At 44.1% G+C, this 125,296-nt stretch overlaps 1 protein-coding gene across 2 annotated transcripts; it reads left to right on the top strand.

Moving 5' to 3' along the window:
* The first annotated feature begins 13,237 nt into the window (after positions 1 to 13,237).
* Positions 13,238 to 106,125, top strand: TBX15 (T-box transcription factor 15). 2 transcript variants are annotated; one of them, XM_032098675.1, is made up of 8 exons: positions 13,238 to 13,369; positions 69,366 to 69,579; positions 77,321 to 77,422; positions 79,209 to 79,380; positions 79,737 to 79,904; positions 83,419 to 83,483; positions 90,271 to 90,368; positions 103,764 to 106,125. In XM_032098675.1, the coding sequence occupies exons 2-8, from the start codon at positions 69,488 to 69,490 to the stop codon at positions 104,546 to 104,548; spliced, it is 1,482 nt and encodes a 493-aa protein (XP_031954566.1). In that variant the 5' UTR covers positions 13,238 to 13,369; positions 69,366 to 69,487; the 3' UTR covers positions 104,549 to 106,125. The 2 variants fall into 2 exon arrangements, with proteins under 2 accessions (XP_031954566.1, XP_031954565.1); XM_032098674.1 differs by lacking the exon at positions 13,238 to 13,369 and adding an exon at positions 15,527 to 16,048.
* The last annotated feature ends 19,171 nt before the right edge of the window (positions 106,126 to 125,296 follow it).

The raw sequence follows: 125,296 nt of genomic DNA, 5'->3' as shown, positions 1-125,296 counted from the left end.
TGAGTGAGTTGGTACGATTCGAGAAACGAAGCCCTGGGAGTCCGGCACCGTTCCGTGAATGGGTGCAGCGTTGATTGCCTTAGATAAATCCCGCTGCTCATTTTCATTCTTCTCTCGGCAAAGGCTGGCGAGTCCCGCCGATCCCCTCGAGTTTTCTTTGGAGGCTCCGTGTGCTGGAGCCCGCGGCAGTGCCGAGGGCGCGTAGCGCATCACCCCTGGGTCTCGGAGCAGCCGGTCTCTCTCCCTTCCCCCATGGTGCTTAGCCCGAGTGGGGAGTCTCCGCTCCCATCTTCTCCCGAGGTCCCACGGATGAGCCCCGCCGAGCATCTTTTCAGCCTCTTTTATTCCAGGCAGCTGAGGCTCATACATCACCGATTCTCCTAGTGCCTCGCAAACTCTCACCTGGCGTTGTTGTGTTAGAAATAAATTCTCTAAACAAGCATTTGCCTCCCAAATACGGATATAATCTTCACGGGCTTTCTTTTTAATGACTTCCATTGAATCGATGCGGCAAAGCTCTTTATCTTACAGTGCAATACAGATTGTGGCGTTGTACACATATGGTTTAGGTTTTTTTTCCCCTGATTCTTGCGAGCTGGGCAGCTTTGAGCCGGGAAAGGCGCATTTACGCATATTTGACTCCTTGCACATTCTAATACACTGAAACGGTATAGGATGGTTTGGGAGATATGGTTGTGCAGAGAGATTAAACTAAGTCTAGGCAAATGCACTTTTAAAGCCGATTCCGAAGAAGTGAGTCTATCCTTACGACAGAGCTAAAAATGCCCTGGACGGTTTTATTGCTGTTGCTGAAAACAGGCTGAACACGAAGATATCAATTGCCATGGTAAACGGATCAAGAATAAGAGTAAAGATCAAGTGTGGGGGTAAAAAAAAAAAAAAATATATATATATAAAGAAAAAAAAAGATAGAGGGAAGGTACGTGTAGAGCCTCTTATACGGGAGGATGCGTGCAGAGCCAGGAGTGCTGTGGGCGTGGGTCTGGTGTGCAGCGCGTACCCTGCAGGGGTGAAGGCAGAGGGCAAGCGAAGGGGGAAATTGTCTGGCAGCCTGCCCGCAGCCATCCCCAGGTACGGCCTCCTCGGAGCCCTGGTGGAGCCGGGGACTCTCCGCCTGAGGAGGCATTTTTGGGAACCCCGCGGCCGACACAAATTGGCGCCGCCGCGTCCCTGAAAACTTCCCCTCTTTCCCGGCCCCGGGAAAGCAGCGGGGCTGCCTGGGCTCCCCGCACCGCCCTCGAAACTTATCCCAGCTTGTAGCCTGCACCCAGGGGCTCGCCTGCCTCTCACGCCGCGTGTGTCGCTGGGTCTGTGTGTGTGTGGGGAGAGCGTCCTCTGTGTGTGTGGAAGCGTTGGGCTGCCGTGTCCATGCCTGCTTTCTGTTTGAAGGCATCCAGAAGCGTTGTCTCTGGTGTCCACACGACCCGCTGGCAAAGCAGAGGGGGTGAGTATGAGCCCCTGGTTGCGACCCCTCTTTCTGCTGTGTCTGAGCTGCCAGGCCGTCTAGTCTGGAGTGTGATCTTTATCTTCGGCTGAGAAAGAACAGTTTACTCCGCGTTCTCCTTCTTCCTCTGAACTTGACAGGGAAGTGTAGGTGCAGTTTTGCTTCGATCGAAGCAGTGCCTGCAAAGGCGATGTGTATTTCCATCCAAACAGATAAATCCGACTGAACTCCATTCTCGGAACTGTGCCACCCCTTTCCAGGCTGAACTCGAGCTCCTTTTCTAACTTGCAAAATCTGTTCGTGTCCCTGCCCGACAGTCTGTCCAGCTCTCTGTCCGTCTGTCTACCTTTGGGGTTGGCCTTTCTGGGAGAGGCAACCCAGGTCGGATTGTCAAGTATATATCCAGTCCTTTTCAGTTTGCTTGGGGTGAGTTTGCCCTCAACCTACCCTCTCCCCCGAATTCGTTCTTCTTTGAGTAATTAGACAAGGAAAGTCTCATCACCCTCCTGAGCACCTAGGACCGCCAAATCAAAACCCAATCACAGTATTCAAAATTTAGGGGGTTTCTCTCAAGAACATACATTTGTGTTTAGATAAACGAACACAGACACATAAAAAGCTCTTGATCTGCGCCAGCGTGTAAACGAGGTGTCAACCCTAATTATGTGAAAAAAGATAACATTGATCTCCTAGGTATATTTGAAATAAGTTACCGGTTTGTTTTTCATTGTTTGCTTGGTTGTTTGGGATTTTTTTTCTCTGGAAATAAACATGAACTGATTTCTGAAATCATTTTCCCCCCTGGGGTTTCCCCCTATTCTGTGATTTGTATCTGCCGTTGCAAACGGGAGATGAGCAATTTCGAAATCTGGGATCAGGGTTAGAGGACTAGAAGAGTTAATGCCGCCAACCTAGTTCTGTTTCTAGACACATATGTTTCTGAATATGGCAATATGCTGAAGAAAAGGTACTCTCCGAAAGTACGAGCCTCTCGGCGTTTAGCCGGGAAACGGTGTAGGAGGGAAACGGCAGCCGCGGAGATCCCGACCCCGAAAAGTTTGTTCTGTAGCTCTTTACAATGATTATTTGTAGGAAGTGCGCGAAGACTGGAGGGGTCGAGCTCTTATTGCAGATCCGCACGGGTTTACGGCCGCAGACCGTAGGGGACGGTGCTCCAAAGCTCCCAAGAGCTGGTGACACACCAGGTTTTCACACTTCATGTGGTGCCGCCGAGGTGTCTTCTCCCCAGCGAGGTTTTGGGGCTTGTGTGTCGTGACGGTCTCTCGGGGAGAGGGAAGTGTTTGCTAAATTTGTTTTCCAATGCCGACGTTAAAACGAAAAGGCGGCCTTTGAAGAGTCGCTTTTAAGCCGCGCCTTGCAGACCTGGAAACCAATTCGCCGGGGATCAGTCGTGAAACCTAAAGAGGGGATGGGGAGCCTGCAAATCTTTGCAGCCGCACATAACACCGGCTAGACGGCGTCCGCCAGAGCCGTGAGTTTAAAAATCAAAAGAGGGAGTAAAAACTCGATGCGAAAACCGGAGAAGATGCAGCTCCAATAAAAACGGGTCAGTAAAGCCTACACTGCACAGGCCGACCCTCACGTTTGGCCCGGTGTCAGGGCGGAGGGGGAAGGTGTGACCCAGAGGTGACACATCTGCCGGAGGGGCCTTCGCCGGGGTCCCCCGGGCAGGGGAGGCGGCGGGCGAGGCCGCGGCCGCGAAGCCGAACTGAGACTCGCTCAGCTCCACCGCGGGTGCAGCAGGCATTGCGAGGGGAAGCATCGCCTGCAGACCTGCAGCTAAAGGCCCAGAGCCCCTGCCCGGCCTTTTTCGCTCCTGCTGACCCAGCTCGGCCCTTTTATCTGCTGGAGGGGAGACGCGGGGCTTCTCTTGCTTTCCCGAGTAGATGACAAAGAACTGCGATTTCTCTTCCGTGGTTCCTTGGGTGATTCCTTCTCCCTCTTTGCTTTCTTACGCTTGTCCATTAACTTTTAAAACTTGGCGAAGTTTTCTGGTCCCGGGGCTCCAGATGCGTCTCCTGACACGCAAGAGTCGCGGTCGGCTTTTTCCCTTTCGCAGGAAACTGCCCTGCCAAAGGGGGTTTCTTCTCTGCTCCAAGTTCAAAGGTACAGTCCTGAAGTAGTTAAGAGAGAAAAGGGACAAGTGTGGGGGAGGCACGGGGTCAGGAGCGCAGGGTCGAAGCCATTAGAGCCTCCGCCTCTGCGGGCTTGCCCTTTACGGCCTCAGCATTTCGCTGCGGGCACCGTCCCGACACATGGGACCGAGGGGCTTGAGGGACACGGGGTGGGGAAGGGAAATATCCTGGTTCTCTTTGGAAACAACTACAGAGATGGCACTGAGGGCCACTGAGCGCCCAAAGACGTTACCCCGGCGGGGAGCGGGGCTTGAGGAGAGCGTGGTTTTCCCACTCGCTCTGCTCCCTTCTTGGGATCCACGATCCCTAGGGTGCCGGGGCAGGCATTTCCTACTAAGAAATGGAAACATAATTTCTCTGCCTCTCCTAGTACCTGCTTCTCTCCGTGCCCTACATCCCCTGTCAGCCCGAGGGTGTCTGCTAGTGAAATCTTCCCTCGCCACCGCCCTCTGCTCCTTCCCTGCAAGTTATGGGGTTACACTCGGCTGCTGTGTTATACGGGGCATGTGCTGGGTTGTTAGAAACCACTATAAAAGAATAAAGACTTAGTGGCGGCCCGCGCCTGAAACTCGTTTACCTACACTTTATAACAGTCCGCAGACGCCGTTTAGAAGCGATGGGATTTGGGCTTGTAGAAAGACGAGTCTCCCACTATTTCTATTTGATCGAAAGAATAAAGCCGTGTAAGGTGTTTCCTGTCTACTTGAGATTTTGTGCGGCACTTTAGGCAGGTTATTTCTTTGGAAAACAGCCATGGAGCCCATTGTCTTTTTCTGATGCTTGAAAGATTGGGGAGGAGAGGAAGAAGAAAAATCATTGTTAAAAACCACTTTGAAGTCGTGCAACTGTTGCCGCTCCAATTTTTTTCTCCAGTTTCCAGATGCACCAGAAATCGTTACTTTGATCTCACAAAGCAGCAATTTATATTTTTTAATTTTTAAAAAAAAATGGTTGGGTAACTCAAAGCGTAATGGCAAACATGCCGGGGATGAGGTCATCGGGCCGCGCGGGGAGGCCCGGGAGGCGGGAGCGAGCGAGCGCCGAGAGCGCAGGAAAGAGGCGGCGGGGAAGGACGGGGCTTTCTCTCCGGACGAGCCTGGTCGCCGGAACATCTGCTCAGGGCTAATCTTACATCCCCGCTCGTTCACAAGGGAGAAGTCTGCCAGTGCACAAGGGGCTGCCTGAGCGTGCGATGGGACCCTCCCTTTTATGCGCTTGCCCGGGCTGGCGGAGGGGCGCGGTGCCGTGGAGAGAGGCGCACACACGTCAGGTTGCACGGAGCCCAGCAGCTATTAAAAACCGAGGCTGGGACTTTGGCGAGGGCCATGACACGGCTTGGCAAGTGGTCCCTACCCAATTTCGTCAGAGCAGGAGGGGGATCATAGAATCATATAATATGCTGAGTTGGAAGGGACCCGCAAGGATCATCGAAGTCCAACTCGTGGCCCTGCACAGGACAGCCCCATGAATCACACCATGTGGCTGAGGGCGTTGTCCAAACGCTTCTTGAACTCTGTCAGGCTTGGTGCTGTGACCATTTCCCTGGGGAGCCTGTTCCAGTGCTCAGCCACCCTCTGGGTGAAGAACTTTTTCCTAGTATCCAAACTAGACCTACCCTGACAGAGCTTCAGGCCATTCCCTCGGGTCCTGTCACTGGTCCCCAGAGAGAAGAGATCCGTGTCTACCTCTCCGATATGTGAGAGCCCTCTGCTTTCACTGGCTCATGGGCAACCCGCTTCGAGCGTTCCTCAAAAATTAGTTGCCCCATATAAAACTGTGAGCCTCGCGTCTCTTGCAACGCTCCCAGCCCAGGGATACAATGCATAGGCTGGAGTTACCAAAGCCAACCCGACCCGTTGCCTGAGCCCACCGGGGCGGCTTTCTCTCGTCTGCTTCTCCCGTGCCCGGAGAAGCCTGGACTGGCATCCCTGTCCCCAGGGTCACGGCCGCCGCCGGGCCCGTGGTGAATGCAGGGACAGCGCTAAGGCCGGCCGGACGGGAGAAGCAGGCTGACAGCTGCCTCCCTCGGGCCACCCCCTCCCTGACCGAGCCACAGCCACCTGCCTAATGGCCTGACTCCCGGGAGAAACCCACCCGTGCGGAGGTCAGGAGTTTATTGTGCTAAGGAAAATCAAATGGGAGGAAGGGTAAGGGGAGTGTGTTTGTGTGGTGGACCCGAGAGACACTGACCCCATCACTCTCCCACTGAAAACACAGGCCCGTGTTGAATGGGCGGCGTAGACTGCTGGTGGTTGTCTTGCTGGGCAACCACTTCCGCTGCCCGGCTTTTCCATTCCAAAAATACCGACCCGGATCAGCCTGCTGACCCTACAGACCACGCAAAGTGTGAAGTGGCTCTCTCGGGAGCCCAGTGGGGATGTTTGCAGAGCTCCCCGCGTGCCCGCGCTGGAGGGAGCTCGACCCGGGCTCTGCTTGTGCCGTGCCTGGCGGCGTCCTGGTCGGATTGCGCGGAGGATGCGCCCTTCTCCCTCCGCGCGGGTGGAAGCGGATCCGCAGCAGCCGCATGAGAGCAGGATTTCGTTGTAAGGCCGCCTGGACCCACGCGAGACACTGACAACAGAAGACTGGCTGTGATCCTGCTGCTGCCAAGGGGCGAGACGGCTCCAGCCGCCGGGCGCTGGCGAGAGGGCCCAGGCAGCTGGTGAGACACGTCCCCGCAGGGTGGCTTCCCGCGTGGGCTGGCGTGTCACCGTCAGGGTGGCCCCGGGAGTGGAGGCTCCGGTGCTGCCGCTCCCCTGCGTGGTGTGGGCTGCTCGCTGCCTCCTCCGCTGCGGGGAGGGGTGCGGGGAGAGCAGCACACGCCAGCAGGAAAAAGAGGTGTCCGTGGGGGACAGGAGACCTGCCGGCTGGCGGCCAGGCACACGGCCGCCCCCCACTGCAGCCTGCGGGCAGGGAAGTCTGTGGTCTTCCGGGTAGGGGGCAGCCCCGTATTGCTAGAAGTGACCTACCCCTGGGAAATGGGACAGAAGTGACTCGAGGGTGAAGTGGTGGGATCCATCGCGACCGTTCAAAACCCTTATTTTTAAAAGGGGAGAAATGCGGGGGGAGGAGGAAGAAGCGACAGAAATGAGATGCTGACACTGAGGAGTCCCAGGGAGACATCAACAATCGGTGCCTATGGACCACATCAAAGCACGGCAGAGCAACAATAAAATGCCTTGAAACACTTCTTAATGCAATGTTTGCATTGGGCAAGTCCACAGATGACGCCGAATTTGCCATCACAAGAGAAATAAAGCAGCAGATGAGGTTTAACCAACATTTCTCTAAAACCCGACTGTAGAGGGAAAAGAGAGGAAGGGAGAGGGAGAGATTTTTATAATCCTGAAAGGCAAGAGGAGAAACCACATCAACATAAAGTGAGTAAAATGAGGCAGGGCAGGATTACCAAGGCACAGGGGGATCTTAACAAATAGACCAATATGCCACAAAACATCTGTAAAGAAGAAAACTTCCAGTCAGGATTGCTACGGAGGTACTTTTGACTCAAAGGCTATTGCTCGGCCCTGCTATTTTAGAAGAGGCCATATTTGTCCCCCTTGCGCCCTCATTCCCCGGGTGATACGGGGGCACCCACAACCTGAGTTTTGTCCCGATAGTTGGAGAGCTTTTCTGGGCGGGACGCCTCTCGCACGGATAGTGAAGAAGGAAAATGGGGGCGAATGTGCCTGCTGGCGAGGGGAAAGCCTCCGTGTTCCGGTCAGTCTCTGCCAAACAAGCAGTCACACTCAGATGAGCGCTTAATTGCTATTGTGTTTTTGTTTTCCAAAGGCAGAACTCCTATTCCCCGAGCGCGGCTGCAGTGTGGCACAGGCTGGCTTTGTCTGGTTGCTGTGCGGCCGCTCTCGTCATGCTGGCCCCGCCTGACAGCAGCCCAAAGCCAGGAGTACCTATTTAGCTGCCTGCCACCCACGCACGAGGGAACGGCTGGATGCAGGCGGCTGAACACCCCTCTGCCCTGCAGCGAGTCTCCCTTCCTCGCTGACTGCTCATTCCCGAGGAGATTAAGTCCCGATCTGTGCTGAACTGTCAGATCCCGCTCTCAATTTGCTTTGTTGCCTTCCCCCGTGGGAGAGTTGCTGTCCCTTCTGAATTTGGTTCTCCCACCTCCCCCGCTGGCCGGCCGTGCCAGGCGAGAGCCGGCGCCTGCTGCCGGCACTGTCTTTCCCTAAGCCGGAGCCCGTGGCGGCTGAGCTTCCCGTGCTGGCTTCACACGGAACCTCCCGGTTGTTGCGCCCACGCCGGGCAGCCTCGGGAAGTGCTGCCGGGGCTGCCTGCCCTGGGGCCGGCCGGCCGGGGGGCTCCGCTCGTCCCTGCTGCGGAGATGTCCTTGCGCTTCGGCCCCTGCGGACAGGAGCTGGCTGCTGCCCACCGCCCTCCTCAAAATATTGTTCAGCGGGAGCCTGAAAGGCGGCATTGCAGCCCTCGGGCTCCTCCTCCGAGTATGCCACAGGCCGCTCCTTGACCCGGGGCGACTCCGTGCCAGCTGCGCCAGGGGCGAGCACAGAGCAGGGAGAGAGGCCTTGCGGCGGGGCAAGCACCGCACACGCTGTAGGGCTCGCTGCTGCGTGGTCGCGTATCCCCAGGGGATGGAGAGAGAAGACAATTTCACTTATAGAATTATGATAGAACGTGACCCCGACAGGAATGCGGCCGGCACCGAGACGGGTGCGGGGGGATATCTGTAGGTTTCCGCGGCTTTGCGGGGAATTAGCGAGATGGGCTGTGGGGAGCCGAGAAAGCTGCGCTGAGGGAGGGATAAAGGTTCAGCTGGATCAGGGGGTATCCCACGGCGTAAACGCTCGCCGCCCTCCGTTCGATTCCAAGGTTTCTATCTTCCAGGCAGGAGAAATCCCTGCGAGGAGTGCAGGTCGCACGGCAAAAAACGGACCACAGATACCAGGAGAAATTCCTCCCGCCAGCCCAAAATTTCGTCCTGAGAGACCCCAGTCCCCGGCAGCTTTCTGGTTACTAGAAACTAATAAAAACAGTATTAGAAGCTAATAAAGACTTGCTTAATAATAAATCTGGGTAAATTCCGGGCGCGGAGCAAGAGCGAGTGAGGTTTGATATGCAGAAAGGGAGCCCGGGTTGGGGTCCGGTGGGTCATGACCATTTTCGGGGAACCTGGAGCCGCGTGTCTGGCCTGCCTGCCTTACACAGCAGTCGTGTTTCACATGGGTCAAAATAAGCCGTGTTTGAAGTTCCTGGATTGTGCCACAAACGTATCTCGTGAGGAGGCCGGGGACCACTCTCCTGCTTCTGTAGTGGTGCCTACAGTTGATAGCACGGGGGGATAAACTTCTGTTTTCCATAGAGGGAGGATTACATCCGGCGGCCACAGATCTTTTGAATAGTCCCATTAAAGTCTGCTTCGTTTTAGGTTCGGCCCTAAACGGGGTTGTTTACAGTATAACACATCATGTATGAGGTAGGGGAGTGCAGAGACGTCTCTTGGTTCAAAGAGCTGTGCCTTGAAGAGAAAAAAAATTCCCCTTATATTTATTTTTTTGACCGAACACACATTGAAATGCTGTGTGCATTCCTGCTTTCCTCCCTGGAAAAGTGGGCTTTGGATCCCGTCTCAGTAACAAGGGGCTGGTTGTCCGCCTGCAGCACCCCATATGAGAACTATTGTGCACAAGGCCCACAGCGTTTTCTGGGGAATGCCACTTTTTCGGCATGTGTGAGGCTTGGGGACAAGAGCGGGACAAGGGGACACGTGGCTGCCGGGTGGGTCCCGCCTGGGCCCGGGGGACGTTAAAGCACGCTTGGCTTCTCCCTCTCCTCCTCCCCGGAGGTAGCTCAGGCTGTGATGGCTGCAAGGTACCACAGGCCCCGTGTGCCCTGATCTCTCCACTCACCGCACTCAGTCCTGTGAGTTTGGGAGCCGAGGGTTGCGTTTGGACTGGAAAAAATAATCCAACAAAAAAGGAAACAAACCCCCAAATGTCAACTCCCTCAAACCCCCAAACGTCAACTCCCTCAAACTATCCCAAATTATAATAGCAGCAGGTATCTGCAAAGAAGCAGCTCTTCAATGCGCTGCTGTGTAAATGCTGTTTGCTACCGGCGTGAAACTGATTTCTTTTTCTTTTTCCATGGAAAAATAGTCAGGCGCCCTGCTGAGAACAGTCACCTTTCAGACTAAAATCTCCCTGCCGGGACTTGCACATGGGCTGCCCCACGCCTGGTTCTGGCCCAGCTTTCCCCGTGCTCCTCGTATTCCTACGGCCACGCGTCGTGGGGTGATAAGGGAGGCATACGAGTCCCGATCCGGGGTCGGAACCATAGGAGTGCTGAGCCACGGCAGAGCTGAGCCCCTCAGCCTCCGGGAGATGCTTGGCAGGTGACCTTCTCGGGACCTGCTCTTGTGCCCTGACTGACAGTGGATCTTGTCCTGGAGTTTGTCTAGATACGTACAGCCTCCCTGCCGTCTTTTTCCTGCTGCTCCCGAGGTCTCCTAACCCTCTAGACCTCCGAAATTCCTTCAGGGTGGTTTATGTGTGGGGAAAAAAAAAACAAACAAACAACCCAAACCAGGCAACAAACAAGCAAAAAACCCAACCCAGACCTATGAACCACTTTGAGATCTCTCTCGGTCCCATCTCGCCGGCTAACACCACTCCCGAGTCCACCTGCAAAGAGCGGCAGGGCAGGAAGAAGGAGGGCCTGAGGAAACCTCAGCGACCCACTGCGGACGAGGCCGGGGGAGCGCGCAGGGGGGCAGCGGAGCCCAGGAGCCCAGCACCACCTTCTCCTCAGCACCACCACCCTGTGTGAGCGACTTCGGGCGGCTTTGCCACCTCTTCTCGGGGGTGTGAGTGTGTGTGTGCAAATAAGGTTGTCAGGAAGGTAATGAGGCGGGTGGCAAACTGTGGACAGGCTGGCATGGCTGATCAGACACCTCTGTCCCTCACCCTCGGAGCCCGAGCGGTGCGCAGTTTCTCTGGGGTGCAGGGGGAGGGGGGAAAAGGGGGTCAGCCCTGCTTTCCGGTGGTCTTGCTCGCCTCTGCCCTCCTTGGAGCTGCCTTTTGCCTCTCGCCATCCGAGAGCTGCAGCCACGAGGATTCACCTGTCAGCAGAGACCTCAGCACAAGTCAGGGAGAAAATCTGCAGAAGCGGGAGGAAAAATAAATATCTTATAAAAAAGCGGGCGGCAGGAGCAGCCGGGATTGGGTCCGGGGCGCCCGTGGGTGTGAAGCCGAGTGTCCCGGGCGGGCGCGCCCCCAGGCTGTGCCCGGGGGCTGCAGCGCACAGGGAGCGTGGAGCAGAGCAGCCCGCCCGCGTGTATCTGCGGGTTTCACGCAAGCAGCGAGAGCTGAAAGCTGCAGAAACTCCGCGAGCCTGCTGACAAGCAGGCAAAGCGGGTCTGTAGTCTGCAAATGAAGAGAGAGATCATCTAGTCCCCCGCTTATCGTTCCGGGTTTTTCTGAAGTTTGGCGTGGTAAATACAAAATGCATGGCTTTTAATCCTGCCTGTGTTGTTCCAAGTCAGTAGCTGAGAAGGCAGAAGGGTCTCTAGCCGGGACTTTGGTCTTTGTTTGCGAGGGGAACCTGCTTTGCCTGAATTATTCATCATAATTGCCTATTTCCAAACAGCTCCGCGGGGAGGCTCCGAAATTCAGTCAGGTCTGACTGGTGCCTGCGGAAAAGCGACGCCCGGAGCTGATGGAAGTTCAGGGACAATTTTAAGTTCCCGATTCTCCTCCCCACCGGGAACACAGGGGCCGGGATGGGGCTGAACGGGGGGAGAGGCCCGGGGACAAGGGGCATTTTGTTGTCCTAAGCCCAGGAAACGTGCCGATGTGTTTCTGCTCCGCCTGGTCTCCTCCTGCCGCCCCGAAAACAGGAGAGACAAAAATAATATACGCGCCGAAACAAACGGGGGAGAATTCCTAGTAAAATGGAGGGAAAGTAGTGGCTGTTTTTTATAGTTCAAGTGTATAATCGGATTTTTTTTCTGTCCTGATAGAAAGCAGATAAATTTAGGAAGGGAGAGCTAAGAGAATAATTACAGGGTGAAGGTAGTTAAATTTTATTTCGAGTCCCAAAGGCAAAACCTGACATTTTATTGCAAACATCTGGAAGGCTTAAGAGACTGGCATGGTGTTTGTTTAAACACTAATAGAGATTTTTATTCTGTAAAACACAAACAAAGCCCATTTAAAAACACTTGAGACTGTAAATATTTTGCGGTGGTTCAATTCTCAAAGCCTGAGAAAACCGGGGGAAGGGGAGGGGGAACGAATCGACAGCATAATAGGGGTATAATTATGAATTAGTTAATATACGCAACAATACCGTTTGTGCAGACCATAAAAATAAATTGCAGGCGTGTTTTTTTCCCCAGTCACAATAACTGACCCCGCGCAGCACGGGAACATCACCTCGCTCGTGTTTTCAAGCGGCCACTTGTGCTTGCTTTAAACTTGCCTCTTATTAGAGAGCCAGCCTCGAAATCCTCCGATCCATTTAAAGATAATCGACGCTGTATTAAAGCCCAGTAAATCACTCGCTCACGTTATCAGACAGCCTTCAGCCCGCGCCCGCTGACTGGTTTTAACATTGTTTTCAATTACTAACTTTGAAAAAAAGAGAAATAATAGTAAATCCACGGGCTAGATCTGGATGAAGCACCTTCGGAAAGGTTTTCCTTGCTGTAGAGCAGGGTTTGAAACTGGCCCAGCCCCTGCAAACAGCACATCTGGACAGCACTCCCGCCCAGCAGCCGGCTCCCCTTATTTCTCTTTTTTCCCCAAATATTTCCATATATAAACAAATATTTTTCAGGCTCGCTCCGCGACAACTGGAAAGCAGAAGTGAATGATTTCTTTATAAACCCCGAGGCCTGGCCCTGCGACCCTTGCTCCTGCCACTTTATTCCAGGGAGCAGTTTCCTGGATTTAATGGGCGCTACCCCTGCGAGTAAGAGTCTGGAATAAAGACCAGGCAAAGGGGCGCATTCATCTCTGGCGGCCGGGGGTCGGTAGTCGGATCTGAATCCAGATTAAGGCCAGGCCTCTGGTAGACTCGAGGTTTACACCGGTCGCCGCGGGGAGAGGGGACCCTGGCCTCAGTGCCGCTGCGGCTGAGAGGAGCCCCGGGAACCGGGCGCCGGCGGGGCAGCGCGGATGCGTTTTGCTCAGTCAGATTTTGGTGCAAAAGCTCAACAGGAATCCCATCCCCCTGCTCGGGAGAGGGGGTTTTCTCTGGGTGAGCTTTCTCAGCGCAGGGGGCAGCGAACCCTGCGAGGGGGCAGCGTTGGCTCTGTCCCTCCCGCCCCCCTCATCCCTCCCCTTTCCCCCGGCACATCCAGTGGGGCCGCAAGGTCGCTGCAGGGTCTGCCCTCTCTCCTCGCTCGCACGGCGGAGCAGCAATGCCTTTGTGTTTACCGCTTTTGCACCGCCCGGCGCGGACGGGCAGAGGGAGAACGAGCTGTCCTAAACCTCCCGGGCACCAGGATAGGGCCAGGGAGAAGGGCCGTCGCCGGGGCCGTGAATCCCGGCGGTCCCGGGAGCGGTGTCCGGGACCGCGGGGAGCTGCTCTCCCGCCCCTGGCTAAAGGGTCTGCTCCCTGGGGTTTGGCAATTAGGGGCCGTATTGGCTTGGAAACTGCGCTGTGTTTCTTGTCGTTCCTGCAGAGGCTGTGTTCGGCTGCCAGAGCCGGGCGCGGAGTGCTCGGACACAGCTCGCAGACCTCGGGTGGCACAGGAGAGCGCCCCAAAGTAAGAGACCCAAAAGGGGTCGGGGCTGCTTTAAACTGTCCACCAGTAAAACCACACTTATTGCTATGGAAAACGTATTTCTGAGTTCTCACATCAGTTCCCAAAATTCGTTTTAATCGCCCTGCCTTTCCAGCACCATTTCTTTTCACTAAAACGCTATAAATAATCCACTATTTTCTTGGGCTCTTTTGCTAAAATCTCCCTCCAGCTTCTTTAAAAGGCTTCCTCCGTGTCTGCCTCCCAGGCAAGTGTTTCCGAGGCTTACGGAAAGAGGGAAAATATTTGGTTTGGTGGGGTTTTATTGGGGGGATTTTTTTGGTGTGGTTTTTTGTTTGTTTGATTTGTTGTTTTGGGTTTTTTGGGTTTTTTTTTGTTTGTTTTGTTTTTGTTTTCTTTTTGAGACATTCCTTCGCCTGGGGAAGGACACACAGCCGGGGGACCCGCTGGAAACACATGTGCCCTCCTCCAAGTCCCCGCTGCCGCTGTCGGCTTCCTCCTTGCCTCGGTCGCTCCCTTCTTGTTGCTACTCCTGTCCCGGCACGGCTCCCCGCGGAGCCGGGGAGCGGGCAGTGCCGGGGTGGGGAATACACGATATCCCGTGTGGCAGCGCCGCTGCGCCCGTCGCTGAGCCCGCGGAGAGTGACCTGTCAAGGAGGTGTACTAGAGGGGAGGGGAAAGGAGCGGCGGGGAGGGGGATGAGGGGTGTAGGGCGGGTGATGGAGACGTACAAAACCTGCTCCTCGGCCTAGATAACAAGGCTTAGCTTTTCCGGGATTTGCCGAAGAAATGGCTTCTTTCCCGCTTTTCATCTAAAATCCGTTTCCGTGCGTGTGAACCTCGGCGGGCGCCTTAGGCCGGGGAGAGAGCGCTGAAGGGCTCCGCCGTACCACGCTGACGTGGGCACCGTGGATTCACTCTGGGAACAAAAGGAAGTGTTTTTCCCCCCTACACTCCCACATGAGCCTCTTTCACTTGTTTCCAGCCCCACAGAAAAAAATCGTCTACGAAAAGCCTCATTCTCCCCCAGCACTGCCCTAAGCAGCTCTGCACCTTCGGGGAGCAGCGGAGAAACAATGGACAAAAAATAATCCCTTCCTGAAAATTGGTGTGTCTCTTTGCCCGCTTTTCCACCGCGGCTCGGTCCATGCTAATCCCCTCTCATACTTTATAATTATTTATATTTAATTTTGTAATCATATCGAATTAACCCCCGTGGCTTTCCCCGCTGTATTTTCCCTATACAGTGTTTCGCTTGACTTCATTTATTTTTCCGGGGTCCCACCAGCTAATGAAAACAGACGCTTCTGTCACCTTCTCAAAAGTAGCCCTTGTTGCTTTTCACTGCGAGCCCCCCCGAGCCACGCGTGACTGAGGGGCGTGGGAGCAGCTGCGGACCCGCCTCAGCCGGGAGGATGTCAGGGCAGAGTGAGCCAGAGAGCAGAAATAAAATGCTGAATATTATGCAGGCAACCAGCCGGGATCTGTACCTAGCGGCTTTGTTTTCGCTATAGCTAGAGTGACAAAAAGAAGCAGGAAAGGGGGAAAAATTATATCGATATATATATAAAACCCTTCCCACAGAGAAGGCGCTCCCCATGCCCGGGGGTGTCTGGGTCTCCCTGCCAGCCCACGCCGCCCGCTCAGCCCCGCCGCTCCACGGACACGCATCGTTTTGAAGCGAAAGTTCAACCCCCTCGAGACGTTGCTTCTGCTTCTGCCAAACACCGATTCCGCCGGCAAGGGCAAGTAATACATGGCATAAATGAAGTTTTAAAAACACCCCCTCATCCGGCACCGCTGGGTGGTAAAGCACCTCTCGGGTACTTTGCGTGGGGATTAGGCAGCAGCAGCGTTTGGGAAACCCGGGTGCGGCGGAGAGAAGTGCGGGAGTTGTTACCTCTCTGTGTTTAGAGTTATGGGTTTCCTACTGGCTCCCCGTTCTTCAAACAGTTAATTCTCCCGGCCGGTGTTCCAGGACTCAGATGGCCAAAATTCCTCTCCCTCAAGCCCGAGTCTCCCTCCCTTCCCTATTGGGTCGCAGCTTTTGGGTCTCTCCCGAGCTCTCCCTCCTATTGGCCGGGGACATTTTTTTTTTCCTTTTTTTTTTTTTTTTTTTCCTTGACAGGCGCACGCAGCCTGCCTAACTCTTGGAGAAAAAAAAAATCCCAGAAGTTTGGATCAATCAGAGAGAGACAGAAGGAAAGGGGAGAAGAAAAAAAAAAAAAAAAGAAATCCAGCCTGCAGCCCCTCTGAGCAAGTGCTGGGACCTGGGCTGAGCACACCCTCCTGGCTCTGCCTGCGGAGTATCTGCAGCCTCATGTAGTGCCTTCAGGAGACTGAGGGCTGGTTCTTCTGGGGGTGCAGCTGGGGAGGGGTGGGGGGGGGAAAGAGGCAAGAGGCTCTGCCTCTGGTCCCCGAGCTGTGCGCTCCCAGCCACTGGTCGCTCCTCTGCCCAAGGGTCTGGGCTGGGGGATAAGATGAGTGAGAGGCGAAGATCGGCGGTGGCCCTCAGCTCCCGAGCGCACGCTTTCTCGGTAGAAGCCTTGATCGGGACAAATAAAAAGAGGAAACTGCGAGACTGGGAGGACAAGGGGCTGGATTTGTCCATGGAAAGCCTCAGCCCCAATGGCCAGCTGGGGGACAATGAAGACCCGACTCAGTGCCTGGACCTCAACCCCGGTTAGTGCGACTCCTTTCTCTTCGGGACCCCCCTCCTGCCCCGCTCCCTCCCAGCCGCTCTCCCTGGGTCCTGCCGGGAGCTGCCCGCCCGGCAGCGCGTCCCGGAAAACATCCGAGACTGGGAGTACAGAAAAAAAGAAGCGGGAATTGTGCGGAGATTTCTTGGGGGTTTTTTGTGTTTGGTTTTGTCGTTTTTTTGTTTTTTGTTTTTTGTGGTTTTTTTGTTTGTTTGGGTTTTCTTGTTTTCTTGCTTTCAGTTTATGGGGACTTTCTCTTACTCACTGTGTCTCTTCCCCCCTCCCCTAGCTCCATGATCTCCCGTGAGGGACGGCGTGTCCCCTCTGCTTCATTTTTCTCCCTCTCTCCTTCCTCTCCGTGGCTGTCGATCGCGATAGTCCTTCCCGGGTGTCTCGGGACACGCGTTTCGTTTTGCCCCAGAGTTCCCCGAGCCTCGATCGTGGAGTTGCCGGGTGGGTCGGGGGCAAAGGAGTGGGGTGCAAGATGCACCCCTCTCCTCTTTTCCGAGTCACGGGCCAACCCCCGTGTTTTCTCCATGGAGGCAGTGCCGCCCTAAGCGGAGGTTTCGGTGTAGGAGAATTTTGTGGGCTCCAGGATCAAAGCTGCTCCGAGGCGAGGGTCGCCGACTCCTCGGAGCGATGGGGACCCTCTAAATACGCCTGCAGCTCGGGATCCTTCTCCCGGGGTCGGACCCGCTGGGTCCCGGCGGCGCGGCCTCGCCCCGCTCCTGGGACGGAGCTCACAAGCCGCAGCGGAGGCGCGGGCGGTCGCGGAGAGGAACCTACCGTCTCCAGAGGGAAAACGCTCCCGGCAGGGAAAAGGACCTCAGCGGGCAAGGGGCACTCCGAGGAGTCCAGCCCCGCTCCCGAGCCTGGCACCTCCCGGGAGCGGCGGCGTATGGAGCAGCGCCGGGCCCGCGGCCCCAAGGCCGGCGGGACGGGGCTAGGGGAGAGGGAGCACAACGCTTCCCTCCTGGTGTCTGTATTTTTAATTTTAAACTCTCGTTTATTTATTTTTATTTAAAAGGAATCCAGTAGCTCTCAGCTATCATTTGGCGCAAGCCAAGCCCTGGGTCTCCTCTTGTCCCCCCGGCCGTTTCTCTCCCGCCTAAAACGACGGTCCCGGAAACGCAGCCGCGGACCCGCGACGATCCCGAGGGTGGAAACGCGCTGGGCCCCGCTCCCCGAGCTGTCCCCGCGCCCTTCTCGCCGTCCCCACGCCCTGCTCCCCAGGGCCTTAACAAGGGACGGATCGAGCTGCACCGCTCTCACAAGTATAGTGTGGGGAGAAAGCGAATTTTAGGTGATTTTCTGTTTGCTTTTAATGTTCGGATGGGGCAAAAAGGTCAAACGATTTCTTTGCACAACCCCTAAGAAAAAGGACAGAAATATCCTTCACACTTGCCAAGTCCTTCCCGCTGCACTTGGAACAGCAAACACCTTTTAAAATTTGTTTTTATTTCTTTTGCTATCCCTGAGCTATCAATAAGCATAAGTTGCCCAAAACTCAGAGTTTAAAAAAAAAAACAAACCCAAACAAAAACCCCCCAACCAAACCAACAAAACAAAACAAAAACAAAAGGAGGGGGAAAGAGAGACAGAGAGAAATAATTATTGATCGAGGTATTAAAAATATTTGCTGAAAATATTTGAAGTGTTTTTGAAGGGAACTAAAGACTGTGAAGACCTCGTCCCTCTATGCTCTCAAGGAGCCGCATTTCAATTTGCTTTTAACAGCAGCCGCCTTCCCCGGTGCGGATCCTAAGGAGAAGTAGGTAAAATCTGCTGCCAGGGTCGTCTCTCTCAGCGGAGGGGTGGGCATAAAGTAGAGGGGACAGCAGAGATCAACCAGTCAAAAAATAGTTTACGGTTTCAGAGGCTTCCCGGTTCAAAAGAATAAATACGCGACCAAAGACAAAAATCTGCTTTCTGATAACAGAGAGTATCAGCACATCAGTCTTCTTTTTTATTTCAGAATGATTTTTCTTTTTTTTTAGAACCGTTTTTCATAAATTTTTAGCCCAATGGGATATATTTTTGTGCGGTCTAAATGTTTAATTTGCCCATTTCTCCGTGAATTCGAATTGGAAAATGGGAAAACTTTTCCTGCGCCAGATTGGAGAGCGGGAGAGAATGGCTGCTAATGCCTGAAACCTCAGAAAGTAAACGTGATGTTTTTCATAAAGCAAAGGAAATCAAGAACAGTTTGAGAAATCATTTTTAGGAGGTTGATAGACTTTAAATAAAGTCCGCGACTGTAATTTGCACAGTCACTTCATTAAACCTAATTCCTCCGCGGCGTACTTTTGCTGTTGGGTGAAAATTGATTAGCGGCTCCATAATGACCACCAAATTCCATCTTTACAAGACCCAATTAAGAACAAACTTTACACCTAACGTATTTTAAACTTGCCAAATCTCCAGCGATATAGAAAAAAAAAATAGAAAAGGGAATTTTTATGGCGTCCCAAAGGTTCAACACTCAAAGCCGCTGCCCCCGAGTAGCGACGGGCTGTTCCTTCTGCTGGCGGTGTTGCTGGTACGGGGGTGCTTGCGGAGAGGCCGCAAGTAGTGCAGCACGCGCTGGGAAATGATGCCTGGATTATCGTGGGATAACATAAATCGGTCTAGCCCCATTTATCGATCTTTTTGCTTAAATTGCCTCCATTTCAGCGCGGGAGGGTCTGAAAACCATTCACCGCGGGGAACTAAACGCGGCCGCCAGTAGAGTAAGGCTTCGCTCTCCTTTTCCCAGATCTTTTCCGTGCAGGCGGGTATGAAGATTTCTCTCCCACTCGCGGGACACGGGGTGGGGGGGGGAGGCGGAGGGGCTGCCCCGCTTCACTGCCGGCTTCGGTGCGAATCTGTGCTGGTCGTGCACAAACTCAGCCCTCGGGAGTGCCTGGGAGACAGCGTTTCTTGTTTCCCCGTTTCGGGGGAAACCCTGACCCCTTACGTGCCATCTTACAGCCTTGGCCAAACTCTTCCGTGATGATATTGGCGAGACTGTGTCTCCCCGAGAGACTTTCCCACCCTCCGGTGCCCCATCTTCCTGGGAGAAGCGAGGTGGCAGGCTGGGAGGTGGCGGGTCGGGGTGTGGCGTGGGCAAAAGTGAGAAAAGCAAGCAGATAAATCCCCCAGGTTTGTAAAAAAATATCTCCCGAGCATCCGAGTTATTTATGTCTCAGCCATGAATCTCGTCACCAGAGTTAATGTGCTTTTTTTACGAGACTCATTTAAAAGGGGGATAAATCTGGATTTTAATCACGTGCGGGTTCAATCACGAAGTTGTGAAAAGGAATTCGGGATTACAGAGGCTCTCACCTTCTCTCCCCCACCCCGTGCATTGGGGGCGCGCCGCGCGTAGGGCCGCGGCCGGGCCGGGGAGGCAGAGCTCGCCCGGGGGCTCCGGGAAGCCTCCCCCGCTGCTCCGCCGCCCACGGCCGCGCTCCCGCATCCTCCCCCGGCACTCAGTTCTCGCCACCGAGAGGCCAAAGGAGGAGGAGGAGGAGGAGGAGGGTGGCGGGACGCCCCTCCGTCCCCTTGGCAGGTTCGGTTTCAGAGGGCAGCAAAACAATGGGCTCGGATATCTTCTGGGTATTTATAGATTTAACCTGAACAGCGGAAAGGTCACGGGGGCCCCAGGCGTTGCCTCCCTTGATGTATATATTGTTTACCGTCGTTTACGGCGGTGGCATTCGTCGGCCCGTCCCTTTGCCACCCCAAGGGCGCAGGGACAGACCGAGGCAGAGCCGAGCGCGCAAGACTTCTTTATTTTTTTGGAGTGGGTGGGTGGAACGTGTCTCCGTGGACGCGTTTTCCTTCACAGAAACACGGCTGCTCCTTCAGGCGGTCAGGGTCTCTTCACGGCGAGACGGGCACAGGCGCTTCAGAGTCAGAACAAAACGGTCCGACGGCTAAATATATAGACTTTTTCGGCTTTGGGGCTGTCCTTTTCCTTACAAAGAAACACACAAGCGATTTCGTAAACGAATTTTACTGCCAGTGCAGTCCTTGTACCGCACGCCCATCCCATCGGTATTTTTGGTTGCATATATTAGAAGTGCACCTATCAGTTAAAAAAACCCCCAAGCCACCTGGAAACAAACAAATAACCCCCAAACAACAAATTAAACAAAAGAAAACAAGGCATTGTTGCGAGTTTAATTATTCGCTCCCTGTGTTTATCTGAATCTACACTGGCGAGCTACTGCGAGCCTCTGCAAAGAGAAAAGAAACACGGCACACATTTTAAGATCCACAATGTGTTTATTATATATGCTTATCCGTAAGATTAAGATCCGGGAGTTTGACAAAGCCTTCGGTGGCTGACGAGAGTAAAACCTTCAGCTCTTTTAGGGCGGCTTGTTGTTCTCCTGTGTCTCCCGGGAGGTTGCATCGATGTCCATCCCAACCCCGCTCCGCCACGGGGTTCCTGCTCCTCCTTGCCCATGGGCAAACCCCCTCCGCCGGCGGGGGTGCGGGAGCCATGCAGCCCGCCCACCCTCCGGAGAGGTACAGAGATTTTAAGAGCAGGAGAAAATGCCATTGACCCTTCCGCTTTTTTTTTTTTTTTTTTAAATTATTTTTTAATAGCCTTGCTTCTGAATGCTCATGTTGATGCATTCCGTTCTTTGAGCAGCGGCTGTTAAACCCGTGAAAAGGGAGTGACTTAATTCGGTTTCTCACTTCAGCTTTTGTTTGAGTGCTCCGTGGATGGGGCTAGGATTTCAAGAGCTGGCAGAGCACTTTTTCTCGTCTCTTCCCCGAGGTAGAGCACATTGGTGTACATCGTCCTTTGCATGGTCCTTGAGGCTCGCAGATGAGCAATGCTCTGTGACAACGAGATGTAAGGCAGAGAGTCAGCTTTGCCTTTGCTTTGGGACTGGGAGTTATTGGTGAGAAGTCTTTCTAACGAATTTGTGTGTGACTGGGATCGTATGAATTCATTCCACCTGCTGGATCATCAGTTTGCCTCTTTAAGATGGGGTACAGAGCTCAGATCCGTTGCTCCCTTGTGTACACGGTGGAAGGAAACGCAAAATCTGCCCCTCCTAATACTTCTGTTCCCCCCATACTTCAGCAGCAGAGCTAAAGCTCTCGTCTTTCCCAGAGGAGACAATTGCAGGAGGCAGATGGAGCTGTCCGGATGAGAGCCAGGAGAGCCGAGCCCTGTGGGGGCTCGGGAAATGGTTGTCTTAGTCAAGTTCATACAACTCTGACCTTGGAGCTCGAGGAGCCAGAGAGCGAGAAGGATTTGTCCCTGTGGTTATATCCGTCTTACTGAATTGGGGAACTCCTGCTGCTGGCTTTGTGAAACTCCTCCTGCAGAGAGGTGAATTACTCACGCTATATTAAGAGGGCAGGTAATAGAATAATAGAGGCAAACCTCATAGAGCAGCAGCGCATTAGAAAAAGGGCAGCGTGTCAAACAACTTTTTCCTTTCTTTTATATGCATTTTAAATCTGCAGCATTTTTTACACAGGTTTATTCCATCTGCTGGTAAGGGGAAAGCTGCTGTTTCAAAAGGTGTTTCTTGTCTTTGACAAGAACTTTGGGAGAATCCAAAAAGCTTCTGTTACAAGCAAAAGTCAAGTAATTCCTTACGAACCATCAATCACTTCTCCCCCCTCCCATTTGGGACTGAGCGCTTATATCAAATATCAGCCCAGCTAGCCTCTCCTCAGGCAGAAGTGTCCTGCTTTATCCGTATCTGTCTTTAAGGAAAACTGATGCTTTTTTCAGATGGAAAAGTTGAAAGATCCCTTCCAAGAGCGCTGCATTCAGGAAAGAGCATTTGCATTGTTTTGCAACGAAGTCGGTGACATTTGAGTCATTTCTATTCACACAGATCACTGTTCCTATTGTCATCCGTTGGATTCCTGAATGAATCTTTGCTTCCCAGTCTTAGGTCTTCAAAGATCAAAACTTTTTTTTTTTTTTCCCCCCAAAGTTTCTTTTTCCTGCCTTCTGATCTAGACTAATAAGGTTACAATAGTTTAAATAATGCACCAAAATCAGTCTGAGAGTATTGAAAATTTCCTGAATATATTGAGACAGGACCAGATGGCATTTACAGTGTCCTTTTTGAAAAATTAGTAAAACCAATTCAAGTTTGAGTTAAATCACGCCAAGTGTCCATATTGAGATTGGTAGTTTACATTGGTGACGTAAAATCGAATTCAGTGAAAGAAACTTAGATTTTCTAAACCTGACAACGTTTCAGAGATCAACAGAGTTTCCTAGAGAGGCTGAGCGTGCTAGTGCCCGTTGATGGAGTTACAGGGTTTTATGCTAACTCTTAGTTCTCTGACATCCTCCTAAATAGTGCAACTACTCTGCAGTAATGGGATGGGACGTTCTGTTTGAATCCTGACAGAAAAGGCATCGTGGGTGTACAAACATATGGGCAGTGTCTGTCAGCCTGGGAGCTGTGTGGCTCCATTTGGAAGAGCAGCAGTGGGCACCTGGGTATAGGGAAAATGCAGGCAAGAAAATGCAGAATCTTCCCAGTTCTCCAGTTCCTAATACTGTCCAGAGCAGCTCTGCGCAGCAGGGCATTGAAAGATTTTGCTTCTATAGCTTTTTATTTGAACTACAGTTTCCTCAGGTAGAGAGTACTGTGCAGCAGTGCTGAGACATTTTTGTTTCCAGAGAGGAAAAAACCCCAAAGGTGCAGCTCTCGGCTGCTTGTTTCCAATACAGCTGAAAACAGGTTATGATTGCAACCTTTACACCTGCGAAACATCTGCTGTCTCAAAATACAACCCCCTTGCATTTCCTGTGTTAAAAGCTGTAGTGTGCTCTGGTGAGAAGTGCTAGGGAAAGACATAGTGGTATGGTAAAATGAAATTGAAATATCTTCGAAAGCAGATTGAGAATTTTTAAAACTGAGAAGAAATGTGTGCCAATTGAAATTCTAGTAGCGATTTGCATCCTGGAGGCATCTTTTAATTGCATATTCTTCAAGGTCAGGAAACAATGAATCAGTAAATCAATCCAAGAAGTGATAAAAGCACTTGTTACAATAATATTTACAATCATATTTTCATATACCCTTTGCCTAATTGAGCTATTGATCTGAGAGTATTGGGAAGATGGTAATAGGACTGTCTGAGTCAGACCCCTGTGACAGCGGCTTGTCCAAGGTTTGCTGGGTGTTCACAAATGCAGCCTTGCAGCTGTCAGAGGGAAGGATTCACCCAGCAAGTGGCTTAGGCCAGCACATTCTGATTCACAGCAAAGGAGGAAGTCCAAGGAGGATTTTCATTTTGGGACTCAGCAGAAAAAAGAGTGAAGATGGTGAGGATTCGCTTAGATTTAGCTCAGCAAAAGCTTTTTTTTTTTTTTTTTTTCTTTAAATTTTATGGAGAATCAGGAAAACTTAGGGTTTGGCCAGTCTTTCAGAATTTATTTTTGTATCATCAAGCTACCTAATGTTTTTAAGTTGTGCAACCATTTTAGAACTAGATCCCAAGCCTCCTTGTTTCAACTAATGAAAAGGTAGTTCTAAAATAAATCATAGAAGGATTTATCAAATAAAGAATAAGGCATTTTTATTTATATAATACTCAAATCAAGCATTTGGACATTCAAAACTGCTTCCCATTTTTTTTTTTTTCTAGAAGTTAAAGATCTTTGGCAAATGCTGCAGGATTTAATGAAGTTTTCATTTCTCCTAAGCTGGATTTTCTTGGTTAATTTGATATATATATACTTAGAAAAAAGTTTGGCTAAACTCTTGCATGATAGAACTGAGACCCTGTCATAGTAGGTGGCTTCACTTCACTATCACTGCACCTGTTCATTCTTCTCAAGGCTTTTGCTTTTTGGGAAAGAAATCTTCCATTATTGTTAAATGGACATTTTCAACTATGTCCACATGCGTAGTTCTTGGAAAGGAGCTTGGGAAGAAGTTACTGCCAACCACCTTTAAAAGAACCAATTTAGAGTTTCTAAAGAGTACTTAACCAACTGGTTAAAAGCTGACACAAATCATATTAATAATCAGCACATATATATGAATGCAGCCACAGCAAAAATTGTTTTAAAATCAGTGGGCCAGGGCACACAGAATAGCTATGAATGACTTACAGTTCTTTGACTTCACTCAGGGGCTGGATGCACTCTTGGCTAACATTGATATTTTTCCATGACCAATGAATTAACAAACCCGAGCTTCAGCTTTTAGGAGCTTCAGGAAATAGAGAACTCCCTGATCAGAAATCTCCTCCAAAACCGAGGAGAAAATTGAAGACACCAGAGTGACTTTGCTTTTAATAAGAGTGAAGAACTGTGCATCATAGACTTTTTAGAAGCTGCACTAGTAATAGCAGTATCCCTAAATAAGATAGCAGAAGTGCTGCTCTCTTGTGATACCAACATCTGTGTGAATGCCTGTGCAGAGAAAATAATTCCAATGAGAACATTTTATAACATTTAGAAATGTATGGTGCATATGATGTGTAGGTTAGGGAGGCTTTAAAAATAGAATCTTCTTGGTTTACCCCTGAAATGCCTGTAGATCAGTTCTGTAATTCTGAGTTTGCTGAGGAAGATGGGACCTTGGGAAGACATGGAGAGATTCACAGATAGACTGTTTTTTTTCCACCTGATTGTTGCACTGGATTTTCTTCAGCCCTGCTCTAAGGATCCTATTAAAAGCCCAGTTATTAAATGTTGATAGGTGTTATTATAATCACATTTAATAACTTTTACAAGAATTGCATTCTTTGATAAAGAAATTATCCTGGTTCTGCCCTGTCAGCACCCTCTTTAAGTTTTGCACTTTGCACAGAAAAAATGCAGATGAATTTTAATTGTACTTTAAGCAGCCTTTCTCACCAGGGTGAAAAAATAGCAGAAGAAGCCCTGTTGAGTATTCCCTTACACCCTCTCAGACTTAATGGAAACTCTCCCACTGGCTTTTTAAGAAAGCAAACTTCAGCCTTGAGCTTGCGCTGGACTCCACTGCTGCCTTACCTTGTATTTAAATACCATGCAAGAACTGGGATTGGCAATACCAAATTTTTAGTTGATGTATCCTAGTGTGAAGGCTGTGTGGAAGCACACTGCTGAAAGAGGGCCTGATTCTTTGACATGCCAACTATCTGCACTTCAAAGGACTATATAGTGCTGATTTTCAAGGGTGCAACTTCTGTGACCTTATTTTCAGTGGTGTTAAGAACGTGTAATCCCCATGGAGATCTTAACCTCTCCCTTGATTTCTGCTCTGAGATACCCTAAACAGGCTGTGATAGCCTGGAAGCAGCCTCCTCCTCAGCACAACAGTTGGGACTGGAATAATTTTGAGTTATGTAGGGGGAATCCTTTGTCATTTGCTGGAATATCATGTCAGTCTGTATGAGTTAAATAATCGTGACAGGGAGAGTAATACCTGGGCGATCATTTGATGTCATAGCTGGATCATGTTTGCTCTTCAGATTTAGTGCAAATGCCTGATAGTGTGAAAACAATCAGGTTGGATCAGATGCAGGTTTCTGGATTATGCCTGTCTTTGCTATTTCTAAGTGCTCCTGCCATTGAATTGTGTAATACAATTATACAGAGCTCCATACAAGGCAATAAGGCTGTTATTTTTACACAGAGAAGTTATTTTTTTGCTTCATAAAGCTTAACCTTTTTATTCCAGAAGGTTGTAGCAAGCTATAAAAGTATAGAATTCAGCACATGACTGTGGGTGCCTAATGGTTTTTATTTTGCTTCAGAATTTAAAAGATAAACAGAAGATTTATTATTGTAGGATTTGGGGGTTTCCTGTGCCAAGCTCTTTGGAGCAAATAAAAAAAAGTCTTCATTTACCATCAAAAAAGCCTAGCAAAGTCTCCATCTGCCTAGTGGCAAGCCAGTCACATTATTCACTTCAGTGCTGGGGAGTGTTAGCCACATAAACTGTAACATCACAGTGCTGTTATGCAGGTCCCTACGATGCTGACGGAGCGGCAGAAAGCCCACACTGCCCCATTAGAGACTGCTTGGATTATTCTGTACAGTGTAATTCTGTTTACTCCCTAACTCAGGAAATTGTGCCTGAGCTGGGGAAAGGGAGGGCAGCTGTGGAAGTGCCTAGCAGTGTGCCGTTCCAGAAATGGACAATAATTAATAGCTTTTGTGAAAATACAGCCGTATAATGCAACTGCAGGAAAAAAAAAACCCAACCTCAGTCTGCTTCTCAGAATGAAAGATTTGATTGTGAATTGGCTGGTTACTAAGAGCCTTTCAAGACTGTTTGCTCGAGTTACATTAAGGTGCTGAGCATCATTTATCCTGGGAATGCTGGAATAATTGATTTAGAAAAAAAACGAAACGAGGTTGGACTGAGCCCATACAGGGCACATAGGAAAGTAATCCACTATGGTTACAGCCTTCCTCAGAGGAGCAGTTCAGCCCCAAAGGGGGATGGAAAATGTCTGGGGCGTTTTTTGCCTCTGTTCTTTTGGGATGTCAGACGCCCTCCTCCTGGTTGTGCTCTCAGACACCTGCAGGACTGGAATGTCCAGAGGCTTCTGTAGGTGCTGACTTGTCCTTGGGCTGAGAAGTGATCGAAAAAGAGCAAATCAAGAGTAATTGTGCTGTAGCTTAGCTGGATGAGGACTGGGTGTCCTGTATCCTTCTGAGGGGCTCACTTGGCTGGGACAAGGGATGCAATGCATCAGGGAACGAAGGGAGTCACTGCTTTGTTCACGTTGAGTCACATGTGTACATTATCCTCCTGGGAATGAAATGATGGTGAAATCAGGAAGAGAAGAGTTGTGGCAAAGTGGCACAGGACTAGTGGCAAAGGAGTAGAAAACTAGAAAACTGATAGAAAACCAGAGAGAGGGATCGCTGTTGGGAAGGAAGAGGAGAATGAGGTGGGAAAGGGAGAGGTTCAGGGCTTCATTTCCTACCCACTGGCTGCTCTCAGCATGAGAAGAAATTAGAAACTATTTTCAGACTTTCTCCCTGCATCTGGGTACCTTCCTGTGTTGTTCTTTTTTTTTTTTTTGAATAATGAATAGCGCGGTTCCTATACATGAAATACACAGTTCAAAATAGTTTCCAAAGACAACTTAGGACACTATATGAGTAAATGTAATAATTTGTTTTTGTTTAGACATGTAAGAGAGAGGAAAGGGAAAACCTCTCAATTAAGCAGAAGTTTTCATGAAAAAGAGCAGGGTTTCTTCCCATGGTCTTTGTTCTCTGTGGTTTAATGCAAAAAAAGTTAGGAATTTCAGGAAAAATTATAAAGACTATTCTAGAGGAAATATTTTCTCTTATAGTGAGCTCCACAGGATTTTTTAGAATAATATTTAAAATCCTGTTTGCAACTTTTGCTACTTTATTCAGGTCTTTGGCTTTTTTATAGTCACAGTAATAGATGTTACACATGGGGTTCAATCTACTTTACTGTGCAGTTGCATTGGCTGAACATTATGGATTTTCATTGAATATAAACATCATATATTTCAGTGCTTTATAGTATTAATATTTAAATTGTTGGTATACAGAAGTCTTTTACGTGGCAGAGAGACTATGTTAGACATTATTGCAGTGAGTGTAGTTATTTATTCTATAGGTATACGTAGAGGTAATTCCTAATTGCTAATTAAATTATGCATAGCACATTTCTTACTGTTAAGGACATAATTAAACTCAATTTATAATAATCAAGTACTTCAGGTAATTCAGTCTCTCCCCTCTACTCAAAATTTGTACTTTTTACATTGTTTATTTGTGTGTTTTTCCTGGGGGCATGGTTGGAAGGAAGAGGGACCAGCTTTTCTGCACAACAGCAAAAGTTTTTTGAAATGTCTTTCTGGCTAGGACCCATGAACTTAAATGAAGAATTAAAAATAGTAGCAATGGTTTCTTGTTACAATTATTTGCAGTATAGTGAGAATATGTATTTGTGAACCGACCCTCAATCATTCTATTTGTGAATATTCAAAGAATTTACTGAGTATTCATGAAGATGCTTGACAGCCATGAATTAAAATATAAATAATTACATCTCAGATAGTTGCTATTTACTGTACCATTTACAATGATGTTTGCTATGCAGACAAGTGGGAAGAAAAAGCTTATTATTATGGTCATTTAATGAAGTGTATACTACTTACTTTGCATTTTTCCCCTGAAAAATAAGCATTTCTTTTTTAATCTTACCCCCCCCCCCACCCATTTCTGCTTCCTTTTTTCTTTATTCCACATTCAGAGTTGTATTATTTTTGACTTTTCTCCTGTAAGTCAGGGTGTTTGTCCAACTCTGTTTCTAAAGCAGGAGGTGATTCATTGTTAGCACTGGGGCCGTCGCACGTACTTCGACTGGTGACTCTTGGTGACAGCCCAGTGCTGTCCTTTGCTCACATTTAACAGTACAGCAGAGCACCAATTCACATCCAGGGCTTCAGGACATTGCAGCTGTACAAAGGTAATATTTTGAAGGTGTTGCTGGTCAGCCACCCTCCTTTCATAAGACAACATACACACCAAGTGTTTACACTGTGGCTAAATTTTTTCCCATGTACATACTACGATATGAACTTCGTTGCAAATGCCAGAATTGCCCCTTTGAGTACAGCAAGTCAAATGCTCCTAACTCTTCCCTGATATCTCCATCATAGGGGAAACAGGCACTTCAACCAGGCTTTGTCATTATTTTACTTTTGGTCTGAATCTGACATAATTTAATAATAAATTCAAAAGAATGGTTGATGATATTAGAGTAGGAAATCAAAATTCAGTACAGGGGAAACCCTAAATGAAGAATGAAGAAATAATAAAAGTAGAGTTTTGTGAAATAGAGCAGAGGTCTAGAGGGCTTTTTTCTCAGTGCACAATGAATTACAGGTGAGATGTCCATTTAAAAAAGGGATATTTTATTGGAAAAAAAAAATCAGAAATTCCTGAGCTGTATTTCCTCTTTATCTAAGATATTGTGAAAACCTCCCTTTACTCTTGTATATCTTAACAATGAACAAGAGACTAGAAAGCAGTAATTTCTTATTTGTAAGGGCAGAGGAATCTGAAGCCGGAGGCCTAGTTTGCAGAGTTTGTATAGCAATTAAACACATCAGGATTTCCAGTTCAAATTGTTGGCTCAAAATACATCTTGGTTTAATAAGAAAAGCACGGGAATAAGTCAGTGATTGGGTCCCTTGCACAAGGGATTTGCCAAATTGGAGATCTAACATTTTCATTTTCTTAAATTACATTTTGACTATCCTGACACAGATAAAAAAGGTTACTTTTTTATGAGGACATGACTTCAAAAGATATTTTTAAATATTTGGGCCTTTTGTTTTTCTTCAGAAGAGTCTTTAGATACTTATTTGGGGCCAAATTCAGCAAGCAACTGAGAACTCTAACCCATCCTTTTACTGTATTTAAACAAAAGCATAACAGTGATGATGACTTATACCAAATATTTAATATTCCCCATTTTTAGAGAATGTCGTTCTCCCTCTCTTTTTTGCTTTTGTTCTAGAATTTCTTTTGTTTAAGAACTTAGGATTTTTTTTCAGTGAAGATATTCCTGCTACTCTTACCAGCTCAGAAAAAGTGAGTGTTTAATATGGGACACAGTTTATATCCCATTTTACTTGCTATATACTTTCTCCACATCATGTGCATGTATAAGACTCTCCCTCTCTAGATGGATCTATAATATGTACATGTATATATTATATATAATTTAGATCATTGTTTTATGTAGATATTATATATTCCATATAATACTAGTATTTTTGATAAGATTTTAGAATAACAATGTAGTATAATCTTTTTCTAGAGACACTAAAACACTGTATTTAAACATTTCACATATTTTAGGTATTTTAGAAATACCAGTCTTCTCTCTTCCTATTTTGTGCTCATATTTTTTTTGTGGTGACAAGTGTTAGATACTAGTGTTGCATTTGATGGTTAAAAATAAGAGAATCATGCTCTGCAAGAGGTTTCATGCTTTTGGTAGTGAAAGCTACTTTCATTTTACAGTCGAATTTTCACACCTGTTTTTGTATAGAACAGAAAAAAAAGGCCTTGCTTTTTAATGGGAGAATCATTTTTTATGTATAGATTTGTCCAACTAAGGTTGCAGCAAGTAGCTAATGTTCAGGACTTGAAGGTAGAAATGTCTGCTGTCTTTGGTGACAATCACTCAACAAGAGCATTCTCCTTTATCCAGCAGATATATCTGTGGCAGCATGGGTTTCCCTCCAGGCAAAAGTGGATGTGAAATCTTCTTTTAAAGAGCAATTGAAAAAATTCGCGGTGTTAAACATAAGTGCAAAAAACTCTTTTAATGAAAGACAGATTGCAAGCGTTTGCCTGAGATTATCACTCTGCTAAACTGAAGCAGAGCAGCCGAAATTCCTGCATCATTTACATCCCCTGAGCCAGGCGAGGGCAAAAGCTGGAGTGAAAATATTTGATAATGTGCGAGCAAACAGCTGTGAGGAAGAAAAAGCTGCACTTCCAGTCACTGAATCTCTTGGCAAAAGAAAATAATAGTTTAGTCAATGCCAAATGGAGCAAACCCTGGGCTGTGCCATGCCATAAATCCTTAAAGGGACGCTCTCTACTTGGATTTAAAAAAAAAAGATCAGTCCTGATGTCCTCCAGTTTCTTCTCTTTTTAAATGCTCTGGCTGGCACTTAAAAGCATATAAAACTTTAATTTCTGTTCATGAGATCTTTCCCTTTTTATGTTTGCAAAGGTGGTTTCTGTTAGCCTGTTTCCTCCTTGCTATCTGAGGCCCTGATCCTGCCAAAACGTATTCATATCCTTTATTGCAGTGAGCCTCCCATCCAAATCCCTCCCAGCAGGAAAGGTGAGCTCACATTTATGTGTTTGTAGGAGCAGCGCCTAATTGTAAGGGAAATGGAAACTGCACAGAGTTCTGTCTGTGGCACAAAATAAACAATAGAGAATATGGAGTAAAGTATATTTCTTTAATACTTCAATTATAGACACGCTAGAAGCGATGTGTAACTTTAGTAAGGGACAGTCCCTTCAGAGAGGAATGTAATTTTTCATCTCATAAGTATATAGTTTTAAGCAGAAATAGCTATTAAAATAGTAGATATTCAAATTATTTCAGTTGTGAGGTGAGGAATCAGGTTCTTTATTTTCATCCTGTATTTTCATTTCAATGTAAAACTCTCAAGTCCTTTTGTTGCTTGCCATGGAACTGCAGTGGGACTTTGATTTTATTTCCTTCATGCATGATCTTGTTTTGCACATTTAGCAGTTCTGATGCTGGAACTTTAGGTAAGTCCATTCAGAAATTGCAGTATTTATTAAACCACCTTGTATGGTGTCAACAGAAGACAGGATGTTGAACAAAAATAAATTGTGGCCCCTTATATGCCCTTATTCAGAAAAATAGTCTCACTGAAGTCTCACTGGGAGCTGGAAAATACATCAGATGCAATTTAAGGCTTTACATGAACTTAAAAGCCTAAACTGCATTCGAAAATGTGCAGAGGGAAAAAAAAGTGTGCTGAAATTATTTCCATGCCTTCAAGGGTCTATCAAATTTTAAAGTATGGTATTGGTGTGCATGACCATAATTGAAAAATCTAGTCTAGCCATAACAGGCTACCTTTACCTTGTGCTAGAGGTGGTCGAGATAGACTGCAAACCTGCTGTCATCTTACAGAGCTTGGTAAAGCACAAACAGCTGTCAGACCAACCGTGAAGAATGGGAATGATAGAGCACTGAGCAGTTAGGTGAGAAATTATCTTTCTTTCTTTCTTTTTTTCTGGCTAACAACCTGTGGTAAAAGTTGGGCAAAGGTGTTTTGCTATTACTCAGTTTTTGGACTTCAGTTGTAGGAAAGTTATGTAGAAGAGAGGCAATCTTTAGTTCTCGTTCTGTCTTCTTGCACACTGGTGCAGCTGTTTTACTGAAAGTTGTTTGCAGACCACAGGTGAGATGTCATTATTTAGATCTTGTAAAATAAAATATGAACGAGCACATACCAGCACTTCAGGAAGGTTTTATAAGCATTTTCCACCCCAAAAGCCTAGTTTTGCTCTTCCTCTGGGCCCTGAACTCTTGATGACTTAAAGGGTATTTCTGCGAAAGAAACAAGGCTCTTGTAAGCAGCTGGACAAATGATTTGCATCATGTTCTGATGTCACCAGATATGTTAGTTCTTCCTGCCCCTTCCCCAATGACTGTATCCTGTTGTTTACCAACATTTTCAGCTCCCCATACACTTCCCTGAATATCTCACAGCATCCCAGGTGCAGGAGAATGTTTTCTCCACTTGGCTCCTGCCTGAGGATGTTCTGCTGGGCTCAGCACATAGAGCAAGTAGTCAAGAGAGCCTCTTCAGTGAAGGTGCTAATTTGTTTTTGATTTTCACAAAAAGTGTAGAAATGTAATTCATTTGACACTGTTATCCTTCTGTCAAAGTTGTTAGAAGCTGACCAGTAAGTCAGTTTGGATCAGTGGGTGAGAATATTAAGGGAAAAAGGAAAATTTACCAACTGATGGCCTTCTGTGAGGCTTATTTCCTAAGAAATACAGCTAAAATGTTTGATATACAGACAGGCAATCTATCCCATTACTTTTATAACCCAATGTTCAAAAGTGATGCTTTAGGCTAGAGTTATTTTATGTGCTTATGAAAAGATGATGAAAAAACGATGTTCCACACTTTCACACATTTTTTGTCATTAGTATAGCTTCATTCTTCAACTTTCAGATCTGAGTGCCACTTCAGGAAACAAACCCAACTGCATAAAGCTTATGCACATGCTGTTAAAGCGCACTGATTCTCTGCGCCCCTTTGTTACTCACATAGGTCTTTTAAACAGCATTTCCTCTCCTTTCCCAAAATACATATAAGGAGGTAGCTAACAAAAATCAGTATATCACCATTAGCAAACAAATTAGAACCTGAAGGTATAAACAGAACATTAAACCTCAAACCTGCTGGTTTAGAGACTGCAGATTCACAGAGATGTCCACAGGGTGGTTTGCAGGCCTGTTAGGCACCTTGGTTTAAAGGATATTGCACTTCCTTTTTCCAGAAGGAGATCTGAGTTGCTGCACATTCAACTCATGTACTGTAACATTACCTTAATTCTGACTATGACAAACTACCCAGGAGCATTTCATTGCTGCACCCCAGCTACTGCCCCTTCTCTTGGACTCTGTTAGAAGCTCTGACAACTCAGAATGAAATGTTATCCCTTATTTGGTAAATGGTAACATTTTAAAATGGTAATTAATACAAAATTAACCTTTCATATTTTTTTAAAATGGTTTGACATAAATAGTTACACCCTCTGAGTAAAGATTTCCCTGTTAGCGAATGCAGATTAAGAACCCATTTACCACATAAGACTAATTTAAACCCCATATTGAGAGTTTAGTATAGGTTGTTGGCTCTTGTGTGAAACACTGGATATGAATTTCATCAGAATATTTATAGATACAACATTCCTCCTTTGTATCACCATCTGCTCACCACCTCTGATTCTCTAGCTGAGCTTCAGGGTCTGTACCAATGTCAGCGGAAGCTTTAAAATCTGCCATTAAAATAGAAACAACAGCAGAGATCTGCTGTTAAAATAATAGCAACAACATCCCTCTGTGGGATGCTGGGGAACACACAACTATGGACAGGCCTGATCCAGAATTCCTTTCCTGCCCTGGGAGCTCTTTTGGGGGGTAAAAATAAGAAAAGAAAGAATGCACAGGCTGAGTCCGTTTGTGTACAGATAGATGGAAATGTGGAACTACTTTCTCCCATTGTCCTTCTAGTTGAACACTGGGGAGAGATTGGAACAATGCATGGAAATGCCAAGGAGGGAATGTAAAGAGATGCTCAGCAGATGAATTCAATATAAACAGCTAAACCCACTGATAATGTTAATTTATACATTTTCCAAATGACTCTCCATGTCATTGTGACTAGGCCAACTTCTACACATATTGCAGTTAACAGCAGCAGGTTTACAATTAATAGCAGCAGGATTACAATTAATAGCAGGAGTCCTTATACTGGATAGTAGTGGGACTGGACTTAGGGGTCATGTATGAAACACCCTGAAAACACACACAAGCAGAGCTGTGAGCAAGAAAACAATATGTGAAAATGAAAGTAGTGAATAAACATAAGCTTTGCTGTCGGGCAAATTTTTAGTTGATTGTAAGGGAAAACCACTGAGCAATGTAATCTGGTTTGGTCCATTAGTTGTTCTTTTTTTCAAAGAGTCTATGTGGCCATGGCATGGTTGAGACATTTTCCTGGTGAGCATCTCAGAAGACACACACGTCTAATGGATTCACAGCGCGTTCATCAGCGCAACTTCTCAGCACATCTTCACGTGCTAGACTAGCAGAACTGCAGACACCATGTAATTCCTGACAAAAAAATAACACTGTGGTGACTGGTATGAAAGAAAAAGATGATCACAGTGGTCAGTAGTATATCTCAAGAAGCTTTACTTTTCATATTTTGGCGCTGCTTTGATAAAAAAGTAGTCTGAAATGTGGCCTAATGAGTTTTTTCTAACAGAGAGAAACTAAAGGCTTTAAAAATTGCCTTTTTCAACAGAAGAATAATTTAGGACTGACAAATTAAGCTAACCATAACAAAAGGATAAAAAAGGACAAATCCTCAAGACAGAAATTGCCTTTGGATGATTTCTTATCCAGAAAAGTGTGTGAGTACCATTTGCAATGGATGTCAACAGTGCAAAATCAGCGGGGGGTTCTAGGTTCTTGTAGTGGGATAGGACAAAGTGAATCTCTAGTGCAAAAAACCTGTGAATTCTCATCCTTCACTAAACAAAACTACTGTAATTAATTTACATGTAGAAGTAGAAGGAGGTTTGCTGATTTTGCTGCAATTACCTGCTGAAGAGCTAGGCAGAAAAATAATCCTGTGTCTTGTGGTGCAATCACTGTGAAGTGTATCACTCACTGGAGGAAGCGTGAGGAATTTAGTCGGGAGGACGACCATGACTGTTATTAAGTATCAGCAGTATGTCAGTGAAGTGACTATGCTGAATTTCTTAGTGATAATTGATAACTCATCAGAACAGCAGCATCGTTAAAAGTAAAGTGTTCAATCTCTAAAATACTCAAGATCCTGGTCAGCTATTGCAGGGTATAAATAGACACTTGTGGTTTCATGGCATAGGAAAAATACACACAGAATGAATTAACAAAGAGCAACACAAAATGTCAGCATGATAAACAGTCAATTAATGTTTCAACAATGTTGAAGCGTAGTGGGAATACAATCTTTGTACACAAATTAATTTCCTCTTATATTGTGTGGGATTTTTTGTCTTGCTTCCCTTGTGCATTCAGAGAGTGCTGTTGGTTAAGTGGAACATCAGATGAAGGTGTGAACTGCTTGTGTCTCTGCTGTCAGGGGGAAAAAAGCTGCTGCATTTTGTTTTAATCTAAACTGTGTGAGTCTGTCGGCAAGACTATGTGGAAATGAACAGGAGACCAAAACAGGAGGGCAAAATAAGAGATCTCCATGAGATAAGGGAACCCAATTTATTATTTTTAATGACAGGCATATGGAAGAGAGGCATATACCACGGTAGTAACAAGAAACAGCCTACCATTTAATAACGGGAGAAGATAGCATTTATTTTTATGGCAGGTCAAGAGCCCAATCCACAAAACAGATGAAACTTTGCTTTCATGAGCTCAGCAGGCCAAACCCGTACCATGCAAGCCACAACTGCAGCTGAACTGGCCTTTGAAGTTAGTTGTATCTGCCTTTGCAGTATCAGGCACATGAAGCCCAAGAACGTTACAGGAAAAAAACCTTTAAAAAATTACTGTAAAGGGGAAGTAGCATAAAGAAAAAAGAAGTCAAAATCCACATTCCTGTGGGTATAAATCAGTTCCAGTGGCCTGAGTGAATTTTCCCTTGTTGATACTATATGACGCTGACCCAGAAAGACAGAAGTATGAATACAGTAGCCAATTGGGCAAAACTCCAGTGAGATAAGCATTATCTGTGTAATCTGAGATAAATTCCTTTTACTTTTGTTCAATAAAGGTAAGAATTGCACAGTGCAAACCATGCAGAGGTCAGACTGGTCTGCACCTTTACCGTGTGCTAGTGACTGCCTGTCAGTAATCTACAAGGGCTTGAGGCATGGGCTCAAGGCTTGAATTTGGTCTCACACATATAGAGTTTTTTACTTCCTTGGTCTATTTCTCCTAGTCACTCTGGGTTTTGCAGAGAAGCAAATTGGGATGAAAAGCACGGAAGAAAGTCTCTGCCTAGAGGCACCTTTTCTGTCAGGGATGTATCTGCCTGAGTAGGAAGAAATAACAGTTTATTTGGGTATGTCAACCCTGCTCCTTCTTGCTTATTCCTGGTTGCTTTCAACTACTTTCTGTTCAGTTGATTTTTTACTATCTCTTCTCCAAGTATCCAGCTTCTCCCCTTTGTTTCAGAATCCTCTTTCTTTGCTTTTCCCTAGAAAACTCACCATGCTCATTCTCTTAGACTATCTTGTCTACAGAAATATTACTGCTGATAATTCTCCCCAGATGTTGTCTGGCACTTGATCATGAGGCCAGGCCCTTCCGAATCTATTTACCTTCCATTAAATAAATAAAAAAAACCCCAAACCAAAATGAAAGACAATTTTCTGTTTAAAACCCAGTCCAAACAAAGCTAGAACATGCAGAAATTGCAAAATAAGATATTCAAGGTTCACCAAAGCATTAACACAATACAATTCACTTAATGGAAGTATTATGCCTGTTAACAAATTTAAAGAAAAGTAGTATGTGAATAGTGTATGTGCAATATGTAAATAATCAATATTACTGATAAAAAATATCATGACTAGGAATTTGGGCTTAGTCCCTGCTGAATTTCTGCCTTTTGTGTGAGTAAAGAATAGAACTTGGATTCAGATCTTCTGACTAATTTCTAGAAATGTGAACTGATGGGTTTCTCCATCTGGTGCCAAGGTGTCCCAGAATTAGCAAGCTTTAAGGAGGAAAGGAGAGGGAGGTTCAAGGATGAGACTTGATAACTTCCAGGTTTGATCATTCCACACGTAGGGTCTCACAGCAAGAGGGATATCCTCTCTTCCTTCTGCACTAAGTGAGCTCCATGTGAGGGACTGGCAGTGGGCAGCCCAGCAGATCCAAGGGGATGCTACGAGGACCAGGGTCAAGTCCACTGAGAACATTTCTGTCATCCCAGGTCCCTGGTGCAACACAGGATGACAGGAAAGCAGCTTGCATCTCAAGAGGTTCTCCAGGAGGAAAAGTCACTGCAGAATACACACTGAATTGCTACAGAGGCAGATACATAGGTAGAAATATTATTTTATTAAAGTTGGTTTTGATCAAATCACACCTGGAAGATGAGTATCTTATGTGTCCTCTCTCTCATTCCCAATGCTGAGGTATCTATTTCCCTTTAAAATTGCATTTGTTTTAGAAATTATTCCATTTTTCCTTGAGTTCATCCACATCTGTTGCTCCAAAGTGCGAAAAGGTCAGATGAAAGCTTTTATATGATTATTGCTGATTGCTGTTGCTGATAGAAGAGAGGACTTCTTGATCTATTATCACAAAGTTCTAAATGATATTTGATATCCACCTCCAAAAGGGTTAATTTAATGAATGACAGCTGTCATAATGCAAAGAGAAATATACATTGGATTGAATGAAGAATTCTTTGTTTTTAACCAACATGGCAAAGAGAGAAAGATGAAGCGAAAAGGGTATTTTCCTATTTATTTCAAGGAAGGCCAAGTAAAGAAGTGGCTTTAAATTCAGATTTTTTTCTTTCTTAATCTCCTTCTTATGCAGCACTCATCTCAGAAATTTTCTCACACCATTCTCATTCTGTATTAGCCTACAAATATGGCTTTTTCCTCAAGTAAAAAGCATCCTTCAGCCGAGTTTCTTATTTCAGCTGAGCTCTGTAACAATGTGCTACTCTTTCAGCCCCATAAGATTTCCCATTGTGGGAGGCCTTATTAGTATGGAACTGTTTGTTTTTGGCTCTGTCTGTTGCCAGATGAAATTAATGACAACAGCTTTTCAAGACTTTAAAGTGCTGTCTGGTACACACACAAGTATGTGGTGAAATGGGAAAAGAATGTCAGGGAGTATATTCATTTTCACAATTTTTTTTTTAGCCCATCTGAGAAAACTCTGTTCTTACTCCAGTTCTTAAAGTTTCTAAGGACTTGAGACATGCAGGTATTTAATTGAATCTTTAATCCACAGCAGTTTCTGAGACTTTTTTTTTTTGGAAATGAGGAAATCCAACACCTTCCTTTTCTCTTGTCTAACAATTTTTAGTGTAGATGCTGAGCTGTATGAGGGATCCTGTGCCCACTGTTTTCCAGAGATATTGCAGGTCCTGCCTCTGATCTGTCCCTCACTTGCTCAATTTTGAGAATTCTGCTGAATTTCTCATGGCCAAAATGAACAGCTGCCAGCTGTAAGCAGGGCCTCATCAACTGTCTTCCTCTTGAAGACATTCAATCCAACAATCCACAAACAGGCGAGCTGTAGGACCTTTGCAGAGCCTAAGCGCCAGTCCTCGATGTATCTTCAAATTCATAGTGGTGCTGCCATGACTATAAGGTCCTGTCACTTAATTATTTCTACATCCAGGGACAAGAAGTCCAACCCATACAATTTTCAAGCTTTGAAATTACCTGGGGTTTCTTCTCGAAGAGAAACTACCATTTCATTGTGCATGATCTTGATAAATAAGTCTAAGGACACTATATTCGGTCATAAACCCATCTGTTCCTGCTGCCTTATTTACATTTAGAATTTCTATGATAGTACTCACTTCCTCCTTTGAAATGTGTTATCCAAGAATTCTCTGTGTGTGTATATATATATATATATATATATATAGTTATTTTTATTTTTATTTTGTGGTTCTGTGGGGAAGAAGCCCCTAAAGGAGTTTAAAAGTTGTTGGCTTTTGGCGAGATAAGCAATAAACAAAACCTTTTGGTTGCAAATCACCCAACATCTCTTCTCAGCATGTAGCCATATGTCCTTTTCTGTCCCTTTTGAAGGAACTGCCATATTATCCGCTTTTTCAAAAGCCTGCCCACCATCTTTGTTTTACATGATGCTTTGGTTTATGCATTTTTAGGTTGGTTCTGTTTAACAGACTTGCAGGAAATCCAGTTCTTCAATCCCTGTGGATTTATATTTTAACAAAAGCTTTTGGCAACTTTCTGCTTATCTCCGACCGAAAGGGATTCACCAGGCCTTTCCTTCACTGATTCTTGACTTTTTAAGATGGAAAGCTTTACCAGTTCCTTCACCATTTATCCTTGCCTTTCAAGCAACCCACAGAGGTTTCTTATCCCAATGAGTTTACTGGCTTTTTTTTAGATAACTCTGATAAGGGACGCATCAGTGCCTGAATATGCATCACATGGTTGACAACTGTAACAGCACCCCCCACTTTAAGACCTTACCACCTCTTGAACATTACCAGCATCTAACAAGGTGATTAAATTACCTGCTTATCTGCAAATCCTGATCACTTTGCTCTTCCAAGGGCTGGATTAGTGAACTGACTACAATTTTCTCTTCCGTCCTAAATTTTATTAAAAATTCTTTTAAAAAAGGGAGGTCAGATGAAAGAAGCTCGTTCCCGCATGGAGCAGTATGGAGTACGTACTCTTTCAAGTTACCATTTTAGAAGTCTTTGATCAGAATATATCTGCCATCTTCAAACACCAAGCTTTTAGGATGAAAAGCAGGTATTTGACTAATAAAACTGCCACCCCTTCTCCTGGTGGCCTGACAAACAGTATGGTGTATATTCTCAAATTGCAGCTCAAGAAAATTTCCTTGTTGGTCTGCAAAGGAGCTTCTTGTAATTGCAAGTTGCGTTATTAATTTTTAAAATTTTTTTAATTGCTTGTAAAACTTGTTGACTGAAGCTGGTCAATTGTTTAACAGTTAAAGACATCGTTTGAATTGGTTCATCTCTTCTGCTGGCTTTCCAGCTGTTGCTTTCCCAACACTAAAACTTACAGGATGTCATTCTAGTCGTTTTAGCTGATTAACAGTTCGGTGCTGCCTGTTGCAATAGCCACTATCCCTTTTTATTAATAGAGGAGATGACAAAATTTCAGATAACTTTTAAGGCTTCATGATACCCCTACTTTACTTTCTTGCTACGTATTTTATACTATACCACTGCCCCAAGATTCATTAAATCTAGCCAGCCTGAATTTCTCCTGTCTTAAATAACTTACTGCTAGCCTTCTGGGTCTCCAAGGACTGCAGTGTCCTGTGCCCTTTGGAGAACAAATGCAACTTCAAGTGACCAGAAATTACTTGTTAACAGAAGGTACTGACCACTAAAGTGGGAGGCGTTTGCATCAGAGAGATGCTGGGAGGGCAGGGATTGGAGGACACCATTATTTTAAAAGCTCTTCTGGCCTCTCCCTTCTGGCCAGGGGGGTTAATTGCTATCATCCCTGACAGCCTACACAAAAAGCAGCTGTTTGCCTGCCAATCTGGGTAAGTCATTCAAATCAAATGAAGGACAAGGTTTAAAACACCGCCTGGATCTTAGGGGCAGTGTTGAAGATGGTTGTGTTCAAGGTGGTGTTGTGCATGTCGTGCACCCACTGCCAAGATGATGGTGTCCACCAGGAATTTTATTTCTTACATATGGAGGCGGCCTCACCATCCGGGGTAACTTGGCAGCACAGAAGTCTTTGGGTGTCCCCAAAGCTTTTGCTCTCTTTGAAAGTCAAGGCAAGGAAGGCACCCTGCCTTGCTGGAGAGATTTCTGCTGCCCAGACGGGGGAAGTGCTGCTTGTTATTAAGTCTCTTGAAACTGGGAGCAGTTGTGAAAGCATGTTTGAAAGCAGGATATGCTCTACAGGGATATCCAAGGCTCATAAGAGATTTTAAAGGGCTTTAAAGAGGAAATCAGACCTGATCAAGAGAGCTTGAAGACGGTAATTTAACAGGGGAACTCTGTATAGTCTGAGGGTGTTCCTTTCCCTGTATTGATTTTTCTCTGATTCTGAACTGAAAAAATGCATTAGGATATTAAAACCAGAACTTCTGGAGTAAGTTTGGTTGAAATCATGAAGTGGGAAAATGTGGCAAATTTGCCCCCACAAAGCCCAGTGTAAGCTTTTCCTTAAAAAGTCACATCAAAGCCATAAACATTGCAAGATGTAAAGCATGAAAAATGTGCAAACAGAAATACCTCTCCCTGTTCTTTCCTTTTGAGCCTACAGAGGAGAGTATAGGATAGGCTGGAACAGTTAACAATCCAGGATGCAAAAGGAAATAGCAAAGCAACATAATTCAGAACCTAATGCAAACATTAGGTTACTCTCACAGGCTTTGTTGCAAATTTACTGTCATATCCATCTATTCCAGACCTGTTTAGTGTGGAAGAGGGTGCAGATGGTACTCCTGATAATACCTCTCCTGTCAACAGAGATCCTCTAGATTCATGCCACTGGCAGGGAGAGTGAAGGGAATTATGGAATTTGGCATTATGGAATTTGGCCCATCTGCACTGGAGAAAAATGAAGTTGCTTTACTTCCCTTTTTCTCTTTTTTTTTTCAGCTTCACTTCTGATTCAAATCCTGATTCTGTTTTTGAAGCTCAGAGGAGCAGAGTAGGGCAACTAACTGATCCCTCCTGTGACGTCTGCATCCTCTTTGTTGTGAAGCTTAGCGCGTTCCTTTGGCTTTCTGTCTTTGCTAACGTTCTTTCCCAATGGTGACTTTTTTTTAAAATAAAAATGAAAGTATTTGTATTTTAATACTGCAGATCACCTTTTTCACTAGCAGTAGGGATACTCTGCAAACCACGAGGAGCATAGACTGAATATCCTTCTGACGGCTCCTAAGTGGCCTTTGCAGGGTTTTCTTCATATTACTCTGATTAGTTACAGTATTTTGCAGTTTTCTACCAAAAAATAATAGTAGCTGCTTGTGTTTTGTTTTACAATGTAAAGTGGTATTCACTGTTTTTGTATTTGCTATCATATGATAGGGAAAATACACATATTGAACTTCTATTTATTTATTTAAATATTAAGAGGGTCACACAGAAAATGGGCTGTGAAACTCCCTTGAAGTTGTCATCATCATCATCATTTTCCAAAGACAAAGATTTTTCCTTGTTCAATGCTTTAACACAAAGGCCTCAAAGTTCAATCAACACAAGGACTAAAAGAGTTACTACTTAGTGAGATCATCTGAGATGCCTGTAGATTTATGCATCCTGGTATGGGGTAAGGAACAGTCTTTGGCATAACAACATTTTTGCTTACTTTGATGAAAATCCATGGAGTCCTGCCAACCTTCTAATTGTGATAAGTAACAGCAGTTTAGATATATGGAGTTTAATGACCAAAGAGACCCTTAGATTGCCTCATTAGCTTTCCATCTACCAGAGATTGCAGCATCTTATTCAGTCAACTTATTATTTTGCTAAAGAATATCTTCTAGAAAAGCATGCAGGCTTAATCTGAAAGGTTCAGAAGCAGGAAAATTCAGCACCACCTGCAGCAGGAGATACCATCCCACTGCTAGAAACATATGTCTTCTTTCCCTCAGAAATGAGTTTCAGCTTCCTTCATTGGTTCTTGTCAAGCCTTCCTCCAGGAAATTAAAGAATTCTCTTATATTTCATGTTTTATACTGTAAGCATATTCCTGCATTATAATAAACTTACCCTGTCTTCCTTTGGTATATGAAGCAGGCACAGCTCCTTGCATCATCCTCTAAAACACCTTTTTCTCAAAACCAAAAGTCATTTTGCTGTTTCTTTTCTCTATCTCATTGAACTTGTAACTATCCTTTAGAAAATTCATGCACAGGAGTATATACAGTAGTTCAGTAGTAGTACCTCTACTTTAAGAGCTTTGAAAATCTCGATTAAAGCTACCTCAATTCCCCCTCAATACTCCTCAGTTTAAACACAGTTACTTGTTCTCTTCTAGAGCATTACACTGGAAGTTCACATGGTGTGCTTGTCACTGTGACACCTTATCCCTTTTCAGGTACACCACTGTTCAAAATACAAGCCTCAGTTTGTTGGTTTGGCTCCCAGTCTTTGTTCCTAAATACACAACTTCGCATTTGTCTGCTTTAGCATGCCTTGTTTAACAAGATTTATGTTCCATTGAAATATATGGTATAGCTTTATTTATATCTTTATTCTTTAGCTTTTTTATGAATGGGATCCCTTCCCAACTTCTGCGTTTTTCTTGCCCAGAAGAAATATCTAGACTTGTCAGCAGAGCTCCTCTGTTCATCCCATTCACTTAACACTGTCATTGTTCTAGTCTTTCACTGTTCCCCTGCACTTCCAGCATACATTCAAGACCATCACAGCAGGTCAGAGATCTCTTCAGCCAAGTCTCTCAGAATTGTTATGCACAAGTGGCTGTGGCCTGCCAAGTTGAATATGCTTACTCCTAGGGGGCTGATCTGAATTTATGTAGCATCCTCCTCTGTTACCAATAAATACAAATGTTCCTCAGCATTCTTGAATGGTGCTGTCTTACTTCTGAGACCTAGACATGAGTAATTGTTACTTTGTATTTATATTAATATATCCAAGTCCATTGATCTTAATAATTCAGCATTCTTAGTTTTATAGGCTACAAGCAAATATTTATTGCTGTCTTCTGATGAAGAGTGTTATGCCTGTAAATCCCTGATAAATTTATTACTTACTAATGTAGACCTTCTTGCTGATTTTGGCCTGACTCATTCAGATAATTTAAACCTCTGGTCAAAATTGTCTCCTTTGCCCATTGCTTCCTGCATATTTTGTGTTCCTACGGACTGTTACTCCAAAATTGTGTTGGAACATTGAAATGGGTTGTTTCGAAATACAAATACCCGTGGACTTTTAATCAGCTTTCGTGTCAGGCTTGAGAACAAAATTTCACCCTTAAACTGTTAACCACAAAAAGTGCTAATCTTCTGCCCCCACCAAGCAAACTATTTTTATGAAAGCGATTATCTTGATGGAAGCACTCCCACCTGCTCTCAGGAAGCCTTGGTGTGTGCTAATAGTTTGCTGTAATATTAGAATTGCAGCTGCTTCGGGATGGGGCGTTCTCGGCCCTGCTGTCATTCATGCAGACACACAGCTTTCGCTACTTGCTCCTGTGACCTGGGTTGGTGGCTACCAGGCCACTGCCATTATATGTCAGGGTGCTGCCTCCATCTTCAGTGTCTGGAGGAGATCCTGATATTTGCTCAATTCACAGAACAAAACATCATTTCCATATGTTTGAATTCTTCCTCAGCCTGCTCTTCCCACCCACAGCTGGGAATCAGGGTACAGCTACAGTTGCATACACTTAAACTTTTATGGGAGGGAATCATTTTTCTTCAGGTCAGTGTTAGAAGAAATTAACAGGGGAAAGGTAGAAATAGGGGAAACATTCACTTACAACCAACAACCACCTGAGGGATGCATGTTAATTTCTGTTCAGTCCCACCTCCCCAAAAAAATTGGTCATCCTAAATTATTTTTGACATACAAGCCTCCAGAGGCTTGGAGGCTGAAAAATTGCAACTACTGAGTGTAGAGAGAAAAGATTAATACCAACAAATGAATAGGAGACCAAAGGCAAATTTTTGGTCCTAGCAATACAAAACCAGAGAGACACGTTTAAGAGCAAAATGCCTGGTGCATGTAGCAGAGATCACAAGTGAAGTGAGGGATCCAGGTACGTCTGCTGTAAAAAGCACAGAACATGCATAAAACACAGACTAGAGTTATGGTTCAACATGTTGGCATGTGATTGAGTGGAATATTGTATTAAATAAATAAATAGATAGCACCATTATCTCTAATCCTAAAACAGAAATATTCTTTTCCTGCAGGCCTGTATGGTAGAACAAGAACTGGACATTTTGCAGAGAGATATTTCCATTCCAGTCAGATTTGGTACAAATTAACACCGACTCATATTCATTTAAGGTTTCTCTAGGCTTGTCCCATGAACTCACTGCTTTGGTGGGCAGACTCCAGCCCTACAACTCCTTTACTGTGGCATGGGAAGGTGCTTGGGAAGATGCAGCAGTATTTCCCTTTCCCTAGGGGAAGGCAAGAACTGGAGAAGGAGAAAATGGGTGGTACCAGAGCTTCTCTTGCATTCTTTGATATGAACTGGATGCGTGTCAGTGCATATGAATATACATGCATTTGCACAGAACAGTGAAATATAGGGAAACAAGTGGATTTTCTGAGATTGTTTCCTTAAAAAGCATTAGCTAATTTACATGAAAATCCTGGGTATCTGTTCTTTAGAAATGAAGCAAATGAAATCAGGTCAGGGTCCTCTTAATTCTCAGTAGGGATTTCCTCTTAAGTAGCTTATAGCATTTTAGAAAATCCACTTTAAATTACCAACTTCATTGGTTTAGTATAGTTTTCCTGAACATCTTTGTGTAGATAGTGCCTTGAAGAGTTCCTGTAAAGGTAATAACTTTTAAAGCAGCGTGGATAATTTTTCAGTTTTCTCAAGTTTGTCTTAAAAAATAAGATTACTTAAGGTAAAGCGAAATAATTTACTCTTTACCTAGTTTGAAGAGTTCACAGTAAGGTTTAGTGCTGGCATTGCTTAAATAATTCTAATAGAATCTTTCTAAAGCCGAAGAAGGAGTTCTTCAAACCCAGACAACAACCAGGCAAGCTTCTGGTGATAAAAGAGGGGCTAATATAAGCAAGAGGGGAATCTACTCAGACTGTGTGGAGCTGGAGGGAGGAGGTTAAATGAGACATTCTGCAGAATGCACTTGGCAATGAACTGTCCTGATAAAGGAGGCGTGAAAACCACTGTACAGAAGTTTTCGTTATGGAAAGGGAAAGGTCATCAGGGAAACAAAAATGATGTCATCATAAAAATGGTGGAAACCCAGGGGTTGGGAAGATTGAAGAGCAAAACTACTTCGGCTTAAGGGAAGCATCAGGAAGGCATAGTTCAGGTCACAGTGACTTTGTAGAAATGAGTTACTGAGCAAACCCAAACCTGAACTGGAACGTTTTCTGTGCTAACTATAACAGTGGTTTCTGATGGCTCTAAGTTGAAAGTCAGTTTTAGCTAATATGTTGCTAATTTTTTCCTCATCTGTTAAAATGTTTTTCATTTTCTGGTGTGCTGAAAATATCTCTGAATAGGACCTTGCAAATATATGAACTTCTACCACAAACTGTGCAGGCGGTGGTACAAAGAATGTCGGAGAAAATTGCTTTTGGCCTGCGGGACACAGAAGACAATGAGAAGTTTCTTTAAAAAAACCCAAACCAATCTAGTTTGCATTTTGTTGTGGAGCAGATCATAGGAACTGGTTATGGGAATCATCCCACACAGAAACCCAGCCAACAGCTCATGTTAACAGATTTGCATTGTGCAGCGAAAGATGAGCCTGTATTTTCTGAGGCTTTGGTGGGGTGAAGTGAATGAACTATCGCATACTGCTCTACAAGAGGAGGACAGCTTCACTCTTTCAGCTTCCCAAGACAAAGTAAAACCCTGGAATCCTCTGTCCTCTAGAAGAGGAAAAAAAATCAAAGGAGAGCCTGCCCACTGCAATAGAGATTGGGAAAACACTGTGACATTGAAAAAATAGGAAACTGGAAGTTTGTGGCCAGGCTGTGCAGGATATTACCCATACAGATTTTCAGAAAACAACACTTTCTGCCAGTATTCAGAGAAGAGCTGTAATGGGCATTTAACAGCAAAAGCTATCTGGAATAACTACAGTATAGCAACTAAATATGCAGTTAAACCCAGACTTCAGTTCCTGGTCTGAGCAGTCAGGTCAAGCAATAGGCAGGGAACTGGGCTGGGAGGAGTGGAGGGAAGGAAACCCTGGGAACTACTTTGAACCTTCTCCACAGAGTCCCCACAGTCTTTTGTACCAAACAGCATCAGAGCGGGCCCTGTGGGCAACAGTGTCTCTGTTTATCCTCTTTGCCACCTCCCATCTGCTTTTCCACAGGGCCCCATGCAGTTCTGGGTCGTGCATGTCTCCCTTTGGGCTCCTTTGCACTGAGCAAGGCAGTGATGATACTGGGTGGGCATTTTTGGCCACCAGTAATGAAACATGACATTTACAATTCACCGAGTCCTTTGGCAATTAGATTTTTCTTTCTGAATACCTCTCATGGTATTGTTTCTTTTTGCTTATTTTCCACTCTGATTTGCCCTTTCCATTTGGTAATATACCTCAAGCAGTGTTTTGTCAGCCTGGCTAACAGTTGCTTTCTCTGTCTTCTGTACGTCCAAGGACTTAATGCAATACTTTGTGTCTTTTGCTGGTTTTCATGCAGGTATTCTCCAGAATTTCATGAAAGGTGAATTTCCCACCTTGTACGCTCTAGCCATCGTGTGTAGTCCTGAAGCTTCTCTTTGGAGGTTGAAAACTTAAAAACCAACTTCCTCAATGAATAAATCAAGGCATATATTTTTCAAAACTGCCTGTGGTGTTTTTGGAGGAAAACCTGAATTGCTCTGTGTGTGTATTTGGTTTGCATGGTGTTTTATAGAATTCTCAGTGTTGCCTTAAAAATGCAATCTCAAATGCTGTGCAGGAAGAATGATGGTCAGACATTAAATCCTAATTTATGTCTGATTGCCTTTGGATGCAGTCAGATGAACTGCAATTACAAAAAATTATATGGCCAGCACACTGTGCAATGCTCAGAATCCAGACCACAGTGTTCACCTCTGAAATTCCCTCACTTAAAATAAAAAAAAAAAAAGGAAAAAAAAAGGTGAAGCTGTTGTTATGAATTGAACTGCTTGCTGTAAACTGCACCATGCTTCTGTCCCGGAGTCCATAAGTGCAGCTTCTAATGACACTGCTCCAGCTGCAGGAATCTGCTCAGTGAAAGAGGAGGAGGAGAAGGAGAATGGCTGCTGGCCATTTTTGTTTTCTAACGTGCATGGGTTGAAGAAAGAAGAATCCCTCATGGGATTTGATTTAGACGGTTTTGGCAGCTGTAAATTACTCACAGCATGCTGCAGAGTTTGTGCTACGAGATATTTTCAGTTCCGTTGAAATCTCATGCTAAAAAAAACCAGCCTCACGAAACCCGAACAAAAATAAGGCAGCGGGACAGAAGATTGCTGCAGATGACTTTCAGCTGGCTCATGCCTGCCTGCTCCATAGGAGGAGTTTTAAGGAGCTGGATGCAACACTTAGGGAATCTTGAAAAAACAACCATGAATGACACCGAAATGTTGTTTTTCACCCTTAATGGCAAGGAAAGCGCATTTTTTTAGACTTTGGATTACATTAGGGTGTACTTACTCTCTGTCTTAAGATAACACTGCACAGGTTTTTAGAGGAATTGAGTTAGTACTTTCTAAAACATTGTTCTGTGGTTATGTCCTGACATTTAAGAGTGAATTTTAGTCAGAGAGCGGAACTGCTACTTATAAAATCTACCTCCACAAATAAACAAACAAATAAACAAAAACCTGTGCTAAAATTAAAAATCTCTTGTGAACTTCATACCTCTGTTTTATGGAGGGCTGCTCTTAGAGGGAAGTGAGATTACTTTCCATCAAGAAAGGTGTTGCTGGAATTGAAAGAATAATGTCTTTTTCAGTGAAAGGGAACCTCTCGGAAGTACACAGCTTGGGTTTCACATCCCAGGCCAGCTTGCAAGGTTAGACTTTCCTCAAAAACCTTTGAGAAATTGAATGGATTTGGCCTAGAGATGATTGAAGAGTGGGCAACACAAGGTGTCTTTGCTGACACTTTAGTTTTTCAGAGCAGTTGTGCTTTGTCTGGACATTTCACACTGTTACAGGCATGGGATTGCACAGTCTTCCCACACCACATGGGGCCTGCAGCAGAGCAGGGCACCTGCAAAATCAAGTTACTGTGGAAAGGGAACAAGAATTGCTCACCTTTCCTTCCATCAGCTGGATCATTCCAACATCTGTTCTAACAGATGCCTGGTATCTGCATTATTTTTCTGTTTCTTGTATCACTGCACATAGTAGAGAGTAAAATATTTTAATAAGTGGGGGAATATGCAAGACATTTCAGAAGATTATATATAGGCATTTTAATATTGACATTTTTGCAAATATCAATTTTGGCAAATGTATAAAAACGATTCTAATCAAAATGAAACAGAGAATTAGACATTGTTTCAGGTATGAAACAATATTGATACCTCTTTGATACACTTCAACTTTCACAAAATGGCATTTTCTGAAGAAAAACTATTTCATCAGCAGGTTTTGACCACCTTCATAGTTTCATTTTTCCATCACTTTCTCCGATAGAGTAGAACAACAAAGAGTCAAAAAAGTGCTGGTATCTTTTGTCACTCAATTAGTGTTTATGAATGTCCAGCCCCCTTGCTGCCTTCCTCCTCTCAGCGGGTCCTTAGCTGCACATACAAATGCACACATACCCACACACCCAACCCTGAGGCTAAAGCCAGTCAGCTTTAGGTCTTACTTGATGACAAGAGCTTGGTCCATATGCTCCCCCCTCTACATTCCTCTCTGTGCACTCCCAGGCAGGCGGAGGAGCTCTGCAGGAGGAATGATGCTTGGCCCCTGCAGAGTTCTTCCCCAGGCTGAACAAAAAGCCAAAGAAGAAATTGCATGTCAGGTATTCATCCCACTTTTTCCCCTTGGGCCACAGCAGGACTTCCAAGGTTAGTTTGGTACTGTGGGTCATGGTGGCTGTGCAGGTTGAACAGGGTTGTTGTGGTCCTCAGCTCCATGGTTCAGCACTGTGCTGAAGGTGCATGGATATATTAAGACCATTTTAGGAATCCTGGATGTTTCGGCCACAATCCATGCTTTGCAAAGGCTCCTAAATAATTCTGCTGCTGAGAGTCCCCATACAGTGCAAGAAGAAGGCATTTTTGGATGGGGCATGGTTGCCCTGTGGCCTGGTAAGACACCACGATTATAAGCTTCTCCTCAAGAAACTGATGTTACAGGACCATGGGACCCAGCCAAGCCTTCTGATGGCAGCCACTCAACCTCCTTTGATCAAGAGGTATTGGTGGATGAGGAAATGGGACAAACAACACAGATACAAACTCAGTAAATTCTGTTGTTAATACTCATTTTGTGTGAAGCATCTGGACCTGCCCTCTCTCTACTATCAGGGGAATTTTGAAGGCTGTGCAAAATGTTTTCTCCTGTTTCTCTGCTGGATTAACAGCTGCAAAAACTGGAGCAACTCAGCAGTTTTAATCCCCAGGTTCCTGTGTGTACTTTCTGATTTTAGAGGCCTCTGTTGGTAGAGAAGACAGAATTCATACCTCAGTTTGGGGCCAAAGGATGTAATAGTGGTCATGGGATGTCATCTGTTGTCTTGTACATAATCTTTGCATGTTTTCCCCAGTGAATCCATAATTGCTTCTATCTGAGCTTCCACAGGGTGGTATGGAAAGTCCTGGCTTTGGCTGCCTGTGTAAGTCCATCTCAAGGTCCTTGGCAAGAGCACTCTAATTTGAGACGTAGGAATATTTTCTCTAGTATATTACACTTCAGAGCTTGTTCTTCATTTTGCTGTGTGAGCTGTATCTGTGCAGAAAAAGAGCACAATAGAGAACAATTAAAAATCTCTAGTACCACTGTAAATGAGGAAAAATGTCACTGAAGTAGATAATGTAACTGTTGTGATTGAGGTGAGAGATGGGATTAGTTTGTACTGAATTAAAAGCACGCAGAGAAATACAGTAGTGGGTTAAGATTCAGTATTAGAGGAGTTTCATAGTTTCCACTGTAATCCAGTTTATGTGGCTTCGTGCCCACCTGCATGTGGTTGTCTGTTTCATGCAATGTGGGCATCTCACAGAGGAATAAAAGTTATACCTGGGGAGCACTGGTGAGGTGTGCAAACTCTTTAGCATGTCAGAATAATTTCTGAATTTCAGCTTGACTTGCATTTTCCATAATCTCTTTCCTCTTTCTGTTTTTCTTTCAAGTTTTTATGCCTTTCTAATGTCCTTTTAATGTCTTTATGTTTATTTTGCTTTATTACTTGCACTGTGTTTTTTAAAAGCTGCGCTGTTATAGATATTTTCTTCTCCTAATCTTTTCTCCCACTGATTTCTTTAGCTTTTTCCCATTCTCCCTCTCCTGTGCTTCCTCCCCTGTCTTACTACTGTAATCTACAGAATTTCTACCTGTTTCCTCTGAACACATTTGAACTCAGGATGGTCTGAAGAGTTTCAGGGGTGGATATGAGCCAACAGATCTTTTAGGAAAACTTACAGTCAAAGCCTTAATTTTAATAAATAAAAAGTACTGCAGCCTTCCCTGTGACTGGAGAGGTGGCTCCTGAATGTTTGCATTAGCTACCAAGCCACATAGGAAATACTTGAGAATGTTTTCAGTGATTTAATTTCTTGGTTACTACATCTGCAGACACTGAATTATTTTGAGTATGCAAGGGCAGATTTTATTTTTGCTTTATTTTTCTGCTGTTCACTTATTTCATTAACTCTTTGGCCTATTGTTTTTATTTTCTTTTCCTCTTGCGTAAATTATTTCTCTCCCCATAACCTCACCACATCATCTATTTCCATTGCTGTCTCCTTCCAGGTTCTTTTCATCTTGCTTCTTGTACTCTTTTTCTCCGTGCATTCTTCTTGCTCCGATTGTCCCTAACAGATTTTACCTGCTCCATCTAAAACTGCTGAGAGCAGAGAGCACCATGCCTCTAAGAAAAAGGCTTTTATGATACTAAAAATTAAAACTTGGAGTGTTTGGCTTAGGAGGCTGTAAGGTTACCTCTCCTGAGACGGTAACTGAATTGAACCCAAACTTCAACTGCATTTCTCCTGTAATATCCTCTGCTAGATGCCTGGACTTTGGGAGCAGGGAAAGGAAACTGCCAGATGTGCCTTTTCTTTGCTAAGCGCTCAGGTAGTGTGCAGCCTTAGAGAGCACCAGTGGCTGCCACTTGCCACTGCCTATGGCGAGGGAAAAGGGAAGACTGTGAAGGGATACAGGCTGGGAGAAAGGATTTGCTGACCAGGCTCCTCTTGTCTGTAGCTGCAAGTCCTTAGGCACTGTCAGTGAGCCCAACTTCTGTGTGAGGGTTTTGTGTTTGTGCAGGAAGGCAGCCTGCCCAGTGGTGAATGTTAACACATTTTCTGCTGCTTTGAGATAGCAACCATGAATTAATCATGGCCTCTGTGAGGGAATGGCTCAGGTTTGAGCAATTGTCGTAAGTGTGATTCAGCTTGGTCCTCCCCAGGATGCTTTTAGCACAGCTGAGCACAGGCACAGGGAAATATTCCTGGCAGGAGGTTGAGGACATTGTATGTAAGTAGATCTGTGTGTCTTTGCTCTTGCACATGTGCAACCCTTATGTAAACCCCCTCAAAACAACCTAGGTCTAAAATAAGTGAGAAATTGCTTGAACTCCCTGAAGAAGCTGGAATATAACAGTTTTCTGTCAGAAATTCTGCATAAAATTGCTTTAAATTGTATGTGGAAAAGAAAGCATTTATTGGGATATTGGGATCTGTACTAAAACAGTCTGTGCTACCACAGAGGTTTTTGCTTTCTGATGGTTTGTACTGTCAAGGCAACTATGCTGCCTTATGAAGTTTAAAAGTTCTGCATTCTCAGACAGACTGTGCTGGCCTATGTGAATGATTTCCATGAACTGTAATACACTTTTTACTCAAAAGCTGTACATTTCTGGCAGATTCTTTTGAGTGCTTTTCAAACCTTTGAAATAAAAAGCTGAGGAGTAAACAAATGGGAGGAAATCACATGCAGTAAATCACCAGGAGCACATAGACAGTCTCAGGATTGTGAAAGAAATAAAGTGTGAAATAGCAATGATACTGTAAAAGAGAAATAATAAAACCAGGAAAAACAGTGGGTCAGGTGCTAAGCAGCATGAAGGCAGCTTTGCTCCACTCCAGCAGCTCAGTATAGCAGTTAAGCAAACATTTTATAGCTGGAAGTACACTTTACTTCCTGTGAAGCTGGGTGCTGTGCCCCTTGCTCTGAGGGTGAAAGAGCAGCACACAGTCCTTACACTGACAGTCTGCAGAACTCATTTAGTGGGTCAGTGTGTGGGGATAGGACAGAAGCAGTACTCACTGCATGTAGATTTGTGTGGCCGGAGTTCCTGCTTAGTTCCCTGCCAGCTCCCAAGCTCCTCTGCCCAGTCCTGCTTACAGGAAGAGTGGGGGAACCCCACGCTTATCCTTGCAAGTGTTCACAAATGTAACGGTGGCAAGACTGTTCCAGATTCCAGAAAAAAATGTTTTTGCAGTGAACAATATACCAGTATTGACAAATCTTATCATTATTGGTGCTGATGAATCTTACAGCTTTATCATAAAAAAAAATCACAGGATTTGTTCATGTTGCACCAGATTGTTTAGTTATCTTCTTGTCTAATAGCCATTAGTACTGTGTGTGACTTATTTAAGAAGGGGAAAAAATTTTTGTGCAGAAGTAATTGTGGCCAGAGAAGAGTGAGAACATGTGAGAGAAACAGTTATGCAGACACCAGGGTCAGTGAAGAAGAATGGGAAGAGGTGCTACAGGTGCTGCAGCTGAGATTTGGAGGTACACGGAGGAGCGGAGACCCACTTACAGTGAATGGAGGACCCCCTGCCAGAGCAAGTGGATACATGGAAGAAGGCTGTAACCCTGTAGGAAGTCCTGGCAGGACCTGTGGAACCATGGAGAGAGGAGCCTATGCTGGAGCAGGTTTACTGGCAGGACTTGTGACCCTGCAGGGGACCCATGCAGAAGCAGTCTGTACGTGAAAGACTGTACCCTGTGGAAAGGGACCCACACTGGGACAGTTCATGAAGAACTGCAACCTGTGGGATTGACTCATGTTAGAGAAGTTTGTGGCGGATTCTCTCCTGTAAGAGGGAGCAGGGAAGAGAACTTCATCCCTGGAGAGGAAGCAGTAGCAGAAAAAACATGTTTGAAGTGACCATAACCCCCATTGGCATTCCCCTGTGCCTCTATATAGCGGAGAACTCTGGCTGTTGCATAAGGGGTTATGTGCAGGGTAGCAGGACAAGAGCAATGATGCAGCAAAACCAGCTGGTTGCAGGAGGCATGTGCTGGTGCATGTGCCCTGTGCTACATGCAAGGGAGAACCGTGGTCTTTCCTGGGATGAGGGAAGCTCTTTGTCACAGCCTTTCCAGGAGGAGGGGGTTGCTGTGGCTCAGGTTTCAGTGCGGGGGACAGCACGTGCCTCCGGGTTGTGCTGTGGAATGGGGCACGCTCTGCCACCTGTCCCTCCAGAGAGTGCTGTATGGCCTCTTGCTGCTTGGAGCACAAAGGACACAAGAAGAACGAGTTGTGGGGGTGTGAGGCTGGATGAGTGTGGTGGAGGCGGTGGGACACTATAGGTCATGCCAGCAATATCCAGCACAGGACACTTGCCCTGTGCTCTGAGGGCTTCTCTGCACAGGAAGCTCTTACTGAGTATTTTTTTTTTGACTGCCAATCAGTGTAAGGAGTTCTTTATTCAAGAAAAAACATGAAGTTATGCTTGCTGAGTAACCCTATAAGCTGACACGGAGATGCCTTCCTGGATTTAGAAACACCACAGTAATTACACAAAGCATGTCCTATGGATGTGACCTTCTCAGTTCCTCCCACTCAGTAAACAGAGGAATTGGTTATTCTCTAGCTGCGTCTTGCTTGCAAGAAACACACACTTTTTAGAGTAAAATTCACAAGTTAGCTGTTTTTCTGTGAAATATTCAATATAATGAGCTTGTGATAGGCTTGCCCTGGTTGCAGAGAAAGTTATGGAGAGGCAGGGGATGTAATAGATGCAATGTTAGATCTGCTTTGCTGCCTTCTGGGGAAAACCCATTGCTCCTTTTTTCAAGTGAGGCCAACAGATTTCATTAGTTTACCTTTCTGTAAATATCCTGACCCGTTTTAGCAGTAGAAAGGTAACTGTGGCTGCAAAACTGGCATTTTGCAAAGATATCTTGAGATTCAGCCATGGAAATAGCCATTTAGCCACTTATATTTTCTTTTCTTTTACTTTGTTTTCTTTCTTTCTTTTTTTTTTAATCTTTATGCCTCAGTGGAACTTGCCTGCAACTCCTCTGTGCAAATGTATGAAAGCATTTCAGTACTAGTTTCTTTACACCTAAACGCCATAAAATTTATGTAAAAACCAGACTCTCAGGAGTCAAACCCAGAATGCCAGTCAGGATTCTGGGTGCTTTATGCAACAAAGAGTGTTCTGTTGAAGCAACCCCACATTTCCCTACTGTGTTAATATTTTTCTCCATCATGAAATGGGAGTGGGAAAGAAAGCTGATGGGATGGGTTAAGAGGTCCCTACTTAGCTGATGCACACAGTAGGAAATGAGCTCATCTGCTCGAGCAGATCAGACCTGCAGCCATCAGTACAAAGCCAGACTGACATGACCTGTGGGAAGGGAGGCAAGGAACGGTGTGTCATCGAGGACATTAGCCTGACTCACCATCATTCCTTCTGGGCTGGGCTGTTTTGTGAGAAGGTGTAAGGCTGTAATGCCTCCTGGACTGTCTCTCTTTACAGCATTCGGTGCCAAGAAGCCAATTCCACCCAAGAAGCTGTCCTTATCGCCAGCCTCTTCCTTCTTCTTTCTTACCCTGTATATTTGTTGTACTTCTGTTTTAGCCTTGTCCTTTCCCTCCCTCTCCCTCTCCACCTTCCACAGTGCATCTCACTGAAGAGCAGCCCAGCTGCATCTCAGACCCTGCTGAGCTCCAGGCTGGAAGGGGTGGGTCAGAGTTTCACTTTGAAGCATCGCTGTGGGGCTTCCAAACTGTACTGGGAGAGGAAATTGCTGCCTCCTCCTGTAGCCACATGGTCAAACTCAGCAACATCAGAGACAAGCCTGGGCTGCTTTTCACATCAAATTTTACCACACAAGAAGAAGGTGACAGAAGTATGATTGAAGGGAAGGTGGAGAGAGGGGGAGGAAAGTATGTTCTTCTAGAACTATCTTTTTCTTCTTCTCTTCTTCCCCATGAGAATTGGTGGATCCTTTACTAGTTCAGTGCTTCTCTCCAACCACTTCATGCTGCAGTATGGGAAGGACTGAAAGGAAGTTTTGAGCCACAGATGGCATCATTTCAGCAATAAGGAGGGCATGGGAGGATGTCCAAGGGCACCAGAGATAATAAATTAAGTGATAAAAGAATATGTTTAGAAACCCAGTAAGGGATGTGCTATCTGGCTGCTTGTGCAATTATACCCCACTCCCAGTGAAACCCCAATGGCAAATTAAACTCTGCTTTTCCTCTGTGTTCTTCTCGAACTGAGCAGTAAGATAAATCTGCAGCAGTGTCTGGGAGGGATGTGAAGAATCATCTGTATGTCAGATAAGTAACACACTTTTTCATTAAGACCTTTTGTGTGGAATATGCTAAATGGTAACAAGTACTGGTAGGACTGACAGGCACTGAACTCTTGGTGTGTTGGTGTCCACAGGGGTCTTTCCATCTCTGGGCTTTAGTTTGAGTGATTTTGACTTTCCATTCTGTGCATTTGCTGCGGTAGCACACCTTCAGCTTTCTCTGTGCCACAGTTGCTTGTGATAGAAGCCCCTAAGTGAGGGAGGAGTGTCCCAGTGTGCGAGTTCTAAAGCTGGATGGCAGAGTGAGGTTGAACAGGGCTTTTTTGAGAGACGTGGAGACTGCAAATTCAATGTGCTATCTGTACACCTGTTGATATTATTTTAAACTCATATCATGAAGGGTAAAGTAGAAGTTAATGGTGACGTAAATTCTCTTTTTCTACTTCAGCAACATATTTGCATTTTTAGTTGTAGTTGAGACTGAAAGTTTTGAGAATGTTGTAGATTTCCTTTCCACATGAAAATGTTAATCTTTGTTTTCTAAATGAAGTAATTCAGTAGAAGGCATCATATTTCTTCACCTCATCTGCAGTAAGATACAGCAAGCCATTCTTTCCACTGTCAAAAATCCCAATCTTTTTAGAGAAAAGATGGTTGGGAAAAAACCCTCAGCAAAATCAAAATATGCATATAATTTTCCAAGTGTAGTACATGCTTTTAAAGGTTTTAAAAGAATAAGTTATGAAATAGCTTAGTTCTGCATGGTTGTAAATGTGTGGGTACACAGAAAATTACTAGCCCTGTTTTTGACATCCCTAAAGGGTGCTATCTGAGCTCACAGAAACCAACTGCTTTCTGAGGTCACCAGTGATGCTTTGACATCACTGGTGGGGGAATCAGGCAAACCTGAGACCTTTTTGACTTCAGTGTTTCCAGACCGTCAGGAGGATGGTCTTCCCAGAGGACATCACAGTGGGGCATGCTATTGTTTCTAGTGTGCTCAAATGAGAGTCAGACAGGCATGAGCATTCTGAATTGAAGTATTTTTCATAAAATACCAAACTGTCAGAAGGTTTTGCCAACATTCTCCTTGAATATATCTTTTATATTAGATGTGGATGAGAGAAACAAAGGAAAACAGACTGGAAACTTCCAGCATGCAGAAATGCTGAATTATGCAAGCATCAGTTTTAGTCTTAAGCAGTGGGATGTTTTTAATTTTATGACTATCTGGATATGATTCTCCATTTCCTTTTATCAGTTTCATTCTGGCACAACTTCTAAACAGAAAGTGGAAAAGTGAGCCTCACAGCAGGTAAGGCATGTAGGCACAGGTACAAGTATGACTAAGAAATAGAAAGGTGTATATCTATATGCACGTTGTGTGCAACACCTGTGAAGTGTTTATGTCAGAACCATTCATGCCCTGTTATTCAGAAGAACTAAATAAGTGCTTTCAGAGTAAGTGCAAGTGATTGGTTGTATTTCCCTGTGTGTGCTTGTAAATGCCACATTAAAAGCACATACTTCCTTCAGTGAAGTGAAAAAGGTTATGCACCTCTTCAGTTGTACAGATGAAGTGTTTGTGAGTTTTGTAAAGATGAATGAAGTCCATGGAGTTTTCACAGTGAGCTTGTGATCACCAGATGTTGGAGTAGATGTGCGAATGCATGCTGGTGCATCTGTTGTTTGGATAATAGGATATACACATGTGGGACAACTGTGCAGCGTAGGTGTTTTGACACTTGGGACCGTGGCTTCAGCAGGCGTAAATCAGGGTGGCTCAGGGGAAGGAACAAAGTCCAGCAGCGTGCGCTTCCTGGAATCAGCGTGTGCGATGGCATGTAGGGACTTGGACATGTGGGATTGCGGTTGGCAGAGTGTGTCAGGATGTGACTTGGGGAGCTTCAGCTGAAGACAGTCGCTAAAAGAAAAGAGAAAAAGCCAAGCCACAAATACACATCTAAGGAGCACGAATGTTAAGGGAGAGAGAACGTGAAGGAGAGAATATATTCACTGAGGCTGATCCCTCAGGCTAAGTCACCAGTTTTGTGCTGCTTTTCCTCCGTGGAGGTACATGGGAGCTGTGGGATTTTAGAATAATTCTGAGGGGAAATTCAGTTTATGGCTTGGCATGTGTATGTGATATTTCAGATTTCAAATTAAATTGTGTTTATATGACACAGTTGCCTTTCATAGCACAGGCTTGATTGAAGTTCCTAACACATCTTTTCCAGGTCCATGCACCATACTGTTGTAATACAGCCCTGTAACCTATTCAGTCGCTCGTACCAACTCCGTCCCCCATTTTGTTTCTTTAAAAAATAATTTGTTTTGTTCTTAGCTTGGTATTGAAATGCTAGAAGCTAATAAAATTGGAGCTGTGCCCAGGTTCTTCCGGAGAATCTTTTCTCTCAATCCTACCTGTGTGGCTACATAGTCAGAGGTGGAAAATTGGCTGGTTGGGATGCAAATCAGTTGTATGTGAAGCAAATAAAAGGAAGAATATGTTTATCACTTGTGAAGAATGTCCTAGACTTATTGTTTAGGAAAAACAGCTGGTCACTCTACAGAGGTGATCAAAACAGGAAACAGAACATTAGATTGCAAGAAACTTCCCAATGGAAAGTACTATTGAAAATACTGTAATTTCTGCTGTGTGAGTTACTGGCAGATCACTGATTTAAACCCCAAATATTTTTAGGAACTCAATCCCATGCATTTATTTATGTGTCTTTGTGTGTGTGTGTGTGTGTGCACCCATGTATGAAATAAAAATAGGACAGATTCAGCAAGTGAGCAATTGAAGTGCTTAGAGTCAAGGAGAAGCTTTGTTATGAATGAAGTCTGAAAGGATTTGGATTACAGTCAAGAAGTTTAGATAGAGGGCAATCTAAATTGTTCAAGGGCAGATAGTCTTCCAAAGTCTGGCTCAGAAGGGGATGTGGGAGGTCTGAAAGATAGCTTGGCTAATGTAGCATGTAGATGAAAAAAATGCATTTTAATGATTTGTTGAACTATTACAACCCCAAACATCAGTTCAACAGGACTAGCCTGATAATTACTGTTTTCCCAAAAGAAAATTGTAGATTGTGAATGAAATGAACAACTTAAACTTGAAACTTCAGCTTAATGGAGCTGCGTTTTCTTGTGAAACTATTCCCATGGAAATTTCCTAATGACTTCCTTTAGAAATAGTCGCATTTAGAAAGGAAATACATAGATTGGCATTTATTTTGTTAGAACACTGCAGAAAAGGGACAGTCATACTATAAAGGCAAATAATTTTAACATGAAAAAGTATTCTTTCTGTTCTTGTGTGCACAGTTACATGGTGGAACTCACTGCTGTGTGACAGGAGTGCCAACAGTTCAAAAGGACAAAGGGAAATATAGGACTTTCTTGTTATTAAGATACCATCTGGCTCCCTAATACTACTGTCATGATAACCACCATAGTATAGGGAAAATATATAATGTCTCTTTCCCTGTGGTTTGTAGGCCACCAAATACCAGCCTGCAAATATTTAAAATGTTAAGCTTCTTCTGTTTGAGCTGTGTTTATGCCTACAAAAAAGGTTAATATTTCCTGGAGTTCATAGTCATTTTAAATTTCCCAACAATTTCACATTGGTCTCAGAGATAATACCTCTGCAGCATTAATCTTGTGTCGTGTTTTCCTTCTTTTTACAAAGGATTTTTTTTCCTGTCTGGAAGAGAGCAGTCCAAGCCGCAGGATCCAGAAACAGACTATCCCAGAGCTGGTGCCCCCTTCCACCAGGGAAGGGCCTGCCACAGAGCTGGGATCTAGTTTCAAACTCCTGCACAATTTGTGGTTATTTAGAGCCAACATTTTGGTTTGGGTTGGTCTCAAAATATTTGTTGTATGGTTTTATTTATAAGAATAATGACTCTATATTTACAGGCTACAGCATATAATGTATCTAATGCCTGGTCTCTTATTTTTTTTAGCTTGCTCTAACTTTCAAGTGCATTTACACTCTTTAATTTTACACAAACTCTTGGACATTGACTAGACAAATTCTTTGTAGCCTGTACATTTCAGGATCTTGGCCAGATTAAAGTTGTCATCAATTTCACCTCCCCCTTCTTTTAATAACATCCCACTTTTCTCCCTAGTACCTCTCAAGTTTTTAAAAGTTGCTGTTCTCTGCATTCTTTTGCATTTTCTTCAGTATTATGCTCTTTCATTTTTTCTTCTGATTTAACTGAATCTTACTTTTCTTAATGCTCTTTTAAACCTTGTATTATTTTAAATATGGTCTTTATAAATACTCACTACTGAGCAGTCTTTTTGTGAGGCTGTGCTGGTGATTCCTTGTCCTAAGTCCAATCTGACTGACAGCTGCAGAGAATCTCCTCAGGGAATTTTAGGAATCTCTTGGTTTCTTCTATACTGAAATTTCAAATTGCATTTTCCTCAAAGCTAGTCTGATACACTGACGGCCCAAGTAATTCTTGCTTACCGGAAGACAAAAATTCAACATCAAACCCTGAGTCCAACTTTTGCTGCTTCAGAGGATTTTGTTCTCCTGAAATATTACTGCCAGAAGCCTCTGCTGGGAAAAATTATGCTTATAGAATTTTTTTAAACAAACAAGATACCACCATCCACAGATGGCAGAGTTTAAAGAACAGGTCTCTGGTTGACATCTATTTGAGGGGATATTTTTAGTTGTGATAGATAGTCTAAAGCATGGACTGATGAATTGCAGGCAGTTTTACTCAAAGACTATGACAGGATTTGGTATGAAGTCTACAGAGAAAGCCTACACTGTGACACTACTCAGAACAATCTTGGTCACCTAGCTTACACTTCTGTAAGGAGAATTCGTACTTGCCAAGGATGAGTTCAGAGCCCAGCAGTCAGCATCTCCATTTTCAGCTGATAGGGATCAAAACTGGAGCTGGTGTCTTGGATGTCTGGTCCTAAACTGTATGCTGGCATAGCGTATAAACTTTCTTTTTCTCAGCATTCTTTGAAAAATTACAATAGACTGTGAGATAAAAACCCACTTTAAAGTTAAACTGTGGCTGATACTCTTTCTTCTGGCTGGAGCAAAAGTTAACTTTTAAGGGCAAACCCCCAGGGCTAAGCACACTAGTAAACTCCAGCTGCTTTGTACTTCTTTGCCAATACTGAGAAGTCATAAACCCAATTTAACTTTCTGGTTAAACCAGGTTTACAGCTGTTTTGAGTTGCTGGAGTGGAGCAGAGCAGCTGGAACATACCAGTGAATCAGGGTGATTTTTTCTTTGCTGAGTCTTGTGTCTCTTTGTTCAGTCTTACATGGAATAAGACAAGGCTGAGGCAGTCAGCTCTTGGCAGTGCATAGTCTGGTTGATGCAAGACTTGCATTTAGAGCCAAAGCCACTGTGGGGATTTTTGTGTCTTTCTGTTTGTTTTCATGTTCTCCTAGCAGTTGTGTTTGCCATGGGGATATAGATGTGTGATAAAAGTACTGACTTTAAACTCAGTTTTGGTAGGTGCAGCCTTTTTTGAGCAGGTTTGGCATGTTTTGTTGGCTCAAGCCATCTTACAAAAACACCTTACAGCAGTATATATCAGGAGGATGAAGAGGATTTTGAGGTTTAAGTGCCAGAGGAATTCTTCACTCAGAATCAGCTTGTCTCCATTTATACAACTTGTGACTGTATCAGGTCTTTTCATTTGTCTGTGCCACATTTCCCCATCTCTACAACATCTTCCAGTTTTGTCTTTTGGAGTCTCGCTGACATGAATATCATTTTGTCCTGCCGTGGTTTCATAAAAGGGTCTTAGGCTAAAAATGAATTACTTGAATGCTTCTTTTGGCTGCCTGACATTGCAATGCAGCATGAGTATAGAAGAAGTTCTTGGTTTGGACAGGTTTGTACTGTCTCCAGCTCAGTGAATCCTGATCTTGGTTGCAACTTGTAGTCACAAATGGAATAACAATAAGTGTTATTAGGGAATACACTAGATAAACTATCAAAGGTTCCTTTGAGTCCAAATCATTCTATGACTCTATTATCAGTAATAAACAGGTTATAAATTCTAGCTGTACATAGTTAATACTGGGCCTAATGCTGGAAGAAGGGATGATTAATGTAGTAGGGCATGTGGGTGAATGGAAAAGTTCAGGGGGATAAGATAATCTATAAGAACACCTGCAGAACTATCTTTGTGCTATTTGTTGTGTGCAGTATGTCCATATGGTTACAATCACCAAGTGTTTAGAAACCTTTGCCTACAGCAAGAGCAATTGCTGGATCAGCTGTGCAAAACACACCATGCTAATTTGAATGGCTCTGTTGAACTCCAGACTGCTTCACCTCTGCTGCTCCTGCGTCCTTGCCACAGCCAGACTTCTTGTGTGATTTATAAGTTACTGAGGTCTTTGGTTTAGCTTCTCCCCAAGCATTAATTATCAGGGAAAACAGTTGTGTACCTGAAGTAGTTGCACCAGCAGCCGCCACACCACAGCCAGATGAATTTCCACTCTTACAAACTGTTTGGACTTAGTGAGTTTCTGTTCTTTCACTTTTATAGGGTTGTGACATTTTGTTTCTAAATTCCAGTAATGTCACACTGCTTTATGCATGGTTCTTAGGCTGCTGACTTTGTGGGGTGGCAGTAGCCAGTTTGAAAATCATAACTCTAAAAAGAACCATGAGATCTGTCTGCAACCAGCAGCAAAAGCAAAGTGTCCACTCTGCTAATTTTGGCTGAGTTCATAGGGAAAAAGGGAAAAAACCCAAAAAATGAAGTTCCTCAAATTTTCTGTGTCCGTCCACATCCTGGATTTTGTACCTTCTTTGTAGTCTGCAGGTCCTAATGGCCAGCAAATCAACTGCAGGGAAGAGGGAAGGACCACCTGTTGCACTAAATATTCACAAACCCTGCAAACAAAAATAAACAGTAAAAGACCAAACCCTTAACAGCTTGTAACAGCTGCCACATTCCACCCAAGAGAAATCTTTATGCTAATGGAATCTGACAGGATCTACATTAGATATCTACACATGGGGGGGAGAAAAAACAAAAAAAAAAAAAAAAAGAAGAAAAACTCATGAGAGAAAGAGAATAAGTCTGTTTGGTTCCTCTGGGTAGGTGGTGCTTTATGTATGTAAGGATTTTGTCATTGTTCTCATTCCTGTAGTTTACATTTTTAATAGTCTGAAGTATAACATTTGTTGAGTGCATGAGCTGCATGATGGCCAAGGACTAAATGGAGCTCTATTTTTTGTATTGGTTAAATAAGGGGAGGAGTGTCCCTGCTGTGCTCCAGCTGCAGTGAAAATTCTACTGAAGATTCACCTATGAAATTGCATAAAAAATAGTCTTCTAATATCTCCAGTTTGCCTCTTGTACCAAATTGATGAAAACCCAGGAAATTTACATGAGGAATACTAGCCAGTTGAGTCTTAGAAAGAAGTCAGGCAGTAGCACTTTGCTGATTTCTGTAGGAAAGCTCTGATCCCAGGACACATAGTACTGGTGCTGGAAACTGGTTGGGGTTATTGTCTATCATCTTGGGGCACTCAGTGCAGATGCTGACCTCAGAGTCACCATGCTTGTGAGAATGGTGTCTTCCTTCCTATCTGCCAACAAGAAGCCTGGGGATTTGTGGATCAGAAGAAATTATGAGTTGAGGATTTCCAGGGTGATATAGAGATAGTAGAAATGAGAAAGGGATTAAGAAAGAAAAAATCGGAACTCCTTTAATGCTCTTCTATAAGCTCAGAAATGGCCAAGGGTATCCCTGGAAGCTCTGAAAGCAACCCTCTGGTCTGGTTAGACTCAAAGGTTGCTAAAAGTGCTGAAAAATTTCCTCTCCTCCAATACTGTCAAACTGCAGTAAGTAGCTGGATGCCTGGTCAGTGTGGTAAGAAGGGATGGTTGGAAGACATCCAACAGGGCAGTAGAAAGGGAACTGTCTTTTTGCACAGTGACACTGAAAGAGAGTTATGCTTCAGGGCTCAGAGAATTTTTTTGCACATTGAACCCGGGGGTCTTTCCCATGAACTCTACAGTGTTTTCCCATTAGATAGTTCCAACCTCCTTGAAATGCAGTTCTTGCAATAGTCTGTCTGGCTTTGACAGATCAGTCCAGGTCCCATGGTAAAAACCACTCGGTCATCCTGTTTGTCCAGCAAGTTGCCTGTAACAAGGGACAGTGTTTAGTATTTCCTCTGTATTATCTGCAGGGAAAAACCTATTGGTCTGGAAGAGTTAAGCACTGGCATTTCCCAGTGGTAACCATGTCTGTCTCCACAAAAACTGAAATGTTTGTGTTTTTTTCTGGCTACCCATCACTCCACAGAACAGCAGAAATAACTGGTGGAAACATCAGAAAAAAAGAACATAAGTAATGAGCAAGAGTGGAAATGGATGGTTTTAGAAGAGATTTGAAAGAACGGGGAAATGAAAGAGGCAGATTGATACTAACGGTGCAGTCAGCAGTAGTCTTGGAGATGTTCACCTCCATAGCTATGGTGCAGCAGGAAGGGCCCTTCCTCGAGCAGACAGGTGAGAGGAATGACCTTATAAAGAAAAGCAGTTAAGATCAGGAAGCGCAAGTTCATGGCTTCCTGTAAAAACAAAAAGGAATATTTTGACCTGAGACAGCTCCAACTGAAAGTCCTGTGAAATACTGTAGGTTTAGAAATCTCAGTTGCACATCCTTCCACTTTTGTTAGTTGTCAGCAACAGATGAGCTTGTTGTGAAGTATTATTTCTCAAGGACTGTAATCTAGCAAGAGAGAACCATAAAACTACTTTAATTGCTGCTTGTTTAACTTATGTCTAAAGTGGCACGAATTACAGAATCATCAGGGTTGAAAGAGACCTTCAAAATTATCTACAACAGTGAAGCTAGCACCACCATAATAATCCATATCCCTAAGTGCCACATCCTGATGCACTAGGATTGCAGCCTAACATAGTGCAAGAGAGTCAGCATTCCTGGGGCAGCAGTCTGAAAATGTCTCCTAACTCTGAAAGGAAGCCATGTCATGGAATCTGCATTTCCCTGTCCCTGGACCTTGAGTTCAGAAAGTGGGCTTTTGTATAAGGCCCCTCTTTAAGGAGAGACAAACACTCTTACCTTGTCACTTTGGAGCTAGGAGAAACTTATAAGGTAGTTTATCTTCCTCAGAAATCCTTCTGTTTGTCCTTCAGTCATACACAATCTGTAGTACCAGCCCCAGTCCGCATCTCTGGGTGTTCACAGTTATGTTATATCCTGTTGGTGCTTCAGAAGCTGGTGCCTGGTTCCCCTCTGCTTACACCAATGTAAAGTAAAAGTAATTTCCTTGCATTTAGCAAAGTTGCACCCCACTGAAGCTGGTGTGTGAAGAAATCAAGTTCCCAGTCTGAATGCCAGAAGAATATTCAGATTTTCTTCCTGATTGTTTCATTGTGAGCAAGTATGTGCAGCAGAGTGGCTTGAGCTGTGCTAGCTCCCAGCTGGCACAATTAATTATGACACATGGAGATGGGTTCACCCTGCAACTCTCTATAGATTGCGCACTTACAGATGTTCACACCTGTCTCTTGATTAATTCAAAATCCTAGCACATGGAGAGAACTCCAGTTAAAAGTCACAGAGTCTTATAGACCTGGTTGTCACTAGGGTTGAATTTCGTCTGTCAGATGCACTTAAACTCGCCTGAATTCCTGGGTCTGAATTCAGTATCTCCAACTGGATGACAACAATCAGGAGAGCTTAGCTCAGGAAAGGCTGAAGAAAACACAAAACACATCTCAGTGCCTATAGGCTCTGAACTAAGAGCAACAACACCAGTGACTCTCCATTTCCAAATTTAGAAGAAGGAGGGGCAGTTACTGTTCTGTGCACTAACTTGGGCGTAATAAAAGTTCATAACTCAGGTCACAAAGTAGTATCCTTGGGGAAAAAAGTGTTCTAATCTTTGTGTGGTACCACATTTTTGGGAAGATACTGGCTTATCAGTAATTGGTGAACTCATTTTGCCATTTTTGATTTGTGCCAGCATGGAAAATTATATCCAAGGTTATGGCTCTCCTTTGACTTCCATAATTAACAAAAGGCCCCTCCAGAAGTCAGTAAAGTCAGTGGGATGATGTCAGTATAAAATCAGTGAGAGGGGGCTTAAGCCTCTGATACTTAATTTTTTGCAGCATGCAATTCCAGTTAATTCCTAGGGATTCCCAAAGCTCCGGCCACATGCCCAGTTTGAAAGGCTGTCCTTTCCAGGAAATGCTGGAATGAAGTGGGGACAGCATCTAGGCAAGTGCCATCTGTTGGCCGTTTACTATACTGCCTCAGAGGACACAGTTTCTGAGTGCCTGAACGAAGCCCAGATGATGCGGTCTAAACCTGTCTCTTTAGATTCAGACCTACAGTTTAGTACCTCATTTCAGAAGGAGAACTCCGCTTTTCCCTAGACCCAGTCCCTTTGGACTCCCAGTGTAGTTTATTTTAAGTTGGACACTAGGAAGAATTTCTTCACAGGAAAGGTGATCAGACTTTGGAATGGGCTGCCAAGGGAGGTGGTGGAGTCACCATCCCTGGAGTTGCTTAAGGAAAGGCTGGATGCGGCACTTAGTGCCATGGTCTAGTTACCATGGTGGTGTTCGGTCAAAGGTTGGACTTGATGACCTCAGAGGTCTTTTCCAACCTGTTTGATTCTGCGATTCTGTGATCTCAGAGAATATGTAAGACTTCTGGTTAATGGTTTAGGACATGAGCAGATGTACAAACAGGTCTTACTGTGATTTGTGAATCATCCTCTTTCTTTTTGTTGAACGACAAAGGGATTAACCATCTCTAGGAAGACCTAAGCATAGTGACCCCTACTCATGCTTACTTCTGCAAACTTTGAGGTGGAATAATTTGAGTGAGAGAAAGGTAAGACTTGCTCCTGAGTCACTGGGGTCGTGTAGCAGGGAGAAAATGTCTCAGGCCCTCTGTACTCTCAGACTGTCCTGTGGCCACAGAAACCCAGAAGATTATCCCATATTATCTTGAATCACCTTGTGTGCAGCACATTAATTTTCGGTGTAGGAGTGGTCTCCGGGTAACAATCCTCTATGCATAAGTTTGTGCTTCTCTAGAGGGATGGACCTATTATTGCTTCAGCCTAACCTGGAAGTCCATGGGAGGCATAAAAAACTCCGTGTTCAAAATGGGTTGGGAACAATAAGTACTGAACATTTCTCGTGTCCTGCAGAATTTCTACATTGTACTGGCAGATTGTCTAAATAACTGGCAAAGCTTACTGAAAACATCTCTCAATCAAAATGTCCACTGTCCAGTGACATCACCTAGGGCTCTCACAGAAGATGAATGCTTTCTGATGGCACTTGGGGCTGAAGGTTTCTCATAAACTATCAGTTTATGTTCATACCACAGCAAAATGGATTTTCCAGAAATATTTCCATGTGGCAGGAGGTGAGGATGGCGGTTCTGTGGGTGGTACCTTCACTGCCTCCTTCTTCTTAACTGTAGCCCTCTGCACTGATGTGCAAGCTGCTCCAGGAGACACCGTCTCAGAAACACTGTAAAGCTCAGATTCAGCCTCCATGACCTCAGGGTTGCTAAACACTTTCTGGAATCTTCTTGGTATGGAAGGAATTTTAGATGCCATGATGTAATCACATTTTTAGCACAGATTGTTAGTTTTTGTCTCCTTAGGTTTCCTTTGCAGACAGAGATACCTCTCTCTTTCTTCAAGTGCAGAGAACACATGTAAATAGCTCTTTTGTTGATTCGCTGGGATGCTTTTACTCGAGTGATAAATGAGGACACTTTAAAATATTGTTTCTGTACCTTCTTTGAAATCCATAGAGCTCTTCCTGAGCCATTTGATGGAGTGCTTCATGTAATTTTACCCTTTTCTTATCATCTACATAATACTAGTGCAAATTTATTAAAAATAAGGTTCAAAACATCAGCACATTGCTTTGCAGAATGTATTGTGAGCAATTTTGATGCTGAGTAGGTGTGCAAGCTGTTGCAAACTAACACTGCTATTTGCAAAATTTCACCTTAGCCCTCTGTATGAAAAGGAGGACTGAATACATACAACATATGTATACATAATAAATACATGAAGCATTTTTGTGAAGAAATGGTTACCTGACTCAACATGCCAGCCTGGACTTCTAAACTAGTTGAATGTCACTTTTTTGTTTGGTTTATTTTTTGAGCAAAGCTCCTTCTTCTCCCCCATACAGGAGGTTGTGTCATGTGATCTTTTCTGCAGTTTGCTTCAACTGTTTCCTTGGCAGCATATTCCATATGTTTACTATCACCTTTTTTTGTCCTTTATTAGCCTAGAGCATTTTCCTCACCAAAAGCTTCATGGTTATCTTTCCAGGAAATATCATTGTTCAAAAAAAGTTTTATTGGAGCAAATAAAACACATTTCCAGAACAGTGCTGCCAAATAGCAAAATAAAAAAATGTTCATTGTTTTTGATGACGAAGATATTAAAGAGAAAAAACCCCTGTGTTGTTTAAAAATATCTAAGTCTTTAATAGTACTGCAGGAGAATATTCAATTAAATGGAATGGAGTTTTCCAGGGAGCCCATCTAATCTCAGCTTAAAACGACAGATTGAATTAATTTTTTTTCATTTCTGTTTTTCATCTACATTTTGTACTCCCACCACAGCTTGCTAGTATTTATATTTTATGTTGAGGGTCTTTTTTTCAGGTGTTTCTAAAACTTTACAAAAAAAAGCCAGATATCATGTTGGAAACTCAAAGCCCCAAATCAGGCTATAAATCACAAAAAACCTTATGTATGTATGTATATAGATAGATATATCCCATATAAAAGGCCACTGTACTATTCTTTAGCACTTCCTGTGTTGACTTTCCTCTTTCCTCCTCTTACCCCCCACACAGTAGGTAGGACTGAAGTGTCTTACCTGGCTTCTTTACTTTGCAGACTCGGAACAGAGCACTGGGTCAGACACAGAGGTGCTGGCAGAAAGGACATCCTGCTCATTTGGCTCCCATTCTGACCTTACATCTGGTGGCTCAGGCCCTCAGCCTCCTCCACCTTCATCCATGGAAGAGATCCAGGTAGAGCTGCAGTGTGCAGACCTCTGGAAAAGATTTCATGACATTGGGACAGAGATGATCATCACGAAAGCAGGCAGGTAAGACATCTCAGGCTTTCTGTCTAGTTAAAAAAGAAATCATAACCAAACAAACCAATTTTTATTTCATTGTGTTTTTGAGAAATAAACATTTTTTTTCCCTTCTTGATAATCCAAAAGGATAAACATACAGGAAAAATTAAATGGGCCATTTTCTCAGCTGTATCTGGTATTAGCTTTCTTAAGACAGGTAAAGTTGTTTCATATGAGTGCTTGAATAAGTGGCTCCAAAGGAGAACTGGCAGCTGCAGGAAACCATTGCGGATAGTTGCTCCTTTGAACAAATAAATCAGGAAACAATCATTGTACTGTTGGCTATATTGAATTTAAGATGAGTTATGAATTTGGGGGTGAGCCATTTGAGTTTCCTTTTAAGTTTCCATAGCACTTATGAGCTTATTGATTTAATCTCAAATACAGTGAAATTCAAACTCACCTTTGCACCAAATGAATATCTTCCTGCAGTTCTAAATAGATGCAGTGTTAATGACTTCCTGTATAAAAATGTGCAAGCCTAATGTTTTCCTTTGCTATTGCAGTGATAGCATGACAGCTGAGGTTAGGAAGAGCCACTAATTAGCCAGAATTTTTAAAAAGGAAGACTTCACCATGACAGGTTAGCCAAGGAGAAAATCTTCACTGCTGACTACTGTTCAAAAATGGCTAGGAGTCTGTTTGCCAAAACACAACCTAGAGGTAGCTTTACACTTCTAGATGCCCCTAAACTAGGATTTTTAGGCACTTTTGCATTAACAGGCTGTTTCTTACCTCCACCTAATGAGGCTTTAATTCGGATTGACTCGGGGAAGGCGGGCGTCAGCACCACGGACAGAGCCCGCCACGGCGAGCAAACACCGGGTGCGCCCCGGGAGCTGTCCCGACTCTGCCGCAGGGATGCAGCAGGGAAATTTTACCCAAGTTTTGGGGAAAACCCACGGTCCTCTATTGTTTACAGCGTTGTTTCATGTCTGTGCTCTCAAAATTTGCGAGAACAGCTCGACTTGTTGCTTTATATTCTTGTGAAGTGAGCGCTATTGCTCCCTAGCCCCAGAAAGCGCAGGTAATTTAAGGGGAGTTACACAGGACAAATAACCCACGTGATCCCTGAAAAATGTTATCAGAGACAGATCAGCTCCCAGTTTTAGATCTCAGTGGTACAGGAAGCATTTTGCATCACTACAGAGTGGGCTGCTCGTTTTGACCTTCTGCCTCCAATGGAAGAGGCAAAGTAGCAGGAATGATACCACTTGCTATTGTGCAACACCTCTTCTCTGCAGATGTTAAAGCAGACACAGAGAAAATCATTGTTATCCTCTTTTCATAGGTGGTGAAACTGAGACTTAAATAGTTTAAGTTACCTGTTCAACATCACTAAATATGGCACTGGAAGAACCAACTTCCTTCTTTCTGGCTTTATTGTCCTGGTCCCCGGACCATGTTGTTTCAGAAATTTAAAATAATACATTATTACCTGTTAGATTAACTATAATTAATTCTCTGATGATACATGGAGTAGATAGACCTAAAAGCAACATAAATATCTCTATGCCCACCAATTCAAACTAAAATGGCCAGAACTTAGTGGTATGAAGAGGATCTTGGCAGCTCACTCATTTCTGAATAAAGTAGATGACATTTTTGACATCTTGCAAGCTCCAGTGTGGATAATATTTTCACTTACAGAAGACCATGTATCACAACAGAGTCATAACTTCCTGGGCAAATCATACATTCATTATAATCCTGAATAATATTCTTTATCCTTGAAAGAAGATGCTTGTAATTACATGAATCCTGGTGGCCAACTCTCACATCACTGACCACAGAAAATCGATGTAACTACTAAATAGATGTGTTTTTTTCTGCTTGATGATATTTTTCTCCAGAAGTGATGTTAACGATATTGGAGGGCTGCTTTTTTTGTTTTTTTTTCCTGTTGACTACATTTGTAGGTTAATCATTGCAAAGCCTAATGAAGAGCTGGGCAGTTTCTCTAGGTAATACACCTGTTTATAGTGGATGGTCCATACAGATGTGATAGAATTTGCAAATTAGATGGTTAAACAGTTTAACAGGTTAAGCAGTTTTCTCTCTGAGAAGACGTGTCTGTGATGGGTGAGAGCTGAGTCTAGTAGTCCTTTTTCTCCATATGGGATGCATGATGTACGATGCATCCCAGAGATTAGATTTTATTATTTCTGGCATAAATAGCAGAACTGGTGTTATTTCCTGAAGATTTCCCACTACTTATTCAAATTGTTAGAGACACACAGTGTAATTTTCATCTGCTTCCTTCCCCACAGAAGATTTTTCTCTTGCTGCTTTCTCTTTGGAAACTCTGAGTCCCATAAGGCCGCCTTGTTTTGGAAGTCATTCTAATTACAGACTCTATTGCCTACAACTACAGCTGCTCCTTAATTTTCTATGACTTGTAAAGCACCGCCTGGTTCCTGCCTGTCCCCACAATGTCTCTCTGCTCTTTCTGTGTAATGCTAATTTCTAACCTACGCTCTTATTTCAAACATATTTCTGGAGCTATATCCTGCCTATGTCAGGCACACTGCACTTTTTGACTTTCAGACTCCCACTCTCATTCACTTCTAGTTCTGCTTTGTTTTTTTTTTTTTCTTTTCCTGATGCTGTATTTATAGATGTCTCTTTTTTTGTCTGTTTCCATAAACTTACTCCAGTCCTCTTATAACTCTTCCTTTTTCCTTTCCATCAAAACATTGTTACTTAGATTTTAATCAGATGCTTATAACAAGACTCCTTTGTTCCTTGTGTAAAAGATGCAAATGGCTGTCAGCTGCAATCATTCAAATCTGTGATTACCTTTATCTCCTTTTTGTTTGAAAGGCAAACTTAGACTCTGTACAAAATAAAATAAATTCATCTTAAGCCCCAGGTCATACTGATTTGAACAACTAGTCCTAAAATATTTTTTAACTCTTTTTCTCTGCTCCCCTATACTAACAGTGATCATACTGGCAGCATCAGTGGGGGAATTTGAGACCTTCTCCACATCCCTACAATCCCTATCTAATGTCCATGGTCACCTGAGCTGCAGGGGTAACTTTCAGTTAACTGATGCATAGAAGTGCTCCCCAAAGTGGGAAACGAGGTGCACTTGTTCCTGGGGGAGTACACTGTAGGGAGTGCTTGGAGTCCTCCTCTGGAAGGGAATGGCTGCCTACTGTTTACAGAGGTGGTTTTATGAGTGCTACCACGCATACCAGCACATCCAAGAAGTACTGTTCTGGGAACACAGGTTCTACCTGTCACAGAGCCAGGATCTCATCTCAGCAATGGGGGAAAGGATCTCATCTGTCATATCACAGTTATCATCCTGTGCTGCAGGATGGCTCAAACTGAAATGCTGACAGCCAGGATCGGTAGTAAGACTGGAAAAAGCCATCAGTGGGTGAAACAGGTGATCTTGTCCTCTCCTGACTTCTCTGTGCCTCCTGATAGGTTAAGTGGTACTTTGCCTGCAGTCTCTTTGCCTCCCTGAAATCATGAGTCTGAGTTGTTTGTAGCATGTACTTGACTGTTTACATTACCAGGTGTTATTTTTTCTTTCCAGTGGAAAGAAGGGCAGGTCCCAAAGCGCTCCTCAGTTGGAGACAGCAGCAGGGATTTTGTGATGAGGCTTTGCTAGTGCTGAAGGGGCCCATGGAGAGGACTTCTGAGAGCAAGGGCTGGGAGGCCACAGCTACCAAACTGCTTTTTAGAGGTCCTGGCCCAGTGGGCCAGATAAACTTTCTCCAGCTTCCAGAAGAATGTCCCTTTTAGGAACAACTGAGAAGATCTGCTGGTCTCCCTCTCCCTCATAAACAATAAATCCATTTGCTACCAAGACCTGCCCTCAGCTTTTCCTCTCAGAACACATCTCTACATGATCCCATGCTGCAGTGGGAAACAGAAGGGCATTCCTCCTGTGCCTTTCCTTGCCTTGCCTTGCCTTCCTTTCCTTCACTCCTTACATATTTGTTTCTTTAAAGAAATACACATTTGGCATCAGTCTTAAATGCAAGGAAATATAGATATAAAATAACAAGGGTAACTTCAGGCTGCCCTGTAAACTCACACATTGTAAACATTGTGCACACTTAATCTGCAGACCTAAATCAGATTCTTTTGCAGAGTTTCTCAACTGGATTTTTTTTATGACTGGGAAATGACTGCTCTGTCTATTACTGAAATAGACACATATTCTTTGCTACAATTGAAGAGCACATCCCTTCATTTCAGGGTTTGCATTTAATATATGTCACCCTTATACAAGTCTAATCTTATCTAAGTTCCTAACTTAAGGGTAAGAGACTGAAGCTTTATTCTTTTAGGAAAAATATCCCATTTGGGGGTATACCTGTGATCCTCCTTCTTTGACCAGTTTCCACAAAGGAAAATTGAACTACATTTTAAAAGAAAATGTTCACCACCACCACCAAAAAATACTGCTAGCTTCCACCATCCAACTACTTCTTTCTTTTGCTGAAAGTTCCCAAACATGGTTCTTAATAACAGTACCCTACACCACTGGCAAATACTATTTTAATCAACTTTATCTATCATTAGTTTTCCTTGCATTTGATGTTCATTAACATCACTCTCATTATGGAGGAAAACAGAAATTGAGTAGACTGAGGCACGTGGTTGTTACTAAAAGGATTTTTAAAACACTTCTAAGTGGTCCTAAAGCAGTTGTAATAACTTACTTCATATCACATCGTATTTCCCCTAAAAGGGTACTGTGTGTAAGTTCACAGTCTAAGTTTAGGAAGCCTGTTTTCCTGCTGAGTGGTAAAGCTAAAATATAAATAACTTGATCATCTCAAACTGCTGCTGATATAAAACCTCCTCCTAAAATATATCAAATGTCATCACATGTTCCCTACGAAAACAGACAGCCTTCGTGTCCTGTAGCTGTTGACTATGAAGCTGATACCTTTCTAGATGAAAGATTCTTGACTGTTTATTAATACAGCCATATCCAAATGGCCTGAATTCCTTCCAAACCTTTGAGCCTCTTGTTTTCTATAAGGCTGGTGCCTCTGGGCAACCAAGAGCCAGCCAAGGGGAAATGCAGAGGACAGGGACTTAACCAGGCTTGCACACAAGTACATCCCTAAATCTCCACTGTTAGCCTCTGCCTTTTCCATTTCCCCCTTTCCACACAGCAATGGTGCCAGAGACCTGCTGTGACAATTCCAGGCCACATCTTTATGGCAAGGAAACCTAAGTTACTTTTACACCCACAGAAAAAGAGAAACAGTAATAACTTACAAAACTTTAAAAGTGCACTTAACCCTTAGAGAAAGCAGTGGGATCAGCTGAGCTCTCTCCGATCATTTTAGAGATTAGCCTCTAAGCCTGCTGAATGGTCTGTGGTAATCTTTTACAAGGTATTTCAGAAGCAAACAACCCCACAGGCTATACTGCAACTTTACACAGGGCTGCAGATTTGGAGAGAGCTACTTGGGACACACAGCGCATTCAATTTTCCCAACACAGTGTGCAGACTTAGACCCAAAGAGACTCTGCTTTAATCATGGGTTTCTCATCAACCCTCTGAAACATGACCTACCTCTTTAGCTGCTCCCAAGCCACCTCTCTCTAATTAAAGAGAGCTGGACTATAAAATGCCACATCCTGTACCCATTTGGCTTGGCAGATTTAATGAGCCATTGTGGCACAAACAAGGTAATGCCCTCAAGCCACTGAAGACTAATCCATTATTCCCTTTTTCCCTCCTGGAAGTCATTCTACTAGCAAACTCACACCATCAGCTGCACAAATTGCTCTCTCCTTGAAGGGTTTCTGCAGATGACTTTTCTGACAGTTTTATGTCTCTCATAACTCCGGTTAGCTGTGCTGTGGCAGCTGTGGGGTGGTGCTCTCCCCACCCCCACGATAAATGCCCTTTTCCAAAGCAGATGCAGTTACTAATAGGTCAGATCTTGTCTTCTCAGTGTGGCCTGAAAAGAAAGAGCTGTGGGTAGGGCAAAGGCTGAGCATCAACCTCTTCCTCCTTCCCACCCTCTTCTGCAAGTGGCTGTATGTGGCTTGGCTGGGAAAGAATGAAATAGATTCTCATGGTCATATCCCTGCCATGCAAAGTTTGAGAGACATGTTTGGAGGTGCTGACACAAGCTTTCCTGTTTTCTTCATCCTCCAGGCTGTGTTCACTAGCAGTACTTTGAGAAACAGAAATGCTGGAAGGAGAACTAAATCTTCTCTGACATTTCACTGCTCCTCACTAAATAGAAGGGAAAGTGTCATGATGGTTTCTAGGGATGGCTCCTTGAAACAGTGGACAACATTTCTTGTATACTTTCCTACTGTTTTGGCATTGTGATTTTAAATTGCCCTTTAATATCCTCCTTCCACCCACATACTTCCATCCTGTAAGGATATGTCTACTTATCACAGAAGCAGAATGTGCTTGTGTATGAGCATCCAGTACTTTTGGGGTTTGCCCTACCAAAGCTCTGTATTTTCTAGGCAGAAGTCATTCAGTTGAGTAACACCATCCTATAAGACCTCAACTTAAGTTTTTCTCAGATAAAGGCTGAGAAGCCACTTGAGTAGACCTCAGGTCTGAGTTAACTGTCAGTGAAACAATGGAGGATTTCTTCCAGTGCTCTGCTCTGATTTCAGTGCTGCTCTATTCCTTCTGCACCTCATTCAGTTCTGCTCCTCAGATTTTATGAAGGTGTAAAAATACCACATTAGTTGCAAATATAATATGGCATAAGCAATTTCCTCAGCATGCTCTTTGAGGGAGGTGTAGGACAGAAATTGGTCTTCTGGCCACCATAAAAATTTTAGGAAGGAAAAATTATGCCATAGCCACACTAACACACTTCAAGGTTAAAATTGTTCTGATCTGTTCTCTTCTGAAATAATTGCCTAGGTACAAACACTTCCAGAACAGTGACTGTGTTTAGCAGAGCTGAACTTGTGCTCAGACAAGAAGAAAAAGCTGAGAATTGTTTCTTGTTGGTGTAGAGTTCCATAACTTGTCTATCAGGAGATAATGCTTAAGATAGATCTGGATCATATGGCGTAGAAAAGACAACACCTATTAAAAAGATTGCACAAAACACTACCAGGACTTCAAGAATACCATGACAATAATGCCAGTGTTTCTGTTGAATGTGAAATACATTCTTAATAAGCAGATTAATTTGAGGGATGTTTTTTCTTAAATAACTATAAACATGAGCATGAGAGGATCTGTCAGGATGATGTATTTGCTTTAAATGTTACCTCAGTACTGTCAAACTCTATATTGAAACGTGACATTCTCCTAAAAAAGAGAACTAAAATGATCCTGTGTTTAATAGAATATGAGAGAAGAATTACAGGTGGATAGACAGTGGGAAAAACAGGAGGTAAAAGGTACACTGCCCATCCTAGAAATGCCTTAGAGAGGACAATTTGTGTGAAGCACAGCAGAACTGTCTGCTAGGAACTGGGAACAGAGTGCTTGACTGTAAGTATTTTATCATTAATTACAGGTTGTTATCCTGTTACCCCTTTTTCTAAGTGGAAAAAAAATTGAAGATTCAAACCAGTGCCAGCACCATCTCTTCTACCCACACCAAGCCCAGAGGAGTCATGCCAAGGACTGGGCTGTGTAAAGTAGCATGCTTCTGGTGCCAGAGAGAGGTGTAAGGAGCCTCTTCAGCTTCCTTATTCACCATTTTCTTCCTTATTTTCACTTTTATTTTCCTAGGAGAATGTTTCCAGCCATGAGGGTGAAAATTACAGGCTTGGATCCCCACCAGCAGTATTATATTGCCATGGACATTGTCCCTGTGGATAACAAGAGATACAGGTAAGCTTTTCAGGGGCAGAGGTAGGAATCTGGTAACAACTTACTGTCAATGACAGCCTAGGAAAGACCTGCCATTAAACACCATTGCAAATGTGTGCTGGAGGAGACCCTGTTGATTTACACCAACACAGTTGATTTGACCAGAATCATTAGACACAAACCCAGAGTTTTAATACAGTCTCTTGCACTTTTGGCACGAAACCTTTCTCTTTTCAAATAGGAGTTTTTAATTGAGGAGATCCCTGTCACACATTTTGTGATTGACACGATTAGCAATGACTGTCTGAGGGAATTGATAACTGGAGTTATCAATGGGGACTCTGCAGCCCCTAAAACTATTCCTGCAAGAAAGAAATGGGCAAGGAGCAGCTGAACCAAGCCAGGCACCTCAGGTCTGGCCTGAGCTGGATTGGGTGGTTTCTGTTTCAAAAGCATTCACTGTCCAGCACAGCAGCCTCAGTGAATATTGGTCCCTGACCTCCAGTATGGAGTCACTGAGAAACCTTCCACTGTTGAGCTAAAGACAGGAAGAAGAGATTTCTTTGATATTAATGGGCTTCTGATCTTAAAAAATACTCTGGAAAACTCATGATCTTCTGCATCCCAGAAAACTCCCCAGACTGAGGTGATTTATGTTTTCTTATTAAAAGACCCCTGAGAGCAAGTCTTTTCTCCAAATTGTCTTGACTGAACCACATGTCAAGGATTCAGAATTGAACCTCTGCTTCAAATGCTAAATCCTGCATTTTTGCTCCCAAATTGTACAGAGTTTTTCTCAGGAAAATGCTTTTCCTGGGAAGCAGCAAGACAGTTTCTGATACTCAGCTGAATGTTTTTTCTCTTTCTAAGAGGGTGGTTCTAACAACATTGACATTGAAAATACATTTATTTTCTTACCCTTTGTTTCTGTCCTTGTCAGCTTGTGCAGCCACATAGAGCAAACTAGCATGAAAGGAAAAGACTCATCTTTTTCTCTTTTTTTTCCCCCACTTCTTGTGAAAATACAGGAAATGAGCAATTGTTTGTAGGTAAAGACTGAAACATCTTAGCAGAGCTGAGTAGGGACCCAATGAGGGGCAGCACAGGGCAGAACTCAGAGGTGTCAGCAGAGCTGTTTGTGAAATGCCTTAGAGGGAAGGAGCTGCAGGGGAGAAAAAAAAGTGTCTAGGCAAAGCTGTGGTAGAGAAATTTATGGCATATATAGGATGGCTAGATCAGGAACACAAAAGACCACAAAAGGCCAGGAACACAAAAATAATTTTTTTCTCTAATCCCAATGTATGTAATACTGTATGGAATTTCCTGTTTTGCAACACTCCAAACCAGAAATTTTGTTTTATCAATTTTTTTTACTGGTATCCACTGGATATTGCCCTTTCTGGGTGAAGCCACATGTGTTTTCCAAAGTCTGGTATGAGATACAATGCAGATTTCCAGAAATTGCAGGGCATTTATTAATATTTTCAGAGAAGACTTTGTTTACCCGTATTTTCCAGCCTCTTACTCTGGCTCAGAGAGGGTTAAGGATTGAGAAGGCACATGTGGCAGAGTTTTACAGGGAAAATAACTGCAAGGTGGTTTTAATAAGGAGTCAAGTCTGAACAAGTGGTTCAGGGGTAATCTGGCTTTCATTTAGAAGGTAGGAGGTTGCAATAAAGCACATTCTCCCCTGACTGCAAATGAGAGCTTGGGGTGCATGAGGGTGGCAGGGGAGGGGGAACCCTGGACATGTTCCTACAGTGCATGAGCAACAACCTCCCTTAGCCACCTACCCTTCCTCTTTCAGGTATGTGTATCACAGCTCCAAGTGGATGGTGGCTGGCAATGCTGACTCCCCAGTGCCCCCAAGGGTTTACATCCACCCTGACTCCCTGGCTTCTGGAGACACCTGGATGAGGCAGGTGGTCAGTTTTGACAAGCTCAAGCTGACCAACAACGAGCTTGATGATCAAGGCCATGTAAGTTAGAAGTTAATCCTGGTGCCTGCCGTCCCAGCCTTGCTCCTCTCAGACTTGAAAAGGTGCTGCTTCTGCTTTGATGCCCCTGTGTCCCCTTGGGCACGTGTCTGTGTCTGCTCTCCAGAGTTATGGAGCTTTTTTCCCTATTTCAGTGCTTTTCCTCAGACTGTTGCCTGACCCTATAAAGCAGCTTTCTCTCTGCTCATAGCACAAACTTTGTCTCGTACATGCTTGTAAGTAAAGGATAATTTTCTTCTTATTAGCTCTTACTCCATCCCTGCTTTTGTACATATGGATGCTGTGTAAAATATTTGGGGAGAAAAAAAAAAGTCCTTTTCCTTTTGTTTTCTTTTCAGATAATCTTACATTCAATGCATAAGTACCAGCCCCGTGTTCATGTCATCCGCAAGGATTTCAGCAGTGATCTTTCTCCTACAAAGCCAGTTCCTTCAGGAGATGGGGTGAAAACCTTCAACTTCCCTGAGACTGTTTTCACCACAGTGACAGCCTACCAAAATCAACAGGTAAATCCTTCATGCTCCTTTTACGTTTTGTGTTCATAAAAATATGCGTGTGCTCTTTGTGACGGAAACATTAACTTCTCTGAGAAACATAGAAAAGTTACACTTTACAGGCTAGAAAAGAAAAAGCTTGCTCTGGGGTAGTGTGTAGACATGAAGTCTCTAGCCAGGAAGCCACCTTGAAGATAAGAGGGCTGTAGCTTTTACTGTAAGATGAGTAAATGAGATCAACTGTAAAGAGGTGTGTTGTGTTCAGATTTCCTTGCTGCCTCATGGTGCAACACTAGATTCACTCTAATTTTAAGGCTGTACAGCTACTCCAGGTCAGTTAGAGACAAAACAGTTGTGGTTTTTACAGCTGTGAAGGAAGAAGTTTTAAAGAAGCCCAATCTTATCAGTTTGTTGACAGAAATAGCCTTTGAATGCATGTATTGCATATGAACTGAAATTATCATGCATGAATGTCCTGAGGGATATGAGTCAGGTGAGGAGTCAAGTTATGCCACTGAGATTTAGCAAAGCAAACTTCCAGCTCTGCAAGGAGATGGTCCATAGGATCTCCTTGGAGTCTGCCCTCAGGAACAAGGCATGGAACAGGGCTGGCAGATTTTTGAGGAAGTTAAAAAACGTTTTTTTGACTTTAAGGAAGTCTTCCATACAGGCCAACAACCAGCATCCCCCAGGAGCAAGATATCAGGCAAGGAAGTCAAGAGACCAACACGGCAGAGAAGGGACCTGCTGGGCAAACCAAATGGAAAGAAACAAATGCACAGGCAGTGGAAACAAAGACAGCTAACATATGTAGGGATTGGGTGAGGAAGGCCATGGCAAAGCTAGAACTAGACCTGGTAAAGGATGCAAAGAATAACAAGAAGGGCTTCTATAAGTAAGTTAACCAGAAAAGGAAGGTTAAAGAAAGTGTATCTCCCCCTGATAAACAGTGCTGGAAAATTGCTAACGACTGATGAGACGGCTGAGGTACTTAACTTTTTTGCCTCAGTCTTCAGATGAATGAGTCCTTTCTTTTCATACCTCTTGAGTGGATGGACAGCAGGATGGGGACTGGGTAAGCAAAATGCTTCCCACTGTAAGTAAGGATCAGAAGAGAAGGCTTTGGGGTGACCTAATTGCAGCCTTCCAGTACCAGAAGGGAGCCTCTAAGAAAGATGGAGAGACTTTTTACAAGGGCGTGTAGAGACAGGAGGAAGCAGAATGGCTTCAAACTGGAAGAAAATAGGTTTAGATTAGATATTACGAAGGAATTCTCTACTGTGAGGGGGGTGACGTTGTTCCAGGTTCCAACTGGCACAGGTTGCCCAGAGAAGCTGTGGGTGTCCCATCCCTGGAACTGTTCAAGGCCAGGTTGGATAGGGCTCTGAGCAACCTGGTCTAGTGGAAGGTGTCCCTGCCCATGGCAGGTGGGTTGGAATGAGATGATCTTTATGGTTCCTTCCAACCCAAACCATTCCGTGATTTTATGATTATTTCTGTTTGATTCAGGACTTGCACAGCTCCCAGTGATGGGACTTAGTATTGACTTTAGATACTGTAAGGAAAAGATGTTGCCACAGCAGGATTCTTTGTCTAGGGACCTCGACTTTGTTACTGATCTACACTTTTCTTAAACTAGACTTCATTTAGTAATTGTGGACTGAAGGACAGACCCATATTAAATCAGCTGAAGGCAGATTGCAATATTTAACCAATTTTTAACAACTGTGAATTCTGACAATTTAGTGAAATGTTATAAAGTTTTTTATTTTGCAACATATAAGAGAGCATGCGTGCAGACAGTGCTCCTATGACTGCTTCTTTTTCTTCCCATGACTCCCGACTTTTTTTCTCAGTCTGGTCCCCTTGAACTGACTTAAATCAGGATCTAAAATGGATCAAAAATATTGCAACACAGTGGTGGGTTTGCTATCACTGCAGTATGGGAAATTTCTGCCCCCCCTCACCTAAATGCAGATACTCCACAAATCTTAACTGTAGATCAGGCAAGGAAAGAGGATAGGGAAAGGAGAAGAAATGATGGGAAATAAGCCTCTCATTCATCCTTAATGACCAGACTTATAAGACATAATTACACAGGGAGGGAGAGGCTAAGGGAGGGATCCCTGTTGGGGCCTGGAACCATAAGCTGCCTCACTGTAAAGAAACACTGAAATTTCTGTCTCTCTGGATTCCAAACGTTTGGGGACTTCTTTCAAAAAAATCTGGGGGACACAATCACATTTTTATAATACCAGTAAGGAGATTATGATGGGCTGGAGAAACCTTTTCATTAAAACCAAATTTAAATCCCCTGAATCTGCCTGCATGCCCTCCAGTGGCTGTAAAGCTTTGCCTTACTGGGGGAAGTGCCTCTGGAAACAATTGTAAAATGTTAGCAAATCCACCACAGGGATTCCCTCTGCTGTAATTCCATCCTCCACAGAACATATCTGTCTCTGTACACACAAGTCCCAGGACAGCTGCAAAGTCAGGCTAGCGGAAATTAAGTTCACAAATTAAGCTTCTGCAAAAATAGGAGCTGCATTCCAGATCTGAGGTTAATATCCAGAGTAAGGGCTTGGTTCTGACAGAAGCAAAACACCTGCAAATCCCCTTCAGATCAGACTGTATTAAACTGGTCCCTTTTGAGCAGTTTCAGCAAAACCACCTCAAATTTGGTAGGATCTGGAGATCTCACTCTCATTTCATTCCGAAGATAGAATCTCTAGAACAAGGTGAGGCTGGCAGAGGAAAGCTCTTGTGCTACACCAGGCTGTGCAATAGCCAACAGGGAGTATAATACCACAGGCTGCAAGGTCAAAATCCTGGTGTTATATTCCATATTTACCAACATGGAATTCATGCTTAAAAATAAAACAGGAAGGAAGATTGCCCCAAAGCACTCAGTCTGGCTGCTACCTCCTTCACTTAGAGGAGGAAAAAAACAAAAAAGAAAAAAAATAAATTTCCAGACCAGAAAACTCTTGAGGGCCACCCAGATGCTGACCAGAACAACAGCAGCTTGTACGTGTGACTGGGTGGCCATCTGACATCTTTGAGCCTGTAGCCTCTGCTTTGCTTTGCCTTTTCTCTTCAGCATTGTTTGAAGGTCCATGAGTTCCATCCAGCCGCTGGATATCTGGAGTGTTGAGGCTGAGATAACTCAGATAGCAGCCAAACTTGAGCAGTGTGCCTGCTTCCCAAACCACACAACCACTGGTAAATTACAGCTCCTGGGGCTTTGCACCCGGTGTGCTGCTACCTCAGGAACAACTTCTCAGCCCCAGCACTGTGCCAGGTTTCCTAATACTACCATGTTTTCTGTCTCTGGTGCCATTTTTTGATAAGCAGATCATCTGTTCATGGATAATGGAAGGGCAAATTTAACAGAGGTCTGGGGAAATAAGTAGGGAAGATCACTGTACAGGTGGCTTGGGCAAGAATGGTAATCATCCATGATTTTCATTTTTTGAAAGAAAAAAAAATCGAAGACATCAACTAATTCTCTTTTCCTTCCTTTTAGATCACCAGATTAAAAATTGACAGAAACCCCTTTGCTAAAGGTTTCAGAGATTCTGGGAGAAACAGGTAACAGAAGCTTGTTTGTGCTTCCTTACTGATCTCTTCCCTCCTTTCCCTGATGAATGCACAGGGCATGTGTCTAAAGCTGAGAAAAGCAATTTTTAAAAAATTAAAATGAAGAACAGAGATAGAAAAATGAGAGATTGCAGAGAGTAAACCAGACAGGTCACAGTCTAACGCTGTGCAAAATAATTATTCTTTATTACATGTAGGGTTGGCTGAAGGGCATTTTTTATTTTTAATTTTCACAGGAAATGCCAAAAGTTGGAGTGCAAATGCTTGCTTTACGTTCGAAGAAAAAATGAGTTTCTCACAGGCATGCAGCATGAAAGTGCAAAAACATTCTAGTTTCAAACAATTTCAGTTTTTCTCCAGCAATGTCCAATTGTTTCACTTTGACCATGTTGCTTGATTTTTGTCATGATTTTTATGGAAGAATTAAGTAGAACACCTTAAATATTATTTGGAAGAAGTTTTACTTTAACAGCACAGTAGTTAATGTGAGCTTTAATCACCCCCCCCATTGTATTAGTAAAAGACATTACAGCGTTATCAAAAGAGAGTAAGAAAATCAAAAAGAGTTTAAACTTTTTCTGCCTTTCATAAATCCTGCAGCAGAATGTGCAGCAGATCTAAATATTTCAGACCTAAATGATGAGGGTATTCCTTAAATCAGTGTGACAAAGGCTTTAAACCCTAATTACACAATTAGACGTATATGACTACATTACAAGAAGCTCAGGGTTGTAAAGCAAAGCTCTGAGTGTGCAGACCAGAGTAGAAGTCATGTGCATAGCCCTCATTTGCTGTCCCCATGGGCACTGCAATTCAGTTTTTACTTGGGTGCTTCTGTTGTTTGTGTTTACCAGGACTGCTGTCTCCTTCATAAGGAGGTTTGGCAAGGTCAGTGTTCATAGACGGGCAACTGCCCTGCATTTTCCACCACTCATTTTAATGCTACCCTCTCCATGATCACAAAGAAGACATTTAACTGACCTAGAGGCTTCCCTAGCTCAGCTCCTCTGCTCTCATCTTACTGAAGTTGCGCACAAAGATGTTGCCACTCTCATTTAATCCCCACTGTGATCATCAGTTCTCGTTGAGGCATATGAAACTTTTATTCTGCTCTCCTCTCCTGTGTGGTGAAAGCAGTGTGTGTCCTGGGTACGAGATCTTCCCCGTGTGCACAGATACAGCTGCACTGAAGGCTGGGTTTGGGAGAGGGATTGATGCAGTTCCAGGTACATGGTGGGCTATATTAATGTGGAGGCATTAATAAGGTCCTAGCTCAGTGAATTTGGACAGTTTCCTGAAAAGGTTGGGAATTACTGATCTTTGTAGCTCATTGATTTAAGAAAGGGCAGGAAATTGCTACACGGCTGCAGCTGTGGGGAGGGCTCAGTAAGGCTCTCTGCTGATGTAAAGAGGAATTAAAATCTTTAAGGTATTACACATCAAAGGGAGCAGCCTGAGGCTTTAGGAAGAAAAAAAAAGGCTAAGGTATTTGCAAGCATATATAGCAGTCAGGCGCCTGCCTCACAAGCAGGGGTCTGGCTGCAGTTGCACTGCTGTTGTCAGCTAGGGGAGGACACTCATGCTCAGCTGCCTCCTTCCCTGAGGACACATACATAGATATTCACACAGGAGGGAGGAAAGCATTAAGGTCCAAGCTGTGTGTGGAAAGAACTCTCCAAATAGGACTTTTCTTAACTGTGCTGGATGCCTTTTCTTTCCCTTGTGAATTTGTCATCTCATTAGGATCATTGGTCAAAAAAACCAATTGTGGTACTCTGCAACTTCCCGCGTCCTTCCCACAGCTTCAGTCAAGTGCAGTGCATCAGACTGTGGGTGGAGAAGGTCCCACTGAAAATGTAGGTCTCCTTTGCAAAAGAAATAGGGTAATTTGGAGAAGGGCCATTTGTGAATCAGGCAAGTGAGTAGTATATTTTCAAGAGGTTTTATGTATAAGGTCTTAAAAGAAAAAATAAAGGTGTGGCAGCAGCAAGAGACACAGAATTCTGAGACAGCTCCAGGACATCCCATTCCAGTGACATTTGTTGCTGAGTCAGAGCCATGGTTAGAGTTTGCCAGCAAAGGATGGAGGAAACAACCCCCAGGGAAAAAAGCAGAGAATGGTGGAAGAAGAGGAACTCTTAAGCCACTTATTTCCTAGGACATTTCCTTTCTGCTTTATGTTGAGGCTCTTCCATTAAATGGAGATGGATATTTTTCCTCCACTTATTTATTGTTATTGCTTCACTGTTGTCTCCTGCTGCAGAAATTATGGAGGTGACTTGTTTTTAAAACTAGCTTCCATTTTAAATCTTTCACTGCCATCATCTTGCAGCCTTCCCCTTTATTTCCTTATGACTGTGGTCTGCCTTCATCAGTGCAAGGGACTGCTAAGACCCCGCTGCTCTGGGGACATGCCATCATGATGTAACTGCCTGTATCCTTACGGGGGAGAAATCTTTTCCCAGATCCTTTCTTGGATCTCTTTCAGTTATTTTCATGAGTGTCTCTCTCCAGTCCTTACTGCCCCAGTCTTTGAGCTGGGAGAAGGAGCAGTGAGGTAGTTCAGAGGGAAGCATGGAAACAGCTCAGCAGCTTGCAGATGTTCAGCAGTCTTTGAGCACTCAAACCATGTTAAGCAGCAGTGTCCAGCAACCCAGCTATTAGCCTTGTTGGACTGGGGAGGTAGCCTGTGTTCAAAGGCCAAGTCTTTGTTCCCATTTATTAGAGATTCCCTCTACCCAATTTTTGGGCCTTCTTCACTTTTTGCAAAAGCACATAAAGTATCTGTAGAAATGCAACAAGAGAAGTTCCCGATGTTGAAAGAGAAGTTTCCTGGTGGTGAAAGGATACCCACATAATGTATGAATGAGGCAGATTATTACTCGGTTGCTTTCCTGAACTTCAAGAGATCAAGAAACCAGTTTTTGACATATGGAGCTCAGCTAGCCAAATGTTTGGGTAGTGAGGGTGCAGGTTTAATGCCACAGAGACTATTTTTGGAGACCGGGTAAAGTTCATCTGACAGTGCGATGCTTGCAGGAGCTCCGAGGAAGCCAGAAGGGACAACAGTCAGGAAACTCAATGGGGTGATGGAAGAAAAAACCCCTAGGATGAAGGAAAAAACAGCACTTTCCTTTCAGATGTGGGCAGCTGAGCTGAATAATAATTGTTTGTGTTAGAAATGCCCTTTGAGCTTTTGTCTAGGATAAGAGAGCCAGGAGGGCACTTGGAGCCAATAGTTTGGCTTCCCCAGCAAACAATGAAATGACATCCTGAATCCTATGTGCAGTGGGAATGGCAAGATCAGCCATATGGGATGGATTATGGAGGTGCACAGATAGCTCATTTCATTTTTCAGACAATGGAACTGTTTCATTTATTGCCTATTATTAAAACTTTATAGCACTAAAAATAAAAGAATGAATGAAAAAGAGAGAGCAAATTTTGGATACCTTTAAAAGGACTGACCTTATTAAAAATTGCTGGCAGTGAGACCTCTTCTGATACTTTTTTTTTTTTACTTCCTTCATAAAGATGGTGTGAGAGGGAAGGGTTTATGGCCTGATAGATAGTTTGAAGTTAATTTTTCAGTGCAGTTCTTTGGAAGAGAAAGTAGATGCCACATGGATAATGTTCAGCACACTTGGTATCAGCAACCCTCAGCAAAGGCCCTCCAAATTTCCTGACTTTTCAGAAACACTGAAAACAATTATTTTTTTGTCAGCATTTATTATTGTCCCAAACTGCCTCTTCATTGGCCAGGTGGGGATTCTTTTCCTTGTTAGAGGTTGGAACACACACACAGAATAGCACTCCAGTATTTCTGCTGACTAGAGAGCACACCAATGTCACAAACTGCTACGGGAGAGACGGTTATTAGAGTTGATGGGGATTAAACCTCTTGATTCCCACCCCATCACCTCAACATTTTATTTCAAAAGTAGGAATACATTGCAGACAGAAGAAAGGCTGGGGATAGGGTTGTAAAATCAGTACACAAAGGTTGTGTGCCTTTTCACCAAGAGCTGGTTTTTAGCGTGAATGCATGTTTTTCTTCTGCAAGACTCCATGCATGGTGTGGTAGGTGCCTAGCAGGTTAGCATATGAAGCTGCTGTCTCGTGGATCTAGTCTGATGCCTGGAAGGATGTGTAAATTCAGTAAGGATGTGTTCTGCTTAGATGCTATTTCAAGAATGCCCACAGCATTTTTTCTGCATGGAGAAAAAGAGCTCCAAATACCAGAAACCAAAGATTAAAAAAAAAAAAGAAACCCACAAATTAATGGGGAAAACAGGTTGGTCTAGTATATAGAGGCTTAAATTTGTGCATAGGAGAAGTGGACATAACTTTGAGCTCTGTCACCCACATGCTCAGAGAGGATGTTTTATACACATGTTCAACATACGCATACTTGTGGGGAGTAAAGGACTCACATTTGGGGCAGGAAGAGCCTGCTGTGGAGTTTGACATCCTTTCTTCAGGTTCCTGTGATGCCACACTGCCCTCAGCATTGCAGGGCAAGGCCACACTGTTGCTGCCAGCAGTCACGGAGTGGAAAGGGAAGGGTGACAGGAGCTGTGTTCACAGCAAGGGGGCTGTTGTAGAACTGCTCCCCTGGAGCAGGAGGAGGTAGGTCCCTGTTGGTGTTGACTTCTTTCCTTTCCCTAACATACAGGGCAGGAATAGAGCAGCTTTACGAGCTGCTCTGGCACTCTCAGTGCTGCCATTTACCCTCTATCAGCTCACAGTCAAGTCCAACCCTTGAAAGCAGTATATTATTCCTGATATACTGTTTTATTGCTTCTTTTTATTATATCCTGGCTACTCTATTTTTTCCTTTTCTTTTGGAAGTAGAAATTATATGGTACCTGTGAGAACTGTATTGATACAGGGGAAAGTGGTAGATGGAAAACAAGAAACTTTGAATCGTGAGTCAATTGCTGAGCTGCTGATGATGTAGGCTCCAGGGAGAGGCAGGGGTAATAGCTTTAATCTGCTTTTAGTGTCTCCATGAGCTACCTCCCATTAGGGATTGGTTTTTATTGGAAGGGCATTCTGAGACCAGAGCTAGAAGCCCGATGCTGGTGCAGAGTTGGGTTGTGTACCTGGGGATCTAAGGACTGAGCCAGACTGTGGTCTGCTGCTTTCAGTGAGCTGGCCTCCCTGCTTCCCCACACAATCCTGTGGCAGACACAGAGCAGCTGGATTAGCACAGCTGGAACTTTCAGTCTGCATTTCTGATATATTACGTGGTTCTAATCATCAAGGCAGGTCCTTTCAACAGCAGGTCTGGTTGCATTGCAACTTGCTCAGGTCATTTTATGCCCCCTGGATATACAGTACCAGAAAGTCTTCCCTGCACTGGGGATCATTTCATGAGGCTGCGCAAAAGGTACCGTTCTCTTCCTGGCTCTGTGTGTCGAGAAGCAGATGGAGTCTGAACATGTGTGACTTTCACACACAGGGAGCAGAGGAAATCCTGGGGGTGGTACTGGTAGTCGAAGGGCAGCTTTTGCACACAGAGCCCAGCTTAGCAGATGGGTTCAAATTCTGCCCTGCCTTGTTGCCTCTGAGCTCCATGAGCTGGCAGAGGCCACTGTATTAACCAAATAGTTTTGTTGTAATGTGCTCAGCACTAGTGTGAGACTGCTATGCAGAGATGTCTTCTGTTTCTGCTTCTAACAGCTTAACAGCTAATAAACACCATGCAACAACCTCTCTTCTAAACCTCCTCTTAAAATACAGAGTTTGGTTTGCCAACTCCAATGTATTTAAAGCATCCAAGCTTCCGGGGAGACTTTGGAAAGTTAACTGAGTGAGTGGAGGCACGTGCAGAAAGACATTTTCAGAAGCAAAAGGCAGCTGCGGTGTCAGCTCAGCATCTGATGAGAGGCTCTGGGGATGTTGAGCCTTTTGCATTGAAAGGGGATATGTTCTCACACTTGATGAAGAATCTCTACTGGTATTCAGTCAGTGCAAGGGCTATAACCTACTGTGGGAAAAGAGGCAGGGGAAGGCAAGGAATGGGGAAGAGAGCAGTGTGCAGCTTCTACTGATGAGAACTTCTCCTGGGAAGAAACTCCCATAATACACCTACGTCCTCACTGAGCCCGTGGCGCTAAGAGACTTCCAGCAGACCCCAGACTGTCAAGAAGAAAAATTCTCACTCAATTTTTGGCTTTTTTTCTTTGATAAGTCTTTGTAGTGAGTTAGGGACTCAAGGCAGATATACCGTTGATCTTTTAGAAAGAGCATCTTATGCATTTCTAGTCAAAGTCCAAAACCAAGAAGATTCCCTTTTTGATGGCCTCTTGTAGCACTTCGGAACAGTGTCCAGAACTGTGAAGTGGCAGGGAAAGGTAATTCACAAAATCTCTCTGATTCCGTAGTCTGAATCCCAGACAAAATCCTTTGTTTGCATGACAGCTTATATCCAAAAAGTGTGGAGGGCCACTCAATGGTAAATTGAGATGCCTTGAGGAGCTGACAGTCATGTGTCCCCTGCAAAGTAGGCAGAAGGCTTGAGATTCTTGCTAGAAGGGAAAAAGGCATTGAGAGACTGCTAGGAGCTTTTGAAATCCCAGGCTGGGGAAATTTCATTTTACTCTCGTGGTCAGCACCTGTATGGGAAGGCTCACTTGAGGAATTCACAGTTGCCAAGGTGACCTTCCGGTGGCCACTGCCAGCCTGCCAAGCAAGGTCAGAGCCTTCTTTCCTCAGTCCCTGTATCCCCAGCTGATTGATATTATTCACTCCTTGTTTTCTTTCCTTTGCACAGGACGGGGCTGGAGGCCATCATGGAGACCTACGCCTTCTGGAGGCCCCCAGTGCGCACTCTCACCTTTGAAGATTTCACTACCATGCAGAAGCAGCAAGGTGAGCAAGCAAAGGGATTGCAAAGAGCTGTAGGAAGAGAAGGAGAAGAGGGCATAAGAGCAGCAATGCACTTTTCTGTGTGTCCAGTGGCTGGAATGGGGATGTCACACACATTGTTGAGCTCTTGGCTGAAGGTCACAGAGCAGAGAGGGGGATGGAAACGGTGAACAGGCCATGCCTTATGATGGCAATGGAACCACTTGGGCTCCCTGGTCTCCCTACAGCTAGAGTCCTAAGAGCTAGAAGGAGAAGCAGGAAGGATTGTAGGGTTGGGCAACCCAGGCCAAGTACACAGCTTGAGTTAAATGTGAAGAGAGCACAGAAAGACTGAGGAAATGCTCAACCCTATCAGACTTGTTGTTCTTTATCTACAGTTTACATTTGTCATTTGTATGGAAACACATGGGGAACAGGGTGGGTGTCCTCTGGAAGCTTTAGGAGACCAAGAATGTGTCTCCCTTTGGGGTCATGCTGCCTTGCCAAAGACACTTTCTGCCAGTAAGAATCTGGGAGGAATTATTGGATTGGCCAAGTGTTATCCACTTGTTCATGCTCCGTCTTTTCATAGCTTCTGCCCTTTACATATCTCATTTGTTAAGTAGGGCTTTCATCTCTAGTTTCAGGCCATGTTGCTATTTTGCTTTTTGCAGGGGTAGGTCTTCCCCATTCAGTTTAGTGCAGCTATTTCTGGTTAAAAACACAGTGATCACTGAGAAAGAGATATCAAGGCAGCAGCCTGATACTTTTTTTATTCCAACGTACATGCAAGAAAAGAAATAATTCAAAATGGTGTTCAAATGTGACACCAGTGAGGTTAAACAATCAAAACCAAGTGTCTGCCCTATGTAGCAGATTCTCTAGCCTCTCACATTCAAGCTTGACATCATCCCCAAAATCCCTCCAGATCTTTAATCCACCAGGGGATGGTATGTTCTCCTCCAGATGCAGGGAAGCAGCCATGGCTGTTGGGGTTGCCCATCACTGAGGCAGAATCAGAAGGGTGTCCAGCACAGGAATCTCTCCTTGCTTGCTGACTGTCCCCCATGCCAGTTCCACATGCAACACCCCAGGGCCCAGGTCACCTGCTAAATAATTTTTCTGATGGCACAGCACAGGAGTAGGACAGAGCACACTCCAGCCATCTCTGTTAGACTCCCCATGCATGGTCTTCACATGACCACCCAACTCTTCTTGAATAGCACAGCATGGGGCAGGAGAGATTTTGCAGAAGCTCATGGGCTTGTGTCGAGGAGCACTTGTGGTGGGGCATGTGGTCAGAGATGGGTTAAAGCAGGCATTTAGAAATGTTTTCATCACCCATCTAAATAGAAACATAACAGCCTCTCCTCCTGGTCACAGTCGCTGAAGCCGCCTCTCCCCAGTATCTCACCCCTATTCGGGCTCACCCGCCTCCCTCCCCTCAGTTATCAGATAACATCCTAGTGGCAACTCCAACTACTGCTTACGTGGTAAGGTAATACTAGGAAAGGAAAATATTTAATGTATTTTTAGCTTGTTATAATATAGTTCGGCAGCTGAAAAACCAGGAAGCAAGCCAGTACCCTGTAACCAGAAGGCCCTGTGCAGACCACCACCACTGCACCACAGACAATAAAGCCTAGGGCAGCCCTTAACTGAAGTTGTGTTCACAGGTTGATCTCAAAACCTAATAACTCATTACAAAAAAGGGCTTGAGCTCTGCATTTGGCCACGTGAAATGATCTCAAGATAATAAATCAGAAATATTCCAACCCTCATAGTGCTCATTTCTCCAGTAGTTGCTGTAAAAAGCTGACCCCTGGTCTCAAAAATAGGTGCAAAGCCAAGGTACAAACACACTCTATTTTAATTTCTGGCTGCTGGGACAGCCCCCAAAGGCCAGGACAAATATGCTGGTATGGAGTCCTCGGAATTGCCAGCAGATAGAGCAAAAACTGCTGAGATGGCTTTAAGCCACATGTGATTCTTCCCTCCAAATGTAAGACAACCAGGATATATCATGTGCACAACTCTTCATCTCCTTGCTGTCAAGCGCATGAACTGGGTGACAGGTGAGTAAATCACTGCTGTTTAAGAGCTGACATCAGCATAAACTATTGCACCTCAGATCCTCTGAGATTTTACATGGATGTGACTTGCCCCAGAGTTTCCTCTTCTCCCCCATCTGGAGCTTCAGTGCTCTGAGCTGCATGGTATTATCTCATACCCTTGTAGATTTATGAATAAGAAACTTTCAGGGTTAAATTTCAATAAACTGATACTTTAATTCTAGATCCCACTGTGTTCTCCAAAGCTGGGTGAATATGTGACATTTCTGAATAAACATTTGAGGAAATGCAAGGTTTCCTCTTATCCCCTGAAATGTTTGTTGGGAAATTGCATGGGGGCTACAGGAGACTTTAGGGAGTAGATTTGTCCACTGCAGCTAAAGAGGAGTGAGTTCTTACTGCAGAGAGACAAGATGAGGGCAGCAAGAGTGGCCATATGCCTAGGATTGATGAGGACCAAGCCATGGTTCTTCAGCCTGTGAGGAGGGAAAGAATAGATAATAGTATTAAAATAAGATGCTGTCTGTGGTGATAGGAAAAAATACAGTAGGTTCCAGCTACATGAAGTTTAAGGATGTGCTGGAACAATTTCCCCATAGGAACTGTGGAATTCAGTTTTGATTTTCTAGAGACGGATCCATCCTACTGTAATAGGAAAAGTTATGTTTTCTGGGGCAAGAGCTTGGGGCATCAGCAGCATAAATATGGTGTCTTCCTTGCTTTCAAGGTAAATTTTTCTGTGCTATGGATTTCTACAGATCTTTAACTTTTCTTTTGTCACTTAGTAATTTTTTCATGAAATAAAAATGCCATCTCCCTTTTCCAAAATGGTTTTGTCCAACAAAAAATTATTTGGCTAGGTTAGAGATTTGACTTTTAAAAATAACTGTATAGGTGTGGTGATTTTCTGGAGAGCGTTTAATTTATTGCCACATGTACCAGTTTGGAAAAGTTAGTGTGTATTGTGAAATGAGTAGCTGACGGATCTCAAAGCTGATGACTACAAATGCACCAGCCAGTGAGGACAATCCCAGTATTACTGGTTCCAGTATTAATTAGTTAATACTAATTTATAAAGAGCTAAATGAATTAGTGCATTTCCTAAGAGGTACAAATCCCAAAAATACTGCAAAGTGGGGACAAAAGTAGCAAGGGCTACTTTTGGGATTGCTTGGTAACCTGCAAGCAGGCAAACATGCTTCATTCAAGAGACTTTAATTTTTCTGCTCTAACTAAATGTTTATCCCTTTTTGTGGGGTGTTAAGAACTAAGGAAAAGTTTCCCCTCATCCACCTTCTTCATATATTTAATTGTTTTACAGGTTTTTATCTCCCTCTTCTGTGCCTCTTGAAGTGAATAGCACCAATCGTTTAATTTCTATTTTAGTGGGAACTTTTCCAGCTTCTTAGTTGCTTCTTTAAACACAAGCCTGCATGGAGTATTCCAGACACATCCACACGATACAATTATCTAAAGATATTACAATTTTTTCCACATTATCCTTTCTGCCATTCAACCTACATCCTAGCGCCTTACTCATTTGTTTGGCCCAAGCTTTATGTGGAGCAGGGGCCACAGTGACACACCAAAATCGATACTTGGTGTGCTGGATGCAGCTGTTTCACGCAGGGATTGAATAACTTTTAATCTGCACAATGATAGGTTTCAGCTGCCATGTAAACTGGAGAGTCTGATGTCGCACCCAGTCGCAGATGCCTGGTGCAGCTGAATCTTGTGGTCCATGAGCTTTAGTCTCACGTGTTGCCATTAAAGGACAGCGCATCAGCAAGTCCCTGCAGGTTTGTGACCTGAGTGGTCACCATGTTGTCCTACCAAGGGAAAGAACATGCTGCTTTAGTTAGTGAAATCCCCTGAACTGAGACCAAAACCTCTCTTTTGGAGCACAGAATCCAAAAGTATCTGCAGCTTCACAAGAGTGAACACCATGGTGGACACAATCACAGCAGATCTGCAGCCAGTTTTGAGAGAAAGAAGTCCCCCCTCCCCTGAAAAAACCTTTGCACAAAATGCTCAGAAAATGGCAGTTCAGGAGCAGCTGACCTTCCAGAGAACGGTATCACCCATGCTACAGCCTACCTACTACTAGCAAGAAAGGGGGCTTGGGATTATTAAATGCACATGGCAATGAGATGTGCGGGAAGCCAAGAATCTATTAAAGTCTTTAATTGGAATATATTTTCAAAACTTAGATTGAACCTCATCCAGATTCTCATTATTAAAATATTTGTGGCTCAGTTTCTTGATTTTAAAAGGGAACATAAAAAAAAAAAAAAGAAGGGAAAAAAGAAAATCAGAGTTCCAGTAACTCTGCATTATGTCACTAAGAGTAAAAAGAACTATTGCTGGCTCCTATGTGGTATCCAGTTTCCCACAGGATATTGTGATGAGTGGATCACTATCAGTGACTAAGTTTTGCAAGGACGTAGAGACTAAAAAGGTACTGGGGCAATATTAGAAGAGTGATCAGTATCTAATCCTTTCTGCAAAAGCTGATGACTTATCAAAAAGTGAAATCAAAGGTACCCTGGCAGTTGGTAGGAAGAAGTGCCTCCTAAGCAGAATTTCAGGACCAATATGAGAGTGACATGATATGATCTATCCATAGGCTTGCAGCACATAAAAATTCATTTTGTCATTAAATGAGTGTTTTGACAGATGCATAGCAAATCTGCAAGAATCAAACATCTTAAACTTTATTGGTGAACTCTCAAGGCAGCTTTCCTTTCAAATGGGCTCTTTTCTTGAATAAGCGTTTTGCCGGGAACTTCACCAAAGGATAGATCCAGTAGATTCAATCCCTTCTCTATCAACTTGAGCATCTTCATTGATCTTGGGCTGGAGGTAGAGTCCACCTCTTCGAGAGTCTGCAAAAGTGGTGTTAATGGCTCTTGAGATTAGCATTGAAAATTGTCTAAAAGGGTACTGGAGGGAAAGAGGGGTGTGTTCCTCCCTCGTAAAACGGTTGGTGCTATCTCTAGAGCAGCTTGCATGTACAAACTGACTGAGTACAGGTCCTACTGTCTCCTTCCAAGAGGGGAATATCTCAACCCTGCAGTCATGTGTCAACAAGGATACGCACAAAAGGCTCCCTCTCCTCCGTGTGGAAGAGATTCAAGCATCTCATTTACTGCTGGAAAGGAATAATGTTTTCTTGTAGTAACGATGTTTCCAGACAGACCCTAAGTCTGCATGGGCTATCAGCAGATGCAAGACAGATACCCCAAGCTGAGGTGTTGCTGCTTTTCCAGCTTCTCTGTCAGTAAACATTACCCTTTCTGGGCAAGCGTCACCTCTGTCTTGCCAAAGTTTGTCTGTACTGCCTGTAACTCATTCGGTATAATACTCTTTCCCCATGGGGGTGTGCTCAGAGAGCTGCCCTGATTGCACCCATATGAAAACAAAATCCTGAACACACAAGTGTGTACTGGTGTCAAGCAGAAGGAAGACTGAGCCCTCCAGAATTTCATCTGAAGGCATCACAGGAAGAAAGAAGTAAATAAATATTAAGATCCTTTTGGTTTTATCTGAGATCCTAGATCCCAAAACTAGTGTCTCCCAAAGGAGTGGAGCTGCTTATGCCAAGGGAGGTTGAACCACCTACAACTTCATCTGATTGGCCCCTTGCCTCCCAAAGGCAGCCATCAGTTCTGTCACCAATGCTACCAGGATAATCTGGATGCTGCTTCCCTTTCTAAATCAATTGTGTACAGTCTAGGCTATTGGCAGAGGTCAGATAGCTGGGTGTGGACTCAATTATCTGCTTGATTCTTTTGACCTTGAAGAGGAGATTGGAAACAGAGCAGTTGTTGCCAGAGTTATTGGGATCAAGTGCTGGTTTCTGCTGCATACTTCAAATGGCTCGTAGATTGCCTCATTTAAACAAAGCACCAGGGAACAAGCTGTTCCAGCTTCTTCTAGGTTGAGCTGCAGAAAGTTTTTCTTTAGAGAAGGGACGTTTTTGGTGCTTCACTGAAAAATTAAAATACCCTCCCAGATGTGACACAAGAAGCTGGAAGTCAAAGTCTGTGCCACTTCCTCACGACCTAAAAGGAGCCTGAAGTGCTTTGTTGCTCAGGAGAGGTGTTTACCCTGAGTTCTAGTGATTGAAGCCTAAGTCTCTGTTACCTGATGAGTGGTGATCAGATTTCGCATGAATAACTGGAGGTGGGCAATGACACTTTGAAGATTTGCACAGTTTCCTCAGAGCAGCACATTATTTTGTTATGAATAGAAAATTACATGTTCCTTGAATTTGCCACAGTACTTTGACGTTTTTCCTCAGCTGTCTTGTCTCAGCTCTGGATATGGGTGGGAATGGAAATCACATGTCCTGAATCGCACTTTTTGTCCACATTACAAGAAAGGGTTGCTTTTTACCATTATGTCTTGAAAATATTTTATCTTTGAGGGTGACCGAGGCAAGTTTTATCTCTAACTTTCTGACTGCTCAGTTTGCATTGCAGAAATTTGTAAGAGGTAAAGGGAAGTAAAGTATTTTTCTGAGCTGTTCTAGATCTACCATTAATTCCAGTGATTCTTGTAATTTGAGGCAAACGTATTAAAAAAGTCCTTCTCTGTAATTTGCTAACCTTAACCAAAATTTCCTTTCATTCCTCACTTTTGTGCCATACAGTACATACTTTCCCCGTTAAACCTATTGCTGTAATTATCTTTTTTTTTTTTTTATGTGCTCTGTGAGCTGTATCCCAAAGAACTACAAAGCACTCTTTATGTTTCCTCTACAACCCAGCAACTTGGCACACAGTAGGTTCTGAGTCTCATCTGGGCCTTTTAAAGATTTTACCAGTGGATTCATAATTTGATAATTGGCCAAGGGCTCTAGAGAGAAAAAAAGGCAGCTACACTCCGTGAAGACAGAAATGGCTCTCATTCCCACAAAAGTGGGAAGTTTTCATTCCTAAAAACAGGGAAGGATTGAAGAGAGAGGGTCCAGCATGTCACAGACCAAGTGGCCCTGCTCTTTCTTGGTGAGAAGACAACAGGCATCAAAGACATTTAGTTTTCCAAGGAGGTAAAGAGGGAACTCAGAGGAGTAGCAATGGTGATGAAGAATCTTTTAGTCCTTCTGAAGGTTTTAGGTTTGAGTTTTGGAAAGCTAGGAATGGGAGCAGAGACCTTGAGCTGCCAATTATACTTGCAAGGAAAACGTTGCCATGATAGGTAAGAGCAGGAGTGACACCTGATATTGTGGCATTTAGATGTCTGTAGGCATCAAGCAGGACTGAGGCATGTGCTGCTTGAAGCAGAAATGGATCCAGGTTTGTGCTATGCCTGGCTCCAAAAGGACATGAGATCAGATAATTACAGTGGCACACTCTGGCCTCGTAATCTATCAGTCAGGCAATCTGCACAAACCCTCCCTCCTGACCTCATTACTCCCTCAGGTTCCCATCCTTGGGCAATTAACAAATTTAATTTTTGCTCTGCAGCCAAGGGTGAAGGAAGGCAGAGAGTAAATTTCGTGTGCCATACTTACTGTGCATGTGTGTGCAAGTGAACAGAATAGGAATAGGATTTACCTTTTTGTTCAAATTTGTTTTCCTGCATGCATGCCATTACATTTATTTACTGTTGTGTCCGAGGATAGAACACTGCAAAACACTGGGAAGAGTTGCTCTTTCCTGTGCTTTAGAAAGACCCTGTACATATGCATTCAAGACTGTAGAATCCTCACAAAACCCAGACTTTTCAGAAATGCCTTGGAGTACATCTGCATGGACAGGCTCCTCTGTGCTCCTTTCTGGCCAGACACATGCCAGCTCCTGGCCAGCTCCATTTGGAAAGCTGGAGAGTTGCATTATCATGGCTCTGTGCCCAAGTGAATATAAACTGCCTCTCAGGAGGGCTTATTTACTCAAGTTAAGTGCCAGGAGGAGAGCTATGAGCCAGGTGAATGACTAGAGGCCACAGTCCCTTTCTCCTGCACCTTCAGGTGCTTGGACACCTGCCTATCACATGATGAAGATGCCAACATCTCAGGCAGGTGTCAGAGGAGGGGCTGTGGCTCCTCCAGGAGGTGGATAGGTGAGGTTGTGCACCTATCAATGCAAGCATCTGGCTTTTGAGTTAGTCCTGTTCACATATGGAGGTGGAAGGAGATGGCTTGGCTGAGGCTGTGGGCTGGACACTGTCCTGTGGGCTCAGCACAGCCTCCAGGCTGTGGACTGGCCATGCTGACCCTGCAGTTCGTGTCTGGCCACAAGATAAACTAGCTTGTAGGTGGGTGTGGGCTAAGCTCTCTAAAAAGCACTTGCACTCAAAGAATAACTTTGTGCTGCCTGACCCATCAAAATGTAAAATCTTAAGACAAACCACCTTGCTGCTCCCATCCTTGTTAGAAAGTAAGGCACAAGCTCCGAGGACACGCAGCCACATCTCTTTGCAATGTGACAATGAATACCAGGCCATCCCTGTCTGAGACCAGCCATGCTGAGAACTGCAGGTTGTGACCAAGTGCCCAGACTGCTCTAGAGTTTTTGTCTGTCTGATGAGATCCTGCCATTGCACAGGGTATGGCATTCATGTTCAGGTAACTTGTGCTGACAGCAGCTCTGCACTAAGCAAGGACTTCAGGGACCGAAAGGTTTGTACGGAGGCACTGCAGGTGATGGTAGCATCCGATGCCTGGAAACATTGGCAAGGAAAATATGCTGCAGTGGAGTCCAAAGTTTGATTTATGTGCACCTTTCAGATAAAGGAGGTTGGGATAAGTTGTGGGTCAAGTGAATAGTATGGTGTCATTCGTAAAAGAGATCCCAGAAAATTTTCCATGCACAATTCCTTCAGACTCCCTTGGCACTGACGCTCTCCCCACTATCTTGCTGTTGCCAGAAAGCTCCTTTGGCTAATGCTGGCTGCTGGAAGATGTGTTTTCCATCTACACTGCAGTGTTAGAAGTTCTCTACGTGACCTGCCTTCTGTGGAAGAGGTCCCTGTAGCACTTCAGATGCCCTGTCATGCTGAATGCTTCAAGAATACTCCAAACCCCTCATTTTAAGGCACATTTAAGGCATGTATGACTATGGATGTTTGGGCTGCAGTTTGCCCTGAAATTGTCCATAACACAAGCTCAGTCTAGGTTAAAGCAAAAGCAAGGGTCTGTTGAGAACATACAGGAAGATGGCACCATTACTGAGGCTTGGATGGACACACGAGACAGGAAGGAAATACCAGTCGTAAGCTACTTCAGATGATATTTTAATGGCAGTTCTTGTTGATACCCAGAGGAAAAGCTGGAGTTTCTTCCCTAAGCCTTGTGGGCCTGTATCTGACACTGGTGCACAGACAGCATTTCTATTCGGTGTCACAAGAGGAAACGCTGGCAAGAAGAGGAAGGTTTGCCTTTACATCCCACCCTCTCCACATGGTCTCCCTGTCTTCCACCATGATTTCCTTCTTCTTTTTCTGTACTTCTCAGACCCAGTTTGCAAATTTTGACTTCTCTTGCACTTGATCATTCTCCAGTTCCCCTCATTGAAAATGCTTCTGTCCTTTTGATAAGGTCAACTTAGTTATCACTTGTATGCCCAGAGAACAAGCTCCTTTCAGGTTGACAGCATTGCTTGGCTAAACCCTGGACAGAATAGCAGGACACTGTGAGGACAGACACTTTCTCCTGCCATGTGGGGCAGGGTTCAGACACAAAGGAGGGGCCTTTGAAGTTCTGAACCGTCTATTTTATACGAATGTGACCTGATCACCACACATAGGTGGGACCAATGTCTGCAGAGCCAAAAAATGATCTTCTGGAGGCCAGTCAAAATAGTAATTAATCACTCTGGAATCGTGGTAAGTGTGGAGGTGAGAGATACTGTGACATTACTGGTAAATGCTTTTGGTGTTGGCAACTATTCCCACAGGAAACAGTGTGTAGAGAAAAGGAACAGAGGAGAATTATTGAGGGATTCATTTTATTCTTGCTTAAATGTGGTTTCAGTTGACTTAAACCAGACCTAAACATAGTTCTGTGTATCAGTTTAACTAGATTGGTTTGTATCCATGCCTTCCATTAAAATGACACACACATCTGTGTATCCAAGACTGTGGTATGGTGTGGATATATTTGCTGGGCTTGCTGCCATCTCTAGGGGTACTTGGCTGACTTTGTAACAGCTATACACCAAGTTACAACTTCATGTAAGTCCAGGCTGTGTACGGCCCATACTTAGGGCTGCTAGCAAAGATGGCTAAGAAATATCCTTCAGAGCAGAGCGGAGCTGGTCCAAAGAGGATGAGCTGAGACAGGCCTTGCTTTGTACTATTTCCTGTTCTACTTAAAGGTGTAAACACTGTTTTGCAAATGATCAGGAACTTCCTGCTTCTGCAATAGGCTCTGTTGCAGCAAAAGTGTGGTGTGTCCTGTGCTTGTGATTGGTGTTAGTAGCAAAGCATTCTTGGAAGATAATTGTCAAGTTTGCCATTTGCTCCCGTTGATGGGTCTCTTACCTCCTCATCATTTTGAAGTTAACAGAGAAAAAGAAAAATCTTTTTTACTTTGTTTCCTCACTTCTGTGTTGTCACTTCAGGGTTTTCCTGTTGGCCTGCAAATAGGGATTATTCAAAGCAGAATCACTCAGACCCTCTTTGGGAGTGACCTGAAATGTGCAATTCTCAGTGTTGGAACCATTAAGGAATCCTTGAAATTGCTAATATGCAATCTCTACTTTTACTCTGTGTAGCCAAAGCCTCTTATGATTGAGGTAACTGGTGTGTGCACTTTTCTCCTCCTGAGTTTTTAAAGGTTAACTATGGGTAAAGGAAGACTGAAATGAAGACACTGCATTTAATAATTTATTCTACATATTTTATTTCAAGCAGATCATTAAATACTCATACATATATACATACCCATTTTTACTTATTCTCCAGACGCTGTCAGCAAGTGAGTCACTTTCTGCAGTTTGTTCATTAAATGCATGGTGTAAAGAGTCAAAAGCAGGTTTCCTGTGGGTTAAATACATCTCACTTTGTGCTGTATTTGTTTTGTGGTTATTTGACCTCCGTATTTTGGGCTTGGATAACTAGAAGATGATACATGAATTCACCTGTCTGCCTGCGCTCCCCATTACATGTTGTGCTCTCTCTATCAAGGGCTAACAGAAAAATGGGTGTCTGTAGTTGTGTACCTCAGTTCAATCTCACCTTTATCAGCAATTTCAACTAAAACAGGCTGCAATTGAGCTACTCGTGTAGAGGCTGACCTTCCCTTCTGCTGACCCTACTGTAGTATTGACAACCTGTAAAAGAGAGACAGGGGGAAAGGCTGGAGAAGGTACCATCTTAACTTACCACAGCCAAAACAGCCTGAGGTTGTCTGTCAGAGGCCTTAAATGAACCAGAGAAGTGTAGCCTTTAAAATAAATGCTAAATTAGAAATTTACGCAGCAAGCCTTTGAACTCTGGAGATAAAATATGTGAGCAAGTTTGAGCATTTCAGTATTGTTGAGAAGTGAATGCAGAGGGTCCATGACGGCATTTGAAATTCAATTTCTCTCATTTACTTTAATGGAGATTTGATGCAATATTTCTCTTTTATGCTTCTGAATGACTGACAAAAAGAGTCAGTGGCTCAGCAATAACTGATAAGCATTCCTCCCCATGGCTGGTAATGGGAATGACTGCTTTGACTTAGCAACATAAAAATTTGCCTTTTGTTAGTGTTGCCTAGGTAAACAGCAATCACTTCAGGCTATGCTTACCCAATGCTGCTTTTCTTCTTTTTTTTGGAATCTGGGTTCAAAAAAATTTTTAATTAAAAAATCACAAATATTATTAATGTCTCAAGGTTACATTTTCACTGCCCATTCTGTTTCATCCTAGATGTGTCAGAAGGAGTCAGATATAATCTCACTTTCATTCTCACCACCATATACTGACACAGAACCTGTTTCCTAGTGCATCTCCTAACCACTAGCATCACCTATTCTCTTTTCATCACGCAACACTTCATTAAGTTCCTCCAGTTTTTTTGCAGCTGACCTAGACTGACCTCAAAATCCTGCTGGATTTTTGTCCATAAGGCGATACAAGAAAAAGCTGTCCCTTGTTTTTGATTCTCAGTGTGCAATCTCTGCCTTGGTGAATTTCACCTGCCCACTCTAACACCATCTTTTCAAGTCCCTTTGCTTCTCATGTGTAATCTTCTACCTTGTTGGAAATGCTGCCTCCCAGTTCCTCTGGGTCTGTTTATTCTCTGGTCAAATTTCTTCACCAGCACTTCTTCCATCCTTTTACAAGAGTCTCGAGTGTAGGTTGCCCTAATGCAGAAAGGGAATCTCATACAAAGAGAATAATCAAATGAAAATAAAAGATTTCACATCAGAACACTGAATTCCCTTATGCACAAAACTGATTTTCCTGGTTGTTCAAGGAAGCTTCCTCTGATTCAGACTGTTGCCTATAAATAATCTCAAGCTCAAAATTGTGCCATCATCTTCTTCATATCACTTACTTTCAGTTTGCTACCATTCTTGGTAGTATTACACAGTATTATTTTCCCAGGTCAGAACATGTGAGCATCCCTGCTGTGAAGAACGGTCAATTACATCATTCATAGGATAAATACTGTATAATGCATTGATACTACTGACATGCATATATCAGTATTTTGTTAACACCAGTGGTACAACATATGGAATCCCTTTTAAATTTTAAGCACAGGATTGAAAATCCTGACACATCCCCTTTCTGCACTCTCTGGAGCAGGATATAGCTTGAAACTGTGTCCCTTCACTTTAGCGTTACTTCTGGCTTGAATCAGCCCCGCGGCACCGTGAGCCAGCTGACAAAAAATGCTGAATGGTGCATAAGTCCAACATGCTCTCAGCCACTTCCTACCACGAGCCCCTGAGCAGATGATAAAGCATGTTTGCGGTGGGACCATACAGTTCACTGACTGGTGGTCTTCCTGCAGACCAGGAAGAGGAGAAACTACCTTTTTTCCCCTAAAAAAGGACTAGGCAAAGATGCCTGGAAATGGCAGATCTCTTGACTCATGGAGCAGTGCTTCCTTGCAGCTTTTCCCAATGCCTTGGGTTACTCTGTGGCAGGCGTGCTTCCCTCTCCCATTTTAAAAAGGAATAAAACTTCTGTTGAAAAACAAAGTTGTAAGGAAAAAAAAAAGAAAGAAAGACCAAGGGATGCTATTAATAAAGTGAGGGCCCTTGCCAAGAAAGGCTGAGTTTTCCAGCGGCCATTTTACCACCCTTGCCTCTTTATTAAACTAAGCTGTTTTTCAGTGAGACCATCTCATTATGCAGATGTGGTTCTGGGTGCTGAACATCCTCCCATGTGTTTTGTTTTGCAGGAGGCAGCACAGGGACCTCCCCGACCACCTCCAGCACAGGGACCCCATCACCATCCGCTTCTTCTCACCTTCTCTCTCCATCCTGCTCTCCTCCAGCCTTCCATCTGGCCCCCAACACTTTCAATGTTGGCTGCCGGGAGAGTCAGCTTTGCAACCTCAACCTGTCTGATTATCCTCCGTGTGCCAGAAGCAACATGGCAGCACTGCAGAGCTACCCAGGGCTGAGCGACGGGGGCTACAACCGGCTGCAGAGCAGCACTGCCTCTGCCTCGCAGCCCTCCGAAACCTTCATGCCTCAGAGGACTCCCTCCTTGATCTCAGGAATGCCGGCTCCTTCCTCCCTGCCCAGCAACAGCAAGATGGAGGCATACAGTGGCCAGCTGGGATCTTTCCCCAGCTCCCAGTTTCAGTATGTCATGCAAGCAGGCAACCCTGCCTCCACCTCCTCCTCTTCACACATGTTTGGTGGTGGCCACATGCAGCAGAGCTCCTACAACGCCTTCTCCCTGCACAATCCCTACAATCTTTATGGATACAATTTCCCTGCTTCCCCCAGGCTGGCGGCAAGCCCAGAGAAACTCACCACCTCCCAAAGCACTTTACTCTGCTCTTCCCCATCCAGTGGGGCCTTTGGAGAGAGGCAATACCTTTCCACAGGGATGGATCACGGCATGCACATGATCAGCCCTCCCTCCAGCAACCAGCAGACGGCCGCCGCCTGTGACAACAGACAGTACGGAGCGGTTCAGGGCTCCTCCTCACAGATGTCTGTGCACATGGTCTAACAAGCCATGCCTCTCCTTGGCACTGAAGGCAGCCGGACCTTCATTGTTCCCAGGGGTGAACCCATCCCAGTACCCTTTTGCCTTCAAACTTATAGTGGAACTAGTATTGTAATGATAAAAAAGAACATAAGCCATCTAGGTGTGTGCCCCAGAACCTTCTGGAGAGCCTCGACTGACAGCCATGGCAGCTTGTTGTAGCCCAAGGCCTCCAGATTGGCATGGAGCATCTACTTTTTCTGGACATTGCAGAGAAGAGGGCATGACTTTAATGAGAAGCTGGAGAGAAGCAGCTGAATTTACTGTTTAAGCTTTAACTTTAAGCAGTGTGAGCTTTCGGCGTGGAGGGACCCATTCCCTGTGCTGTCTCCCAGAGGTGCTGAAGAAGGGCAGTCTCCCAGGGCTTCATCCTCTGAAGCTGCGCTGTGCATGGCTCTAAAGCCCTCCCCCTTCCCAGACCGTCCTCACTGCTGGAGTGGCTCAGCCCATTTCTGCAAGCGGCAAGGCCTGTGTGGCCTTCTTCCACTGTAGCACAGGAATGGCGCTGCTGGGCCGGAGCTTCTTCCAAAGAGGTTTCTGCATTTTCACCATGGCTCTGCCCAACTGGCTGTTGCTTTATGAAGGTCGAGCTCACCAGCATCCAACCTGCAGATGGAGATGGGAATGAGAGGAGAGAGAAAAGTTTTAGCTCACTAATGAGCCTCAGACAGAAATGGGGAGGGAACTTTGGAAAGATGAATGGGGGGAGGGGGCTCAGCTCCTGTCGACTTGACTGGAAGTAATGCAGTGAAACCGAACGGATGACAGCCTTGGTCGGGAATGTGTGTGTCCCACAGCACTCATCCCAGTGGGAAGAAACTGTCCAGACTGAGCACATGGGGAAGAGCAATGAAAAAAGAGAGCTCTACAAGAGTGCAGCTGACCTTGCATGCGAGAGTTGCCGTAGAAAACCATTAGCATTTCAGACACAGTGAGGTTGAGTATTTGCCAACCTTCCACCTGCCACATGGTCTCTGTTTAACCAAATAGATCATTACCTTTTAACATCTTTATTTTCTGGGGTTTTTTTTTCCTTGTTCTTTTTTTTCCTTTTTTCTCTTCAAATCCTTTAAAAATAAGAAAACAATTGTAGCTTGGTGCAAGCTATGCATTTAAGTTGTGTGAAAATGCAAATACCAAGTAACAGAATACAGATATTATTGAGAGTTGTTGTGAGGTGTTGTAGATAAATGTATTTATATGCCTAGTGGGGTATTCAATATTATGAATATAAAAGAGGGCAATAAAAATGGTATGTAAAATATGTATGAAGAAAAAGCTGTATAAAGATTTGCCCTATGGACGGAACTCTGTTTCTAAGTGCCAAGCACAGAAAGCGCTAAATAAATCTTTGCAATTGTTCCCTCTGTGTTCTTCTCTGTCTGTGAGGCTTCCTCAGTGGTTTTCTAGAGACAGACATTTTCAAAATACTGTCACATGTGTTTGCACAATAGAGGGGGTGAAGACTCGGTGCTAGATTGTGAAGTCCAGGCAATATTGCAATAAAAATAAAAATTCTGTCAAGAAATTTAAAAAATTGAGTCCTTGGAATTTGTAAGTTGCCTTCTTCACAGGAAGTGTATCTTAAAAACAGCTGGAGTTGTTATTTTGATTATTGTAGAAGCTCTTCAGAATAAATTTTCACAGTCAATACAGTCAACAACACTTAAAAATAGCAATATAATTTATTTCTCATTTTAAAATAATTTTAAAATGTCATTTGGGGGTATGTGTCAGTTTTTTATTTGCACTGTATTTCTAATATGAGACTGAGACATTAAAACTGAAAGCTGTGGGGAAGCTGAAGTCCCCTCAAACCTGGGTGAAAGTTACGGCTGCAGAGTTTACAGCTTTCCTTGTGTCAATAAACTTTTTTTTCCCCTGAATTGAAAAAGCACCAGAAAGGTAGAAAGACCTTTAAAGATCAATTCTGCAAGAATTTCTTTATTTTTGTTTTTACAAGGGAAGATAAATATACTAATGTCATTCCCAGTTCTATGCCTAGTCTGTCTGACTGTATTCTGGCTTTTACTGTGTCTAGCCTTGGATGCTGCTGAAAAGGGTAAGGGGGATTATGGATGGGGACAATCTTCACCTTGTTGTCTTTTGTTTACCCCTAATAATGAATTATTGGTTTAATCTTGAACAGGAGGTTTTAGAGCCTTTCTAAAATGCTTTCAAAATCTTTCAGAAATGCCCTTCAATCTGTGCTTTGATGTTTGCTTTTGGGTTTAATTCCATTTTATGGCAACAATTTCTACAGGTTAATAGTATGTTGTGTGAACCAGTATTTCCTTCTGCTGGCTCTTTGCATTAGATTGCTCTTTCTTATTTAATCAATTTAATTCTTTGTCAGTGGGTCTGTATTTCAGCTAGAAGAAGAGACTCAGCAAAATCAAAATCATTCTCTGTATCAAAATACAGGTTTCTAATCTGGATTAAACAAAACAAAACAAAACAATTATCGTTGGAAACAGTTGCCCAAAAAAGCAAAACATATGTAGGGCACAACCTTCAATATTAGTGTGACTGGTATCTTAGTCTCCATGCATTTTAGTAGGAATCCTTGGGTAAGAGCTTTGGAATGGTCACCCAGACTCTTCAGCAGTGTGATCCTTCAAGTTATTGAGTACTTTGTCCCTGATCCAACAATATTCTTCAGAAAATCTTACTGTATTAGTATGAATTGAAGTTGCTTTTGGTATGAAGCATATTGACCCCTGGGTGAGCTTTCATGGACTGTATTTATAGACATATTTATTTAACTCTTAGGGGGCACATATATAAAATGAGAGAGATTAGTTAGCAAGTTAGTAGTTATTCCTTAGTGGTTTTTTGCTGCAGGGTCAGAGTAGTCAGCATCAAAACTGAAAAAAATAGGAAAAAATCTGAGTCTCCCCTGTTCCAAGATGTAGTTATAAGTACACAAACAGTACTGTGTGAAAGTTACACTGACAGTTTATGAGGATTAAAAACAAGCTAATACTGAAATCGACAAAAAATATTCTACTTTTCCTTGGCAGTCACTGTGCAAACTGAAAGCAGAGCAGTGTGTGGAGAGCAGTATCAGAAAACACAGGACAAACTTGCTAAAATTTGTAAATATTTAGTGTTCATTTAGAGGCACAAGGGTAACACTCCCCTGAGCAGACAACCTGCTTAAGGCCTGACACCACCCCAGAAAGACGAGGTGAGCCTTGAATTTGAAGTGGACCCAGGTGTGACAGGGGGTGTGTACAGCACACTGTACAGCAGTGGCTCTTCTCCCCCTGCCACCCACGTACAGACACAAGGCCCTGAGCCATTTGCCACTTGTCGCTGGGGCTTCCCAGAGAGGTGATGGCCACAGACAATGTGAGAGAGGCACCAGGATCACTGGGAGATCCACCAGGGTCCAGCTGGCCTGGTGGGCAGGCTGGGTTGCAGAACACACAGCAGCCACCCCTGGCAGACTCCCTTTCCTTGGGTGACTGCCCTAACCACAGGCCTTGAGAGCCCTCCTGGCATAGTCCCACTCTCATCCAGGAGCCCTTTGATGGCTCATTTGCAAAATATGTGTGTGTGGGTGGCAGAGGCAGCAGTGCTGTAGTGCTGTAGTTCCTCTCTCCCTCCCTTCCTTCCTTCCTTCCTTCCTTCCTTCCTTCCTTCCTTCCTTCCTTCCTTCCTTCCTTCCTTCCTTCCTTCCTTCCTTCCTTCCTTCCTTCCTTCCTTCCTTCCTTCCTTCCTTCCGAATTCCTTCCTTCCGAATTCCTTCCTTCCTTCCGAATTCCTTCCGAATTCCTTCCTTCCGAATTCCTTCCTTCCTTCCTTCCGAATTCCTTCCGAATTCCTTCCGAATTCCTTCCGAATTCCTTCCTTCCTTCCGAATTCCTTCCGAATTCCTTCCTTCCTTCCTTCCTTCCTTCCTTCCTTCCTTCCTTCCTTCCTTCCTTCCTTCCGAATTCCTTCCGAATTCCTTCCTTCCTTCCTTCCGAATTCCTTCCTTCCTTCCTTCCGAATTCCTTCCTTCCGAATTCCTTCCTTCCTTCCGAATTCCTTCCTTCCTTCCTTCCTTCCTTCCTTCCTTCCTTCCTTCCTTCCTTCCGAATTCCTTCCTTCCGAATTCCTTCCTTCCTTCCGAATTCCTTCCTTCCTTCCTTCCTTCCTTCCTTCCTTCCTTCCTTCCTTCCTTCCTTCCTTCCTTCCGAATTCCTTCCTTCCGAATTCCTTCCGAATTCCTTCCGAATTCCTTCCTTCCTTCCGAATTCCTTCCGAATTCCTTCCTTCCGAATTCCTTCCTTCCTTCCGAATTCCTTCCGAATTCCTTCCGAATTCCTTCCTTCCTTCCGAATTCCTTCCTTCCGAATTCCTTCCGAATTCCTTCCGAATTCCTTCCTTCCGAATTCCTTCCTTCCTTCCGAATTCCTTCCTTCCGAATTCCTTCCTTCCTTCCTTCCAAATTCCTTCCTTCCGAATTCCTTCCGAATTCCTTCCAAATTCCTTCCTTCCGAATTCCTTCCTTCCTTCCGAATTCCTTCCGAATTCCTTCCTTCCGAATTCCTTCCTTCCTTCCTTCCTTCCGAATTCCTTCCTTCCGAATTCCTTCCTTCCTTCCTTCCGAATTCCTTCCTTCCGAATTCCTTCCTTCCTTCCGAATTCCTTCCTTCCGAATTCCTTCCTTCCGAATTCCTTCCTTCCTTCCTTCCGAATTCCTTCCTTCCGAATTCCTTCCTTCCGAATTCCTTCCTTCCTTCCGAATTCCTTCCTTCCTTCCGAATTCCTTCCTTCCGAATTCCTTCCTTCCTTCCGAATTCCTTCCTTCCTTCCGAATTCCTTCCGAATTCCTTCCTTCCGAATTCCTTCCTTCCGAATTCCTTCCGAATTCCTTCCGAATTCCTTCCTTCCGAATTCTTTCCTTCCGAATTCCTTCCTTCCTTCCGAATTCCTTCCTTCCGAATTCCTTCCGAATTCCTTCCTTCCGAATTCCTTCCTTCCTTCCGAATTCCTTCCGAATTCCTTCCTTCCTTCCTTCCTTCCTTCCTTCCTTCCTTCCTTCCTTCCTTCCTTCCTTCCTTCCTTCCTTCCTTCCTTCCGAATTCCTTCCGAATTCCTTCCGAATTCCTTCCTTCCTTCCGAATTCCTTCCTTCCGAATTCCTTCCTTCCGAATTCCTTCCTTCCTTCCTTCCGAATTCCTTCCTTCCGAATTCCTTCCTTCCTTCCGAATTCCTTCCTTCCGAATTCCTTCCTTCCTTCCTTCCTTCCGAATGCCTTCCTTCCGAATTCCTTCCTTCCTTCCGAATTCCTTCCTTCCTTCCGAATTCCTTCCTTCCGAATTCCTTCCGAATTCCTTCCTTCCTTCCTTCCTTCCTTCCTTCCGAATTCCTTCCGAATTCCTTCCGAATTCCTTCCGAATTCCTTCCTTCCTTCCGAATTCCTTCCGAATTCCTTCCGAATTCCTTCCTTCCGAATTCCTTCCTTCCGAATTCCTTCCTTCCGAATTCCTTCCTTCCTTCCGAATTCCTTCCTTCCTTCCTTCCGAATTCCTTCCTTCCGAATTCCTTCCTTCCTTCCTTCCGAATTCCTTCCTTCCTTCCTTCCTTCCGAATTCCTTCCTTCCGAATTCCTTCCTTCCGAATTCCTTCCTTCCGAATTCCTTCCTTCCTTCCTTCCTTCCTTCCTTCCTTCCTTCCGAATTCCTTCCTTCCTTCCGAATTCCTTCCGAATTCCTTCCTTCCTTCCTTCCTTCCTTCCGAATTCCTTCCGAATTCCTTCCGAATTCCTTCCGAATTCCTTCCTTCCTTCCGAATTCCTTCCTTCCGAATTCCTTCCTTCCTTCCTTCCTTCCTTCCTTCCTTCCTTCCTTCCTTCCTTCCTTCCTTCCTTCCTTCCTTCCGAATTCCTTCCGAATTCCTTCCGAATTCCTTCCTTCCGAATTCCTTCCTTCCTTCCTTCCTTCCTTCCTTCCGAATTCCTTCCTTCCTTCCGAATTCCTTCCTTCCGAATTCCTTCCTTCCGAATTCCTTCCTTCCTTCCTTCCTTCCTTCCTTCCTTCCTTCCTTCCTTCCTTCCTTCCGAATTCCTTCCTTCCGAATTCCTTCCGAATTCCTTCCGAATTCCTTCCTTCCTTCCGAATTCCTTCCGAATTCCTTCCTTCCGAATTCCTTCCTTCCGAATTCCTTCCGAATTCCTTCCTTCCTTCCGAATTCCTTCCTTCCGAATTCCTTCCGAATTCCTTCCTTCCGAATTCCTTCCTTCCTTCCTTTCCTACTTTACCATGAACATTTGGATACTTTGGCCAGCTTTAAGCAGCTTTGGGATGGAAGTTCTCACATGTGTCTTTAAAAGAGACAGTGGAGGAGGCCAGGGACCCATTAATTTTCCCAGTGCAGGGAAGGCCACTGTGTAACATCTCATTCAAAGAAGCCACACAAGGAACAGGTGTCCTGCATGCAGCCCCCAACCACAAGTCTCATTTGGCGTATGGATGTTATTAGACACCAGGGGATCTACTCAGAGCTGCAGAAACCAGGGGGTCTCAACTCCACCATTCCTGGGCTGGCCCATTTGGCCTCAGCCCATGCAGGCTTCTGGTTCCCAGTCCAGGAAAAGAGAAGGCTCTGTATCTCCCACTTCAATGCTGCAAATTTAGAAGGTCAAACATCATGTATTTCTTTGTAGAAGTATCCCTTTTTAAAAGCCCTATCCAAATCATAGAAAGAGTAGTGGAAATCTCAATGATAGGAGATCCCTCATCTTACAGTACAGGCTGATACAAGTGCAAACCTAACAACTAGTTACAGAAATGAAAAGAATGGCACAAAAATAATCAGGGTGGGCTTGCAAGCTTTACAGTATTTATTTAGCTTCATTCCTTAACACACTGACAGGCACAGGACATAAATATTACCACAGTCAGTGAAGCTCAGCAATACCAGGACACTGCAGTCCAGTGCAACATAGTGTTCCTGGAGGTAATGTAAGCACTATGGGCTAAAGCAAAATGTTCAGGGCACAAACATTAATACAAATTAAGGTGCACAGCCTGTGACATTCTCTGAATTATGTGAGAGGCTGGAAGTATTGCTGGTTTGAAACATTTCGGGTGCCTGTGTGAGGGGAAAGGGCAGGTTGGGCCTTGCCCTGGCGAGGCAATGCTCTGCTCTGCACACCCTATTCCTCGAGCCTGTATCCCAGCCTGGCAGTGGCTGCCAATCCCTGGCACACCAGAGGCAATACACTCATCTCTGGAGCCCCTAATCTGGCTGCTAAAATGACCAGAAATCCCACCTGGGGGAAGGGCCCAGGAAAGCCAACAGGTATTTAAATGAGGACATGCAGCAAGGACATGTCTTGACCCTACCTCGTTCTGTACTTTCTATCTGCTGAACACTGCAGGAACCAGGAGTGGTAGCTATGTTTGTCCTTTTCTATATCTTTTCTGTCTTTCTCTCTTTCTTCCTCTAATTCCCTCTTAGGGGAATTTTGAGTAACTTAAAATTGAATGGTCTTGGAGTTTGCTGAGTTGAACGGGCCAAGTTAATGCTTTGGGAAGTGTTTTATGTTTCTGGGGCCCTACAATACAGTACAGAAATTGCAGAAGCATTGCAGAAGATGATCTGCTAGAGTCCCTCATTTATTGCATACTGGGTGAAGCTTTACTGAGGTGGGTGAGGGCTGACAGATAGCATCTGCCATTTAAAAAATCCAAAAAGTGTTCAGATTATTTTTTTCCCCAACTCAAATAGGTGCATTGACCCAGAGCACACATCCTATATGAGGTCAGCACTAGCAGATCAGTTTTGCTGGATGGTGCTTGCTGGGCATCATTCTAAATGAAACAACAACATGAAAATGCAGCCGAGGGCTGGGTAGAGGAATGCCTGAGCCTGTCCATTGCATGCTACAGATGTAGTAGAAATGCAGCTATAAAAGCAATGACAGGACTTCGGGAGGAGGGTGCTGCTGTGGCCAAGGGATAGTTTGCTATAAATAAGCCAGTCTCTGTCCAGAGAACATATGACTCCTTCAGCACTTTTGCTTCTATAGAGAGACAGACTGCAGGAGTAGGCTTTTTGGCCAAGTCTGTAGCCCAGCATTTTGAATCCACAGATGGGATCATTTCTGAGAGCTTCTGTCTTGGTTTGAGACAAATTTGGAGGAAGGTCTGAAATGAACGTATCCTCGAATAGAAGGCAGATTTCTGCAGCTCCTCCCCCACCGGGTTCAGAAAGAAATTCCTCAGAGGAAAGTGAAAAAAAAATCCCTATTTATTTAACAAGCAAAGTGCATGCAGGCACAGAAAAAAGAATGAATAATGTTAAATAATAAAACCTCTCACTGTGGAGAAGACCTAGGAAGATTCAGAATCCTTGGTAGGTGCGGCTCTCCTGTCTCCAGAGCTGGGGTTTGGCATGGGCCCCTCTGGGCCGTGGTGCAGAGCCTCCTGGTGATGTTCTGGTGCTGCTAGACAGTCCAGAAGAGAAAGAAAAGAAGCCAAAGTCCCAGGAAACTCCATGCTTTAGCTAACGAACAAGAAGCTAGCTAAAAAACAAGAGAATGCCAGTCTCTTCCCTGCTACAGAGAGCTGAGAGCTGAGAAGAAAAGCAGGAAGGTGCTTCCCTCGGCTCGGTAGCAGCAGGAATGCAGGAGAGTGTGTGTCCTTGAGCACAAACCGCTGTGAAAAATTCGCCTGGCTTCTCTCCCCCCTCTCCTGAGAAACAGCTTAAAGACACAGGAAGGCACAGGATTCCTGTTTGGCATAGGTCAGACAATAGGGAATACAGTACCATACAGTCACCCCAGGACAGCTTCTCTATGGGTCAGCTGGGAGGGGCTTCTGTAGCCTGATGCTGACCCACAAAACTTCTGCTGGAAAAGTGGCTCATTCAGTTTTCTGACTGCTTCTTATCATTTGTCTGTAATTACTGTCTGGGAAACTGTATCAAATACAACTAAAATCCATGTAACTCCTTTCAAGGGTTACTTCTCCATGTCAGTAGCTGCTGCTTATCACCCCGGAGGCAGAACATGGCCACAAAGTACAGGAGCAGTGTATGGAGCACATCTCTTCAAATATCATCTCCTTTCTACAATAAAGAGCTCCAACAATTCTAGCCTGTCTGAACAGAGGATTAGGCTAGAAAAGAGCAGTTCCCATGGCTGAGCACTGTTGTGTTCCGACAGCACATTGGGGAGCATGGCTTCTGTGCTGGATAGTGGTCGGCACCAGCTGATTCAGGGAGGAGTGAGAAACCTCCACAGTGGGGATAGTTGTGCAACAGTGCATCTCTGGAGCCCCGAGTTGGGCTGTTTTTCTGACTCGATGTGGAACTCATTGCGTGCTGTGGGGGAGAAGGATTAGGAGCATGTAATTTTACACTGGTTGAAGTTCCAACAGATGCTGTTCTTATTCCAGTAATGTTCTGAATTTGTTGAGCATTTTGGAAGCTCTGACATTCAGCTGGATAGTGCCCTTCACTGCTCAGATAGGGTGGCTTCTGTGGGCTACCCTCAGATGCTTCCAGAAGCAGTCCTAGGCTCTGTTTGGCCAGGTCTGCCCTTGAGCATCCAGCACTGTGCAGACCTCAGGGCACTGTTTTCCAGCTGACTTGGGTGCAGCTGTGCTGCAGAGACACAGAGCTGGCCCAAATGGCATTGCCAGCAGAGGCCATCAGCCCTTCTTAGGATGATGGGGAGGGTGGGGCTCCTTCAGCCAAGAAGCTGGTTCAGCTGTTAATAAACCTGGAGCTTTACTCCCGTAGTCAGTGAAGGTGCCTCTGGCTGGGACTTCTCCCTCCAGACTACACTGATGACAGCCCTGGACACATGCTGCAGCACCCACAGTCTTCCAGAGTCTTGTTTGTGAGAATCAGGGGTGTTGCAGGTTGTTGCAGGCCTTGGGTCCCTGTCCTACCTGAGCTGGTTTATAAAGTTTCCCTCAATGTGCAGTCAGGTAACTGCACATGAGTACAGTTGCATTAAGTTGGTGTGACCAACCCAGGAACAGGCACAAAGGAAAACTGCAGTCACTGAGCTATATTAAATAGGTAATGTGGTTTAGGGATTGGAGACATGATGTAATCACCTGCATCTGTCTCTCTCAGTAAAGCTGGAACAAGTTGCAGTGCAATTAACCCTGCATAAAATGGATTTATCCTGCCAGCCATCCAAGCCAGGGCCAGCACTGTACTCCCTGGTTTATATTATGTTGCCATGCAAAATTCCGCATACAGAAATATCAAGATTAGTTAGAAAGAAGCAGGAATGCGGAGGGGTGTGTAAAAGCACTAGAGGAACCAGAGAGCAAGGGTGCAAAGGATGGCCTGTACTGATAGCCAGGGACATGATCAGTGGCTGTGAAACTGGCAAGCTCTGAGAAATGTGTTCCTTTCACCAAAATCACAGCATGAGTGGCTCACCAGCAGAAACCCTGCAAGCAGCAATGGGAGAGTGGCAGCAAGACTGCAGCACAGTGCTGTGGCATTTCTCTTACCGTAACCCCAACAAGAAGTCTAGATTTGTTAGCAAGCTACTCAAAATGGGGAAGGAGAAGACAAGTGCAGCAATGTCACCCAAGACTTACAGTGGATAATTCACCAAGATTTAAAGCTTAAAGCTCAATACCTGTGACTCCTGAAATATGTACGAGATCTGTCCAAATGCCAATACATTATCACCAGCGAAAAGAAAGCCAGAAGATGAGGAAAGTTCAATGGCAATCACTCCAGAATACTTGGAGACATACATTTTGGAGCTTGTGAGTTCCACGTGTGAGTTGGAAGTGCCATATTTTTTAGAAAACTAAATGAAAATCACTTCTACTTCTATACAGTATTACACTTTTTTACATGAGTTCCTATAGCTGTAGTATTATCCAAAAAATTCTCAAACTCCTAACTCTGTGAACATCAAAATTTAAGTTTTACAGAAGACCAGAGGAAACCAACACAAAAATTTGGTGAACTGAGAAAAAGAAAGAAAAAAAAGAGTAAAGATTATGTAAAAGAAGGTTGATCTAACATGCAGAAACCTTTATAAAGAAAAAAAGAAATACAAAGGGCATGCATCCAAAACAAGAAAGAGTTGGCCGTGGTCACACAGCAAAAGGGACAGCACAGTGTCTGAAAAGATGATCTGTGAATGGCTCAGTTACTTTTGGATAATGATTAATAAGCTGCTTTCCTTCTTGCATGGATAATTTGAATTTCTCCAAAAGAGCTTGAGATGCTCTGGCTTCTGACCACACAGATAAAAACCATATCAACAAAAAAAATGAACCCTTGAAAGGAAGCACGTTTACTTCTTCGATGTAAAATGTTCTGTATTAAATTTGTTGTTTACACTGTATACACTATTTTAGGCACTATCTATCGCAACTAATTATTAAACTCAATTAAAAGCACATGAAACTGGTTCCATTGCCTATACACCAACATAAATGGTTTTAGGCAAAGCCTAACTGTTCTTTCTTTATTTAGAGTGACACAAACACCATGAAATGTTAGGAGTTACCTCAGCTGTCTGCCCCTGCCACTTGGAAAAATTTTTCCATCACTGCTGTGATCTGGGAAGGAAACAATCTGATCCAAAGAACTTGTGGAGATAAAAATCTATTTAATAGTCATTCTTGATTTATTATTACTTGGCTTCTGTCAAAAAAAAGAAGACCCTGACTCCTGTCTCAGGTCTACTCATGCAAAAATCCAAACTAGGGAACTAAGTAATTCTGGAATCCGTGTTTTCCACCTCACAAGACATGGTGGGGAGGTTCTGTAATGCATAAGAGAAATGTAAGGCTGGAAATATCTGCCTAACATGACCATAGTTCAAGCTGTCAACTCAGGCTTATAAATAGTACAAAGTGAAAGAGGCAGAGGGGTGGAGCAAGGCTTAGCTGTCATATGGCCTTTGGCTTCTCCTTTCTAATATTCAGGCCATATTCACCTTGTGAGTGTCTGAGTGTGCCATGATACCTGATGTGAAGGGATCCTTTGATGTCCATCTCTTTCAGGTCTAAGCTGGTAGACTATTCCATGTTCATTGTATTGGCACCAATGAGATATTTATAAGAAATGCAGTCACAGCCTCATACAAATCCATGTGACCCACCTTCAGGGCATCCCTTGACACTGAGTTTCAGCAGTGATTTACTTTTCATCTTGTACAAGTTATGAAGAGAAGATAAACAAGAGAAGGGAAATGCAAGGGGAATACCAAATAAAGAGGCTTTTCAAGCTGAATTTAGTTGTGGAAGAGAGTTGCAGCTGTAAATCTTGAAGATGTTCTATGGGGTCAGTCAGTCCTGGGTGGGCTGTGGACTGGATGCCCAGTGCTAATGCTGTTTTTCTTTTCTAAGACCAACAGTTCTACAACAGGAGTGACATACAGCATCTATGAGTTGCCCCTACAAGGCATGCAGGCAAGCTCAATTTCAATTGAGCTTGAATCCAAACCTAAAAAATTGTCTGTGTTCATCCACCCATAATATCTATGGTTTTTTCTCCCTTCATCTGTTGCCACAATTGTGCCACCGGGGGGTTCTTTAACTCAGTTCTCCTCTGCTGTTACCCATGCTTCCCAGAATGCTGGCAGCTGCAATATTATGAGATTATTTATGACTTCTAATTATCATCTTCTAATGTATCTCCCAGGCCAGCAAAGCAGCAACCCAGCAAATCTCACTGAACCAGAGCTGCCTGTAGCAATCCTAAAGTGTCCAGCCATCCATTTCCATTTCCTGGTTTCACTGGTTTCTCACTGCACTTTTTCAGATTTCCTTCTGGAGCTTTTTGTTTCTTTTCACAGCAATAATGGAAAGAAAAATGTTATTGGCTGCTGGTGTTCAATCCCAAAGAGTCAATACAGATGGGGCCTTTTTCCCAGGAATATTTTGGTAGTGTACAGGGTAAAATGGAAGTTCTGTCCTCAAGATTGTCCTGAGACGTAGACAAGACATCCTTGATCCAGTAGCCCCTGAAAGAGAGTCTGCAGTGTCATGAGTGGATGTGCTCCCAAAGGTGTCATGTCTCAGCAGCTGGAATTTCTACCATTCCTGCATTTCCTTCACCCACTTGGGGCTTTGTCTTTTCAGACAGGTACATACTTTAGGGTGAACACATTCCTAATGCAGCAAGTGGAAACTCATCTCCTTCAGTGTGAGAATGAGTTGGCTGCTTTTCAGCAAACTTGTTGGACATTTATGTGTAAATACAGACTCTCATATAGCAACAAAATAAAATTTCAAAATTTTTATAAAATTCTATTTTATGTTAATTAATATTTAAACACCTTTTTTTGCTCTGTATAGTCAGGAAAAAAAACCCCTCTAACCTCTCTGTGATAGTGCTTCAAAATTTATCTTCAGCTTTCCATGGCCAAAGCAGTTAGAGAATAACTGTGAAATCCCTGTAGCTCCCTTGCTGGTCAAGGCATTGTATCCCCATTTTGCAGATAGCAAACAGAACAAAGAACTTGCCCTTGGCCACGTGTGCCAGTCTCTGCTGCATTTATTGCAAAACTAATCACTGGCAGACGCAATAACAAAGTCCCCATCTTTGCCGATCTGGCACTGTATTAAAGGTAATGTAGCTCAATTCATACTTTAATTTTTAAGTCAGATGGGGGGAAGAGCGTGCTGTGTGATTGCTGACACCACCAAGCACAGGTGTCAAGTCTGAGCTGTATTTCTCACATCACTGTTGCAAGACAACCCAGACATGCAGGCTTGGTGGGATCAAGCTTAGTACTTTATCACTGACCCATGGCAAGGTGGTGGTGGAAGAATTTCCAGCTGAGGCTTCAATACACAGGCAGGAAAATGTCCCCGTTGTGTGCTGCTCCAGAGCAGTCCTGTTGCTGGCCAGCAAAAACCTCCTGGATGCGATTCCTCCTGGCTCCTTACAAGATGGTGGAGCTGTGAAGAGCACCCTGGAAACACAGCACTTGTGCCGACGGTGCTCTTTAGTTGGGTTCGACTTTGCCTCTGTGTGCAGATAAACACAGCCCTGTGCCAGCAGCCATGTGTAGGTGCACAGAGAAAAAGAGGCTCAAACAATATGAAATGGAGGGCTGTGGAAAGGCATGTTGAAAATGTAAGGGACATTTATGTTAAAGGAAGGTGTGAGAGCAGCAGGAAGAGCCAAATTACAAAAAAAAGTGAGTGCTTCAAGCAGCCAAATTAAACAAGACACAATGGGGGCCAACTTTGCCTCCCAGGCATTTCACAAGCCCACACCCCAGAGTTGAGGGAGTGCTGGGGGGGAGAACCATGTGTCCCTCCAGGTCTTATTTAACTTGGCCACGTGTAAGGAACTTTAACTCTTTTGTGACTTGCTGATTTCTACAACACTTGATTATTCCCCTTTTCTTCTTCTTTATTTCTGGGTACTTTTTCCTGGATAAGTTTAAAATAAATAAGTTTAGAAACACATAACTTCTTTTGATTTAAAAAATAATCATTGGAGGCAAAGCATAAAGTCATTTCAGTCATAGTATCTTGGAGGAAAATAGATACAGTATTTTGGAAAGAATTTGAAATGAAAACACAAAGCCTGATGGGATTTAAATGTAGAAAACCAAAAATTCAGTCTTGCCTCCTCTTTTCCCTTCCCCTATCCATGAGGTCACTATTTCTCATCTCACAGACTATGGCACCTAGCCAGGATCCTGAGGCAGCCACCAGAAAAAAGTGCTCTTGCTCCTGTGAGCACAACGCAGGATCAAACTGGCCAAGTGAAAATAATCAGAGTGGCTTATTTGAAGCTACAAAGAGAGAAACTTTGTAGAACTAGCAAGTAAAAGACATCCAGAAAAGGCAGGCAACTTTGGATGCATAAGCATTTGAGACTAGGTGAAAATGTGTGAAATAGTGGATGTGCACTGAAATTCAGCATTGTGAACAGCTTGATTGTAATGGAATTGTGTGTCCATGTGTGCATGGGCATACAAAGGATGAGTGTGCTGGTCCCTGAGACGCGGCAGACCTCAGTCCAACAAATTTAACCGTAATCCTGCTTGGAAGCACTTCCCTACAGCAGGCTGGCTCTCTGAAGAGCAGGGTTGACACTGCTCACATGTCAGCTCTACTGCTTCTGGGACAAATGACTTTTCTCCCAGCACTACTCATTCTGTCTGTGCTCAGACCTCAGGAGGTGCTCCTTTGCTCAGCCCTGGCATGAGGCTTTGCATCCCGTGTAACTCTCAGCCCACACAAAGAAGATGCGATCTCTGTCTGACACTCCAGTGGCCTCATTTAGCTATAGGTATTTGCCTTTTTTTATAAACTGTGACACCTTTGGGAGTAAATCGAGAGCACGAGGCAGGTAGGGATTGGGAATGTTCTTCTCCCCTTGCAGATTTCTCTGCAGTAAGACCCTGCAAACTGAAAGGACCTCCTGGCAGTATTGATGGTTCCTACCTGCTCTGCCACAACTCAGAACTGTAGAGTATCCCAGCTTGTAAGGGACCCATAAATATCATCGATTCCAGCACCCTGCTCTTCTCAGGAATACCTAAAACTAAACAATATGACTGAGATCATCATCCAGATGCTCCTTCTAGAGGCTTGGTGCCGTGATCAGTTCCCTGGGGAGCCTCTTCTAGTGACTGACCACCTTCTCAGTGAAGAACTTCTTCCTGACCTCCAATGTGAATTTTGTCTGATGCAGCTTTATTCCATTCCAATAAGAGTGGTGAACAAATATGTCAGTAGTCATGGCTCACATTAAAACGTCTCTGTGAAAGTACCAATCTGCAGGTCCCTGGTGTTTTATTTCACATTCCAAAAACTGTCCAGCTGTAACTATCATAGAATCATAGAGTGGTTTGAGTTTTAAGGGACCACTAAATGTCATCTAGTCCAATACCCCTGTAATAAGCAGGAATATCTTCAACTAGACCAGAGTGCTCAGAAACCTGTCAGACCTGACCTTGAATATTTCCAGGGATGGGGCATCCACCACTTCTCTGGGCAACTTCTTCTAGTGTTTTACCACCCTCATTGTAAAAAAACCCAAACAAGAGATCTGCCACATATCTAGTCCATATCTACCCTCTTTTAGTTTAAAACCATTACCTTTTCATATCACAACAGACCCTATTAAAAGGTCTGTCCCCACCTTTCTTTTGGGCCCCCTTTAGGTACTGGAAGGTAGCTATAAGGTCTCCCTAGAGCCTTCTCTGCTCTAGGATCAACAGCTCCAACTCTCCCAACCTTTCCTCTCAGGAGAGGTGTTCCATGGCTCTGAAAACACAATTCCACTTCTGGGACAACAGTGGCGAAGTGAATGCTTTGACTCTTACCAAAGTCAGGCACAGTTATTTTCAGTGTACATTTCTGAATTATTTTGTGGCTGCTAAAGTCCAATATGTACTTGAGCTGAAGATTCAGTTAAAAAATGTGTCCTCATGACAATTCTCCTGTGCAAGAAAAAAGGAGAACTTACTACAAAGAAAAAATTGTCCCCATTAGAGACATAGATTTGTTGAATTTTGGCTCAGGATCTGAATTATCACCAGGGGAGACAGCATTAAGGGCATGAAGTCGGTTTGGCTAGATGGGATATTCCTCTGAAGGAGGGGAAATGTGCTCATCATCAGGAATGTTTGTAATATTCTATCCACACTATCATGGATGTCCAATGCCAAAGGCAGCAGCCAAAGTCAAAGCACACAAGGTGCCCAAGGGCAAGAGGCAGCAGTGAGTAGCACAGATCCTGCACAGCTCTGAACATCTCCATTCAGCACTGGAACACCACGCTCACTTTGCTGCTCAGGACAAGACAAGCTCCAGCTGTACCTGACGAGACTTCCAGCCTACCCTAGAGTTAATCACATCATTCAGAATGATGTTGGGAGAAACTCCTCTGAATTTTCCTTTCCAGTCTGAAAGCCTCCACCAGCCATGTTCTTCTCAGCTCCTTGAGAGCAAACAAATGTTCAGGTCTGCAGTTCTCCAGTATTTGAAAGCCAAATAATTTGGGGTTTAGTCTTTTCTCATCCTCTCTTGCTATGTGTGTCCTGGATCAGATGGAGCTCCTCAGGCTTGTAGTGATAGTTATTCTCCTTACACCACTTGTGGGAATGCAGGGATGAGCAGAGAGTGTCTGGCTCTGACACTGACAGATCTCATACTGCTCCCAGGGAGTTGCCCAAATGTTACAAAGATGAACCATATGGGCAGCCCCAGCACTTGAGGCCATTAATAGGAATTTTTAAGCAACTTTGATTGATGAGGCAGCTCTTACAAGTCTGAGATCAATGAAAATGCAACTTGATCTTTTGAACCCAACTCCTTAATTTTTTTGTTCCTTTTTCTGCAGAGAATCCCATAAAACCATTTCTGTGCAGACAAAAGCTGTCTGGGACACTTCATGTGGATTTGTCATGCATTTTCCTTTTTCTTCCCCCTCCACCCTGTTTGCAGTTTTATATGCAGTTTTGTTTTTTGTCTTTCTCCAAGATTCATACAGTTCAAGATCAGCTTTTTCTATAATTGTAAATGGACATTGTCTTGAGGGTGTTTTTTGAGACTCATTAATTTTCTTTTGTTTTCAATTTAGTTAATTTACTCCTCATTATAATCTGAACACCAGGGAGAAAATAGTGGTAAGGAAAAATAAAAGCAAAAGTCATTGAGGAGAGAGGAAAGGCTGAGCAACCTTCAGGAGAAAGCAGGGAGCCCAAGGAAAGAGCAGGAGAGTCCCATGAGTCTCATGTCCCATGAGTCTTGAGATATCCAGTATTGATACTTTTCCCTCAGGATCTGCTGACACAAATTAACAGTAACTAAAACAGCTCCACCTTCCAACATTTGCTATGAGACTGAGACAGTCCTTGGCCAAGATGTCAATAGCTTGACATCAGCTGGATGCTCATGGAAATGAAAGCTTCTAAGAGGCAGAAGGTCATTTAGAACTAGAGGAGAATGAGCCTTGAAAGGCAGAGAGAAGGGGCAGCTTCTTAAAAATCCACACAGGGAATTAGGGGGAGCCTGAGGAGTAGGGGCAGGGAGTGAGGACAACGTGGGGAGCTGTATTTAGCTAAGGTCACAGCTTGGAGGCACACAGGAGGGTCCAGAGTGAGAGAGGGAAGAGGCCAAAACCAATTCAGTGACATGGGTGAGTTCTATGGAGCACAGAGAAGCATGATGCAAGAAGAGAACGGTCCAGAATGAGGATGTGAATGGCAAAGAGCTGCAGAGGAGAGGAGGAGTGCACAGCATTGAGGAAAATTGTGAGAAAGGTGAGAGAAGAGCCTTGGAGGGCTTGGGGCTGCTTCCCTGCTCTCAGCCACCATTGTCAAGGAGCAAGGAACTCCAGAGTACACAACCAACTCGGAAAAGAAATCACTGAGGGCATTGATAGGATTGGGAGCACCCAGCTCTTCATCACCTTTCAAAAGCACAAGAAATACTGAAGATGTTCCCAGAAACCAGCAGCATAGCTTGGCTCTAGACTGCTGGTCACCAAAGTAACCTGGAAACTTAAAGTGTGTGACAAAAAATCCAGTACACTCTGTGTCTCTTTTGCTAGGGAAGGAGTCAAGCATTTCCTTTGAATAACACCTGGGATTCTTCCTTACCTTACCAGGTTTCCAAAACTAATACCTGCAGGATAAATTCCTGGCAGAGGAATGGGTGGTTACAGCTGCAGGGTAGGAATGATGGGTCCAGCACGTTCGCCGGGAGCTTGCACCCACTTCCTGGGAGAAGGATAAGCAGCTGCTAAGCAGTGGGAAGTGCTCATGCCCTCTCTAGACCTCAAGCGCCCCAAAGTACTCAAGCACTTTGATACCTTCTAGCAGTGATTTATATCTTCAAATGAGCCCTTTGATGGTGTTACAACATGGGTGACTTCCAGGGCCTCTCCAGGGTCTTCTAAAGAACCCTTATCCCTGGCTTCCACTCCATGTTTGACAATGTGGTATCCCTAGAGATGCACTCCCACTAGATGGGTTCTTCCATTAAAACCTTAATATTTGCAAAAATGCAACTCTCCTTCAACAGAAGTATTACACTCATTTATCTGATGGTAGTGACTCAGCCGTGCTTTAAGCTCGGGAGTGTGCCAGTAGCAATGCTACAAACCTGAGTGGTTTGGGCTTCACAGTCTTTTCTTTGTAACTAATCCCTGTGATTAACATTTTCCTTAGAAGCAGTCAGTGGAGCAGCGAGGCACATGAGCCTGGCAGCTTTAGAAACTGGAGCTGTGTCCCCAGAGAGTAGATGGAGGCTGACAAAGACAGGGCCAGCTTCCCACACCCACACAGGACTCTGGCCACAACAGCTTGGCGTCACATCCAACTTGGAGTGACAGCTTCGAGAAGTGAATGGCGAGCTCAGTTGCCACTTCTTTCTCAGATGCTGTCTGCAATTACTGAGGCTGCCAAAAGCCACAGGAAGGCAGCCAGATACCCTCCCTGCATGCTGGCAGGGTCATCTCTTATGAGCACCTAGACAAGCCCCCAGTTTTCGAGGTCAGCTGCAGCACAGGGCTGAGCTTTACCAGGAGACCCAAAGCAACCACCCATTGACCTGTCTCACCTCAGACAGCTCCTTAGCTGGGCACTACTTGAACCCAGGTGAGTGTTTCCTTCACTGGGACAGCAACAGGGTCTTACACAGTCTCTGCAACTGTTCACATTTTTTGCCCTTTCTCTATCATGAGCATTAGGGAAAGCCTAAATGTTTGCAGGGAATTTCCTTTCAGTCTTTCTCTCTCTGAACCCCTGTTTATTTCTTTCTTTTCTATCTTCTATTGCACTTTTAAAACTTCCTTTAAAATGACACTGACTCTCCTACTTATAGCCTCTGCTCTGGAGCTCAATCAGCCTTGTTGATCCCAGCTGCAAGTGACAACACTTCTCACTCTTTTATATATCAGCTTAACAGCCTGATAACAACTGGGCAGGAGAGGATATTCCTGGCACTCTATGCAAGGCTTGTAGTATGGCACCAGCTATCTCTTGCTCCTGAGCTGTTACCTTCTGACTCCTTGAAAATGACTCATGAGGTTCATATGGTTCAAATTAGGTGAATGGCTGAACACTCATGATGGTGTAGGTTACTTAAAGGATTTTAGGCAGAATCTTAATATTTCTTTGTATGCCTGCAAAGTCCTGAGATTTCTTAGCAGGAAACAAAATGCAAGTTTAGCAAATTACAGAAATGTTTCATCAGCTGAGGATCTGAACCCTAATTCCAAGCTCATTTAATACCTCTTGTAGCACAGTGTGGGTCGTACAGATATAAAGCAATGTTGTTACAAAAACTTTCAGTTTCTCAAGAACATTTCTCCATTTTCACACGCTAGTTTAAGACTAGAATTGTTCTTCAGCCAGTGAACATTTTCACTAGGTGTTCCTATAAAACACATGGTAAGCATCTACGGGACACTGCTGTTATCTTGGGTTGCAGAAGATGTTATGTGTATAAAAATATCCAATTTGAGCTCTGCCTGGCAGAGTAATTTCTGCTGTCAGTAGTTCTTTTCCAAATCATCTGAAGAGCTTCTCTCCAGCCACTGTCCCTACTCTTAGCCTACCCACACCTGTAGTGCTGGGCCTGCACTCCTGGTCTACCAGCTCTGCTCCTCATCACCAAAGCAGTGCTCAAGCAACTTCCAGAGCACATTTGGTGATGTGAGTTGCTGAAGAATAGGCAAATGCTGCAAACTGTTACTGCACTCAACAACACTTTTTCAGAACTGCTCCTAAGTACGTAGGTGAGACTCAAA

This window comes from Corvus moneduloides, chromosome 2 (assembly GCF_009650955.1).
Source record: "Corvus moneduloides isolate bCorMon1 chromosome 2, bCorMon1.pri, whole genome shotgun sequence".
Taxonomy (NCBI): Eukaryota; Metazoa; Chordata; class Aves; order Passeriformes; family Corvidae; genus Corvus; species Corvus moneduloides.
Note: the sequence above shows the minus strand (reverse complement) of the source record. Positions and strands in the feature narration are given on the sequence as shown.

Bases quoted from the DNA above. Each gene is read 5' to 3' on its own strand.
- TBX15 (XM_032098674.1), top strand. From the start codon at position 15,847: ATGAGTGAGAGGCGAAGATCGGCGGTGGCCCTCAGCTCCCGAGCGCAC. The intron at 79,381-79,736 runs GTAAGTTAGAAG...TTTTCTTTTCAG, and splicing joins AGCTTGATGATCAAGGCCAT to ATAATCTTACATTCAATGCA. The intron at 83,484-90,270 runs GTAACAGAAGCT...TCCTTTGCACAG, and splicing joins AGAGATTCTGGGAGAAACAG to GACGGGGCTGGAGGCCATCA.